We start from the raw sequence: 112,887 nt of genomic DNA on the forward strand, positions 1-112,887 counted from the left end.
ACTCCAACAGCGGGATCATCCCTAGGGTAACCGATTAACAAGGTTTTCAAAAGACTCTTGAGCCATTCTAGTAACAGTGGTGGTTTAAAGTTCAAAAGCTGTCTTCGGACTAATGAAACCAATAAACTAACCAAGGTTTGCTTAGGGTGGGACAAAATAGAGTTTCGACCAAACCCGGGTACACATTGGTCTCGACACAAATGGGTTTCAATCAACCTAGAGAGATCAGGTATTCTGCTACCTAGATGAACTCGACTTGACCAAACAGAAACAATCAAAACTAACAGGATTGATCGGGATATATCTTTCACGAAATGGGGTCGGATTAGGTACCAGTTCAGGGATGTGCCATAGTTTAACCTAAGTAAACTATCTACCAGGCATCTGAGATAAGAATGGAGAGCAAACCTGGGCGAGAGAGGTAACAAACAGGGGAACAGAGAGCGCCAGAATTTTGAAATCGTTATGAAAATCTTACCTGGCGCCGACATCAAAACAGAGCTCCCGTCCATCTGCATCCAAGTAAAATACTTGGAGAGTGGATGTTGATCCGAGGAGCGGAGAGTTGTTGGAGTTGATTGCGGGATGAGCCAGATCGAGTGATAGAAGTCAAGGTTACCGGGGCGATCGAGGGTTTGGTGAGGCGACTGTGGGTTCGGAGAAACGGGTTTGCCAAGAGGAGTAGTCGGATGCGGAATGAAGGAGGAAAGCGATTGAAGCTGATTCAAAACCGAAATTGAGATCTAAGAACTCGAGAAGACTCCAGTGAAAAGAAGAAAAACCGTAATAGAGCTTAGTAAACAGAGGAGAGAACGAAGACTCCAAAACCAGAGCCCAGTGACGCCGATCGGTCTCGCCGTCGCCGGGGGAAGCTTCCTTGGTGGTTGTGCCAGAGAGGATGTCGGCTAGGGCGACTCTCTTTTTTTTCTTTACTACTTTTTTAATAATCAGGATTACAAACTTCTAAGATTAAGATATTTTGAAGATATTCTATACTTGATTAGCAAGATTTTTGGTACTCACCCACCCAAAATTCTATAAATACTCCTTACTCTCATCATCTAAACTCACCTAACTCGATAAACATTTCTTCTATATTACAAGCAAACCTAACTTTTGCATTTTTTGTTACTAGATTTCTTATCTCCCCATAGTTTACAAATCATCATTCAACTAGATTTTTTATTCTTTCTTTCTTGGTGAAACAAGAAGACACATATCACTACAAGAAAACATGTCTTTTGCGATGGACATATATATCGCGAATCCCTCGCAAATCGGCAAAAACGAGAGATTTGCGAGGGACGTCCGTTCTTTGCAAATCGCTTCTCGCAAATTGGTCAACGTTGCAAATCCCTTGCAAGTTTTGCGAGGAATAATTTTCCCTCGCAAATCTCACGCATATTGCGAGGAACTTTTTGTCTAGCAATATCCTCGCAAATTATGTATCTAGTAAATCCCTCGCAAATTTGCGATACATTTGCAATTAATATTTCGGTCACAAATTCTACTAACGGTATAAAAAAATTAAAATTTTGATTTTGGTAAGCTTAATTAATATCAAACCCTGTAATTAAAATTAAACTTGCAATTAAAATTAAACCTTGAAAACTTATGCAAATTAAAGCTATAATTATAAGTATTAAGTTTACAAAATAAGTTAACAAATCCTAATAACCGATTATGTTCTACACATGAGAGGTTCAAAAGATAAAAGTCATTGATACTAAGATTTTTGTGTCTCCTAGTAGGTTCAATTAACCTTATGCAGTTGTAATACTTAAGGTGTCAATCCAGTTGGGAAACTTTACTAACAATTAAGATGCAATCAAGAAATCACAAGTCAAGCCAATTCAAATAGAGTGTTTGTCTAACAGTCCTAGAATGATGACAATACAAAAACGGAAATGAGTCACAGAACTAGAAACGAGAATGCATGACGAGAAACTAAAATGAATGAAAACGGAGACGAGTCTAAGCATGAACTAAAAATCAAGAAACGAAACAGTCTCAGGAATGTAATAAAGATCAGAAAGAAAGAAGTCCTAAGGATGGGAGTAATTGATGTCGGTGGAGTATCCTAGTCTATAGAGTGTTTAACATACCACAAGCAAACTATCCCTAAACAATGAACATCACAACTTAGCTAATCCAATCTCTTGACAAAAGCTACTCAAACTCAACCACTTCCAAACCTAGCTCTCGCTAGAGAAACATGATCAAGCATGGCATGAAAAACAAGTTCATTCACGTCAACAAACATCCTAGACAACTAATCTCTTAGGCTAGGAACGTAAGTCTCTGGCTCTAGTTGGTCAGACATTTCATCGAACACCTTTTGGGTGCGGAAATGTCTAAAACCTAGTTCCAATTGATCAGAGAGAAACAAGTATTTCTAACTCTAGTCCAGAAGGGAAACATACAAATTAAAGCTTAAACACTCTACATCCTAAGATCATCCACCTAATCTATCCCATCCTCAAGAACTACTACACTACTCAGATCCGAAAATCATCATCAAGGATGCAAACATAGAAAACATTGAAACAAGCATAGTAAGATAGAGAAATATAAGATGAACAACTTTGTAGAAGGAATCAAATGCAAAATCTCAATAAATCTCCACGATATCGGAATACAAGTCTCAGAACGTATATTTGTGGCTAGGTTAAAAACCTTCTGGGAAGAAAAACAATACGAGATAAAAGATGAGATCTCAGCAAAGACTTAACAAAATGTATATATAGTAGTCCAACATGGAAAGCCCTAAAACTTAAAACGACAAGGTAAAGCGTTGGTTTGGTAATCTCCTGAAGCGTGTGAAACCAAACGTCTTTCTTCCCGTCATGTGCGATCGAGTCCGTACGCGTCGAATGGAATGCGTGGTGGGGGAGCATATCTCGATCAGACAAGCTGGAACGCGTGGCGGGGGAGCATGGCTCGATCAGACAAGCTGGAGTGCGTGACGGGGGAGCATGGCTCGAGCGTGGTGTATACGCATTCACTAAAACGATGATAACTCTTGAACCACACCTCTGATTGGCTTGAAATAAACGGCGTTGGAAATATAACTCAATTCCCTACAACTTTGATGAAGACGTCAAAAGCTAAATCCCACTCGAGTGGAACGGCTCGAACGGATGGCTCGGTTGATGCTTCCCGGAGATGGCTCGGACGACAATGGCTCGGACGAGAATGGCTTCCCACGTCTCTTAAATACCTGAAATACTCCAAAATGCACAATGTATGCAAGGATGATGCAAGAACTACCTAAACATGCAAAGTGTATAGAAAGGACTAGAAAATGAAGCAAAACAATGTGTTATCCTAGCTAAATGCATTTTAAATATATGCTAAGGAGAGACAAAATATAGACATATCAGTCATTACATATGAGAGGTTCAAAGGATAAAAGAGAGTTCATGAGTGTTTATTACTGTCCGGTGGTAGGTTCTCCGGTGGTTGCATCTCTGGTCAGAGGTCTGGTGCCCGAATCTTCTCTGGGAAATCTAGCAGCAAAGTCCGGATCTTTCTATGCAAGATATTCGAAGTATGCACCATAACTATGCATCTTCTCCGAATTTTCTTGTAGTTGATTTGCCTGAATTGCAAGAGCAGCTTCGGCAGCAGCAAGCTTTGCAGCTAGAACGAGTGGATCTTCAGAAGGAGGAGGCGGTTGACCAATCTGAGCTGAAGATGCTTCTGCTTGCATGTTACCAACCCCATATATCCGGTTCTTTTTCTTCGGAGCAACCTGCCAACAAAGCATATACACACCATAAGTGTTTACACAAACACAAACACAAACATAAGTGTTTACACAAACACAAACAGGAACATTAACATAAATAATGAAGCATAAACACTAACATAAACAATGAAGCATAAACATTAACACAAACACAAACTTTAACATAAACAATGAAGCATGCTTTACCTCGGCATAAATTTGGTTCTTCACAATGACTGATAACCCTCCGAAAGCACTACTCTCCATGTTATCCGCTAATAATAGCTCAGACTCAGCTTCAACTATCTTTGACGACACTTCATTGTACACCTTCTCAGACAGTCCATCAACAAACGACCTATCAGGTTTCCTATGAGTGTCTTCTAGGACTCGCAGGAAATCAGGTAGTGGCTCACCAGTCCTCTCAGACTAAAAACAGAGAAATGAAAGAACTATATTACTATATTGTAGATATGATATGATTAATGAACTTGTGTTAAACAGAGATACTTACAAGCTTTCGTGCTCGGGCTTTAAAAGAGGTCTGACCAGAACGGTGCTTATGTATTCCGGTGCCATCTGGATCACTATAGCGAGCATTACGGCTATTGATACTCTTTGCTTCTGATTTTGGTTCACACCAAAACTTGACCAAACCATCACATACGGTAGGATCAAGCCACCGCGGCATTGCGTCATTACCTTTCTTCTTCCACTTACCCTTCCAACGAGACACTTGATCACTCATCCGTGACTTCAACTTCTTTTCAAACTCAGCTCTAACTCTTCCATTGATGGACGCATCCCAGTTATATATTTGCTTGTAAAGACATAAAATGAATCACAAACAAAATCAGATCCATAATCAAGTGATAAACACACAAAATCTGTAATTTAAACACATCAACAAATCTGTAACTTACCGCAAAAGTTTGAAACCACCGGTTTACAACCGGAGCTGGTGTTTGGGTCCAATTGGCATGAGCTGATTTGAAATCTCTTTCAAAAATGGCCCGAACAGTAGCACAACCGAAGAATCCTGGTCAAACTTACCATACATAAGATAAAATGAATGAGGATCATTGAAAATACAAAACATAAAGATAAACTATAAGTCAGATCATTAACATTCTTACCATATAGTACCCGGAGGTCGATTAGGATCCAGTTTTGTTAAGCCAGCACGCCCAGGACTTGCAAGCAACTCTTCCAAAGTGAAAAAAGTTTGAGAGGCACTTACACCGTTGACACACGAAGTTGATTGCTGAGGAGGAAAATCATTTTGAACCCCCGCAAAGGCTGCATTATGGTTATCTTGTGTTGCCGGTGAGGTTCCCTGAGAAGAAGCAGGAGAAGGTAACCTTTGAGCAGGGCCAGTAGAGCGTATCCCTCGAGCAGAGATGAGAGGAGATAAACCTTGAGATGATATGAACTGGCTGTAAACATTTTGGTTTACAGACCCGTTTTGGTCTCGAGAAGACATATGAATCAAATAAAATTAAAATTAAACTTAAACACTAAAACCAAAATTCAATAAAATTATACAAAAAACAAATTAAACTCGAATTTGAATCCTAAAATCAAAACCCTATAATTCAAATCCTAAAATCAAAACCCTAAAATCAAAACCCTAAAATTGAAACCCTAAAATTGAACCCCTAAAATTGAAACCCTAAAATCGAAATTGAACACGAAATAAGAATCCTAAACTCGAAATTAGAATCCTAAACTAAAAATTAACCCCCAAATCATAACTCTAAAATAAAAATCCAAACCCTAAAATAACCAGACTTTCAGATCGAGAGAATAGGAAGAGTAATCGGAGATAGAGAAGAGAGGAGGAGACTAACCGGAGATAGAGGTAGAAAGGGAGAGGAGGAGACTAACCGGACAAGAGATTCAAAGGAAAAGAGAGAAGAGGAGGAGTAAGGGTCGGAGAAGGTTTCACCGGAAAAAGAGAGAGGAGAAGAGAGAGGAGAAGAGAACCGGAGAAGAGAACAACCGGAGAAGAAAGAAATTGGAAGAAGAAGAAGGAAATTAGGGTTTGTCGGCTGGATTTGAGCTTCGCTCAAACTAGGTTTTTTAGTTATATAGGAAATTAACGGCGTCGCAATTCCAACGCAAAATTTGTGGGGGATTTGCTACGGTCCCTCGCAAACATTAATTAATTTAAAATTTTATAATTTAGAGTTTTTGCGAGCAAATTTGCGAGGGATTTGCTATGTACCCTCGCAATTCCCTCGCAAACATTAATTAATTTAAAATTTTATAATTTAGAGTTTTTGCGAGCAAATTGCGAGGGAACGTAGCAAATCCCTCGCAAAGTCTTTAGGGTTTAGGATTTGCAATTGTCATTAGTGCCCTATCTTTGATTATAATTCTTGAATTATATTATTTTTAAATCATTAATAGTAATAGTAATGTAATTAGTCTTAGTGGTTTAAAGTTTTTATTTCCGAGGGAATTGCTATGTTTTGTGCTGTTTGCGATGGATTTGCGATTAATTTGCTATGGGTCTAGCAAATCAGTCGCAAATTTGTCGCAAATCTTGAATATCTAATTTGCAAAAACCTTCAAAATGATTGTAACAAATTAGTCAAATTAACTTTCAAGTATATTATAAGGTCCAATGGTTTCATTATACTCTTTTCTATCATCAAACTTTCCAAAATTGTCCAATTTTGCATCTTACTCTAAACATGATGATGTTCTACACTATATCACATATATGTTCATTACATTGAGACAAATATTTGCCAAATTGTCCAATTCTCTAACAATTTTGTGTTGCACTGCTATCTTTGATTATAAGTTTTGGATTCATCTTTTTTAATCATTAATAGTAATGTAGTAAGTCTTTAGGGTTTAGGGTTTAGGGTTTAGGGTTAAGGGTTTAGAGTTGTAATTTGCGAGGGAATTGCTATGTATTGATTAGTTTGCGATGGATTTGCGACGAATTTGCTATGACTTTAGCAAATTAGTCACAAATTTGTCGCAAACCTAGAATATCTAATTTGCAAAAACCATCAAAATAATGTCAAAAGTTAGTAAATTCACCTTATGAACACATTCAAATGTATTTCAGAATAATTCTATTAATTTTTGTAATATTTATAAAAAATTATTATCCTAACTTTGCAATGGATTTGCTATGGCTTTCGCAAATCACTCGCAATTCCATAGCAAATTTGCTATGTAGTATGTTCTTGCAAAATCGTCGCAATATTGCGATGGATTTGCGAGGAAAGGGACCTTCCCAGCGAATTTGTCGTAAATCCGTCGCAATTGAGCAGCGGATTTGCGACGACTGAGTTCCTCGCAAATTTGCGAGGGATGTGCTATGGTTTTTTGTTTTCTAGTAAATCCCTCGCAAATCTACCGCAAATTTGCGAGAGCTGTACTCCGTCGCAATGTGTCCTTGCAAAAAGCTTGTTTTCTTGTAGTGTATGCATGTTTATTATCAATGATTTTTATGCTTAATTGTTGTGATATGATGCTTCTTTTTACCTTTAGTATTTCTTAAATGCTCTCAATGGTTGTTTCTTTTGATGCAACGATGTAATCGTGTGTGTAAATCTTTAGTATATATCTCCATCTCCACGACGAATGAACAGATTTAATCCAATCGGAAACAAACCTGAGTTGATGACTATCTCTCTTTGGCGATTGGATCTGACGTTCTCGCCAAGTAATATGCAATTTACAACCTATGTCTCTTAATTGCTCAATCGCCATATGTATAATCAGAAAAGAAAATAATTGACTGTCGGTCACTCATCTAATCTTATCATTTCAACCCCACGCCTCTGTTTTATTGTAACTAAACAACTAAAAGAGTGATTGGTTCAGATTTCTAATTGAAATGGTATTGGCACCATATAATCATAAAAAAATGAAGCTTAGATTAAAAAGACTCTCACGCATTGTCTCGAGCACTTTGTTTGCTATTAGTTTACAGTTCAAATTTAAACAATTCATCAAACAGTATAACGATGGGACAAAAACAATGAGTATCGATTTTGCCTACCAAGTATTAAGACAAAATGCAGAATTTTCTGTAACTTACCCGGGCAACTCAAAATTCAACCCAAACAATTAATCCTTGACTTGATCAGAATTTGTTTCAAATTCGTTTTCTACCATCGATAACAAACTCTAAATAGAACACCTCCAAAAATCTGGCATTTAGAATCTTAATCGTGATACTTAGGGGGTGTATTCAATCTTGATATGATCATGAGACCATCCAAGACGACCCTTGAGTCTTGCTCAACACGAACGAAGTCAAAGATCAACTCTTCCTACCCAACTGCTATTTGGGATGCATTTTTACCTCATCTAGAGCATATCTCGAAGTTGAATCAGTCCAATCAGAGTTTAGGTGAAGGAGTTATTCATTTTACAAATCAGGTGAACTCATGGCTACGCGACTTAGACCTACGAGAATTCAAAGGAGGATTCCGACCAAGACAGAAGTACTCAAGCTATGAACAAAACTGTTCTGAAATCTTGATCCATCCTAGAACCACTGAGAATTGGAAGCACGTTAAAATCAGTTCATACTTGAAAGATATGGATATTTCAAGTCAGTGGATCTGTCCTAGTTCCATTTTCGCGTCTGAGCCAAAGATCGTGTTACACAGACCAACTCAGAAACAATTTGGACACGAAATCAACTGGAGGATCTCAATGGATCTCTTATGTTTCCAACAAGCTCAAGAACACAAGATTTGGCCAACAAACCACAGAGTTACGTCCCATTTGCCAAAGGAGGTGGATCTATTTCTTAACTTGATGAGTTTCAGGTCCAGTTGGTTTAAGAACTTCCAGAATTATGTTTGGCAACCAGGAGTTGTTTTCTACTAAGCCCAAGATGAAGAAATGATACAGCCCATGCTGTTTCTCATCAGCAAATTGGATCAAGGAGTCAAAGAGAGTTAAAAAGATCAAGGAGGTACTTAATGGGCTAATACAAGAACTTATGACAAAAGAGAGCATGGGAAATTATTTTGGGGATGATACCTATCAAGTCCAGCCCAGTTTGAGCCTAATTCAAGTCCAAGAAAGCCCAAAATAATCACTTTTTTTTGTGGTCAAAGAGAAGTGACGAAAATTGGAGTTCAACTCACCTTGGGAAGACAAAATTCAAGAGTTGAATCTTCATTCAACTATCTATCTTTATTGTTTTTAGTTTCAAGAATAGTATTTGGCTTTGTTACCAAGTTTTCTTATCTTATATAAACTCATGTAAGAGTAAATAAATAATGAACAATCCAACTTTTTATCAAAACTTTTTCTTTTTGAGAGTGATTCTCTTCTGTTCTTTGTGAACAAAACCGATTGCTTGGTGTGATTCCAACAATCAAAACCGATTACTTGGTGTGATTCCGATAGTCAAAACCCCGATCTCCTTGGTGCGAGGCTGAGAGATCCGATCTTTTTGGTGTGAGGCTGAAAGATCAAACCAGTATATCAAGAGTCTTTCCGCAACTCTTGTGCGACCATTCATTCCACCATCCTTATTCTTGAGGCTTCGTCGTCTTTAGAATCAAGGTGTCTCTATCAACTAACTCAAAGGTGCCGAATCCTTGGGAGGATCATATCAAGTGGTATCAGAGCACACCCTTGAGTTTGGTATTCTATCATTCTATCATCTTCTAACCGTTCATCTTTTTCCTATCATTTTCTATCTTTCAATCTTCTATCTATCATCTTTCTATCTTTCCATCTTCTTTATTTTCATCTTCTCATCTTTTCATCTTCTATTTCTATTTATTTTATTTAAAAAAAAAAAGGCAAAAAAAAAAATAAAACGAGAAAAAAAAAAGAAGGAAGAAAAAAAAAGAAAAAGAAAGAAAAAAGAAAAAAAAAAAGAAAAAACAGAGAAGAAAAAAAAAGGCAAAAAAAAAAAGCAAAAAAAAAAAAAAGAAGAAAAAAAAAATGTCTAATGATCCACAAGTTCAAGCACTTATGGGAGAAATGCGACGGTTGATGAGGGTTGAGATGAGTGCAATCTACAAGAGGTTGGATGAAGTACAAGTGGAGGCACAACAAAGACAACCACAAATGTTGCAGCATAGAAGAGAAAGAGATCAACTTAGAGTATTAAGGGTTGATGATTATTACACTACTCAATCATCAAGAACAAGCCATAGGAGGCCACAACATAGAGATGGCATGGATCAAACTTATGACAACATTGGAGGTAATAAGTTGGAGATTCCTACCTTTCAAGGCAGGAATGATCCAGATGCATACCTAGAGTGGGAGAAAAAGATTGAGTCGGTTGTTAGTTTTCAAAACTATTGCGAAATGAAGAAGGTACGAGTTGCAGTCACTGGATTTTGTGATTATGCCATTACTTGGTGGGATCAGTTGGTGATAAGCAGGAGGAGAAATGGAGAACACCCTATTGAGACTTGGGAAGAATTGAAGTCTATTTTGAGGAAACGATATGTTCCCAACCATCACCATCTTGGTTCAAATCATATTCTAAGGAGGCCTTCTAGACCAACTGATGGAGCGTCTACTGTCACACCAAGTTACCAACGAGAAAGGACATCTCTTGTTTTTAAAGAAGAGAAAGCTGCTTTTGTTTCGTTACCATCACCAAAGGAGCACAAGGAGTTGTTGGTTCAGAAAAATCTGTTAAAAATAGCAAAATCACCGAGTAAGCAAACAGAAGCCGAGGAACCAAAGCACAAAGAGATCAGCAAAGATCAGAGTGAGGAAGCCGCGAAGAAAGGCATTATCATCAACAACCTTGATAGTATGGATGATTCATCTGATGAACCAACAAGGAGAGAAAAGCCAACATTCCATTTATCGTCAAGCAAGATAGAGCAAGTTGTTGATTTTGTAGGAACCAAGAAAGATCTCACTATAAACTGTGCAAATCTTCCTCATGGTAAGCCACCAGAGTCACTTCAACACTCTCCAACCCAAAGTCTTACAATTTTGAGGACGAAACTTTTTCAAGAGGAGGGGTATGATATGATCATGAGACCATCCAAGACGACCCTTGAGTCTTGCTCAACACGAACGAAGTCAAAGATCAACTCTTCCTACCAAACTGCTATTTGGGATGCATTCTTACCTCATCTAGAGCATATCTCGAAGTTGAATCAGTCCAATCAGAGTTTAGGTGAAGGAGTTATTCATTTTACAAATCAGGTGAACTCATGGCTACGCGACTTAGACCTACGAGAATTCAAAGGAGGATTCCGACCAAGCCAGAAGTACTCAAGCTATGAACAAAACTGTTCTGAAATCTTGATCCATCCTAGAACCACTGAGAATTGGAAGCACGTTAAAATCAGTTCATACTTGAAAGATATGGATATTTATTGTTTTTAGTTTCAAGAATAGTACTTGGCTTTGTTACCAAGTTTTCTTATCTTATATAAACTCATGTAAGAGTAAAGAAATAATGAACAATCCAACTTTTTATCAAAACCTTTTCTTTTTGAGAGTGATTCTCTTCTGTTCTTTGTGAACAAAACCGATTGCTTGGTGTGATTCCAACAATCGAAACCGACTACTTGGTGTGATTCCGATAGTCAAAACCCCGATCTCCTTGGTGCGAGGCTGAGAGATCCGATCTTTTTGGTGTGAGGCTGAAAGATCAAACCGGTATATCAAGAGTCTTTCCGCAACTCTTGTGCGACCATTCATTCCACCATCCTTATTCTTGAGGCTTCGTCGTCTTTAGAATCAAGGTGTCTCTATCAACCAACTCGAAGGTGCCGAATCCTTGGGAGGATCATATCAAATCTAATATTCCAAGAGAGTTTAGTTTTTATGAGATTTTAAATGATTTTGATGATTTTAGGGAAGTTGATATGACTTTTTGTAAAAAAATTTCAAATCCCACCTAAAATTATGAGATTTGTTTTTTTTTGGAACTTTTAACTAAAGAAATCCTCTCAAATCCTCCATAATCCCTAAAAATTATTAAAATTCAAATCCACAAACTGTTATGAATAACAATGGATTTTAAGCTAAATTTTTAAATCATTAGTTCAATAATTCAGAAGACTTTTTTAAATACATGATTGAATATCATATGATTTGTAAATTTTATACAAATCACTTAAAATGTCAATTTGAATACACCCCCTTTAGAGTTAGTGGGCAGCTAAAGTTGGGTTTCTGAGAGGTCTGGTCGGTTTACTTAGAGAGTCAGGTCGGTCGTGTATGATCGGTTTAATTGTTTTGGTTTTCGTTTATGTTCAGTCTATTTAAATTACAATATATATAAACCCTTAATTATCGAAATCTATTAATAAATGACTGAAAAGAAGTACACAACATAACTAGGTTCGGACCCGCACGTATGTGCAGAGTTATTTTTCATAAATTATTAAAAAAACATAATTGTCAAGCTATCAGACCCATCTAATATGTCTGATTGCAACGTTTATTTTTTGTTTGACCCAAAAAAAACTCATTCCTCGTAATTTACATGAGTAAATAGTACATCCGCATATGTTCTGCTTGAATTCTTGTTCTGAAAATTCTCGTCCCGTTTTTTGTCATACATGAATATACCCACTCAAAAATTCTCACAACCTGATTATTATAGAAATAATTTGAACGATTTCCTAAAATATAATAAATCTGTTGTTTAATATTTTTTTCTTTCTAATATGTAAATTGGGTCAGTTTGGTGACATCGATATTTGATATGATTTTTTTTTAACCCTTAAGTGTATTCCCCAATTAATAATATAGATTTCCTTCAATTATTGAATGTAATATTCCATAGTTATATTAATGACAATTTCATGAAAATAATATAGTAAAAGAAGGGAAGAAATAAAATGGGATATAAAGTATTTTATATATGAGATACCCAGAAGGTATTTTATTATGGAGAATTCTATTAATTTGGATATTTTTAGTTTTTTTAAAGTAATATATGTGCTTATAATTGATGGAGATATAAAATTATAAAAGTGTTTTGTGAGGGGGAAGACTATAATTGGTCATTAAATCCCTTATATAATTGGTCTTAGTTACAGTATTATATCACTGGATTTAATAAATTTTTATTGGTCATTAGATCCCTATATATCTCAACTATTTGTATAATATTATTACTTGTTTTCATTTTTATTAAACTGGATTTTCTAAATTTTAAGATTTCTGTAAAAATACTATAACTACATATTTATATATAATGTTTAACTACATAGTTATCCAAATTAAATTATATATTCATGTCATTTCAATTGGTGATCATATGTTCTTTTGGGCAAATATAGTTATTGTTTTTAGCAAAAGAATAAACATTAAGCCAGTTTCAAATGATCTTCGATTCTTTCACTATTAGAGCTTTATAAAATTATTAGAAAAGTAACCTTATTTATATTTCTGAAAATATGATTTTAAATATATATATTTTTTACATCTCATAATATAGTCATATTATTATATTACAATACATAGTGAAATTAATTTAATTTTGAAAATGTGTAGGGTAATATTTATCAATTTTTGAATAATATTCACCAATTTTAGAATTTATAGGAGCAAAATATTGTGTATATAAATAAATTGAAGAGCAGTGGCAATTGACAATATATATATATATATATATAGTCAGTGGCAGTTTAATGTAATTTTATGGAATACGAAGGGTGAATAATAATTGGCTATGGAGCTCTCCGGCGACGACACATCAGATTTTTCTCCAAAATGCATCTCTTTTAATATATAGGGGATATGAAGTTATTTGGGTATGTCACTATGCATTATTTGTCTTTCTTGGGTGTTGTTGGTGTAGTTAAAATGACATTTGGGTAGTTCGTATGTGTGGCTATGTAGTTAGAAATAATTTATATTAACATTTTCAAAATATATTTTCAAGAAAATCTTTTATTTACTAATATATTATATAAAATACAGTACTATTGATTTAAATAATATATTAGGAAGTTTATCGAATGTAAATATGGAATATGAAAAATACTTATATACAGTATATGTATCGAAACAATATCTTCAATTAATTCTCTACTATAATTACAACCAAACACAATTAAAAGATTTTGTTTGACATATAAAATAATATTTTTAATTAAAATTATCATTTTCTTATCATCTTTGTTTGATTTATTTAGTTTATTTGTTTTCAATCATTATAAAATACGTAAAATTAATGTAACTATATTTGTTTTGCATTTTTTCGTTATTTGGATTTTGAAAAACGTGCATGTCTTACTTAAGCAAAGAAGAAAAATTGTGTTTGGATATCTAGCGGGATGGGTTTGGGTATTAATAGAAATTAAAAATTATATCATTAACTGTTAGACTGTTAGTAAATCATCAGTTCATTATTTTGTTAACACCATCGACATTAGACTAATAGACATATCTAATTGAGTTTATTAAATTACGATTATGTAAAGTAAACAAACAGTACTACGGTATACCACATGTTATCTTCTGAATTTAACAATTTAAACTGGTAAACCTAAATTTTTAAACCGGTAAACCTAATTAATAATACATAGATATAAGGGATATACATTTAAAATTTACAAAACATTAGTCATATATATAGTTAATCTACTAAAAAAGTTATATTTTGATTTTACTTTTAAAAATATAGTCATGCGGTGTACCGCGGGTTAAAATCTAGTTTGCAATACAATGTCATTATCTATATCATCATTACAAACCGAATATTAATTTTATGCTCTCCAACTTAACCAAAAAGAGCTAAAAATGTATATCAAAAAAATCTGTGGTTATATCAAACCAATCAGACGTCCACGTTAACAAAACTTCAACTATTTTTAAAAGATATTAAATTTCAATACAAAATAAATATAACAAAAAATTTCATCAAGTAATCGAAAAATACATTACTATAAGTTCATAATTTTTTAAGTTAAAATTTACAAAAGGATAATCTTGCTTATTATCGTTTATATTAAATAAATATTTCTTGACTAATTTTTCTATATCATAACAAAGGTATTTAAGCTTCTATCATAATTAATTTTCAAATGCAACATAAGACCATAATTTATTTTATTTTTGTCAAAAATGATGGTTAAAAGAGACAGACAACACAAATAAAGATAGTGACTTAGAATAAAAGATGATTGGTGAATATGTATATATAAGCATGTCGCACTGTTCTTTTATTTTTAATAAACATAATGGCTAAGTACAATATAAGACAACTTTACTACAAAACTTTAAATTAATGTTGTAAAATCTGTGAGATATGTTGCAAAACAAAATTAAATTGAGGAAATAGAAATTCATTTGCATTCTAGATAAAATTAATTAGGAAATTTTATTATTGAAGAAAAAAAGAATTCTTAATTTTTCCTGCTGACGTGGCAGACGATTTTTAGAGCGATTAGGGTTTGTTACGAGTTCTGCACGCATGCCACTGCCGTCGGCTCCTCCGGAGCACTCCGTTGAGGCTCTGGTGCCGGAAAAGGTTATTTCAAAACCGGTTTTGGTTGAGAATGATCAGACTATTACGTTGGATGGTTCAGAGGGAGAGCAGGAACAGGGCGCCCTGCTTCTGCAGAAGGAATCAGGAGAGGGTTCATCGGAGCAAAGGTTGGGTTCGAGTCAAGGGGTATCCTCCGCGACTACAGTTCCTCCTTTGGCCAAAAATTCGTGGGTCCAAGTTGCGAAGAAACACGTTTTCACTCAGCAGAGGTTTGTGGTTGATGCAGTTGATGGCAAGGAGAAAGTCACTGTCCCTAAGGAGGTTTTTGCGAATGCAAAACCTTTATGGGAGGATTTTGTTATTGGTAATTTTTTAACAGAGAAAGCACCCCATGTCGGAAAAATTCACATGATTGTGAACAAGATCTGGCGTTTGGGAGACAAAACAAATTTGATTGATGTTTTTGAGGTCAATGCTAACACTATCAAGTTCCGTATTAAGAATGAGGGAATTCGCAGAAGGGTTTTGAATAGGGGTATGTGGAACATCATGGATATCCCAATGGTAGTTTCGAAATGGACTCCTTTTGCAGAGGAGGTTCAACCTGCTATGAAATCCATACAATTGTGGGTCACTCTAACGGGTGTCCCTCCATCATTGTTCTCTGAGAAAGGTTTGGAGTTCTTAGCCAGTGTTGTGGGGAGGCCTATTCGGCTCCACCCGAAGACAGAAGCATGTGAGAGATTTGATGAGGCAAAGATTTTGGTTGAAGCAAATTTGAAAAAGGACTTACCATTGGAGTATGTTATTACAGGTGAAGAAGAGGGGGAACTTGATGTTGTTGTCAAGTACTCTTACCCGTGGTTACCGCCACGATGTAGTTGTTGTCAGAAAAATGGGGTCATCTACGAGAAACTTGTCTTTTTGTACCTCGTTCCACACCTTATTTTCAACCCTCTATAGATTCGCCTGTTCAGGATACTATAGTGGGGGATATTTCTTCACCTATGGTGGATGAACAAGCTCTAGCTGATCAACCTGATCAGGCAGAGCATTCAGTGGAAATTGCTGCAACAGAGGTCATTCCTCCGGGTGTTGGTAGTGGGGAGCTTGGGGGTGAGGAAGCTGGTTGGACTACTCCATCAAAGTAAGCCTGCAGTCCAGGGCAGCATAGTAGTGTGGAGAAGTTGAAGTTTGGTGCGGTTTCCATTCTCTCAAATGCTTTTTCTGCCCTAAGTGGTCAGGATGAGATGGCTGAGAAAGTGAGTGCTGAGGAGGAGGAGGGGACGTCTGTGGAGGACGAGACTACTGATGCGCCTTTGGAGGCTTCTGTAAAGCTTCCAAACGCATAGGTTGCTTCTCAACAGGTTGGTATTCAACTGCGCCAATCGCTTCCGCGAGAATCAAAGACTGCTCATAAGGTACTATCTGCTACTTCTACTCAATCCTCTAGGCTCCCTCCTAGAGATCAGAGTAAGAGGGCCACTACCAAACTCCATTAATGTCTGGTTTTTTTTGGAATGTGCGTGGGTTAAACAAATCAGCAAAACATTCCATCATTCAGAAATGGATTGTCGATCAGAAGTTTCAGTTTGGTTGTCTCCTTGAGACTCGAGTTAAAGAAACTAAGGTGCCTGTTCTTTGTGACAGGTTGTTTAAAGGTTGGACTGTATTGACTAATTATGAATTTAATAGGCGTGGTCGGCTTTGGATTGTTTGGCGTAATGATGCTCGTCTCACACCTTTCTATAAGAGTGGCCAACTGATCACATGTTCTGTTATGCTTGAGGGACTTGAGAGTGTGTTTTTCTGTTCCTTTGTTTATGCGTCAAATTCTGCTCGAGATCGAAAGGAGCTTTGGGCTGATTTACGAGATCATTCTGACTCTCCTATTATTCGGAGTAAGCCGTGGTTGATAGTGGGTGACTTTAATGAGACTTTGGACATGTCGGAACACTCTAGTGTTGATGATCACCCTGCACTCACTTTGGGAATGCATGATTTTCAGCAGGCGGTTAATTACTGTGCTTTGTCGGATTTAACTTCTCATGGTCCACTCTATACATGGTGCAATAAGAGGAAGGATGATCTCATTCTAAAGAAGCTGGATCGAGTGCTTGTGAACGATGTTTGGTCTCAAGTGTTTCCGCTCTCTTATAATGTTTTTGAGGCTGGAGGGTGCTCAGACCATTTGCGATGTTGGATCCACTTAAACATGTCTAATGAGGTGCAATCCAATACTCGTAAACCGTTTAAATTTGTCAACGCCATCGCTGAGATGGAGGCTTTTAAGCCAATGGTTGAAGAGTTTTGGAAGGAAACATAGCCCATTTTCATGTCCACTTCTTCTCTGTTTAGGCTCACGAAGAAGTTAAAGGCTCTTAAGCCGTTGATCCGTAGATTGGCGACTGAACGGATGGGCAATCTGGTAAAACGGGCAAAGGATGCATATCTTATGCTTTGTCAGAAGCAGGAAGCAAACCAACTAAATCCTTCTCCACAAGCTATGCATGAAGAAGCGGAGGCATATACCAAATGGGAACAGATTGCCGGCTTAGAGGAGAAGTACTTGAAGCAAAAATCAAAACTGCATTGGTTGCAGATTGGGGATCAGAACAACAAAACTTTCCACCGAGCAGTCGTGGCTCGTTTTGCGCAGAATTCAATAAGGGAGATTCGTATGCAGGATGGTAGTGTAACGGCTAAAGCCAAGGAGATAAAGGCAGAGGCGGAGAGGTTCTTTCGAGAATTTCTGCAGCATAAACCAGATGATTATGCTGTAGCTTCAGTTGTTGAGCTTCAAGACCTACTCTCGTACTGGTGCTCCGCAGAGGATAAGCAAAAACTTACTCGCCAAGTTACTGCTATAGAAATCAAACAAGTGCTCTTCTCGATGCCAAAGGATAAGTCCCCGGGACCGGATGGGTACACTGTCGAGTTTTACAAATCGATTTGGAGTGTGTTGGCCCAGAGTTTTTAGTGGCGGTTCAATCTTTCTTTGAGAAAGGGTTTCTGCCAAAAGGGGTAAATTCTACAATACTTGCTCTTATTCCAAAGAAGTTGGACGCCATGGAAATGAAGGATTATAGGCCAATCTCATGTTGCAATGTGCTTTATAAAGTCATATCCAAGCTCCTTGCCAATCGACTTAAACTGATTTTGCCTCTATTCATCTCGGGAAACCAGTCCGCTTTTGTTCAAGACAGACTCCTTATTGAAAATCTGCTTCTTGCCACGGAGTTGGTTAGTGGGTACCATCTAGATTCTATTTCCAGCCGATGTGCAATCAAAATAGATATCTCCAAAGCTTTTGATTCAGTTCAATGGTCTTTTCTCGAAAATGTGCTGCTCTCTTTGGACATCCCCTTCGAATTTATTCACTGGATTATGCTATGTGTTACCACAACATCTTTCTCTGTTCAGGTCAATGGAGAATTGGCTGGTTATTTCTGCAGTTCTAGGGGTTTGAGACAAGGTTGCTCTCTCTCACCATACTTGTTTGTTATTACTATGGATGTACTGTCAAAGATGCTTGATAGAGCAGCAGGTTTGAGGAGATTTGCGTATCACCCGCAATGCAAGAATCTCAAGTCTAACTCATTTAAGTTTTGTTGATGATCTAATGGTTCTCTCCGATGGTAAGCTGTGGTCTATTGAGGGGATTCTGGAAGTATTTGATAGCTTTGCAAAACGATCAGGGCTTCGTATCAGTATGGAAAAGTCTACTGTCTACCTTGCGGGTGTTACAGATTCTTGTAAACAAGAGATTATGGACCGTTTTCAGTTTGGTGTTGCTCAGTTTCCTGTACGTTACCTTGGGCTACCGCTAGTGACTAAGCGCTTCTCTTCTGGGGACTATAGTCCTTTATTGGAGAATATCAAAAAGAAAATAGGATCCTGGACGGCTCGCTTCCTTTCCTATGCTGGTCGCCTTAATCTTCTCTCCTCGGTCCTCTGGAGTATCTGCAATTTTTGGTTGTCAGCTTTTCGTTTGCCACGCCAATGTATTCGAGAGATTGATAAGATTTGCTCTGCATTCCTCTGGTCTGGACCGGCCCTCAACTGTCACAAGGCTAAGCTTGCTTGGGAAGATGTTTGCACACAAAAGACTGAAGGAGGACTTGGTTTACGATCTTTGAAGGAGGCTAATGATGTTTGTTGCCTGAAGTTAGTTGGTATGAATGGAGACTCCTTGTGGGTCCGGTGGTACCGACACTACTTACTACGGAAGGAGTCGTTTTGGTCTATCAACCACACTGCCTCCAGGGGATCCTGGATGTGGCGTAAACTCCTTAAATACCGTGATCTTGCCAAACAGTTTAGTAGTGTTGAGGTGAAGAACGGTGCTCAGGCTTCTTTTTGGTATGATGCGTGGTCTCCAATGGGGCGTCTGATTGATGTTGCAGGTGAACGCGGGTTCATTGATCTTGGGATAAGCCAACATATGACGATCGTTGAGGCATGGACACATCGTCGTCGGAGACGACATCGAGTAGAAGACGCACTAGCTCTAAAGTTCCAAACACACACAGATGCAGAGGATATCCCCTTTATGGAAAGGAAAAAACGATACCTATCGCACGAGGTTCTCAACCAAGGAAACATGGCTCCATATACGTACCACATCCGACCTGGTATCCTGGCACAAAGGAGTCTGGTTTGCCCATGCAACACCTAAGTTCTCCTTTTGTGTTTGGTTGGCTACGAGGGACAGACTCTCAACTGGGGATAGAATGATTCTCTGGAACAGGGGACTCTCCCCGACCTGTGTTTTCTGCAATCAGCCCATCGAAACTCGGGATCATCTTTTTTTTACTTGTGGCTTCACCTCAGGTATTTGGGATAATCTCGCAAAAAAATATACAAGACACGATTCTCTTTGAATTGGCACACTCTCCTTGGGACAGTCTCTGCTACTTGGACGACTACGAAAGAAGGTTTTCTAGCACGGTATAATTTTCAAGCAACGGTTTATGCACTCTGGCGTGAACGTAATAGGTGGCGGCATGGTGAGCACCCGATCACAGAAGTTCAGTTGATCAAGTGCCTTGATAGACAAGTCCGAGATCAGCTCTTAGCGATCCAAAGGAGTGGTGATAGGTGTTATGCTAATGCCTTACACCTTTGGCTAGCATCAAGATTTTAGCTATTAACAATTTTTACCACATTTTAAATTTCTCTTTTGAATACTATTTTGGCTAAAGGTTGCACTAGTTGTAAACACGTATTTTTCTTTTGAATCTAATTTAACATTTTATTCAAAAAAAAAAATTAGGAAATTTTGTGATATGCTACAAAACAAAAAAATTTGCTTTTTCTTTGTTAACCTAGAAACTTGATATATAAGTATAAACGTTGTACATAGCTTTTCACTGTAATTAAATAAATTAAAAAATTCATTTTAAAAATACAATAAGATAAAACTCTGCAACTAAATGTATGCTTTATTTTCAAAAACAATTATAACTTATAAGATACCATGATGTAAAATATTATTTGAAAAAAGAAAGATTTCTTATCAAAAAAAAATATTAGTTTTAAGTGAGGTAATGAAAACATAATATTTTTTTTAATATGGAATTTAGTTATATGCATTCAATAGGTTGTGCATTAAATATTTATTTATTATACAATTAAAAAAACTAGATAATGATATATTTTAGATTAAATGAAATGACACATGTCAAAAGAAAGATGTCACTTGTCAGCTGCTTCTTAGAGCAAGAGTTTGGAGGAAAGTATCCAATGCTCATATGCCACATGAGGACTTTTTTATTATCTTCTTTGTTTCATAATATAAGATTTTGTATGTAGAATAGTTTTTTTGTTTTATAATATAAATTGTTTTCAAATTTTCATGCAAATAAATAATAGGTTAATTTAATATATTATGATTATTTATATTTTGCTGTTTTTTATGATTGGTTAAAATTTTAAAAGTAAATATTTTTTAATATTAATTAGTGTTTTTGGTTAAAACATTTTAAATTTGGAAACAGACTCTTAAAACATAACCTATATAGTTAAACCTTGGTTCTAAGTTCTAACTTAGTGAATTTTGGCAACACACTCTTAAAAGCTCTTGTGTATTCATTTCTACCTCATTTCTTTACTTCCTTAATTAGTATTTGGACGTACAGTTGAAACTTATAAGATACTATGATGTGAAATATTATTTTAAGAAGAAAAATTTCTTATCTATAAAAAAATATTAGTTTTAAGTGAGGAAAAGAAAACATAATAATTTTTTAATATAGAATTTAATTATATGCATTCAATAGGTTATGCATTAAATATTTATTTTTATACAACTAAAGTAAAATAAAACTAGATAATGATGTATTTAAGATTAAATGAAATGACACATATCACAAAAAAGATGTCACGTGTCAGCTGCTTTTTAGAGCAGGAGTTTGGAAGAAAATATTGAATGCTCATATGTCACATAATATAAGATGGTGTAAGTAGAATAGATAGTTTTTTTATTTTTATAATATAACATGTTTTCATATTCTGCAAATTATAGATTAATTTAATATATTATGATTATTTATAATATACAGTTTTTTATAATTGATTAAACTTTTTAAACTAAATATTTTTTTAATATTAAATAGTGTTTTTAGTCCAAACATCCTCTATTTTTAAACAGATAGATATATAGTCAAGCCTTGGTTCTAAGTTCTAACTTAGTGGATTTTGGCAACTCACTCTTAAAAGCTCTCGTGTGTTCATTTCTACCTCATTTCCTTACTTCCTCAAGAAGTTTGTTTTGACGTATATAGAAAATCAAAATGTTTATTCTCTTATAAGCAAAAATCAAAGGTTGTATCGTATAGATTCAAAGGGGTTACTGTATTAATACCATACCCCTAGGAACTCTAAATCCCAATATACATGTAAACAAATATAAAAAAAAACTCTGTAAAACTATGTGGGTAACAACAATTCTTGATCTCGACCAAAACAAGTTTGCCTGGCTCCTCTTAATGTTTATTGTTCTACCTCTGTGATTGTTTCTGACTTGGATTTCCCTCTTTAAGATGTAGAACTGTCGTTGAAACCTGAGCTATCACATCTATATTGTAGTTGTGGATCACTCATAATCTCCTGTAGTGAAGTCGTCGACACTGAGCTCCTACCTGGCAAAGGCCGTTGGCTTCTGCTAAATTTCATGCTTTCTTCGGCTAGATCCCTGAGTTTGTTAAGCACAGGCAAAACAGCGTTCCCTAAGTCAGGTCTGTCTTTGCGTCTTAATTCTGCACATTGTAGAGCAAGTTTTGCTGCAACCAAGGCCTCTTCAACTGGCCAGTCAGGAACAGCTGGGTCTAACATCTCAGCAAAAGTTCCTTTTTCAATTGCTCTTTCGACGTGATGAGTCAAACCCATTGGTGGCTTAGCTGTAAGTATTTGCAAAAGGATAATGCCAAACGAGTAAACGTCTGATTTAGTCCCCAACATACCGGTCTGCTGGTATTCGGGGTCTATGTAAAAGAATGTTCCAGCGGTTGTCGTCATTCTATATTGGGTTGCAGTGTCAGCAACAGATGGAGGGACGAGCCTGGCCAAGCCCACATCTGAAATCTTGCTAACAAAATGTTGGTCAAGTAATATGTTTCCCGGCTTAAGGTCACGGTGCACCAAAGGCTCCGGTTTCATCTGGTGTAGGAAATGAAGACCGGTTGCGATTTCAGCGGCTATACGAAATCTTAACTGCCAAGAAAGGATTGGGGAGTTTCCTCGTCTGAAGAGACAGTCTTCTAAGCTACCATTGGCCATGTATTCGTACACTAAACATCCGTATTCCGGACAGGCACCAAGCAGGAGAACCATGTTTGGGTGTCTCATACATGTCAGTACTTCAACCTCTTGCTGGAACTGAGACCTTCCTTGTACCGCGTCTGGTCTTAGAACTTTTATTGCCACTTTAGTATAACCTAGTGTTCCCTTGTAAACAGGTCCATAGCCTCCTTCTCCGATCTTGCGACTAAGCAAGAACTCTTCTGTGGCTTCTTCAATCTCCTCAATGTTGTACTTTCTGTACCTTAAATCAGTTTTCACTCCCCTCTTCTTTTCCTCTGCGGTTTCAATATGCTTTCTCTTTTGAGTCTCAAGTTCTGATATTCTTTGAGCTGCCACTGCCGCTTCCATGGCAGCTCTACTTTTTTCTTTCTCCCTCTCCGCTGTTGCCATCGCTGCTTCCTTCGCAAGTCTCACCTCTTCTAATATATGTTCCTTATCTGCTTTCCACTTGTGTAACTCATTAGCCTGAGAAGAGGAGAATCAGATTATAAGTTTGGTGAGAGAGAATCTGACAGGAAATCAGCTTCTGATTGTTATAAACTCAAAACATACCGCCTTCTTTGCAGAGATTGCTTCCTTGCAGGCACTGTTATACATTTCCATTGTTGACTTTAACTCCATTTTCAGCCTTCTCATCTCGGCTTCAATCTCATCCTGTCAAATTTTGCATTACATCAATGGTAAACATTTTCTCATGCGCAGATGATGTGGTGGTATAAAACTAGTGCAAATACCTGGGACTGTAGTGAAAATGATGGTCTCCCACTTTCAAATGAGCTTGAAGAGTGTCCTGTATATGATGAGCCAAGATCTATAGACTCCTTCCCTGATGTGTATGATGTAGCAAAACTGGTTCGATTTTGTCCATACTCAGAACTGACTGAGAGCCGTGGAATATCCACATTGTCATACAAGGTAGGAAACATCTGATCCACGCTCGGTCTTCCATTACTCACAAATGATATGTCAGAGTCTGTCATCGAGGGATGGTAAATGCCTTCGTATCCTCTTGTCGAAAAGGGAGACCTATATATACAACATGTGATGGTTGCCATAAGTAACGTTTATCTTATGGAAAAGAATGAAAAAAAGTTATATATATGGATGAGAAACATACTTGATCTCAATATTGATCTCGTCTTGTGTTCTTTGCATTGTTTGTTTTCTCCTTTCAGCTGCAACATGAATGAAACCCATTTGATCAGTTAATGGAAAATTAGTTTAATTTTTATGTGGTGTCCTTGAAAAGTATTAGGTCATATATACCATTGAGAATGCTGGTCGGGGTGTGTACATGGTGCCGCATAGTGGAACTCGGAGGTGAACTTGTAGATGATTTCAGAGACGAGATTCTCCCTTTAGAGATTACATATACTGTACAGAAACTCGGTGCCTTTTTCATGACGGTGCTTGAAACATCCGTTGCTTTGAACCTTCTATCAAATAGAGCATATATATATAAATGTGCTCAGATTAAGTTTTTTAAGTAAAGGAGAAAAGCATTTGCCTCATTACCTTAAAAGATTCATCTTCGATAAACCGAGTACTAGAGTCTCGATTCCAATATGTTCCACGTAGTCAACTATTCCTTTAGCCGCACTAACGTCCTCCACAACCACATCTTGGCAGATGATCTGTCAAAACAAGAGTCAGTCAAATGAAAAAGAAATGCTTGACAAGATAGAGAACGTGAAGCGACAACGTACCTCTTTTCTAGCACAGAAGCAACGAAAGGGAAGAAACAAATCTGATGCATCATCGCCTGACTTAGACAGGTTAGATCCTGCATTGAATCAAATTATATGCTAATATGAATATCATAAGACCTCAAATAAAGAAGTTAATACAAAGGGTTTGTCATATACCAGAATAGGGAAGAGAAGAAGAGGATTGTTTGATTTTGACATGAAGAAGAGTAATAGTTTGGCCTCGGCTAAGAAGATTGTTGACAGCCCATTTCATCACGTTTTGGCTCTCTTTGTCTCTGTCAATGGCCAACGTAACATTTCCTTCTCTTTTATCGCAGCTTTTTACCATTTCCACTGCTTATTCTCTCGGTATTGTTCTGCAACAAACATATACTCAATGAGTTTATATATGAATGACACTAATTTTGAATTTTGGAGAAACGCGTTTGACTAATGCTAATATTAGCAAATACATCCCAACAGACAACTTTGACTCTCTTTCTAATCGTCTCCTTAGAGATTGTAACCAACTTCATTAGCCCATCGAGACTTTTCTATTTTCTTTTCTTGGTGGGAATAGAAAGTTTAATTGGAAAGTTTTTTTTTACTCGCACTGTCCCAAAATATATAATTTTTTTTTGGGTTGTTACATTTTATTAGTTTTTCTCAAGTTTTTATGCATAAATGTTTTAATTTAATAGTTTATGACTTTTTAAATTCTGCAGTATTTTTTCTATTGGTTGAATTTTTATCTTTATGCTTTTAGCCAAAAAAAAAATGTTTTAAAATGAAATCAAGGGAGTAGTTTTTTTTTTTGTAAATCAGATAAGATTTACAAAAGTAGTTTAAGAAAAATAAACTTGATGGAAGTAATGAAAAAAATTTACAATAGTAAGTGAGTGTACTTTTCATCTAGTTCAGATTCTTTGTTTTTGGCTGATTTCAGTTGGTTCCTGTTGTTTATCTGTCGAACAAAGATGGTATCTTCCTCTGCTTTTTACCAGATAACAATGAAATATATCTAAATCTTGTTTCAAACGTACGTACCAAGTTTGGGTTTAGGGTTTACCAATATAGACAATGGGGGTTGTTCAGTGGATGAGACAGAAAATAAAACAGAGAAATTGTGTATCGGTGCTGTCTGATGTAATCATAAAAGAAATCACAGGTCAGCAATTAGAAATTTAAGTTTCACCACAAATCTATTATTGGAATGCTTTTGATGCAAAGCCTTCTCTTTACCATTCATCTTTTTTTTTTTCTCTCTGCTGTGTCAATCCAACTCAAGCTGTAACACCACATTGTCCCCTTCTCAAAGGTTTCCTCAAGAGCGCGCGCCTCATGCATCCCATGCAGACGCGCTGCCTCAGCCTTTACATCATTATGGTACCACTAGTGTGTCTCCTCCTTCTCTTCTCCACAGCCACTCATGGTCTTTCGGATTCCGAGGCTATCCTCAACATCAAGAAATCTTTAGTCGTTGGGCAGGCAAACGCGTTGGCCTCGTGGGATGCTAAAACTCTTCCCTGCACTTGGCCTGGTGTCTTGTGCAATAGCGGCTCCGTCTGGGGACTGCAGATAGAGAATTTGGAGCTTTCTGGTTCTATAGACATTGAGGCATTGTCGGGTTTGACATCCTTGAGGACTCTAAGCTTCAGGAACAACAAGTTCGGAGGGCCATTCCCTGAGTTCAAGAAACTCGCTGCTCTCAAGTCACTTTACCTCTCTAACAATCAATTCGAAGGAGATATACCAGATAATGCTTTTGAAGGTATGGCGTGGTTGAAGAAGGTCCATTTGGCACAAAACAAGTTTACCGGTCAAATCCCGACATCTTTGACCAAATTGCCCAAGCTTTTAGAACTGAGACTTGACGGGAACCAATTCACTGGACAAATACCAGAGTTTGGACATGAGCTGCACTTGATAAACCTTTCAAACAATGCATTAACAGGTCCAATCCCTGAGAGTCTCAGCATGATGGATCCAAAGGTGTTTGAAGGTAACAAAGGCTTATGTGGAAAACCGCTGGAAACAGAATGTGATTCTCCTTTTAAAGAACTTCCTCCACAACCTGAGGTACGACCCAAATCATCATCAAGGGACCCTCTCGTTATAAAGATAATAGTCACGGTGCTGGCAATACTCATAATCCTTGGAGTGATCATCGTGCTAATTAACCGCAACTATAGGAAGAAACAACTGACTTTGGCGGTAGAAACCGGACCATCAAGTCTACAAAAGAAAATTGGCATCCGAGATGCGGACCAAACCCGTAGAGGACGACATAAATCTGATCATCGCAATGGGTCAGCTACAACAACTGGAGTGGAGAACACGAAGCTCTCATTCCTGAGGGAAGATAGGGAAAAATTTGACCTGCAAGATCTGTTGAAGGCTTCGGCTGAGATACTTGGGAGTGGATGTTTTGGTGCATCCTATAAAGCAGTGCTATCAAGCGGACAAATGATGGTCGTGAAGAGGTTCAAGCAGATGAACAATGCAGGGAGAGATGAGTTTCAAGAGCATATGAAAAGATTAGGGAGGTTAAGGAACCATAATCTGCTTCCCATTGTGGCTTATTACTATAGGAAGGAGGAGAAGTTATTGGTATGTGATTTTGCTGAGAGAGGAAGCTTGGCTGTTAATCTTCATAGTAAGTTTTCGTTATTTTTATACTTCAAGTCTCTATGATTTATTGTTGCTTAAGAGTCAAATCTTTGTAGGTAATCAGTCGTTAGGAAATCCAAGTTTGGACTGGCCAACAAGATTGAAGATCGTGAAAGGAGTTGCAAGGGGGCTGTTATATCTCCACCATGATCTACCTAGCCTAATGGCTCCACATGGTCATCTCAAATCCTCCAATGTTCTCCTCACCAAAGCCTTTGAACCACTTCTCACAGACTATGGCTTAATTCCGTTGATCAACCAAGAGAAGGCACAAGTGCACATGGCAGCCTATAGATCTCCTGAGTATTTGCAACACCAACGTATCACCAAGAAAACTGATGTATGGCAGCTTGGCATACTCATCTTGGAGATCCTAACCGGAAAATTCCCAGCCAATTTCTCGCAAGGTAGTGAAGAGGATTTAGCGAGTTGGGTGAACTTGGGGTTCCATGGGGAATGGGCACCAAATTTATTTGATAAGGAGATGGGCAAGACAAGCCATTGTGAAGGACAGATTCTCAAACTCTTGAGAATCGGATTGAGCTGTTGTGAACCAGACGTGGAGAAAAGGTTGGACATAATAGAGGCTGTGGAGAAGATTGAGGAGTTGAGGGAGCAGGAAGGGGATGATGACGACTTCTATTCAACGTATGTGAGTGAAACTGATGGGAGGTCATCTAAAGGAGTGTCAAGCGAGAGCATCAACTTGACATGAGAAGAGACAAGAGTTTGCTCTTACTCTGTATAAAAACAATGAGAGTTGATGGATGTGTGGACATTTACCTGTGGAACTGAAGTAATGAACGCTTGATCTCTTTTATATCATATAATGTATCTACAACAAACATGACACACAAATGCGTGAATCCCGTTGATTATTACACGTCTCTTCCGTCTTTCTATCTCTCTGTAGATAATGACATGATTTCTTCACACATTCATCATATATGGCATGTGCATAGATCTTTCAATACACCCCATTAACTAAAAACCATTGTCAAGGCTACATCCTTGCCCATTAAATTATGAGACATTAATATAATAAAGTCTTGCTTGCTCTAACGACAAGCGGAAATTTAATCTAAACAATGTAGATTCCATTTAATATGTGAGTAAATGTTACATGCCATTCTCAGGAAAAGAGAAATTTGAGGGTCAAAATCAGTATAACCAACGTCAGATAAAGAGAGACCTTCAGATGGAGCTGGAGGAGCTGTGGCTCGTCTGCACGAAGCTTGTAGCAGTTTTAACAATGCATCATTATCCGCACCAGCAGCTGCTTCCGGATTGATGTTGCCACAAGAACTCTTACCATCTGAAAGTTACAAAAACAATTACGATTTAAGTGAAGAAGAGAATTTGAAAAAATTAGGACTCATCAAGGCTGTTGTTGTACTATTTCCCTTGTATGTGTCTAGTATATGTACAATGTGATTCTTAACTTTTCAAAAGTTGAAGGTAATTATTTTTTATAAAGAACCAAAACTTGCAACTTAAGTGTAATTGAAGCTAATATTAGGCTTAAAGTAAACACCTTGCGGAGAAATCGGTTAGCCACAAGCTCAACGCACATACCCTTCTTCCTTCTACATAATCCTGGTATAATTAATCACAAGAAGTTAATTTTAGTTTCACATGGAGAGCTAATCTCCTCTTTAGGACACGCTTGCAAAGAACAAGAATTCGCGAGAGCGTTTAATCAAGAACCAAAATGCAATGTACATTTTTGTTTCTGTTAAGTCTCATGTTTTCTATCCTTCAATAGCCAGGATAAATGAAACATTATGTAGGTGGACCTCTGAAACGTCAAACGGTCAAAGATAACCCATATAAGAAACCATTTACACGTCAAATTTATGGCAATGTACATCATGCTGATAAGAGAGGTAAATTATCATGCTGGTAAGAAAGTGGTCTAGAACTGTTGCGATGCTAAAGTGTAAGCTCTTACTCGTTTCTTGCAGCCTTCGTATCACACGTAAACATCTTGTAGGATAATATGTTTCCTTGAAGCTGCTGTAAAAGTTGATCAACCTTGCTTACACTGAAGTCACTTGCTTTCTCTACTACTTGAAGATTTTTGCTGGTTTCCTCAACTTCAAGCTCATCATCCTCGCTCAACATTACTCCTTCAGTATTCTCATCACTTAAGAGTCCATTTCTTTGCTTTTCACGGTTCTCATCAAAGATAAAGTTCTCATGATTCTTGCCACCTTCGCTCAATGGTTCAGTATCATCCAAGGGAAAGATGTACAAGTAGCGCCTCCATTTTGCAGAGAAATTTGGGTGAAATGATCTGGAAACCTTCATTTTCAGTGCATAGTTCCAAAAATACGATTAGAAAATTTATGTATCTTTACAAATACTTTTTTTATAAAATTTTGCAGAAAACTCAAAAAGGAGACGAAACCCATCCTGAATAGAGAGTATACCTTAGAGATCGACACAACCCTAAGTTTCCCAGAATAATCTTTATTGATATCATCTTCAATTTCAATGGGTTCAATGTCTTTTCTCCAGGTATCTAAGAGAAAAACTTAATCAGGAGGACGATACAAGCCATCTTAGAGACTAACACAACCCTCAGGAGCCAAAAATTGGAATACTCATGGAGAACAAAGATCAAATGGTTTTCTCTTAGTTATTGGTTAACTTAGGAGAAAGAAAAGCCATTAACTATTTTCTTAGGAATCAGAATTTTCACGTACAAAAAGAACAAACTTGATTAAGAGCAGACACTCCTTTGTCAGTTCTTTTAGCAACAAGTACACGTCCTTCTAATGGTTTACATGTTTTTTGAGCAGTTGGGCTTTCTTTTCAATAACAAATCCCCCGAGAGACTTCTCTACCACACTTAAGAAACCACAAAACGCTAGAACAATCATTTTTCAGGGAAAATGAGCAAGTACATGTTTGTGTTTGGTGCTTTTGCTACTCTTTTTCAAATGCAATGTGCCCAAGAAAGGATGAAAGTAACCTATTTTTGAACAGTGTGTAAGTCAGGCTGTTTCTGCCATCCATCCAAAGAAGTCCCATTGTACGAAAGAACGATCTTGAAATTGACTCTTTCTGATAAGCAGATTTTTCACCCAGGGTATCAATTCCCTATGCAGTTGTAGTACAAAGGGTTATCAATCAAAATGGTTGTTTATGCTAGCAGGAAGGATGCAATCAGAACAATGCAAGTCAAGCAAAACAATTATGGATTTTATCTAACAATCCTAAAATAATAAAAGAAAAGAATATAAACAAAGAACCACACGACCTAAGCACTCGATGCAAGCATTCGAGTACATGATCGGGTGGGGTGATCGAGTAAGCAAATGAAATATGAACAACTCGAGGGGTTACTCGATGCAGGTTATCGTGTACCTGATCGGGTAAGAGATCGAGTGATGAATGAAAATGCAAGCAATTAAAATACGAAAGCTTTTAAGGATGGGATAATCGAATCCTAAGTGTTCCTAACCAGTACAGATGCCTTACATGCCTCAAGCAAATATTTCCTAGACAATGAATCTCTAAAATCTTGTTAAAACACTCTCGTGATAGAAACAATAACCCTTGATCACTCCCCTACCCAACTCTCGTTGGAGAAACATGACCAAGCAGGCATTAAGATCCGATTCATTATTGTCAGTAAACCCCTTACTCATCTAATCTCTTAAAACTAAGTGAGTAAACCTCTAGCATTGGTTGATTCAAGCATCTCATCTACACCTCTCGGTGGTAAAACACCTTATATCTAATCTCACCCTCTCGGTTTGTTGACAGCATTAAGAACACCAATCTAGAAGGAAATGTATTAAACATATTCAATCAACTAAGACATCCTAACCGATCAAGAACACAAAATCATCTATCCCATCTCTAGAAACTTTACTTCACTACTCGGAAATCAAAGCAAGAAACATAACAACAATTATGAAAGAAAATTGCATTATATTAAACGATAAAGTAGAGGGATAAGAGTACAAGAAAGAAATCTAAATAAATGATTAAAAGTTATGAAATAAAATCCAAAACAAAAGGGAAAAGTGTTTGAGTCGCTCAGTTCTCTCACAAAAGCTCTCGCTCTCTGGTTTGAGGGTCTGCGGCGTGCTGGTTTGCGAGGAAGGAGAGGAGGGGTTTATATATGGAAAAGCCTTCGACCTAGCTTCCCAGACCTGCCCGATGGTCCACTCGATGGGGTACACGGAGTACACGAGGATGAAGTTGGGTTACTCCTCAGATAGATCTTCGGGTTGTTCTTCCGGCTCTTGGATCCTTTTCGATCATGTTGGGGTTCAGACTTGTTCTTCCAGCTCGATGGCTCCTTCGGGTACATGCTTGGGTTTGTCCTTGTTTTTCCCCATTCTAGGCTCTTAAGCACCTGTTTTCGTCCAAAATATCAGGACAATACAAGTCAAGCCAAGCAGATAGGGTTTTTGTTCTAACACTAAAATAAATAAAAGAAAGGAATATAAACAAAGAAACCACACGACCTAAGCACTCGATGCAAGCAGTCGAGTACAAGATCGAGTGGGGTGATTGAGTAAGCAAATGAGATATGAACAGCTCGAGGTATTACTCGATGCAGGTTATCGTGTACCTGATCGGGTAAGTGGTCGAGTAAATAAAGAAAATGTAAACAAATAAAATATGAAAGCTCCTAAAGATGGGGTAATCGAACCTAAGTATTCTAGACCAGTACAGATGCCTTACATGCCTCAAGCAATTATTTCCTAGACAATGAATCTCTAAAACCTTGTCACCACACTCTCGCACTAGCAACAATCAACCTTGATCACTTACCACACTCTCGCACTAGAAATATGAACAAGCAGGCATTAAGAACGATTCATTATTGTCAGTAAACTCAAACTCATCTAATCCCTTACTCAGAGTCAAGTAAACCTCTAGCATTGGCTAATTCACGCATCTCATCTACATCTCTCGGTCGCTGAAACGCCCTAGATCTAATCTCAACTTCTCGGTCCATTGACAACCTTAAGAACACCAACCTAGAAGGAAATCTATCAATCATTTACAATCAAACTAAGGCATCCTAACCGATCAAGAACACAAAATCATGTATCCCATCCCTAGAAACTTTACTACACTACTCAGACATGATAACAAGGAACAAAATAACGAAAATGAATGAAACTTGCATTGTATTAAAAGATAGAGTAGAGTAGAAAGAGTACAAGATAGAAATCTAAGAAAACTATAAAAACTATGAAATAAAAATGCAAAACGAAAAGGAAAATGTTTGAGTCGCTCAGTTCTCTCACAGAAGCTCTCGCTCTCTGGTTTGAGGGTCTGCGGCGTGCTCCCTTGCGAGCTAGGAGAGGAGGGGGTTTATATATGGAAACCCTTTTGACCTAGCTTCCCAGACCTGTCTGATGGTCTACTCGATGGGGTACACGAGGGTGAAGTCGGGTTACTCCTCGGGTGGATCTTTGGGTTGTTCTTCATGCTCTCGGATCCTCCTCGATCGTGTTGGGGTTCGGACTTGTTTTTTCAGCTCGATGGCTTCTTCGGGTACATGCTCGGATTGTCCTTGTTTTTCCCCATTTTTGGCTCTTTAGCACCTGTTTTCATCCAAAATATGCAAATGCAAAAATGCAACACCCTAAATGGTCTAAAAGTGAATTCCTACAGTTAATGACCTAAAAATGCTAAGTTAGAGGTATGAACAATGCAAAATATTGACAAAAAAGGATGCTAAAAACATATAAATTAGAGAGTTATTAGACCCCCCAAACTTAAATCTTGCTAGTCCTCTAGCAAGGAAGTAAGAGAGTGCGGTTTGAAAGTGGGGACTCATAACCTTAAGATGCTTAGTGAAGGATTCAAGCTAAAGTCCTTAAAGATAGTTTAATGGTGCTAAGATCAATCAACATACTTACAAATATTTTTCTATGCTTATTACCATGCATCGATCTAGTTCAACCTCCAACTAAAGATAAAGAACATCTCTTTCACATTCAATTAAGTGTTCGGCGAATTCTTGCAAATGGAAGGTGAATCAAGCTCAATCGGTTTCAAGGGTAAGACTTTTTAGTAAGGTGATTTCAAACAAATTCTTTGGGTGGTTTTCTCTCAAAAGAAGGAATGCTAGCCAGTTGTGAAAACTATCTAAGACTAAGAACAATTTGGGCATACAAAGCTTAACTCTTGATGATCTACCCTTTTCTCATTCACTTTTTTTATTAAACCCCCTAGAATTAAACTACTCACATCCTTGATTTTAACTCTTTTTTATTTTTATATTCCCTAAGGTTTAGACTTTTAGACTTTAAACTTCTAGCTCTCTCTCTCTTTTTTTTTCTTTTTTTTCTTTGCTAAACTCCTAATATGAATATATATATTTTTTCTTTCTTTCTTTCTAGGAGACTATAGCAAGAGTTTTCCTATTTTTTTTTTTAGAGACTTAGAGCTAATTGACTCTAACCTTAGAGACTTTTTCATCCCTATTTTTTTTTATTCCACAACCCAACCCCAAATAAACATTCTAACCACCTATCTTTCAAAACCGAATCTATTAGTTAGTTCAAATTCTAACTTAGCTAAATCAAGAGGCAGTTCTTTGTCGTTCTCAATACTCTCAAGGTTTCACAACCTATAGCACAATGAAAGAGGCCTCACTCAACAATTCACAACAAGGTTTGAAAGAAAAGTTTGGGTTCATGGGTAGGACAAATGAATCGGGCTAAACGAAAAAATTGGTAAAAATGGAGTGCTAACCCGAGTTTAGAGTTACCATGAGCAAGTATTCAAGTTCCATAAGCAAGTCAGTTAAAGTTCAAATTAAATCCAATAATATAGAGATGTTATAATGTTCAAGCAAGTGGAGGAAGCATTAAAAGACACAAGGTTCTAAGCAAATATTTTTCATTTTTTTCCAAAGATTGATCTAACAACAATGAACTGTGACTAAGGGCTATAGCTTCAATCCTATGGTTTCATTTTAAACAAAAGGTAGTTTTAATCATTGTCCCCTAAGATGCAAATGCAACAATCCTATATGAAACAAACTAGACTTAATCCTAATATGTAAATGCAACTACATGAACATCTTTTTTTTTTTTAAAATTTTAAATTTTTTTTTTGTTTTTTAATGCAAATAGATGCAAACTCAAATGAATAAAACTAGCATGCAAAGATTAGAAATAAGAAAATTAAGAAAATAAAATACAATGTTAAATACAATCTAGGACTCTCTCCCAAACTTAAATTACACAGTCTCTGTGTAAATAAAAGTTGGAAAAAGAATCCAAGAACCACACAAAAATGAAATAAACTAAATGCAATGTTATTTACAAGGATCGGATGAAAGTGGTACCTCATGGGTTGGTGAAGAAGGAGGTTGCAGCAGCTTCCATACTCGCCAACGTGTAGCCTGGGTCGTCTCCGGCTTCAGCAGGTGCCGGTGTTTGCTCGTCAGAGAGCTCAGAAATGCGCACGGACGACTTACTCAGACCAGCATCCGAGGGGTTGATCGAGGGTGGGATCGCGTAGCTCATCGGGTAGGGAATCAGGTAGTGCGATGGAAAACACAAAATGAAAAAATATGAATCATATTTATAGACCTGCCTTTGGGATTTCCTCCCAAGTGAGCTTGTTTATAGTCCCTAAGCTTGACTTTCAATTCGTCTTAGACTGGCGTGGGATCGTCGAGGCGCAGAGATGATTCCACCTCTGTGCTCTCATTTGCCATGTATTTCTTTACTCTTTGCCCATTCACAGTGAATTTATTCTTACTTTTACCTAGCAGAGTGACTGCTCCATAGGGAAGAACTTCCTTAATTTCGAAAGGTCCTGACCATCTAGACTTGAGCTTCCCTGGGAATATCCGAAGCTTTGAGTTGAACAAAAGGACTTTGTCTCCAGATTTTAAATCCTTGTATCGAATCTTCTTGTCATGAAAAGCCTTGGTTCTTTCCCTGTAGATCCTCGAATTATCATAAGCCTCCAGCTGTATCTCCTCGATTTCATGGAGATCCATTACTGTCTTTTCTCGGGCCGTCCTTATGTCCAAATTCAGCAGCTTGTCGCCCACATTGCTTTGTATTCAACCTCGACCAGAAGGTGACAGTTTTTTCCGTAGACGAGCTGGAAAGGTGTCCGCCCAATCGGAGTTTTATAGGTGGTCCTATAGGCCCATAGCGCATTAGCTAGCTTGAATGCCCAATCTTTTTTTGTGATTCCCACGTTTCTGGCTAGTATCGCTTTGATCTGTTTGTTGCTTACTTCCACTTGTTCACTGGTTTGTGATATGATCCTCCCAAGGATTCGGCACCTTCGAGTTGGTTGATAGAGACACCTTGATTCTAAAGACGACGAAGCCTCAAGAATAAGGATGGTGGAATGAATGGTCGCACAAGAGTTGCGGAAAGACTCTTGATATACCGGTTTGATCTTTCAGCCTCGCACCAAAAAGATCGGATCTCTCAGCCTCGCACCAAAGAGATCGGGGTTTTGACTATCGGAATCACACCAAGTAGTCGGTTTTGATTGTTGGAATCACACCAAGCAATCGGTTTTGTTCATAAAGAACAGAAGAGAATCACTCTCAAAAAGAAAAGGTTTTGATAAAAAGTTGGATTGTTGATTATTTCTTTACTCTTACATGAGTTTATATAAGATAAGAAAACTTGGTTTTTGTCTTCCCAAGGTTTCCTTCCCAAGGTGAGTTGAACTCTAATTTTCGTCACTTCTCTTTGACCACAAAATAAAGTGATTATTTTGGGCTTTCTTGGACTTGAATTAGGCTCAAACTGGGCTGGACTTGATAGGTATCATCCCCAAAATAATTTCCCATGCTCTCTTTTGCCATAAGTTCTTGTATTAGCCCATTAAGTACCTCCTTGATCTTTTTAACTCTCTTTGACTCCTTGATCCAATTTGCTGATGAGAAACAGCATGGGCTGTATCATTTCTTCATCTTGGGCTTAGTAGAAAACAACTCCTGGTTGCCAAACATAATTCTGGAAGCTCTTAAACCAACTGGACCTGAAACTCATCAAGTTAAGAAATAGATCCACCTCCTTTGGCAAATGGGACGTAACTCTGTGGTTTGTTGGCCAAATCTTGTGTTCTTGAGCTTGTTGGAAACATAAGAGATCCATTGAGATCCTCCATTTGATTTTGTGTCCAAATTGATTCTGAGTTGGTCTGTGTAACACGATCTTTGGCTCAGACGCGAAAATGGAACTAGGACAGATCCACTGACTTGAAATATCCATATCTTTCAAGTATGAACTGATTTTAACGTGCTTCCAATTCTCAGTGGTTCTAGGATGGATCAAGATTTCAGAACAGTTTTGTTCATAGCTTGAGTACTTCTGGCTTGGTCGGAATCCTCCTTTGAATTCTCGTAGGTCTAAGTCGCGTAGCCATGAGTTCACCTGATTTGTAAAATGAATAACTCCTTCACCTAAACTCTGATTGGACTGATTCAACTGCGAGATATGCTCTAGATGAGGTAAGAATGCATCCCAAATAGCAGTTTGGTAGGAAGAGTTGATCTTTGACTTCGTTCGTGTTGAGCAAGACTCAAGGGTCGTCTTGGATGGTCTCATGATCATATCATACCCCTCCTCTTGAAAAAGTTTCGTCCTCGAAACTGTAAGACTTTGGGTTGGAGAGTGTTGAAGTGACTCTGGTGGCTTACCATGAGGAAGATTTGCACAGTTTATAGTGAGATCTTTCTTGGTTCCTACAAAATCATCAACTTGCTCTATCTTGCTTGACGATAAATGTAATGTTGGCTTTTCTCTCCTTGTTGGTTCATCAGATGAACCATCCATACTATCAAGGTTGTTGATGATAATGCCTTTCTTCGCGGCTTCCTCACTCTGATCTTTGCTGATCTCTTTGTGCTTTGGTTCCTCGGCTTCTGTTTGCTCACTCGGTGATTTTGCTATTTCTAACAGATTTTTCTGAACCAACAACTCCTTGTGCTCCTTTGGTGATGGTAACAAAACAAAAGCAGATTTCTCTTCTTTAAAAACAAGAGATGTCCTTTCTCGTTGGTAACTTGGTGTGACAGTAGACGCTCCATCAGTTGGTCTAGAAGGCCTCCTTAGAATATGATTTGAACCAAGAGGGTGATGGTTGGGAACATATCGTTTCCTCAAAATAGGCTTCAATTCTTCCCAAGTCTCAATAGGGTGTTCTCCATTTCTCCTCCTGCTTATCACCAACTGATCCCACCAAGTAATGGCATAATCACAAAATCCAGTGACTGCAACTCGTACCTTCTTCATTTCGCAATAGTTTTGACAACTAAAAACTGAGTCAATCTTTTTCTCCCACTCTAGGTATGCATCTGGGTCATTCCTGCCTTGAAAGGTAGGAATCTCCAACTTATTACCTCCAATGTTGACATAAGTTTGATCCATGCCATCTTTGTGTTGTGGCCTCCTATGGCTTGTTCTTGATGATTGAGTAGTGTAATAATCGTCAGCCCTTAATACTCTAAGTTGATCTCTTTCTCTTCTATGCTGCAACATTTGTGGTTGTCTTTGTTGTGCCTCCACTTGAACTTCATCCAACCTCTTGTAGATTGCACTCATCTCAACCCTCATCAACCGTCGCATCTCTCCCATAAGTGCTTGAACTTGTGGATCATTAGACATTTTTTTCTTCTTTTTTTTTTTTGCTTTTTTTTTGCCTTTTTTTTTTCTTCTCTGTTTTTTCTTTTTTTTTTTTCTTTTTTTTTCTTTTTTCTTTCTTTTTCTTTTTTTTTTCTTCCTTCTTTTTTTTTTCTCGTTTTTTTTTTTGCCTTTTTTTTTAAAAAAAAAATAAAATAAATAGAAATAGAAGATGAAAAGATGAGAAGATGAAAATAAAGAAGATGGAAAGATAGAAAGATGATAGATAGAAGATTGAAAGATAGAAAATGATAGGAAGAAGATGAACGGTTAGAAGATGATAGAATGATAGAATACCAAACTCAAGGGTGTGCTCTGATACCACTTGATATGATCCTCCCAAGGATTCGGCACCTTCGAGTTGGTTGATAGAGACACCTTGATTCTAAAGACGACGAAGCCTCAAGAATAAGGATGGTGGAATGAATGGTCGCACAAGAGTTGCGGAAAGACTCTTGATATACCGGTTTGATCTTTCAGCCTCGCACCAAAAAGATCGGATCTCTCAGCCTCGCACCAAAGAGATCGGGGTTTTGACTATCGGAATCACACCAAGTAGTCGGTTTTGATTGTTGGAATCACACCAAGCAATCGGTTTTGTTCACAAAGAACAGAAGAAAATCACTCTCAAAAAGAAAAGGTTTTGATAAAAAGTTGGATTGTTGATTATTTCTTTACTCTTACATGAGTTTATATAAGATAGGAAAACTTGGTAACAAAGCCAAGTATTATTCTTGAAACTAAAAACAATAAAGATAGATAGTTGAATGAAGATTCAACTCTTGAATTTTGTCTTCCCAAGGTTTCCTTCCCAAGGTGAGTTGAACTCCAATTTTCGTCACTTCTCTTTGACCACAAAATAAAGTGATTATTTTGGGCTTTCTTGGACTTGAATTAGGCTCAAACTGGGCTGGAATTGATAGGTATCATCCCCAAAATAATTTCCCATGCTCTCTTTTGCCATAAGTTCTTGTATTAGCCCATTAAGTACCTCCTTGATCTTTTTAACTCTCTTTGACTCCTTGATCCAATTTGCTGATGAGAAACAGCATGGGCTGTATCATTTCTTCATCTTGGGCTTAGTAGAAAACAACTCCTGGTTGCCAAACATAATTCTGGAAGCTCTTAAACCAACTGGACCTGAAACTCATCAAGTTAAGAAATAGATCCACCTCCTTTGGCAAATGGGACGTAACTCTGTGGTTTGTTGGTTAAATCTTGTGTTCTTGAGCTTGTTGGTAACATAAGAGATCCATTGAGATCCTCCAGTTGATTTCGTGTCCAAATTGATTATGAGTTGGTCTGTGTAACACGATCTTTGGCTCAGACGCGAAAATGGAACTAGGACAGATCCACTGACTTGAAATATCCATATCTTTCAAGTATGAGCTGATTTTAACGTGCTTCCAATTCTCAGTGGTTCTAGGATGGATCAAGATTTCAGAACAGTTTTGTTCATAGCTTGAGTACTTCTGGCTTGGTCGGAATCCTCCTTTGAATTCTCGTAGGTCTAAGTCGCGTAGCCATGAGTTCACCTGATTTGTAAAATGAATAACTCCTTCACCTAAACTCTGATTGGACTGATTCAACTTCGAGATATGCTCTAGATGAGGTAAGAATGCATCCCAAATAGCAGTTTGGTAGGAAGAGTTGATCTTTGACTTCGTTTGTGTTGAGCAAGACTCATGGGTCGTCTTGGATAGTCTCATGATCATATCAGTTTGCGGGTGATAAGTTGTCGCGACTTTATGCTTGACTCCGTGCTTTTTCAACAATCCATCGAAAACCCTGTTAATGAAGTGGGTTCCTCCATCACTCATTACTACTCTTGGGATTCCAAATCTCGGGAAAATGATGCTTTTGAACATCTTCATTACGACCTTGTGATCATTCGTCGGGCTGGCGATTGCTTCTACCCATTACAAGACATAATCGACTGCCACTAGGTTGTACATGTTTCCATTCGAGGGTGGGTTGAAGGATCCCATGAAGTCTATTCCCCATACATCAAAAATTTCGACTTCTAAGATCAGCTGCTGAGGCATTTCATTTCGTCGACCTATGCTACCCATTTTCTGGCACGAACGAAATGAAGTATCTTTTGTGCTTGGAGTATCTTTTGGACTGTTTTTGAAGGTGGCAAAATGTCCTCCATAGGCGGACCCATGACAATGCTCTAGTACTCCTTGGACTTCCTCCTCTGCTATACATCGTCTGAACAGGCCATCCGTCCCTTTCTTGTAGAGATAATGTTCGTCCCAGTAGTAGTTGTTGACATCCCTGAAGAATTTCTTCTTTCTTTGAGCGTCGTAGTTATTAGGAATTTCTCCGCACACCAAGTAGTTCACGAAGTCTGAGTACCATGGGAGCTTAACCGACTCGATTGCCATGAACTCGATCGACCTTGCTGACTTGGGGATTGAGTAATCTATCGTGTGTCTGATTGTGTGGCTCATTTCTTCCAAGAAGGCGATGTGCATCAGTTTTTCTTCGGGCATTGAGTCGTCTATTGGGAGTGGATTTTCAATTCCTTTTTTATTCAGGATTTCTATGTCGAATTCTTGCAGAAAAAGGATCCATCTGAGGAGCCTAGGTTTGGTGTCCTTTCTTGAGTAGATGTACTGTAGGGCGGCATGATCCATGTAGAAAATTACCTTTGAACCGACTAAGTAGCTTCTGAACTTTTCAAACGCGAAAACCAGAACAAGTAGTTCCTTTTCAGTTGTCGCATACCTCGTTTGGGCATCGTCCATGGTTTTGCTGGCGTAGTAGATCACGTGGAGCTTTTTATCTATTCTTTGACCTAGTACCGCTCCCACAGCGTAGTCTGACGCATCACACATAATCTCAAAGGGATGGTCCCAGTTAGGAGCTTGAATTATTGGTGCGCTCACCAAAGCCTCCTTTATCTTGTTGAAGGCATCTAAACAGTCCTTGTCGACAATAAACTCTACTTCCTTCCAAAGTAGCCGTGTTAACGGTCGTGCGATCTTAGAGAAGTCTTTAAAGAATCGCCTGTAGAATCTTGTGTGTCCTAAAAAACTTCTGACATCTCTCACTGATTTGGGAGGTTGCAGCTGAACCATTACTTTGATCTTGGCTTTCTCGACCTCTATCCCCTTTTCTGAGATCTTGTGCCCCAAAACTATTCCCTCTTGGACCATAAAGTGGCATTTTTCCCAGTTTAACACTAGATTGGTTTCTTCACACCTTTTCAGCACCTTGCAGAGGTTTGACAGACATGATGTGAAAGAAGCTCCATATACTGAAAAGTCATCCATAAAAACCTCTACCATTTTTTCTATTAAATCCGAGAAGATAGATGTCATGCACCTTTGGAAAGTCGCGGGAGCGTTGCACAAACCGAAAGGCATCCTCCTATAGGCAAAAGTACCGTAAGGGCAGGTGAAGGTAGTTTTCTCCTGGTCAGCAGGGTGAATTGGGATTTGGAAAAATCCACTATTCCTGTCTAGGAAGCAGTAGTACGGGTGGTTAGCTAGTCGTTCCAGCATTTGGTCAATGAAAGGCAGGGGGAAATGATCCTTCCTAGAGGTTGCGTTGAGCTTCCTATAGTCGATACACATTCGATGTCCAGTTATCGTCCTTGTTGGAATCAGCTCATCCTTCTCATTTTTGATGACGGTGATTCCTCCTTTCTTCGGAACGCAGTGCACCGGGGATACCCAAGTGCTATCTGATATAGGGTAGATAACTCCAGCATCGAGCAGCTTCAGAATTTCCTTTTTCACCACTTCTTTCAGGTTCGGATTCAACCGACGCTGAGGTTCCACACTAGAGTACGATTCATCCTCAAGGTTTATCCGGTGGGTGCAAAGATCAGGGGATATACCCTTGATATCATCTAAAGTATAGCCTATTGTTCTCCTATAGTTTCTTAATTGAGTGCAAAGCAAATCCAATTATTTTTCAGGCAGGCTAGAATTGACGATCACTGGATACGTTGAATTAGGTCCTAAGAAAGCGTACCTTAGCCCAGATGGAAGAGGTTTGAGTTCCACTTTTGGCGCTTTAGACTCGGACCAATCATCAGTGGTTTGGAGTTGCTGCTCGAGGTTGTGCTCGATCATCCTACTTGATGGGGCGATCGTATTAGCGTCCGGGTGGGCTGGTGTTGAGAAACTGCACGAAATGACGTAGGAGGTGACTACTGACATGTCTGAGCTTCTGTTGTCGAGCATCACTCCCTCTCTTTCAGCTTCCCTCATGTCCTCACTTAGCTCTAGTTCGATGACATCTAGAGAAGTATCACACAATTCCTTGTAGAGCTCCGTTTCTTGATGCACGAACCCTTCCTTACCATCATTTGTCAGTGCCGTTTGTAAACAATCCCCTATCGCAATCTCCTCAAATGCCTCCTCGCGCAGTTTTTCTAATCCCTCTATACATAAGGTTTGCCCAACTATCGTAGGTTTTTTCATAGTTTCCCGAATGTCAAACTGCATAGTGAGATCTTCCCCGAGCTTCAGATCGATCTTCCCGTTCCTTACATCAATCATTGCTCCTGCGGTGGCTAAGAATGGTCGTCCTAAGATAAGCGGATCCCTTGGCTCCACATCCATTTCCAAAACCACGAAGTCGGTTGGTATGTCTACTGACCCTACTTTGACCGGCAAGTCTTCCAAAATTCCTCTTGGCAACCTCATAGTTCGATCAGCCAGAACCAGTTGGATGTCGGTAGACTTGAATTTCTCGAATCCGAGACGTTTAGCTACAGTAAGTGGCATCAGGCTGACTAACGCCCCCAAATCGCAGAAACATCTTCCGAACTTCAAAGGTCCGATCGAGCAAGGTAAAGTAAACGATCCCAGGTCACTTAGTTTCTTAGGTGCGGCAGTTCTCTGAATTATGGCACTTCACTCATGATCGAGTATAACCATCCCTTGAACTTGCTTGATTCGCTCCATGACTGCATCTTTCAGGAATTTCTGGTAAGGAGGTATCAAGGTGAAAGCATCCATAAGGGGCATGCGAAGTTCGAGTTCTTGCATCTGTTTCTCAAACAATGCTTTGTACTTCTCCAAGAGTTCCTTGCAAAATCGTCCAGGGAATGGCAGAGGTGGCTTGTAAGGTGGGGGAATGAATCTCCTTTCTTTTGTCTTTTCTCTTCCTGGTTTGTCTGCAGGGGGCGGAGTTACCTGAGGGTCAACCCGATCACCTATCCGAGTGGTGTGGTAGGGTGATGGATCGGGTTGAGCATCGGATTGTGATGGGGAGTGGCTTGGTGGTTCAGCAGAAATGATTGGTTCACCGAGATCTTCCCTATCTATATCATTGCTGTCCTCAGTGATGTCCAGTGGTACTGTTCTCAGGGGTAATTGTCGGCCACTCCGTAAGGTGATCGCGTTTGCAGACTCTGTGTGACTTGTTGAGGTGGAAGCCGGGTTATCCGTAATCAGCTGAATTCGAGATCCTAAGGCATCAAACTTGTTGTGCAATTGTTGGAAATTGGCTGACAGACGACAAGCGAGATTGTTGAATCCTGTATTAATGCAAATTGTTTCTGTCTTCTGAGTTGATAGGGCTGTATGCATTAGGGAGAGTAAATCCAGCGATGACGAACTTGATGGCGGTATCAGGCTGTGTATCGGGTTTTGGTATGGCACAATCGGATTTGGCTTGTAGTTGTTGTACCCTTTGTTGTAACCTCCTTGGTTGTTAATGTAGTTAACATCCTCTATCTGTATAGTCTCTCCATCTTGTTGTAGAAACTGCTCTTCCTCTGATAGGGCATGAACATGCTTCTGCTGGTTGAAGAACTTGTCGAGCTTATCATTGAGGGCTTTCATGTCCCTCTTGTACATGGCATCTTCCTCTCCTAGAGATCGCACAGAGCGATCATATTCCTCATTGTAGTTGCCATCAGATTGAGCCTAGTTCTCCACTAGGTCCCAACCTTCATCGACATCCGTGTTGAGGAAGTTACCATGACTTGCGGTGTCCAGCAACATCCGTATCTTGGGGACCACTCCTCTGTAAAGTGTCCTCAGCAATGAAGCATTGCTGAAGCCGTTATGTGGACATCGGGTAGTGTATCCCTTGAAACATTCCCAAGCTTCACTGAACGTTTCATTGTTCTTCTGAACAAAGCCAGAAATGTCATTTCTCAGCCTTGCGGTTCTGGAGTTGGAGAAGAATTTGGCCAGGAATGCCTTCTTGCACGCTTCCCAAGTGGTGATGGACTCCTTAGGGAGCGATTTCTCCTATATGTGTGTTTTGTCTCCCAAAGAGAATGGGAAAAGCCTGAGCTTGAATCCATCTTCACTGACTCCATTAATCTTAGTGAAGCTACAGAGCCTATCAAATTCATCCAGATGATCCAATGGGTCCTCCATTGGCAATCCATGAAACTTATTACTCTGTATCATCTGGATGAAACTACTCTTGATCTCAAAATTGTTGTTCTGCACAGCTGGTGGCACAATGCCATTCCTTTGAGTGTGAGTAGTTGGAGCATCTCTTGCTCCGATATTGGTCCTTGCTTGAGGAGTTGGTGGACTGTTCTGATTATTCATCGTCTCCTCAATGATTGCTGGTTCTGGTTGAACTTGTTGTTGTCTGAGGAGCCTAGGTCTGTCGATGTTGTCGATGAAAGGACTCAGGTTCTGGGTACCTCTGGATCGTGTTTGCATGCACAGGTAGGCGTCCGAGTGTGTACAAGAGGATCAACTCGATCCAGGTGATCGAGTGACGGGTCGGGTGGGTGCTCGGGTTGTACCTGAGATTCTAAACAAACGATGCAAAAGCAAACAAGTCAGTGTCCGAACCAAATATAAACAAAAGAACACTATCTAGCAAGTGCTGAAATCCTAAACGTAGCAAAATGAAATCAATCAAATGGATAGATCTTCGGGTTGTTCTTCCAGCTCTTGGATCCTCTTCAATCGTGTTGGGGTTCGGACTTGTTCTTCCAGCTCGATGGCTCCTTCGAGTACATGCTTGGGTTTGTCCTTGTTTTTCACCATTCTAGGCTCTTAAGCACCTGTTTTCATCCAAAATATGCAAATCAAAAAATGCAATACCCTAAATGGCCTAAAAGTAAATTCCTACAATTTATGACCTAAAAATGCTAGGCTAAGGGTATGAATGATAGTTGGGTTTTTGCCCAGAGTATCAATTCCCTATGCAGTTGTAGTACAAAGGTTTATCAATCCAAATGGTTGTCTATTGCTAGCAGGAAGGATATAATCAGGACAATACAAGTCAAGCCAAGCAGATAGGGTTTTTGTTCTAACAGTCCTTAAATAAATAAAAGAAAGGAATATAAACAAAGAAACCACATGACCTAAGCACTCGATGCAAGCAGTCGAGTACAGGATCGAGTGGGGTGATCGAGTAAGCAAATGAGATATGAACAGCTCGAGGTATTACTCGATGCAGGTTATCGTGTACCTGATCGGGTAAGTGGTCGAGTAAGTAAAGAAAATGTAAACAAATAAAATATGAAAGCTCCTAAGGATGGGGTAATCGAACCTAAGTATTCTATACCAGTATAGATGCCATACATGCCTCAAGCAATTATTTCCTAGACAATGAATCTCTAAAACCTTGTCACCACACTCTCGCACTAGCAACAATCAACCTTGATCACTTACGACACTCTCGCACTAGCAATATGAACAAGCAGGCATTAAGAACGATTCATTATTGTCAGTAAACTCAAACTCATCTAATCCCTTACTCAGAGTCAAGTAAACCTCTAGCATTGGCTAATTCACGCATCTCATCTACATCTCTCGGTTGCTGAAACGCCCTAGATCTAATCTCAATCTCTCGGTCCGTTGACAACCTTAAGAACACCAACCTAGAAGGAAATCTATCAATCATTTACAATCAAACTAAGGCATCCTAACCGATCAAGAACACAAAATCATCTATCCCATCCCTAGAAACTTTACTACACTACTCAGACATGATAACAAGGAACAAAATAACGAAAATGAATGAAACTTGCATTGTATTGAAAGATAGTAGAGTAGAAAGAGTACAAGATAGAAATCTAAGAAAACTATAAAAACTATGAAATAAAAATGCAAAACGAAAAGAAAAATGTTTGAGTCGCTCATTTCTCTCACAGAAGCTCTCGCTCTCTGGTTTGAGAGTCTGCGGCGTGCTCCCTTGCGAGCTAGGAGAGGAGGGGGTTTATATATGGAAACCCTTTTGACCTAGCTTCCCAGACCTGTCTGATGGTCTACTCGATGGGGTACACGAGGGTGAAGTCGGGTTACTCCTCGGGTGGATCTTCGGGTTGTTCTTCATGCTCTCGGATCCTCCTCGATCGTGTTGGGGTTCGGACTTGTTTTTTCAGCTCGATGGCTCCTTCGAGTACATGCTCGGATTGTCCTTGTTTTTCCCCATTTTTGGCTCTTTAGCACCTGTTTTCATCCAAAATATGCAAATGCAGAAATGCAACACCCTAAATGGTCTAAAAGTGAATTCCTACAGTTAATGACCTAAAAATGCTAAGTTAGAGGTATGAACAATGCAAAATATAGACAAAAAAGGATGCTAAAAACATAAATTAGAGAGTTATCAATGAACAATGCAAAATATGGACAAAAAAAATGCTAAAAACATGTAAACTAGAGAGTTATCAAACTCCCAAACTTAAATCTTGCTAGTCCTCTAGCAAGGAAGTAGGAGGGTGCGGTTTGAAAACGGGGACTCATAACTTTTATATGCTAAGTGAAGGACTCAAGCTATAGTCCTTAAAGATACTTTAATGGTGCTAAGATCAATCAACATACTTACAAATATTTTTCTATGCTTATTACCATGCATCGATCTAGTTCAACCTCCATCTAAAAGTAAAGAACATCTCTTTCACATTCAATTAAGTGTTTGGCGAATTCTTGCAAATGGAAGGTGAATCAAGCTCAATTGGTTTCAAGGGTAAGGCTTTTTAGTAAGGTGGTTTCAAACAAATTCTTTGGGTGATTTTTTCTCAAAAGAAGGAATGCTAGACAGTTGTGAAAACTATCTAAGATTGAGAACAATTTGGGCGTACAAAGCTTAACTCTTGATAATCTACCATTTTCTCATTCACTTTCTTTTTCTTTTTTTTTTTATCAAACTCCTAGAATTATACTACCCACATCCTTGATTTTAACTTTTTTTTTTTTTTTTTTTTACTCCTTAAGGTTTAAACTTTAAACTTCTAGCTCTTTTCTCTTTTTTTTTTTTCTTTTCTTTCTTTGCTAAATCCTAATATTTATATATATATATATATATTTTTTCTTTCTAGGAGACCATAGCAAACACTTTTTCTCATATTATTTTTTTTACTTAGAGACTTAGAGCTAATTGATTCTAACCTTAAGGACTTCTCTTTTTTTTTATATATATTCCTCAACCCAACCCCAAATAAACATACTAACCACCTATCTTTCAAAACTGAATCTATTAGCTAGTTCAAATTCTAACTTAGCTAAATCAAGAGGCAGTTCTTTGTCGTTCTCAATACTCTCAAGGTTTCACAACCTATAGCACAATGAAAAATGCCTCACTCAACAATTCGTAACAAGGTTTGAAAGAAAGGTTTGGGTTCATGGGTAAGACAAATAAATCGGGTTAAACGAAAAAGAATGGTAAAATGGATTGCTAACCCGAATTTAGAGTTACCATGAGCAAGTATTCAAGTTCCATAAGCAAGATAATGAAAGTTCAAATTAAATCCAATAATATAGAGATGTTCTGATGTTCAAACAAGTGGAGGAAGCATTCAAAAGACACAAGGTTCTAAGCAAAGATTTTTCATTTTTTTCCAAAGATTGATCTAGCAACAATGAACTGTGACTAAGGGCTATAGCTTCAATCCTAAGGTTTCATTTTAAACAAGGTAGTTTTAATCATTGTCCCCTAAGATGCAAATGCAACAGTCCTATATGAAACAAACTAGACTCAATCCTAATATGTAAATGCAACTACATGAACATTCTTTTTTTTTTTTTTTTTTAAATTTCAAAATTTTTTTTTGTTTTTAAATGCAAATAGATGTAGACTCAAATGAATAAAACTAGCATGCAAAGATTAGAAATAAGAAAATTAAGACAATAAAATACAATGTTAAATACATTCTATGACCCTCCCCCAAACTTAAATTACACAGTCTCTGTGTAAATAAAAGTTGGAAAAAGAATCCAAGAAGGAAATCTATCAATCATTTACAATCAAACTAAGGCATCCTAACCGATCAAGAACACAAAATCATCTATCCCATCCCTAGAAACTTTACTACACTACTCAGACATGATAACAAGGAACAAAATAACGAAAATGAATGAAACTTGCATTGTATTGAAAGATAGTAGAGTAGAAAGAGTACAAGATAGAAATCTAAGAAAACTATAAAAACTATGAAATAAAAATGCAAAACGAAAAGAAAAATGTTTGAGTCGCTCATTTCTCTCACAGAAGCTCTCGCTCTCTGGTTTGAGGGTCTGCGGCGTGCTCCCTTGCGAGCTAGGAGAGGAGGGGGTTTATATATGGAAACCCTTTTGACCTAGCTTCCCAGACCTGTCTGATGGTCTACTCGATGGGGTACACGAGGGTGAAGTCGGGTTACTCCTCGGGTGGATCTTCGGGTTGTTCTTCATGCTCTCGGATCCTCCTCGATCGTGTTGGGGTTTGGACTTGTTTTTTCAGCTCGATGGCTCTTTCGGGTACATGCTCGGATTGTCCTTGTTTTTCCCCATTTTTGGCTCTTTAGCACCTGTTTTCATCCAAAATATGCAAATGCATAAATGCAACACCCTAAATGGTCTAAAAGTGAATTCCTACAGTTAATGACCTAAAACTGCTAAGTTAGAGGTATGAACAATGCAAAATATAGACAAAAAAGGATGCTAAAAACATAAATTAGAGAGTTATCAATGAACAATGCAAAATATGGACAAAAAAAAATGCTAAAAACATGTAAACTAGAGAGTTATCAAACTCCCAAACTTAAATCTTGCTAGTCCTCTAGCAAGGAAGTAGGAGGGTGCGGTTTGAAAACGGGGACTCATAACTTTTATATGCTAAGTGAAGGACTCAAGCTATAGTCCTTAAAGATACTTTAATGGTGCTAAGATCAATCAACATACTTACAAATATTTTTCTATGCTTATTACCATGCATCGATCTAGTTCAACCTCCATCTAAAAGTAAAGAACATCTCTTTCACATTCAATTAAGTGTTTGGCGAATTCTTGCAAATGGAAGGTGAATCAAGCTCAATTGGTTTCAAGGGTAAGGTTTTTTAGTAAGGTGGTTTCAAACAAATTATTTGGGTGGTTTTCTCTCAAAAGAAGGAATGCTAGACAGTTGTGAAAACTATCTAAGATTGAGAACAATTTGGGCGTACAAAGCTTAACTCTTGATAATCTACCATTTTCTCATTCACTTTCTTTCTCTTTTTTTTTTATCAAACCCCTAGAATTATACTACCCACATCCTTGATTTTAACTTTTTTTTTTTTTTTTTTTTACTCCTTAAGGTTTAAACTTTAAACTTCTAGCTCTTTTCTCTTTTTTTTTTTCTTTTCTTTCTTTGCTAAATCCTAATATTTATATATATATATATATATATATATATTTTTTTTTCTTTCTTTCTAGGAGACCATAGCAAACACTTTTTCTCATATTATTTTTTTTACTTAGAGACTTAGAGCTAATTGATTCTAACCTTAAGGACTTCTCTTTTTTTTATATATATTCCTCAACCCAACCCCAAATAAACATACTAACCACCTATCTTTCAAAACTGAATCTATTAGCTAGTTCAAATTCTAACTTAGCTAAATCAAGAGGCAGTTCTTTGTCGTTCTCAATACTCTCAAGGTTTCACAACCTATAGCACAATGAAAAATGCCTCACTCAACAATTCATAACAAGGTTTGAAAGAAAGGTTTGGGTTCATGGGTAAGACAAATAAATCGGGTTAAACGAAAAAGAATGGTAAAATGGATTGCTAACCCGAATTTAGAGTTACCATGAGCAAGTATTCAAGTTCCATAAGCAAGATAATGAAAGTTCAAATTAAATCCAATAATATAGAGATGTTCTGATGTTCAAACAAGTGGAGGAAGCATTCAAAAGACACAAGGTTCTAAGCAAAGATTTTTCATTTTTTTCCAAAGATTGATCTAGCAACAATGAACTGTGACTAAGGGCTATAGCTTCAATCCTAAGGTTTCATTTTAAACAAGGTAGTTTTAATCATTGTCCCCTAAGATGCAAATGCAACAGTCCTATATGAAACAAACTAGACTCAATCCTAATATGTAAATGCAACTACATGAACATTCTTTTTTTTTTTTTTTTAAATTTCAAAATTTTTTTTTGTTTTTAAATGCAAATAGATGTAGACTCAAATGAATAAAACTAGCATGCAAAGATTATAAATAAGAAAATTAAGACAATAAAATACAATGTTAAATACATTCTATGACCCTCCCCCAAACTTAAATTACACAGTCTCTGTGTAAATAAAAGTTGGAAAAAGAATCCAAGAATCACACAAGATGAAATAAACTAAATGCAATGTTATTTACGAAGATCGGATGAAAGTGGTACCTCATGGGTTGGTGAAGAAGGAGGTTGCAGCAGCCTCCATACTCGCCAACGTGTAGTCAGGGTCGTCTCCGGCTTCAGCAGGTGCCGGTGTTTGCTCGTCAGAGAGCTCGGTGATATGCACGGACAAATTAATCGGACCAGCATCTTAGGGGTTGATCGAGGGGGTACCGCGTAGCTCATCGTGTAGGGCGAAAGAACTTAAGAGAGAAAAGACTTTAAAATGTAAATTGTATTTACAAACCTGCCTTTGGGATTTCCTTCCAAGTGAGCTTGTTTATAGTCTCTAAGCTTGACTTTCAGTTCATCTCAGACTGGCGCGGGATCGACGAGACGCAGAGATGATCCCACCTCTGTGTTCTCATTTGCCATGTATTTCTTCACTCTCTGCGCATTCACAGTAAATTCTGTCTCATCTTTTCCTAGTAAAGTCACCGCTCCATAGGGCAGAACCTTTTTAATTTCGAAGGGTCCTGACCATCTTGACTTGTGCTTCCCAGGGAACAGCCAAAGCTTTGAGTTGAACAAAAGGACTTTGTCCCCAGCTTTCAAATACTTGTGTCGGATCTTCTTGTCATGAAAAAATTTGGTTCTTTCCTTATAGATTATCGAATTATCATAGGCCTCTAGCCGTATCTCATCAAGTTCGTGGAGATCCATTACTCTCTTCTCTTGAGCAGTCTTTATATCCAAATTCAGCAGCTTGGTCGTCCACATTGCGTTGTATTCAACCTCGACAGGAAGATGACAGTTTTTCCATAAAGAAGCTGGAAAGGGGTCCGCCCAATCGGTGTTTATAAGCGGTCCTGTAAGCTCATAACGCAATATCCAGCTTGAATCCCCAATCTTTTTTTGTGATTCCCACGATTCTGGCTAATATCGCTTTGATCTGTTTGTTGCTTACTTCCACTTGTCCGCTGGTCTGTGGGTGATAAGCTGTCGCGACTTTATGCTTGACTCCGTACTTTCTCAACAAGCCATCGAAAACCCTGTTAATGAAGTGGGTTCCTCCATCACTGACCACTACTCTTGGGATTCCAAATCTCGGGAAATGATGCTTTTGAACATCTTCATTACAACCTTGTGATCATTCATCGGGCTGGCGATTGCTTCTACCCACTTAGAGACATAGTCGACTGCCACTAGGATGTACATGTTTCCATTTGAGGGTGGGTGGAAAGGTCCCATGAAATCTATTCCCCAAATATCGAAAACTTCAACTTCTAAGATTGGCTGCTGAGGCATTTCATTCCTTCGACCTATGTTACCCATTTTCTGGCACGAATCACATTGTGCTATGAAGAGCTGTGCGTCCTTAAACATTGTTGGCCACCAAAGACCAGCTTGTAGTATCTTTTGGACTTTTTTGAAGGTGGCAAAATGTCCTCCATAGGCGGACACATGACAGTGCTCTAGTACTCCTCAGACTTCCTCCTCTGCTATACATCGTCTGAACAGGCCATCCGTCCCTTTCTTGTAAAGATAAGGTTCATCCCAGTAGTAGTTGTTGACATCCCTGAAGAACTTCTTCTTTCTATGAGCGTCATATTCCTTAGGAATTTCCCCGCACACCATGTAGTTCACAAAATCTGAGTACCATGGTAGCTCAGCCGACTCGATTGCCATCAACTCGATCGACCTGGTAGACTCGGGGGTCGAGTAAGCTATCGTGTGTCCGATCGTGTGGTTCATTTCTTCCAAGAAGGTGATGTGCATCAGTCTTTCTTCGGGCATTGAGTCATCTATTGGGAGTGGATCTTCGATTCTCATTCTGGACAGATGGTCTGCTACCCCGTTTTCAAATCCTTTTTTATCCAAGATCTCTATGTCAAAAAATTCTTGCAGAAGAAGGATTCATCGGAGGAGCCTAGGTTTGGTGTCCTTTTTTGAGTAAATGTACCGTAGGGCAGCATGATCCGTGTAGACAATCACCTTCGAACCGACTAGGTAGCTTCTGAACTTCTCAAACGCGAAAACCACAGCAAGGAGCTCCTTTTCAGTTGTCGAATACCTCATCTGGGCATCGTAGATCACATGGAGCTTTTTATCTATTCTTTGACCCAGTACTGCTGCTAAAGCATAATCTGATGCATCACACATAATCTCGACGGGATGGTCCCAGTTAGGGGCTTGAACTATTGGCGCGCTCACCAAAGCCTCCTTTATCTTGTTGAAGGCGTCTAAACAGTCGTTGTCAACAATAAACTCTGCTTCCTTGCAAAGGAGCCGCGTTAGTGGTTGTGCGATCGTAGAGAAGTCTTTAATGAATCGTTTGTAGAACCTTGCGTGCCCTAAAAAACTTCTGACATCTCTCACCGATTTAGGAGATTGCAGTTGAACTATTACTTTGATCTTAGCCTTGTCGACCTCTATCCCCTTTTCTGAGATCTTATGCCCTAAAATATTCCCTCCTGGACCATAAAGTGGCACTTTTCCCAGTTTAACACTAGGTTGGTTTCTTCACACCTTTTCAGCACCTTGCAGAGGTTTGACAGACAGGATGTGAAAGAAGCTCCATATACTGAAAAGTCATCCATAAAAACTTCCACCATTTCTTCTATTAAATCCGAGAAGATAGATGTCATGCATCTTTGGAAAGTCGCGGGAGCGTTGCACAAACCGAAAGGCATCCTCTTATAGGCAAAGGTACCGTAAGGGCAGGTGAATTGGGATTTGGAAAAATCCACTATTCCTGTCTAGGAAGCAGTAGTACGGGTGGTTAGCTAGTCGTTCCAGCATCTGGTCGATGAAAGGAAGGGGGAAATGATCCTTCCTAGAGGTTGCGTTGAGCTTCCTATAGTCGATACACATTCGATGTCCAGTTATCGTCCTTGTTGGAATCAGCTCATCCTTCTCATTTTTGATGACGGTGATTCCTCCTTTCTTCGGAACGCAGTGCACCGGGGATACCCAAGTGCTATCTGATATAGGGTAGATAACTCCAGCATCGAGCAGCTTCAGAATTTCCTTTTTCACCACTTCTTTCAGGTTCGGATTCAACCGACGCTGAGGTTCCACACTAGAGTACGATTCATCCTCAAGGTTTATCCGGTGGGTGCAAAGATCAGGGGATATACCCTTGATATCATCTAAAGTATAGCCTATTGTTCTCCTATAGTTTCTTAATTGAGTGCAAAGCAAATCCAATTATTTTTCAGGCAGGCTAGAATTGACGATCACTGGATAGGTTGAATTAGGTCCTAAGAAAGCGTACCTTAGCCCAGATGGAAGAGGTTTGAGTTCCACTTTTGGCGCTTTAGACTCGGACCAATCATCAGTGGTTTGGAGTTGCTGCTCGAGGTTGTGCTCGATCATCCTACTTGATGGGGCGATCGTGTTAGCGTCCGGGTGGGCTGGTGTTGAGCAACTGCACGAAATGACGTAGGAGGTGACTACTGACATGTCTGAGCTTCTGTTGTCGAGCATCACTCCCTCTCTTTCAGCTTCCCTCATGTCCTCACTTAGCTCTGGTTTGATGACCTCTCGATAAGTATCAAGCAGCTCCTCGTAGAGCTCTGTTTCTTGATGCACGAATCCCTCCTTAACATCATTTGTCAGTGCTGTTTGTAAACAATCCCCGATTGCAATCTCCTCAAATGCCTCCTCACGCAGTTTTTCTAACTCCTCTATCCAGAAGGTTTGACCAGCTATAGTATGTTTTTTCATAGTTTCCCGAATGTCAAACTTCATAGTGAGGTCTTCCCCGCGCTTCAGATCGATCTTCCTGTTTCTTACATCAATCATTGCCCCTACGGTGGCTAGGAATGGTCGTCCTAAGATAAGCGGATCCCTTGGCTCCACATCCATTTCCAAAACCACGAAGTCTGTTGGTACATCTACTGACCCTACCTTGACCGGCAAGTCTTCCAGAACTCCGCTTGGCAACCTCGTAGTTCGATCTGCCAAAACCAGTTGGATGTCGGTAGGCTTGGATTTCTCGAATCCAAGACGTTTGGCTACAGTTAGTGGCATTAGGCTGGCGGATGCCCCCAAATCGCAAAGGCATCTTCCGAACTTCAGTGGTCTAATCGAGCAAGGTAAGGTAAACGATCCTGGTTCGCTCAGTTTCTTAGGTGAAGCAGTCCTCAGGATTATGGCACTGCACTCATGATTGAGTATGACCATCCCTTGTACGTGTTTGATCCGCTCCATCACTGCATCTTTCAGGAATTTCTGGTAAGGAGGTATCAGGGTGAAAGCGTCCATTAGAGGCATGCGGAGTTCAAGTTCTTGCATCTATTTCTCGAACATTGCTTTGTACTTCTCCAGAAGTTCCATGCGAAATCGTCCAGGGAATGGCAATGGTGGCTTGTAGGGTGGAGGGATGGATCTTCTTTCTTTCTGTTTCTCTCCTCCCGGTTTGTCTGCAGGAGGCGGAGTTACTGGAGTGTCAACCCGATCATCTATCCGAGGAGTGTGGTCGGGTGCAGGGTCGGGCTGTTCTGGAGAATGGGCTGGTGGTTCAGCAGAAATGGCCGGTTCACAGAGATCCTCCCCATCTAAATCATTGCTGTCCTTAGTGATGTTCAGTGGTGCCGTTCGAGGTGGTAGTTGTCTTCCACTCCGTAAGGCTATCGCGTGTGCATACTCCGTAGGACTTTTGGAGGTGGAAGCCGAGTTATCAGTGAGCACCTGAATTCGAGATCCCAGGGCATCAGACTTGTTATGTAGTTCTTTGAAGTTTGCGGATAGACGGCAGGCGAGATCATCGAAACTTGTATTGATGTGTATCGTGTCGGTCTTCTGATTGGATTGGACTGTGTGCATCAGTGATAACAAATCCAGCGAAGATGAACTAGATGGAGGCATTGGGCTTTGTATCGGGTGTGGGTAGGAAAGACTTGGATTCGGCTTGTAGTTGTTGTATCCTCTGTTGTATCCTCCTTGGTTGTGGATGTGGTTAACATCCTCTATTTGTACAGTCTCCCCATCTTGTTGTAAAAACTGTTCTTCCTCTGATAATGCATGAACATGCTACTGCTGGTTGAGGAGCTTGTCGAGCTTGTCATTGAGGGCTTTCATGTCCCTCTTGTAATTGGCATCTTCCTCTCCTAGAGATCGCACATTGCGGTTGTACTCCTCATTGTAATTCCCATTAGATTGAGCCAAGTTCTCCACTAGGTCCCACCCTTCATCAACATCCTTGTTGAGGAAGTTACCATTGCTTGCGGTGTCCAGAACATCCATATCTTGGGGACCACTCCTCTGTAGAGTGTCCTCAGCAATGAAGCATTGTTGAAGCCGTGATGACGACATCTCGTAGTGTATCCCTTGAAACGTTCCCAAGCTTCACTGAACATTTCATTGTTCTTCTAAACAAAGCTGGAAATGTCATTTTGCAGCCTTGCGGTTCTGGAGTTGGAGAAGAATTTGGCCAGGAATGCCTTCTTGCACGCTTCCCAACTGGTGATGGACTCCTTGGGGAGTGATTTCTCCCAGATGTGTGCTTTGTCTCCTAAAGAGAATGGGAAAAGCCTGAGTTTGAATCCATCCTCACTAACTCCATTTATCTTTTTGAGGCTACAGAGCCTATCAAATTCATCCAGATGATCCAATGGGTCCTCCGTTGGCAATCCATGAAACTTATTACTCTGTATCATCTGGATGAGACTACTCTTGATCTCAAAATTGTTGTTCTAGACAGCAGGTGGCACAATGTCATTCCTTTGAGTGTGAGTAGATGGAGCATCTCCTGCTCCTATGTTGGTCCTTGTTTGAGGAGCTGGTGGACCGTTTTGATTGTTCATTGTCTCCTTAATGATTGCTCGTTGCGGTTGAACTTGTTGTTGTCTGAGTAGCGTTGGTCTGTCGATGTTGTCGATGAAAGGACTCAGGTTCTGGCTACATTTGGATCATGTTTGCATGCACCGGAAAGTAACCGAGTGTGTACACGAGGTTCTACTCGATCCAGGTGATCGAGTGATGGGTCGGGTGGATGCTCGGGTTGTACCTAAGATTGAAAAAAAACAAGAACGAAAACAAACAAGTCAAACTCCGAACCAATATAAATAAAAGAACTTAATCTAGCAAGTGCTGAAATCCTAAACGTAGTAAAATAAAATCAACCAAATGGCAACGGCGCCAGATTGATAAGCAGATTTTTCACCCAGGGTATCAATTCCATATGTAGTTGTAGTACAAAGGGTTATCAATCCAAATGGTTGTTTATGCTAGTAGGAAGGATGCAATCAGAACAATGCAAGTCAAGCAAAGTAATTATGGGTTTTATCTAACAATCCTAAAATAATAAAAGAAAAGAATATAAACAAAGAACCACACGACCTAATCACTCGATGCAAGCATTCGAGTACATGATCAGGTGGAGTGATCGAGTAAGCTAATGAAATATGAACAACTCGAGGGGTTACTCGATGAAGGTTATCGTGTACCTGATCGGGTAAGAGATCGAGTGATGAATGAAAATGCAAGAAATCAAAATACGAAAGCTTCTAAGGATGGGCTAATCGAATTCTAAGTGTTCCTAACCATTACAGATGCCTTACATGCCTCAACCAAATATTTCCTAGACAATGAATCTCTAAAATCTTGTTAAAATACTCTCGTGATAGAAACAATCAACCTTGATCACTCCCCTACCCAACTCTCGTTGGAGAAACATGACCAAGCAGGCATTAAGATCTGATTCATTATTGTCAGGAAACCTCTTACTCATCTAATCTCTTAGGCTAAGTGAGTAAACCTCTAGCATTGGCTGATTCAAGCATCTCATCTACACCTCTCGGTGGTAAAACACCTTAGATCTAATCTCACCCTCTCGGTTTGTTGACATCATTAAGAACACCAATCTAGAAGGAAATGTATTAAACATATTCAATCAACTAAGACATCCTAACCGATCAAGAACACAAAATCATCTATCCCATCCCTAGAAACTTTACTTCACTACTCGGAAATCATAGCAAGAAACATAACAACAAATATGAAACAAAATTGCATTATATTAAACGATAAAGTAGATGGATAAGAGTACAAGAAAGAAATCTAAAGAAATGATTAAAATTTATGAAATAAAATCCAAAACAAAAGGGAAAAGTGTTTGAGTCGCTCAGTTCTCTCACATAAGCTCTCGCTCTCTGGTTTGAGGGTCTGCGGCGTGCTGGTTTGCGAGGAAGGAGAGGAGGGGTTTATATATGGAAACCCCTTTGACCTAGCTTCCCAGACCTGCCCGATGGTCCACTCGATGGGGTACACGAGATTGAAGTCGGGTTACTCCTCGAATAGATCTTTGGGTTGTTCTTCTGGCTCTTGGATCCTCCTCGATCGTGTTGGGGTTCGGACTTGTTCTTCCAGCTCGATGGCTCCTTCGGGTACATGCTCGGGTTTGTCTTTGTTTTTCCCCATTCTAGGCTTTTAAGCACCTGTTTTCATCCAAAATATGCAAATACAAAAATGCAACACCCTAAATGGCCTAAAAGTGAATTCCTACAATTAATGACCTAGAAATGCTAGGTTAAGGGTATGAACAATGCAAAATATGGACAAAAAAGGATGCTCAAAACATGTAAACTAGAGAGTTATCACTTTACCACCTCCCGGACCACCCGTCTTTCCTAGTAGAAGTCTCCAATTCAGCTTCAAGAGGCATCTCTTCAGTTATCCCATCATCATGGACCAAATATTTCTGAATTTTGAACACTATTTCAATCAGGAGGACGATAGAAGCCATCTTGACACAACTTGGTGATAAAATATAAACTAACCTTAGGCTGAAACAAATCAAGGACTGAAAGTTTCCCTTTCACTGCATTTGAATAGAAATCAAGAACGTGTTGCCAAGGCCTATCATACATAAACCTAAAGGTCTCTATGCCGAACAAAATAAAGCAAGTTAGTATCCATTCATTCATTTGATGTTATGAGCTCTAATGTGTTCTCTTCAACAATTCAATTGGTAAGGTTCAGGATCAATATCTTCCTTAACCAAAAGCCCCCAAATCGGAAACCATTCAACTATAAATTGCTAAGAATCTGAACCTGGCGTTCCAACGAGCTTTGCTGCAGGCATCGGCGTGATGGTAATGAACATAAACTCTGCTCGCCATCGTCTGAGATTGATCTAAGCCGTTGCTCGTTGAAACCTTCTCCGTCAGGGACACAGACTCAGAAGGTGGTTATGGTTTGTATCAGAGCTCAATGTACGAGGCCTTGTTGTTGGGCTTCTTACTTGTTAACCTTTTTTTTTTTTTTTTGGTCAAACACTTGTTAACCTCAAACTTGTTTTCATTCATTTTACATTTTAAAATTGCTGAAAAGGTTTATTTTGTTGTAAAACACTTGGAGTGGACTTCCATAACCGGCCCATACACAGCCCATACATGTCCTAGTGTGTAAGGCCCATGGTCGAACGCCCATTGCCTATTTCCTATTCATAGTCGGTTTATGTTTAAGCCTTTGCTTTACTATATATATGTAACCTCATAAATGATTTAATCAATAAGAATAAGAAGAGAAAACCTCCTTCAAGTTTCTCTAGTTTACAACACGTTATCAGCACAACTTGTTCTAAAAGTCCAACTGAGAAAAACCCTAAACCGCCGCCGCATAAAAAGTCTTTGTTCGTCCAAGCTCGGCGATCAACTTCCGTCCGTGTTCGTGGTCGGCTACTGCTTGGCGATCGGTTCGTGTCCGTGATCCGTCCGTGTTCGTGGTCAGTTCCTGTCCGGGGTGAGTTCCTGTTCGAAGATCTGTTCGTGGTCGTGAGCAACCTGTGTTCGTGATCGGTTCTTCCTCTTACCTAGGCCGAGGTTCGTGATCAAGTTAAAAGTAAAACCGAGGTCTTAAGCTCCCTGTTCAATTCCAGTCAACCCCAAATCGGTGGAAGGTAAACAATAATCTAAACCCCCTTAGAACCTATGAATCGAACCTGATCTCTAAAATCTAATAGAACCCTAAAATATACAAGTAAACAATCAATAAACAAAACCCTAAGCTTTGAATTCCTAAAACCCTAAAACCCTAAAACTCTAAAATCTGATTGTTGTGGTGTAGGATTGCTTAGAATTGTTTGCAAATTAAACCGATTATGCAATAATTAAATCTGACCCTAAAATACAAATTAAAATCGGAATTATTATGTGTTTTGCATGAAAAACCAAAACACAAAATTAGGATAACCCCTAAATTAATTCTAGACATTATCATAAAATCCTAGAAAAATATTTCCTAAAACTTTGTCCTAATCTAGAAAAAGGAAATTTTAAGGAAAAGGAAAATTTAGTAAAAGGAAAACATTGCATGCTAGATTATATTTGTTGTCTAGGATTGTTGTTTCATGCATATTGAACTACGAAAATTGTAGTGTAAAAGCATGTCATGGTTCGGTCTCAAATACTGCATGGCCCTAAGTGATTGGCATGGTTCGGTCTCAAATACCGCATGGCCTAAATTTGTTGCATGGTTCGGTCTTAAATACCGCATGCTAATGATCGAATGCATGTTTTGTTTTGTAGATGGCAAAGGTCAACAATCTCTCCTATGCTGCCCTTAATGTTTTTGGAGATAATTACTTGCAATGGGCATTGGACACTAAGATCAATCTGAAATCAAAAGATCGTTGCGAGTGCATTGAGGATGATAATGAATGTTCTGAAAAGAACAAGTACAAGGCAATTATGCATATACGCCATCATCTTGCTGAGAGTCTCAAAAACCAGTACCTCACTATTGAAGATCCTCTTGACCTTTGGACAGCGTTGAAAAACAGATATGGACACCAAAAGACGGTGCTCCTACCAAAGCCTCAATTCGATTGGAAAAATCTAAGGATCCAGGATTTTAAATCTGTGGATGAGTACTATTCAGAGCTATTCAAGATAGTCTCAATTTTGAAGTTGTGTGGTACTGAGGTTACTGAGGAGGACTTGCTAGAGAAGACATTCTCTACCTTTCACGCTAATAACATACTGCTTCAACAACAGTATCGTGAAAAGGGGTTTAAGACATTTGCAAGCCTCATCTCTTGTTTGATGCTAGCTGAGCAGAACAATGTGCTATTGATGATGAATAGCGCTTTGAGACCCCCGGGTATAGCTCCATTACCGGAAGCCCATATGGTTGACATGGCAAAGAAAAATCCCAATGAGCCTAAAGAGCCGAAAGAGACTAAAGAGTCTAACTATGTCCATAGGGACAAGTTCGGCCGTGGCCGTGGGAGAGGTGGACGTGGTGGTCCTGGTCGTGGGAGTTACCAAGGACACAATTTTGGTGGTCAAGGCCGTGGAAACCGATTCGGCTTCGGCCATGATAGGGGTAGAGGCCGCGGAATATTTAAACCGCAACATAAGACCAAGTCCACTTGCCATAGATGTGGTATGGAGAACCATTGGGTAAAAACATGCAGAACTCCTAAGCGCCTTGTTGATCGCTATCAAGAGAGTTTGAAAAAGGATCCAGAAGCTAACATGGTTCATCTCGATGGTGAATGTGATTTCGACCATGAGAAGGATGACCTATTGGATTATGAAACCTCTCATTGTTTAAGAGAGGATAATTAAAACTCAAATGTGGTCTTGATTTAATTTTAATTTTATGCTTTGCATTCGATTGAATTATTATTTTGGATAATTATTTTGGTTTAAATTAAATTATTTTATTTCCTTCAATATAAATATTTGCGTGTTTTATTACTTTAAAGTTTAAAACATGAATTCTTTTCTATATTAGAAATGGCTGAGGACAAGAATATACTTGTGGTTGATAGTGGATCAAGCCACACGATTTTGAAGGATAAGATATATTTTGTTAATCTCATAATGAAAAATGCCAATATTAGTACTATTGCGGGTATAGCGAGCTTAATTGAGGGTTACGGCCAAGCTCATGTTTTATTACCTAATGGCACACATCTTGAAATAAGTGATGCCCTATATTCACCCAGCTCTAAGAGAAACTTATTGAGTTTTAAGAACATTCGTTTGAATGGTTTCCATGTTGAAACAAAGGTTGAAGGAAAAAAAGAATTCCTATATATTACTGAAATCACCCAAAGACAGAAGAATGTCCTAGAAACTATACCCGCACTAGCCACTGGTTTATACCATGCTAATATTAATATGATAGAAGCTAATTTGGCAATGAACAAGATGTTCAATGAACAATTTACTTTATGGCATGACTGGCTTGGCCATCCGGGTTCTAATATGATGCGTAAGCTAATAATGAATTCAAATGGGCACACTCTTAAAGAGAGAAAAGTTATCCCTAAACATCTCACGTGTGCAGCATGTGCACAAGGGAAACTTATTATAAGGCCGTCACCAGTGAAAGTCGTTAAAGAGACTTTAAACTTTCTAGAAAGAATACAAGGAGATATTTGTGGACCAATACACCCACCTTGTGGGACGTTTAGATATTTTATGGTCCTAATTGATGCATCGACCAGATGGTCGCATGTTTGCTTATTATCAACTAGAAACTTTGCGTTTGCTAGATTGCTGGCCCAGATTATACGACTGTGAGCCCATTTTCCAGATTTTCCAATTAAGACTATACGTTTAGACAATGCTGGTGAATTTACATCCCAAGCGTTTAATGAATATTGTATGTCCATGGGGGTGAGTGTGGAACATCTTGTGGCACATGTCCACACACATAATGGATTAGCTGAATCTTTCATTAAACGTATTCAATTGATTGCTCGACCATTACTTATGAGGTCGAAGCTTCATGTGTTGGTTTGGGGACACGCAGTATTACATGCAGCTGAGTTAATACGCATCAGGCCATCTAGTGAGCATAAGTATTTGCCATCCCAATTATTAACGGGTCATGAGCCCTACATATCCCATCTAAAAACATTCGGATGTGCCGTTTATGTACCAATTGCTCCACCACAGAGAACTTAGATGGGACCTCACAGGAGGATGGGAATATATGTTGGATATGATTCTCCCACCATTATTAAGTATCTTAAGCCAACTACGGGTGGTTTATTTAAGGCCAGATACGCGGATTGTCAGTTTGCTGAATCTGAATTTCTTATGTTGGGTGGAGAGAATAACAAGCTGGTCAAAGAATTATCATGGAATCAAACATCCTTGAATTGGCAAGATCCTCAGACTCTAGCATGTGAGGCAGAGGTCCAAAAGATTATAAATTTGCAAAAGCTAGCTATTCAATTGCCAGATTCCTTTGCTGACCCAAAGAGAGTAACGAAATCGTACATACCAGCTTGTAATGCACCAGTACGTATTGATGTTCATAAGGAACACAATAATCAAGTTGCTACAGAGTCTAAGGCCCGTTTAAAACGAGGTAGACCATTAGGTTCCAAAGATAAGAACCCTCAGAAATCTAAGAAAGGTGCAAATCAAACTGAGGTTAAGGAAATTATAGATATGGCCGCGGCAAATCTTAAGGCACCGAATGAGGTTTGGGACGCTGAACCTCAAGGCCCTGAAGGTATTGATAATAATGAGATCTCAATCAATTATATCATGTCTGGAATACAATGGAACCGTGAAGATGTCGACATTGATGAAATATTTGCTTACAAGGTAGCACTTGAAATAAATGAGGATCATGAACCCACGTCTATATTAGAGTGCACTCAAAGTAAAGATTGGTTAAAATGGAAAGAAGTCATTTACGTGGAATTAAGTTCATTAAAGAAAAGGAATGTTTTTGGTCCGATCTTAAGGACACCATTCGATATAAAGCCAGTAGGACATAAGTGGGTCTTTGTAAGAAAGAGAAATGAGAATAATGAAATCGTGAGATATAAGGCATGGCTTGTAGCACAAGGATTCTCTCAAAGACCAGGAATAGATTATGAGGAGACATACTCCCCTGTGATGGATGCAACGACTTTTAGATATTTACTAAGTCTGGCTTTAAGAGAAAAACTCGATTTGCGGTTAATGGATGTTGTAACCACATATCTATATGGTCCACTGGATAATGAGATTTATATGAGATTACCAGAGGGCATAGAGCTCAAGGATAAGAGCGGTTCTCGAGAACAATACTGCATAAGGCTAAACAAATCCCTTTATAGACTGAAACAAAGTGGGCGTATGTGGTACAATAGATTAAGTGAGTACCTAGCCAAAGAGGGCTATAAGAATGATCCCATCAGTCCATGTATTTTTATAAAGAAGTTTGCAAACAAATGGTATGTAATAATATCAGTATATGTGGATGATTTGAATATCCTAGGAACCTCTATGGAAATCGCCCAAACAGTCGAATATCTAAAGAAAAAATTCGAAATGAAAGACCTAGGCAAAACTAAGTTCTGTTTGGGATTGCAGCTTGAGTACATAAATGATGGAATCCTTGTGCATCAAATGGCATATACTGAAAAGGTACTCAAGAGATTTAATATGGACCAAGCCCACCCATTGACTAGCCCAATGGTTGTGAGGAGCCTTGATTTGGATAAAGATCCATTCGGTCCAAAGAAGAACAATGAAGAAGTTCTTGGTCCTGAAGTGCCATACCTTAGTGCTATAGGAGCGTTAATGTTCTTGGCTAGCCACACTAGACCAGACATATGTTTTGCCGTGAACCTCCTAGCTAGATTTAGCTCTTGTCCAACCCGAAGGCATTGGGACGGTATTAAACATATATTACGTTACCTACAAAGAACGTTAGATTTGGGTTTATATTATACTAACTATAACAAAGAAGGTTTAGTTGGTTTTGCTGATGCAGGTTATTTATCGGATCCACATAGTGCAAGGTCTCAAACCGGCTACGTGTTTACGCACGGTGGTATAGTAATTTCATGGCGTTCGATGAAACAGACCATTGCGGCCACATCATCTAATCATGCTGAAATCCTAGCTATGCATGAAGCCAGCCGAGAGTGTGTGTGGTTGAGGTCGATGACTCAACACATCCGATCAGATTGTGGAATGGCCGATGACAAGGAAGCAACTATTATATATGAGAACAATACGGCCTGCATCGCACAGCTCAAGGAAGGATTATTAAGGGAGATCAGACGAAGCATATTTTACCAAAGTTCTTCTTCACACATGAACTACAAAAGGCCGGAGAATTTCAAGTGGTACAAGTTCCTTCATGCGACAATTCAGCTGATCTCTTCACCAAGTCATTACCGACATCAACATTCAAGAAGCTCGCGCACCAGATTGGAATGCGGAGGCTTAAGGACTTACAATGATGCTTAGAACAGGGAGAGCAATGCATGCTGTACTCTTTTTCCTTCACCATGGTTTTGTCCCAATGGGTTTTCCTGGTAAGGTTTTAATGAGGCAGCACCCCCAAGCGTATTGCGTTGATCCTTTAGCATCAGCACGGTTATGTCATCCAAGGGGGAGTGTTGTAAAACACTTGAAGTTGACTTCCATAACCGGCCCATACACAGCCTATACATGTCCTAGTGTTTAAGGCCCATGGCCGAAGGCCCATGGCCGAAGGCCCATTGCCTATTTCCTATTCATAGTCGGTTTATGTTTAAGCCTTTGCTTTACTATATATATGTAACCTCATAAACGATTTAATCAATAAGAATAAGAAGAGAAAACCTCCTTCGAGTTTCTCTAGTTTACAACAAATTTATTTATTTAAAGGATAATTTAGGCATAATCAACAATTTACCAAAAAAAACAAAAGGCATAGATGGACAAATTTAAAAATAAACATCCTTTTAAATCAAAATTCCCTAAATTTATCTATTCTTTTACAATTTACACTTAAACTAAATTAATTCTTTCACACATACAAATATATATATATATATACAGTGGCGGATCCAGAACATATTTTTATATGGGGCACAAACTATAAATGACAGTTAATTCACAAAAAAAAATCTTTAAATCATGACAAAAAGGAGGAATTGAACTCAAGACCTTGGGAATACCATGTGGTAACTTAAACCAAATTAGCTAGAAACACTATATTAACCACTAACATTTATTAAAGTACTAAAATATGTATAGGGCACCTGTCCTACTAACGTTGTGAGTAGATCCGCCCCTATATATATATATATATATTATAAGTAAAATATATATATATATATATAATATGTATATATTTTCATATTGTACATCATTCTAATGTTTTTTCTTGCTTATATCTAATACATTTTTTACCAGATAATATAAATAATGTATACATATTAGCATATATTATAAATTTTAAGTCATAAGAATTTCTATTTTACCTTTATTTAGATAATTAATAAACTAAACTAAACTGAAACTTTTCTCACTTTTCTATCATACAAAATTTTTATAATATTACACATAATTTTTTGTTGTCTTTATAATGAAAAATGTTCTTAAACAATCTACAACATAACTAATATTTTACTAATCACGACTTTAGTACTGCACAAGCTACATCCAAAATTTAATTACAATGTTTGTTAATTTTAGTTGAGTTCTTGGATGATGTCTATGTCTTTGCATGATTTAGTGTTTATATTATGCCAAAGAATTATTTATTTATATTTTATTCTGTGTAAAATAGTTTTTAATTTCTAGAAATTTTCTATTTTTATTTCTAATTCATATGACTCTTAATATAAATTGAAATATTAATATTTAATTCAGAATCATGCTTACGGTCAAAATCATTGTAACAACCTGTCTTGTGGACCCTACTAGACTCACTGCTAGCTTGGCCTAAAGCTGGCCCTGCAGGGCATCGATCCTAACCCCTCACCGTGGCAATTGGTGACAGCTTGTCATGTGGGAAGGTTGTTAAAAGATGGGGACCAGGGTTCGAGGAACGCCTGGCGCATCAATAACCTACTGTGGATTTGGATGAGTAGTTCCATTTGCCACGGTGAGGGGTTAGGATCGATGCCCTACAGGGCCAGCTTGAGGTCCGTTGGGGCGGCTAGCGGTGGGCTAGTGGAGTCCATGGGACGGGTTGTTACATAAGTAGGGTATTGGTGCGCCAGGCGTTCCTCGAACCCTGGCCCTCACCCTTTATCAACCTTCCCACAGGACAAGTTGCCACCAATTGACCTGCAGATCAATTGGTTACAACTTCTCATGTGAGAAGGTTGATAAAAGGTGAGGACCATGGTTCTAGGAATGTCTGGCGCACCAATAACCTAATGTGGATTTGGATGATTAGTTTAATTTGCCACGGTGAGAGGTTAGGATCGATGCCCTACAAGGTCAGCTTTGGGCCTATGGGGGCAAGCTAGCAGTGAGGCTAGTGGAGTCCACGGGACGGGTTGTTACAATCATAAAGATCTCACACCAAAAAAATATACTGTAAGTAACTCGTTAGACCATCTCCATTCAAGTAATCCACTTAGGTTACTTTAATCTTAATTAATTATATAAATTATACTAAACTAATTAAAGTAACTCACTTAGAAACTTAAACAAAATCATCTCTCCACTAGAGAAACTCACATAGGTTACTCAAGCATTTAAATAATAATTTAATATTTAAAATAGTAAATAATAAAATTTTACAAAATTCGGAATAATAAACATATATTACAAAATTTGGGAAATTAAACATATTTTACAAAATTCGGAAAAGATTTATTGTTGTTTGCACCAAATTTTTGCCAGATATGCTCAATCAAGTCGTTTTTCAAAAGATCATGCATTTGTGGATCATGAACGTCATTTCGAATGCCCATCATTAGTTCCGCTTCCTTCATTGTGATAGAACTCTGATGGTTCGTAGAAATTGTACTCATGTCGTTCGTCTTCCACTATCATATTATGCAATATGATACATGCTCTCATTATTTTGCCTATTTTTCTTTTATCCCAAAAAAGTGCGGGATTCTTCACAATTGCAAACCTAGCTTGCAAGACTCCAAATGCACGCTCTACATCTTTCCGGCATGCTTCTTGACATTGAGCAAAAAGTTTTGCTTTTTGGCCTTGTGGAAGTAAATCGATTGGATGAAAGTCGCCCAATTGGGATAGATACCGTCAGTGAGGTAGTACGCTATTTTGTATTGCCATCCATTGACAAAGTATGTAACTCTTGGAGCTTTGCCTTCTAGGATATCATCAAACACCGGTGAGCGGTCCAACACATTAATATCATTTAACGTACCTGGTGGACCGAAAAATGAGTGCCAAATCCATAAATCTTGCGATGCCACAGCCACTAGTATGATTGTCGGTTTTCCAGATCCACGTGAATATTGTCCTTTACATGCAGTGGGACAATTCTTCCACTCCCAGTGCATACAATCTATACTCCCTACCATTTCGGGGAAACCGCGATGTTCTCCAATATTAAGTAATCGTTGGAGGTCTTCTGCTGTTGAACTTCTAAGATACTCGTCTCCAAAAATATTTATTACTCCTTCCACAAATTTTTCAAGGCATTTGTGGGCGGTTATTTCAGCGAATCGTAGATATTCATCCAGTGCATCTGTCGAACATCCGTATTCCATCATACGAATAGCTGCCGTACATTTTTGAAGTGCAGAAAGACCCAGCCTTCCAGTAGCATCTCGTCTTTGTCTGAAGTATGGGACTCCATTCTCAATAGTATTGACAATACATATGAACAATGGTTTGTTCATTCTAAATCGACGGTGGAACATTCCGTGATTGTAAGTCGGATTCCTCACTAAAATAATCATTCCATAGCCGAGTGTGGCCTTCTTCGCCGTCTCTATTAATGTGCACTCTGCGAAATATTGGAGCTGATGGAACGTCTTGGTGAGTGTAGTTGTATTGAATCTCACCCACTATATTATCGACTTCATCATCTACCATTTCATCAACTTCTGTATCAGAACTCCAATTAGACATTTCTTGATAATTTGGCTTTGTGTATGGGTATTATGTCTTGGGAAATTTGTTTATTTTGTGATAGAAATGGGCTTATAGTATGAATGAGATAGTAATGATAGTTATGGAGATTGTGTAACAAGAAGAACTGAAGTTACAAGAAAAGGAATGATATGAATTGGAAGAGAAGAAGCGGATGAAATGAAGTTACTCAAACAATTGTTCAATATATAGACTTAACAAAAGACACAAAAAAATAAAACCCTTTCACGGGTTGGACAAACCGTGAGTGTCCTTGACAAAGGCCATACAATCCACACAAAGGCCAAAAGCCATACAATGCACACAAAGGCCAAAAGCCATACAATGCATATAAAGGGGAAAAGTCATATCAATCTTACAAAAGGCTAAACCATACAACCCTTTGAAAAGGCAAAAGCCGAGTACACATAACCCTACAGACCTACGGATAGCAAATGTGACACTAAAACACAACACCCATCACGGGTCTCCAACATCAACACATCATAGTCAACAAGACAGCTTCTTCCTTTCGATTGACATCATCACGACTTGGAACCTGAAACACAATTAGAAGACAATATGAGTTAAACACAACCACAAATTTATTACATACCAAATGTAAAACACAAACCGGTTAGTTAAACACGAACACAACAAGTTACATAAGCAATAAAACGTAACCCGAAACCTAAATGTTGGACATTTGATCAAGGAGTTTGTCTCTAAGGCGTTCTTCAGCAGGGGTTAGTTCACTCTTGTTAACCAAACTATATAGCAATCTCATTTTGTCGTGCCTTTCTTTAGCCGCTTGTTCTTGATCCTTCATTGATATGATCTTATGTAGCTTAACCACTGAACCATCCTCCACTTCATTACTCATTGTCGGTTTCCTCCCTTTTTCCTTGGAAGCTTTAACCCCCAGAGGCCTCATTTCAGCTCCATCATTGCTCGAACCGGGTATGTATGCTCCTTCTGGAACAAGCTTAGTCAGCTTATGGCTACATTCCTCCGTGATCCATTTCTGATCATTCTTGAGTTCCCTCCAGCAATGTCCTAGATAAAATGGCTTCTTCTGATCATTCTTGTAAAGCTCATACGCCATGCTAATGACATCATCTTCTGATTCTCCACTCTTCTTTCTTGAACTCGCTTGTGTGTAACACCCACCAAAATTGTTGACTTGGTGGTTTATCTTGCTCCACCTAGCCTTACATTGCGAAGGACCTCTTGCGTTTGAACCGGATGCACCATCATTTGATTTGTAATAATCTGCAATCCTCTTCGAGAAACTATTTAGCCGCTGATCGTTACTGACAACAGGATCTTTGCTAGTGTTTAACCAAGCGCTTATGAGATTCAGATCCTCCTCTGCACTCCACCGCTTCCTAACTCCTCTGCCTCTGTCTTCTTCAGTCTCATCTACTGTAACCTCGATACACTCTTCAGATTGAGATGCAGGGCTAAAGTGAACTGGCTGAGAAGAAAAGGACTGGCTAAAGTGAAGTGGCTGAGAAGAGAAGGAAGAGGTAAAGTGGACAGGCTGAGAAGAGAATGTATTTGGAAGAATCGGATTCTCAGAACCGTTTGAGTCTTTTTGAGAATTCAAAAGATCAACAAAATATGGCTGTGGAAAACGATTAAGGTTTCTTGGATCTATTGCTTGTGTTTATGAAAGCTGATGTAAAACGAGAAGGGTTTCTAGGATAAAAAGTTAATGGTTTTTGGAAGTGCTTAACAATAACGGTTTATAATGAGGTCAAGGTTAGTTGCGCTTTAAACCTAAAGGTTTATTGTGGTAAAGCAAACTGAGTGATTAGTATCAAAGAGATATATTTTTCAGTATATCTCTTTGAGTAGACATGTTGTAAGAGATACACTTTCTCAGTAAATCTCAATGGCTAAAAGTATTCAAAAAGCTGATGTTTAAAGTCAAAACTATATTCAAAGACCATCATTTGCTTTGTTGAAACTTTTTAAACACAACCGCAACACTTGATCAAAAAAACAACTGCACTTGAACAAATTTTAATCACAACCGCAAACTCAAACACTTGAGCAAACAAAACAATAACATGTGGCAAAACATGTACCACAAAAGCAAACTCAAACCACTCCATACAACAAGACAACAACCCTTGAGCAAATTTTAATCACAAACTGAATCTGAAACACTTGATGCAAATAAGACAACAATAGTTTCGGAAATTTAAAAGCCAAACGAGTTTAAAAAAATATTTAAACACTTGACCAAATAAAACAATAAATACGTAGGTCACAATCTATAACACAATTACAAACATAGCACAAACATAACACTTCAAGAACATCAATAAAGCAACTAACTCTTGCCAACACACAAACTCAAACATAATCTAACAACAACATATCAAAGCTAGAGTACCATACCTTGGATGGTTAAGAGAATCCAACCGCTGTATCCATTTCATGGATACCACTCTTCACCATTTAACCTCGCACAAAACAATACAAAAGGGTCAATATTAATCACATAATAACTTATACAAAACATAAACCGAAATACATTCTATTCCTAATAAGAACAACAAACTGGTTCACTCTACAAGCTATAACAAAAAGGACAAACATATCTAATCTCATAAACAATGAATCAGACAATCAATCGATTATAACCGAAACCAGTTAACCCTCCACACAAAGCTCAAAATCAATTGAACATCAAAATAATCTCATGTTCTACGCCTAATCAGTCAAATCAACATAAAACAATCACCATTCAAACAATCATTTGAATTAATCTGATACCAATTAAAGACCACCTGATATGAATCAACAAAACATGCAATAAATCGGAGATAAGAACACGAACCTTCTCTCTCCGAATCGTTAGCCAGTGGACCTCGCCATTCGCTGTAGGCCACCAGAAGTAACCTCTGTCGTCATTGTCCCACCACAAGAACCCCGCCGTCGTTTCTCGTGAGAACCCAACCGTCAATTCTAACGGTTCCACCGATCTGGAAGCCATCCCCTCCGGGTCACCAACAACCAACCAGTTTAAGCCGGAAAAATCAATGGATTCGACGTCAATCCATTGATTTTTCCGATTACAGAAAAATCGCATCTTCATCCACCGTTACATTCGAGAGAAAAGAGAGAGAAGTCGGGGGAAGAAAAGAAAAAAATGAGGAAAAAATAAGAAAAACGCTTTTATATTTACTCACCCACCATTCATCAGTCGCCACGTAGCGTTCCTAAAGGGATTCTCTCAATCCTTCCTACAGCAGCGATTCTCGGCTAACCGGACCCATAAATGGTTTTTAATTGTTTTTTTGGGGCCCAAATCCATGGGCAATCCACTGAGTAATTGCGAGTGGAGATGGTCTTAGCGCCAACACTTTTGTTTCATATAACAGTAAGTAATTTGACTATGTGTAAATGACAGTTTGTCCCGAATTACATTTTTTGACTTTTTTACACTAGCGTAGGAGTTGTTTACACTTTACACTAAAAACATTAAAACGAAATTGGTATTGGAATAAATGGAACTTTTTATTACTATAACTAAAGCATTGTGTAACAAAAAGAAAAAAAAGCATAAAGAAACAAAGACGTCTACTCTTTTCTTTCAGTCCCTCGCTACTAAGCATGTTCACATATCACTCACTTTGTATGATATATTATTAGAGTGGTCCTCTGAAGTTTGTATATATGCCACTTGCTCAACTAATCTCTCTCTCTCTCTCTCTCACCCTCTCTCCCCACAATCCTCTTAAGCTCAATTCGTGAAGATGAAGATCCTGGTCATATTTTTCCACAGCTTTCTTGAACTTTTTTTGTTTTCATTTCCTTTTAACCAATATAGCTAAACAAAATCTCTAGTTAGCATTTTGGAAACAAAGAAAAAGCTCAAGAAAGCTGTGGGAAAACATGACAATTCAGGGTTTCCTCCATTTGATTCAACTGTTCCTTCAGATTCTTCCAAAGTTGTTAATTTATCATAAATTGATGAAGGTATGATTACAGTTTCCACTTTATTTCTGAATTCAAGACATACGACAATTCTTTAGATACATAGTTATACACATAATCATTGACGTACATACAGAAGAAATTAATTATTAACATCACTGTTATATGGATGGCAATTAGACTATGTTTAGTACAAAATTATATAAACGATTATATTACTCCTAGTTCCTTTGCTACATATTATTATTATTATTATTATTGGGATATAAGAATTAATTTGTTCTCAAACATTACTGAATTCGTGCAGCGCCTCGATCGTTCCTCCTAGTTTTTCTTTTCTCAAAATTCTTATTATGTTGTTGATAAGTCTGTAATATTGATATCCTTTAAAAGGTCTATAAATATGTATATGAAAATTATCACAAAAGAAAGAAAAAAAAGAAAGGTCTATAAATGAAACGAGGAACGAAGCTTTGGTGAGTTTCCAGTTCTGCAAATGGTGTACATGACCTTTTGCATTTCATTGGAAAAGGTTATATCTGACGTCACTCTAACCACTCCACCTCATACTGTAAATGGTATACGTTATATTTGTTGTGTAATATATGGATGGGCATGTATACATCGTGGCTTAATTTTGTAACTATATGTACACATACGTTCATTTACATATATATAATTAGTATAATTTTGGATCTCTATGTTATTTTACTCACATGTGACAGTACGTACACATCATCCAAATTATGTTTCTATACATCATGTATATGTGTGGTCATATATAAAGCTGTCTCTACGTATATACATACGTACTTCTTTTTTACGGCAGTTTTATTATTGATACATACAATAAAATACAAAAGCATGCATTACTACATAACATACACATTGTATGGGCATGCACATGTGCATGTGCATGTCCTGAAGAGAAGGAATTGTCAGTAATTTAACTTGGAGTTGGACGTGTCTTCCTCTGTCAATTCCCTTTTTTTTTTTTTTTTGCTTTTTCACATCAAATCAACATCCTGTTTCCGTTTCTCGTAAGTGCTTTGTTTTCCTAATCAGTTTTTTCATAGATATGTCCTTTAACTTCAATGTATACGATTCATCATCTCAATGCCCAAATTTGTTATACAAACTTCTTTTATAAATACTACTCCCAGTTCTGAATTTTTGTTAAAAAAAGGTTTCGAAATAAAAGGAAAATTATAGAAATGTAAAATGATCAGTTTGGTAAAGAATTTGCTAGCCTAGACATGAGGCATAAGTTACATATGTTTTTTTTTTTACATCGTACTTGAATCCGAGATTGTTCCTTAGTCATGAGTTAAAAGGAATACTGGTAATAACTGATGATGAGATATAGATCTTGTATAGTGAAAACCAATTATTCAGAATAGTAAAAGCTTTTGTCCTTCGATTTTTAATTTATGATAAAAACAGATCTGAGGATGATTGCGTTGTTGTGGGTCTTGTTTGTTTTCCACTGATTCCAAAACCTTTCGACGTGAAAATTATTTGATTGGCTAATAGCCTAATGCAATGGGATATATGAGAGAGAGAGAGAGAGAGAGAGAGAGAGAGAGAGAGAGAGAGAGAGAGAGAGAGAGAGAGAAGATGGCCAACGCTTTGAAAGCGAAGCTTTTGTCAATTTATGATCAGAAAAAGGAACCTATTGATTCCGATCTCCTAGGAGTGTAGCAAACCCTTGTTTTCGGGAATTGAGAGGTCGACTTTTAAACCAAAAAATAGCAAGTGCATCGTGAATACATTTGTAGCACAATTTTTTTTTATTGTTGTAATCATTGATATGTAAAATCAAAAGAATCTAAGACCAAAAAATAAAAGTGATTTTTTTTTAAAGAAGAACATAAAAGAACCATGATTACGAGACTTGAATCATCTTTGAAAAAAAAAAAATTGTTGTAACGGATCACGGATGAAGCTTACCAAGCTAGTTTCGAACTATCTTGTCATTACTACGAATTACGTGGCTAGAAGGCATGTAGAGTTGTTGATGGCGCTTTATGCTAAGCTCTTTGAAAACATGATCAATACAATAAAGCTCTATAAATAATAATATCATAATTATGATAATTTATCAATTTAGAGAGTTAATAATCTATACCAATAAAAAGTAGGGATGTTAATTCAAAGGGTTCTTTGAAAAAATATATATAATAATGAAAAAAAAAGAAACAAGGGAGAGAAACGGTATTGAAGTTGCTAAGTGAAGCAACGTTTCTCTTATGTGTCAGTTTTTAAATGGTTATTATTAATAAAAGGTAATAAATATATATAAATGATTAAAATAATATTTTTTATTTTTATTAAAGAAACGTGACCACATTGCTCCAGTAATGATGTTATAAGGCGTCTACCTAAGCTTTAAAACCACCAATAGTGATTAGACACCTCACTAATTAACATTTTTAAAATTTTCAGAATTTTCTATATTAAAAATTATTTCAAACAACCTATCAGGATTTGACATGTCATTCATTAACATTTTTTAAATTTACAGAATTTTTTAGAAAAAAGAAAATTTTAAATTTATGGAAATAAAAGAACTATGCACAATATCCCACATCAGCTAGAATTTTTTTAGACAATGGTTCAGAACCAATATAAATAAGATTAATATGCTACCAACAACGAATGAGCATGAAAACTTGATTTATGAGGCGTCTAAGTTTAAAAGTTTTATATTCGGTTTGATCCAGTTTTTTATTTGATCAAATTAAAACTTCAAAAAGTTTCAAAAAAATATATTATAATATTTAAAAAATTTAAAGTTTAAATATTATAAAAATTGAAACTTTTAAAAGTTCTTAGCTTTTAAAAAGCTTTTAAATATTATAATTTTAAAAGTTCTTAGCTTTTAAAAAGTTTTTAAATATTATAATTTTTAAATTTTAAAAGTTAAAAATATTATAAATATTGAAACTTTTTAAAATGTTCAAAATTTATATTTCGAAACCTTTTAAAAGTTTAAAATATTATAAATATTTACGTAAAACAGAAATTATCTTATTTATCTACGTTTTTGCTTTTTATTTCTTATGAGCTATAAAACATATTTTTGTGTATGATTTTATAGATAAGTTGATATTTTTTTCATTAACTTTTTTTTTCTCTTATTTTTTATTTTTATGAGAAAATAAATGATTTTGTTCTTGGAGTTTGATGGATTAACAAGTTGTGTGGTAGTCTAAAAAAAAGGATTTTTAGTGGAAGAAAGTGAAGAAGTTGACGAGGATGAAGAAGAAAAAGGGTATAGCGAAGAACCAGACGGTAAAAGTAATGATGACGATTACCACAAAATTTGACAATAGAAATGACAAGAAAGAATATGAAGAATAAGAAAACATTGAATAAAAAACACGAAAACATAGGTGGTAACGATCAATTAAATATGAAAACGAGTTAAATTCATGATGATTAAATTGTTTTGTTTTTCTGGTGGAAATGGTTTAGGATATGTGAGGTTAACAGTTTAATTCGTCTCGCCTGGATGTCGAGTTAAATTCATGATTTTTTTTTTATCAGATTTGATTATATAACACAACTGATTTTTATATTTCAAAAAATTGTGTATCTGAAATTTAACTTTTTCCTTAATACTAATTTAAATTTTTTATAAGGTAATATTTTACTACCGTCATCAATCATATATAGTTTTCATCAAAATATATCAAATATACCCACGCGTAGCGTGGGTTCAAAACCTAGTTTATTAATAACAAAGAAATTTGCCTAATATACTTTTTTAATTACCTAATTAAATTAAAATTTTCGCTAAAATTAATATTTTTCTATTTTCTGTATACAATTTAAAATTATAACACAAAAATTTTTGATCTAATAAGAAAAATTATATATAAACGCAATTACAGCGTAAATCTACTTTCAATCCCTATTTATTAAAAATAAAACAATAGCAAGTGCATCGTGAATACATTTATAGTATTTTTATATTGATGAAATGTAGAATCAAAACGAAAAATAAAGGTGAGGTTGTAACCAAGATTTTTTTAAAATATCGAAAAGAACCATGATTACTAGACTTGAATCATTTTTGGAAGAGAAAAATAAGTTCCGGAGGGTCCTAGTAACGGAGGAAGCTTACCATATTTCAAATTACTTTGTTAATATTCCGATTTAGGTGGTTAGTGGGCATGTAAATTTGTCAATGGCACTTCGTGTTAAGTTTTTTGTAAAAATAATAAATGCAATAAAACTTGTATAAATTAGTATTGTTGAAATTATGATAGAAAAATGCAATAAAACATTAATGTTTATAATATGTCCTTCCATATAAATTGTTCCGTGATATTTTTATCTTTTATAAGTTTTAATATTCATAACATACTAAAATATAAAAGAAGACTTAAAACAAAACAAAATATTTTTAGATCTTTAAACTACATTCTTTTTATTTCTTTGTAACTTTTTTACTTTGAACTTTGTAAAAAAATTTATGATATATTGTTAAATGAAGTTTTTTGTAAGATTTTGTTTTTGTAACATAAAACTAAATTCATCTTGTACTAACAAATATGCATATATATTATATTTATTATATTTCTTAATCAAATGAGAATCCTACTAATTTAAATTATTTTTAAAGAGTTGCTAGTATGTTAATGATTATTAAAATAGTAAAGAAGAAAAATAATTTCTAATATTCGAATTTTTTTATTCAAAAAAACTTAAAAATATTTTGAAGATTAAATAGAATATAAAACCCGTAAATAATTGGTAGTTCCTTTTTATTATCCGTAATAATTTGTTTTTTTCACATTTGATCTGGATTCAATAAATCAGCACGGGCGTCGCATTGACGGCTTCACGGAGGCGGCTTTGGCGAATCGCATCATGAGCCTTCCTCCTTCACCGCTACGCCTCTTTCATCAACCTTTCTCTGCCTCCGTTGTCAATCCAATTTCAGGTATATTACGATTCGTACTCTCTGTTTCGACCACTGCCTATTCCAAGCTAGGTAGACTTTAATTTTGCATCCGATTGAGAAACTCGCAATTTGGAGATATTGTTGATTATCTTACGATGATCTTGATCATTACCTTTTCGTGTTGTTTTGGTCGTTTCCCTGATGTCACCAATTTTTTGGTGTTTGGAGAGAGATTGTTGTTTCTGTGTTTCCTTAATTTCACTGATTGTTCTGTAATTTTGGGTTGTTTACAATAATAATCTGTTCATTGTGATTATAATTTGGCTTGTTTAGGGATTGTAGTAGGTCTGTGAGTAATCTGATTGATAGATCAGATAAAAAGTTGTAAAGAATGATGACAACGAAAATGAGGAGAGTGGGGAAGTACGAGGTTGGTCGCACTATAGGTGAAGGCACCTTTGCTAAGGTTAAGTTTGCGAGGAACACAGACACTGGTGAAAATGTAGCCATCAAAATTATGGCTAAGAGTACAATACTTAAGCACAGAATGGTTGATCAGGTATGTTCTCGAGTGTCCTGATAAGGTTGCTGCTTTAGTTTTGCGTATGGTAACGATCTTGATTGCGTCTTAAGCTCTTGTTCTCTCGCCTTTTCCAGATAAAAAGAGAGATATCAATTATGAAGATTGTCCGACACCCTAACATAGTGAGGTTGTATGAGGTATGTATGATTCCCTGCATCTGCGAATACTTATCTCCTTAGGTGTTTTTGCAATCATTTGCTAATCTGAAGCTGGTTCTTCTTCCCGGATGTAGGTCTTGGCAAGTCCTTCTAAAATATATATCATTTTGGAGTTTGTGACAGGAGGAGAGCTCTTTGATAGAATTGTAAGGACTTTTATATTTGTGTATGCCTTTAAGTGTCCACTAGTTAAAGCTACCAGCTCCTTCACTTTAATTTTTGGTTTTTTCAAATCTTTTGTTTTTCTTGGATTTCTTCTGTTCATGCAGGTTCATAACGGGAGACTTGAAGAAAATGAGTCTCGCAAATACTTTCAACAGCTTGTAGATGCTGTGGCTCATTGTCACTGCAAGGGTGTCTTCCACCGTGACCTAAAAGTAAAACCCTTTTTTGTTGACCAATTTTCCTCAGAATATCTCGATATTTTCACTGTGTTGTAACCCTGACTTTGATAACTATGTGTCATTATGATATTCAGCCAGAAAATCTTTTACTCGATTCAAATGGAAATCTGAAGGTTTCAGATTTCGGACTCAGTGCATTGCCTCAGCCTGTGAGTGCTCCTATCTGTTCGTCAGCGGCCACCACTCTTGTTCATTTTAATTCTTTTTAGCAGTGTAAATTTTCTATCTTCTATCCCTTTCATTCATTTGTTACATACTCAATCAGGGGGTAGAGCTTCTGCGCACCACATGTGGAACTCCGAACTATGTAGCTCCTGAAGTACTTCGTGGCCAAGGTTACGATGGTTCAGCAGCAGATATTTGGTCTTGCGGGGTTATTCTTTTCGTTATAATGGCTGGATTTTTACCCTTTTCTGAGACAGACCTTCCTGGGTTGTATAGAAAAGTAAGTAACATATTTTTCTGGAAATGTTCGTGGGCATTTTTTTGCATACGTATCAGGTATTGGAGTAATCCACATGATTTTCTGTGTGAACTACTGGTTGTTGACAAATAATAGGGTTTCTTTAGAAAGCTAGCATGTTATTGCAATTTTGATCAAGAAAATATAATAGATTCCTTGCTGTAGGTTTTTCAAACCGTTTAATGATTTGAGTATTGTGATTCCACCCTTAGTTTTGAGCTGTATCATCATTATTTTCTACAGATAAATGCAGCAGAATTTGCTTGTCCACCGTGGTTTTCTGCAGAAGTGAAGTCTTTAATACATAAGATACTTGACCCCAACCCCAAAACAGTGAGTATTTTGCTTCACCATCTCAAGCTTTCAGGTTTGCTATTATTAATTATGGTTCTAGTAATTTATCTGTTTATCTATGATTGTTTCCCAATTAGAGCAGCGTATTCAAATACAAGGAATTAGGAATGATCACTGGTTCAAATTAAATTATGTGCCTAACCGAGTAAGGGAAGAGGAAGAAGTCAATTTGGATGATGTCCGTGCAGTTTTTGATGGAATTGAGGTTGGTCATTCGTTTCATTGTATGATTCTCTTTGGTGGTCAATGGCATTTACCTATTTAAGATCTTTTAGGAACTTTTGGATGACCAAGAAGAAGTGTTTGACTGTTTGCTACAGGATAGAACAAAATAGTAGTCACATGATAAGTACCAAAGCTGTAAGCTGCTTTATATGCTTTGAAAGAATTCTCGAGCTTGGTTTTTAAATCAAGTTTCCCTCTCCCTATACATTCGAGTAAATATTAATGAACTTAGAATCACATGCTCAGCCCTCTTCATATTGATAACATGAATCTCTATTCTCCACCCAATGCCCAAACCAATTCCCTGGAAATTTTCAGATTACCCAAACACAATCTCCCCCGAGTCCTTTTCACCAGTTAGCTAATGATTGGTACTGGCTGACAACATAGTACAAGCCACTACAAACCACCTTGGGATAATTCCAATGATCTGGCAGTCACCAGGCTAGTACAATCACTTAACAATATATGTCTCCTACTAAGATTGTGTTAGCTGTGGTATGGCCTATAAATATATAGCTACCGTAAATTTGTAATGCATATTTAGAATATTTAATTAAAACTTGGCTTTTGCTCATCTGAAACTGATAGTTAAAATTGTTAAACAGAAACCTCAGTATGTGTGTCTTAGCTCACGCCACCTTTGCTTGTTTTTCATAAAGTTGACCTCAGTTGCATTTGTTCACAGGGCAGTTATGTAGCGGAGAATTTAGAGAGCAAGGATGAGGGCCCCCTGATGATGAATGCCTTTGAGATGATTACCTTATCACAAGGCTTAAATTTATCAGCACTATTTGATAGGCGACAGGTAGTACCTGATTGGTCAGAGAGATCTCCATATTATATACTGTATATAAGAATGTCGGTAGGACTATTCATTAAACTTCCCATCTTGACAGCCTTATGGTGTTAATTTGATGATGTGCTTTAGTTTCTAGTAAGTATAGATAATGATATAATTGGTTGCATGACACTAGTAGATAGAAATGGAAATCTAAATTGTTCCTGCATATTGATGGCTGATCCTTTGATCTCGCAGGATTTTGTTAAAAGACAAACCCGTTTTGTTTCTCGAAGGGCACCTAATGAGATAATTGCTAATATTGAGGCTGTTGCGGACTCAATCGGTTTCAAATCTCATACACGAAACTTCAAGGTGACTACTTCCTAGCATATAAATTTACTATTTGAAACTGATATGATTGCCAAGGCAACTTAGTTATCTTTGGCGTCAAAAACGAAAGCCCTAGTGTGAAATATCATTTATCTAATGTTTAGCAAAGGGTAAAGATTTACTATGATTTTGTACGTATAGTTTCTTAATTATGCACTTTATGTGCTCAACAGACAAGGCTTGAGGGATTATCTTCGATCAAGGCCGGGCAGTTGGCTGTTGTGATAGAGGTGAGTATTGCTTATTGTTATTGTAAAATAAGTTTCTTATGAAAGGGATTTGCTTCACGTTAAGGGTATCTAGCAAACTGAAATTAACCTACATGCAGATTTACGAGGTGGCGCCATCGCTTTTCATGGTGGACGTTAGAAAGGCTGCTGGTGAAACTCTTGAATATCACAAGGTTTGTATATATATACATTCAATAACAGTAGTTGTACTATTTAAAAGTGTGCAGAATAATTGTTTTTGCAGATTAGAGTTATATATGTTTGTTATTGTGGTATCATAGTTCTACAAGAAGTTATGTGCTAAACTGGAAAACATTATTTGGAGAGCGAGAGAAGGAATGCCAAAGTCAGAGCTTCTCAGAACAATCACGTTTTGATCCCCACGTAAGTCCGACTAAATGTAGTTGACTAGTGTAATAAATGACGTAATTATTCTTCACAAAGATTGGAAGATTTGCGTCTTGAGCTTGTATTACAATTTATTGTCTTGTAGTTTGATTTGGCTATTGGATTTATTTGTCTGTGTATGGCCATACTTGTCAAAACTTGTCCTCAGTTTGCCCTCACGCAAACAATCAAAAACCAAGATATAGGAGAGGTTTGAAACGGGGGCTTCAGAATCTAAAGCTTGCTAATAAAGTAGATATGCATGGTGAAGGAACTCTACTTAAAAACTTTAGACAAGATCACAACCAAAAATGATTTCAATCTTTAATTTACACATGCATTCATATCTATCATTCTCTTTAACCTTCATTAACAAAGAACCTTGAATCAAGCTATGCATTGTCTTCAAACTCATTTGGCTAGGATATAAGATTAGAGACAAAGATGGTCTCCTTTTCAAGTTGGTTTAACAAACAGATCAAGTTTCTCTCATGAAAAAGAATTGAGATGAAGAGAAGGCTAAAAGTTAAAACCAGCTGATGCATACAAGAGCAACATCATGTTTACCCAAAGGTCTCTAAGACTTCAGCCCTATCATTCTAAACCGAGAAGTTGGTCATATTTATACCATTTAGCAATGATTCTTTTTATACACATTTTCTTCTTCTTTTGTACTTAGCCTTATGAGGGAATTACTTCTTATCATTATAGTGGACTGGAATTCTTCTTATTCACTATGGTTCTCTTTCTTTTCTTCTTAGAACTTTACTGTAATGAATTCCTTGTTGTGCTGAATTCCTTTACTGAATTTACTGTGCTAAAATTCCTTTCTTTTCTTCTTAGAACTTTACTGTAATGAATTCCTTGCTTTTCCTCTTCTAGTTTGCTTAATTATAGTAATAAAAAGTTCCATTTATTCCAATACCAATCAATACAATAAAAGAAGAATGAGTTTCTCTTATCTATACTATTAAAAGGGAAGCATTATTTACAAAAGCAAAATGAAATTTGAGAATATATGACAAAAAATGATCATGAATATATTTCAAAGCGTACAATAAGAGAGGGACATTAAAGTAAATTTGATAATAAAAATGAGCGGATCCTATTGTGACCCGGATTGATTATGTTCGGATCATGTATTAATTGTTCGGAGCTGTTTTTCATACTGTTGTATCCAAACAGAATCAAAACAAGCATCTGCAATAAAATTCAAAAAAAGTAATTAGTTTTGTGTAAACAATTTAAGGAAACAATAATTTCGATATTAATGTACATATTTAATTTGGGCAATTAAATTCGAAATTGTATATATGTAAACATATTTAATTTGATTTTATATTTTGAGATATATCCGGAAACAATAAATTCTGATTTTGATGTTACCTAATATACAAAATCATTTAAATTTGATTATAGAAATGATTTAAATCTGGTTATATATTGTGAGATATTTGCGTAAACAATATTCATTGTGAGATATTTGCAGAAATGTTTGTATATTAGGTGTGTGTATAAAAATATAAGTTGGTTATATATTGTGAGATATCTGCGTAAACAATATTTAAGATTTTATATTATGATTTCTTTTTTAAAAAATTTATAATTCAAAACTAAATGAACAAATCTAAAATTACTACCAAAATCTTTTTTGTTAGTATCCTAAAATATATTGTGTTAGGGAAGGCATGTTAATCTTCATCTCTATATAAGACGTGTCGAAGTCTTTAGTTTCGTTCATTTTGTAGAATAATTGTTTTTGCAGATTAGAGTTATATATGTTTGTTATTGTGGTATCATAGTTCTACAAGAAGTTATGTGCTAAACTGGAAAACATTATTTGGAGAGCGAGAGAAGGAATGCCAAAGTCAGAGCTTCTCAGAACAATCACGTTTTGATCCCCACGTAAGTCCGACTAAATGTAGTTGACTAGTGTAATAAATGACGTAATTATTCTTCACAAAGATTGGAAGATTTGCGTCTTGAGCTTGTATTACAATTTATTGTCTTGTAGTTTGATTTGGCTATTGGATTTATTTGTCTGTGTATGGCCATACTTGTCAAAACTTGTCCTCAGTTTGCCCTCACGCAAACAATCAAAAACCAAGATATAGGAGAGGTTTGAAACGGGGGCTTCAGAATCTAAAGCTTGCTAATAAAGTAGATATGCATGGTGAAGGAACTCTACTTAAAAACTTTAGACAAGATCACAACCAAAAATGATTTCAATCTTTAATTTACACATGCATTCATATCTATCATTCTCTTTAACCTTCATTAACAAAGAACCTTGAATCAAGCTATGCATTGTCTTCAAACTCATTTGGCTAGGATATAAGATTAGAGACAAAGATGGTCTCCTTTTCAAGTTGGTTTAACAAACAGATCAAGTTTCTCTCATGAAAAAGAATTGAGATGAAGAGAAGGCTAAAAGTTAAAACCAGCTGATGCATACAAGAGCAACATCATGTTTACCCAAAGGTCTCTAAGACTTCAGCCCTATCATTCTAAACCGAGAAGTTGGTCATATTTATACCATTTAGCAATGATTCTTTTTATACACATTTTCTTCTTCTTTTGTACTTAGCCTTATGAGGGAATTACTTCTTATCATTATAGTGGACTGGAATTCTTCTTATTCACTATGGTTCTCTTTCTTTTCTTCTTAGAACTTTACTGTAATGAATTCCTTGTTGTGCTGAATTCCTTTACTGAATTTACTGTGCTAAAATTCCTTTCTTTTCTTCTTAGAACTTTACTGTAATGAATTCCTTGCTTTTCCTCTTCTAGTTTGCTTAATTATAGTAATAAAAAGTTCCATTTATTCCAATACCAATCAATACAATAAAAGAAGAATGAGTTTCTCTTATCTATACTATTAAAAGGGAAGCATTATTTACAAAAGCAAAATGAAATTTGAGAATATATGACAAAAAATGATCCTGAATATATTTCAAAGCGTACAATAAGAGAGGGACATTAAAGTAAATTTGATAATAAAAATGAGCGGATCCTATTGTGACCCGGATTGATTATGTTCGGATCATGTATTAATTGTTCGGAGCTGTTTTTCATACTGTTGTATCCAAACAGAATCAAAACAAGCATCTGCAATAAAATTCAAAAAAAGTAATTAGTTTTGTGTAAACAATTTAAGGAAACAATAATTTCGATATTAATGTACATATTTAATTTGGGCAATTAAATTCGAAATTGTATATATGTAAACATATTTAATTTGATTTTATATTTTGAGATATATCCGGAAACAATAAATTCTGATTTTGATGTTACCTAATATACAAAATCATTTAAATTTGATTATAGAAATGATTTAAATCTGGTTATATATTGTGAGATAATTGCGTAAACAATATTTATTGTGAGATATTTGCAGAAATGTTTGTATATTAGGTGTGCGTATAAAAATATAAGTTGGTTATATATTGTGAGATATCTGCGTAAACAATATTTAAGATTTTATATTATGATTTCTTTTTTAAAAAATCTATATTTCAAAACTAAATGAACAAATCTAAAATTACTACCAAAATCTTTTTTGTTAGTATCCTAAATATATTGTGTTAGGAAAGATATGTTAATCTTCATCTCTATATAAGACGTGTCGAAGTCTTTAGTTTCGTTCATTCACAAAAAAAAATTCCTAGCATCAATATTTTACGTTTTAAATTTTCTGACTTTTATTTTTCATTATCTTATAGTGTTTCAAATTTTTTGCTGGTCATAATGCTTTTATCCATTGCGGAGCAGGTATAGTGGACGAGTTTGACCCTTTTGACAACTATATATTGGGCATCCGGTTCATGAAGTTTAATTGTTTTTTTGGTGTTTTTATTTGGTTTCATGGTTCACAATTTTAATAAAAATATAGCTGATCACTAATCCGGATCACACTCGATCCATGTCCACTATCGTGTCAATCTCTTATGTATAGTGAATCGATTATCACTTTAAGTATTAACAAATTTGATGAAACCAAACCATTAATAGATTATGCTATAAATGCTATACCAAATAAAATAATTTTACAGTAAAAATCGTGGTTTTTTTAACTCTGAATTTATTATTGATTGCAAATTATGAGAACTATTACATATGAATCTACCATGGACAATTCCTTCCGATCCTATTAGATTCACGACATGCACTCTTGCTCTCCTGCTCTTGATGAACACCTCCTGTTTCTATGCTCCTTCAGTTGTATGTAGAATTACGGCGAACGACAATAATTGTGCATCACTGGAGATTGTCTGTAAATTTGTCTTCATTAATTTGCACAATTAATAAATCGCATTATTTGGGGTTCAAACCCCAGACCTCCTGGTGTATAAGCATTAATGAACCTTAGACCAACCAAGTGGCCCATGGGGGCTTCCACAAAAAAAATCGTGGTTTTTACATATATTTATATTTTTTGAACTAAAATATACAATCATAAATGGAAAAGTTATTATTAAAACCATAATTATGAGATGGAAAACATGACATATACGGGACATGACAGATTTTATGTCCTAAATTAGACATACCATCTTTCTCTTACTATTTTTTAAATATAATTGTCTTTACTGATAACAAAAACAGATTTGATCATTCTTTTTGTTTAAACCGAATTAAAAACAAATCAAATACTAAACTGATACAAAACTGAGTTTGGATTATGAATGCTAATAACATTTTTTTTAAATACGTTTACAAAAATAATCTGCATGTACGTAATAAATTATAAATGTGTTAGTAAATTTAGTTTTTAAAATCAACCCCGTACCTATGTGCGGGTCTTAATCTAGTTACGTGTTGACACATCAGTTAAAATGTGTAACCAATAAAATATGAGAAATTGTATTAATTGTTATAATTTTATTGGTAGATTTGTACTCTGAACGGTATAGAAATTCCCATACTAGATTTTTTTAAGCGAATCTGAATCGAATTATTTAACCAAAAGTTATTTATAATAATTAAATAAAATAGAAATATACATTTAAATGGCTATATAATAAACCGAATCGAATAACCGAATAATCATCATCAGTCATCACTAAAATCTGAAATAACCATGGCAGAGTTAGTTAAACCGTCACCGTGGATAGGTTCGGTAGGCAAAGTGAAAAGCCAGTTTTGACGGCCCAACTCGGCCCAAATACGTTTCTCAATCTCTCTCTCTCATGTCTCCGCGTGGATATTCTCCGAAAAGTGTATCTCCTCCCTCTCTCTCTCTCTCTCTCTCTCTACTCCTCTAAAAAAAAAAATTAACTTGGCTAGGGTTTTCGATTTCGTGTATTTCAATTCTCAATTCAGAAATCCAAAAAAAATCTGGTGTGTAAACAATCCGGTTTGATCTTCCATGGATTCTCGAGATCCGTCGTCCGCTGTAGCATCCGACGCCGCTAGAGATGCGTCGTTACTCTCCGAAGACGCAGCCGTTCTCTCTGTAACCTCTACACTCGCTAAGTCCGCTCTTTCTTGCTTCCAATCTGGAAAATTCGAAGACTGTATCGACATTTTGATTCAGCTCGATCAGAAGCAGCATAACGATCCTAAGGTTCAGTTTTTGTTGTTTTTTTACTTTGGATTCAGTAGTTCTGTTTTAAGTTTGGATTTGCCTTTTAATTCTGCTAGTTTTGGTACATATATGTTTAGATCGATACTAGGAAAAAAAAAAGAGTTTAGTTTGACTTGATAGACACATTTTACTAAGTTTAGATCTGACTTGTCCAAAGTTACTTCTCTCTTCTGTGTCAGTATTGATTTTGTTTCCGCTGAAGTGTTTTTACTCTATTGTGACGTAGAGATAGGCTTTTAGCTTTGTATCCATCTGAGATACAGAGGAAAGCCTTCTTTTTTTTCAGTGAGTGAACAAAAGGGTTTTTGGTAGTACTAGTCATTCGTGAATGAACATTGTAGATTTAGAAAAGTTCTTTCTAAAGAACTGTATCATTTGACTTTATTTTTTTGTTTTTTTCCAAGAAATGCATGGCTTATGAATTGTTTTTTTATTGATCAACCAGGTTCTACACAATATGGCAATTGCAGAGTACTTCAAGGGTGGTTGCTCGAAATCCAAGAAACTGCTGGAAGAGCTTAACTGTGTCAAGGTATTGTGTTTAAACTTCTGACTTGAGATGTGTTTTCAAGCTATCTATCAATTTACATCATAAATCATCTTCCGCTTTTTTTTTTTTTTTTTTTTTTATTGTCCATGAGAATAGGGATATGTTTTCAAATTGGAGTTCTCGTTTTTTCTTTCTTGTATATTCTTGTTGTTATCTCTGGACTGGACCAGTGCATTTTAGGGAAAAAACATACTGGAGAACGCAATTTTAGTAGTCTTTATGTTAATCTCCATGACATGAGTTCTTCTTCTCTGCTATATCTTCAGAAACAAAGTGAAGAACTTGCTTCTGCAGCAAGAGAACAAGTAGAAGCTGTAAACCCTGGAACTAATGTCTCTGTGTCGAAGGATCAATTTGATAGTACAGTAACAACGCTCAACATTGTATGTTCTGATGTATTCCCATGTTTTTTTGAGTCTCAGCTATACCATTCGCATTTTTCAAGGTTTAGTATTGATGTTCGGTGGTCTCATGCAGGCAGTTACCTGGTTTCATATGCATCAGTTTACAAAATCTTCATCCATTCTAGAACCTTTGTTCCAAAATATTGGGCGGCTAAATGAGGTATGTATCCATCTTCTTTTTGTTGTACTTGTTTAATCTGTCGTACTGTCTCTAATTAGACAACATGCTATTTATATGCAGACAATCGCACTTCAAATCTGTTTTTTGTTGCTGGATATTGCACTGGCTTGTCATGACGCTGTAAAATTTTCGGTAAGTATTGTTTGTACTGGTTTAAAGTCTAGAGGTATACTCCAACTGATCTCTTTTGCTAGTGGAAATTAAACCAATGTCCGTGAGCTGCTTTATAAAGTTTCTGAATTGAAACCTAATTCTTTTCTGTCTCTATATTTTTCGTTTGTTCAATATGCCATTTGTCTCTGACTTTATAAACATGACTGCAAGAATCTATACATGTCATGACAAAACAAATATGACATATCTTTAAACTGCCAATTATGAACTGTCATGAGAAATTGGAAACCAACTGATTTCCAAATGAATACAGATGATTCTATGTAGCTATAATCTGATAGGAAAGGTTTGGACTTTTTGGTCGTTAAGGGGAATTGGATTTTCACTTGAATGCATCCTTATGAATCGTTTGTATTGATCAGTTAATAATCTCATTGCATAAAGTCTCTCTGTATCTTACAAGTATTATACACAGGCTGTGTTTGACTATATGGACAAAGCTTTTGGTGTTGGTTTTGGAAGCCACGAAGAAAATGGAAGCACAATGCAACTTTCGTCAAATCAGGGATCAAAGACATCTTCTCTCCTGAGCAGCTCGGTGGTGGCAGATACAGTTGCTGAAAGTAGTTTGTGTGAGGAAACTCTAGATTATGACAATGTGCTAGCAGCAGAATATGATGCAGAGAAACGAATGAAGTCAGTTGGTCATATACCGGCAAACAATCTTCTCAAGACATTAAGCGAAAGGTCATTCTCCACTGCTGATCTGAAGCTGGAGTTGCAGCTTTACAAGGTCCGGTTTTTGCTTCTTACCAGAAACTTGAAACTGGCGAAGCGTGAAGTTAAACATGCGATGAACATTGCTCAAAAAAGGGACTCTTCTATGGCTCTCCTCTTGAAATCCCAGCTTGAATATGCTCATGGGAATCATCAAAAGGCTATGAAGCTTTTGGTGGTCTCTGGTATTCATAAAGAAGCAGGGACTTCAGGAATCTTCAACAACAACCTTGGTTGCATATACTATCAGCTTGGAAAATATGAAGCTTCCTCTCAGTTATTTTCAAAAGCTCTAAGGAGCTGTTCATCACTTAGAAATGAGAAACCAGTGAAGACGTTTTCTCTCTCACAGAATAAGTCTTTGTTAATCACATACAACATGGGTTTGCTTTATTTGGCGCGTGGGGAGCCTCTACTTGCTGCTCAATGCTTCCAGAAGGCTAGTGTTGTTTTCTGCAGACAACCCCTCATTTGGCTCCGTTTAGCTGAATGCTGTATGATGGCTTTACAAAACGGGCTTTTGGATAGATCAGAAATCAGAGTCAATGTAGTTGGGAAAGGGAAGTACAGAAAACTTATGATTGAAGAAAATGGACATCTGGAACTTGATGGTAGTACCCAATGCGGGAAGCTTTCATTACCACTAGCACGGGCTTGTCTCTCAAATGGTATATATCTGCTCAATGAGTCTCTCTTGAATGAATCTAAATCAGATCGTGAATCGACATTATCCGTGGGGATGAACGAGACCAAAGAAGCATCATCCGCTGATCATGGGGAAGCTAACACGAACTCAGACTTGAAAGAGGCAAAAGGAGGATTGAACCAGGACATAATGCAAAGCTCCCTCTCTGCTTTCAAGGATATTCAAAGTAGAGAAAAGCTGTTGATTAAACAAGCTCTGCTTGCCAATATGGCATACGTAGAACTGGAGTTGGAGAATCCTATCAAAGCCTTGGCAGCTGCTAATTCACTCTTGCAACTTCCTGATTGTTCAAAGATCTATGTTTTCTTAGGCCATCTTTATGCAGCGGAGGCCCTCTGCTTGCTCAACCGTCCCGTTGAAGCTGGCGCGCATTTATCTGCCTATCTAGTTGGACAGGATGATTTTAAATTGCCATATGAGCAAGAAGACTTTGACCAATGGCGGATGCACACAAGTTCTGAGTGTGAAGAGACGTTGGATTCGTCAACGGGAAATGCCCGGGATTCAGTTTTCCTAAAGCCAGAAGAAGCTCGTGGAGCACTTTTTGCAGACCTTGCGGCGCTGCTTGCCACACAAGGACATCATGACCAGGCCAAAGCTATGATAACACACGCATTAACTCTCTTACCAAACAATGTACAAGCTACAGTTACAGCAGTCTACATTGACATGATGTTGGGTAGGTCGCAAGATGCCCTTACTCGGTTAAAACAGTGTACACGTGTGAGCTTTGTTCCAGGCAGACTGGAAGTGAGAGCCTCGTAGAAGATTTGTACTCTAAACGGTATGGTTTCTATTTGAAATTCAAGCTTTAGAAAATTAGTTCGTTCTATAAATATCAGAGAATAAGCTTTTGTACAAGTTTTTTTTTCTTACTTTTTTTTCCTTGTATTAGTACTGTGCGATGATATTTGCATTCTTGACTTAGATTTGGGTCGTCAAAGGGGTTAGTTGATTTCTTGTTCAGGAACAAAACACAAGTTTTTTTTGTACTTCGTTTAAATTTTGTTTCAGAAACAGACCCTTTAATTCAGTTTACTTTAGAGATATCTTTGTTAAACTTAAACTACTAAATAAAGAGAGACCTCTTAACTATATTGATTTGTGCGTCTCTCGTTAGACTTTGGTCGCTTTTTGAATCTTTGAACTTGGTCGGAAAGCAAAACTACGAGCTTTTGGAACATTGTCAAGAAACCGCAGTTTTGAAACTCGTAAAACCTAGTTCGGAAGTTATACCATATAGCATTGTTTATACAACAAAATAAATCTAGTATCTTCTTCTTCTCTCTTTTTTATTCACTTTTTTCTATACAAAGCAATTAAACAATAATATGTATCCTTTCATTTTAATACTAATGTAGAAAAAAAGAAGCTTGGTGGACTGGAGATACACAACAACAATATACGTGTCGCTCTAACCATGGGATAAGAACCTAGAAGTTTCCACTTGAGACACGTGTCTTCTTCTCAATCTCTTTAAAAAAGTTGTTAATTTTAATAATCACCAAAGGCAGATTTTTATTTCCAACTAAAGAATAAATGTTTATTATGATTCCCCAAAGACAAAACATAAATCCAATATCCAAGGCAAAAGGAATCCAAAGGGATTATACTATTATTAACTAATAATGGATTATTTTGAAATTATGTGTTCTTTTATAAATGATTTCGGGTTTTTATGGTCATTTTCGTTCACCTTTCTTTATAATTCCATTTCCGATAAAAGTAAACAGAAAAAAAAAAAAAAAAAAATTCAGATTCTTCTCGCTAAAACGACAAAAAGCTTTCTACAGCAATCTGACCACAATAATGGCGAGCAACGAAGAATTCTCTGAAGATTCAAACTCTAATGGAATAGACTCATTCGATGCTGTCAAACAACGTTTCAAGGATCGATCAAAGGTTCATGAGGAATCCGATTTTCACCATTTCATTCCTTTTTTTTTTTTTCCGATTTTTGGATTTTGACTTCTGCGCCAATTTTTTTGTTAATGACAGAAAGTTGTTCAGACAAGAGAGTTGCTGTCTAAACAAGCGGTGCAAACGCGTGAGATCTTGTCGAAACAAGCCGTTAAGATCGCTAAACAAGCCGAAGAACATGAGAGATTCATTAATAAGGTTATCTCTTTTCTTTATTCATTTTGTTTCATGTTTGTGTTTTTTTTTTGTCTAGTTCTTTCATTTTGAAACAATGTTTTTTTTTGTTCTGTAAATGTTTAAACAGGTGACACATCTCGTTGGTGTGCTTGGATTTGGAGGTTTTTGTTTCCTACTTGGTGCAAGTAAGAAATGTGATTTTGATGTTTATTCTCCTTTTGTTGTTGTTGTTGTCAGAATTAAAAGATTGATGATGTTTTTTTGGTTCTCAGGGCCTCAGGATATACCTCTAGTTTATTGCTTATTTTATGTGATCTTTGTTCCTCTGAGATGGATTTATTACAGGTTTAAGAAATGGCATTATTATCTTCTGGTAATGTCTCTTACACACACACCCTTGTTAGGTTTTGGGATAAAAGAAATTGTATTTTGATTAAACAGTTGTTGTTGTTGTTGTATGTGATAGGACTTTTGCTACTATGCCAACACAATCTTCTTGGTTGATCTTCTTCTCTATCCTAAGAATGAAAAGCTTTTCATGGTTTGCTTTTCCTTTGCAGAGGTATGCTTTTTTTTTTTAATTACATGGACACATGTATGAGATTCTTTTTTGTCACTGTGTGTGTGCTGATTTATCAATTGGTTGTGTCTTGTGCTCAGGGACCGTTGGCGTGGGCTATTATTGTCTGGCGTTGCAGTCTTGTTTTTAGCTCCCCGGATAAGATTGTTAGTGTTCTTATACATCTCCTGCCTGGTGAGTTATACAATCTTCTTATAACTTTCAGTGTTGACTAAGAAATGTTAGAGATTCGTAGTGCTTAAGTTGATGGCTTTGATTAAAAATATTAGATCTTTGCTTTTTTATTCCCCTCTCAATCTTGTTTAGGATTTTGTATCCTGTACACGTAATCACATGGTTCTCTGTTACATACCTTGGATAAGATTTGTTTAAGCAGTAAAAGCCATGAATAATGCAGACGAGTTATTGAAGCTTAAGCTCTCTCTCCTTGATTAGTTAGTCTTACAATGACTTTGGTTTCAGGGCTCGTGTTCTTCACGATTAGGTGGTGGAATCCAGCGACCTTTGCAGCAATGCACCCTGTAGGCACTGATCGTAGGGCTTCATGGCCTTATGTGGAAGACAAAGCTTACCTTTTTACATGGCTGTTTCTCATCCCCTTAGTCGTTTATACTCTTTGGCAAGTGCTCTATTTTCTAATCGTCAATGTCCTGCGTAGGCAGAGGCTCCTGAGAGATCCTGAAGTTATGACTTCTTACAGGTATCATCCCTGATACATCTGTCTCTTGTAATTTGGACCCCTCAGATTGGCAGTATGTTAATGTTGAATGCATGATCAGTTACTGAATAAATGTTATAGGTCCAAACGTCCAGTAGCTCCTTCGTCTAGTTAAATATCATCTTGGTCTGAGATTATCTTGAATTGGTGATTGTTTGTGTGTTTAAAATTGGTAGTTATGTGTCAAGCCAGATTTAAATTGATATTTCAAAACTAAGGCGACAAGACAGTAATGTCTCTTACCATAGACTAAACCTGTCTGATGAAATCCTCTGGTCTGTGCAGAGAGCTGTCGAAGAAAGCTGAAAAGGCAAACAATAAGTTGTGGCAGCTGAGCGGTATGCTAGGGGATCAGAACCGTATATGGATGTACATCCTATTCCAGGCCATCTTCACGGTGGCAACCATGGCATTGACCGTACCGATCTTCCTATCTTATAGACTGCACGTGATCTTTCAGATCCTAAAGATTTCGGCGGCAGTGTGGAACGGAGGGAGCTTTTTACTAGAGGTGATGCCACGGCAAGTGATCCAGAAAGAGAAGAAGAAGAAAGCAGAGATGCAGCCAATAGAGGAGCAGCTACCGCATCATGAACCTGAGTCACATCCGAGTCAGAATGAGCCAATATCTACTGAAACATGATGGGGTGTTATAACAGAAAGAAAAAGTACATGTAAAAAATGAAGTTTTCAAAAGGCATGCCAGAATCATGATTGGTCTTTCTTTTTTGTTCTATAAAGATTTGTTGTTTCTCTTGTTTGGTACCCATCATTTTAAAAGTTTAATGTGAATGAACTTGTAGCTTCCTTTTTTGGTACCACGAAGAGATGAACTTTGAGAACAATTACAGGGGACATAAACATAGCCACCAAGCCTAATAACTACAAGATCTGCAGAGAATGATAAGGAAACAAATAACATAACATCCCAATAGCGAAAATTAAAAAAGAAAAAAAAAAAAAGACAGCTCTTACTGAAAATTCAAATTCGCCTTCCGAAATTAGGGTTTCTGAGTTCGAGAAACTAAAAAAAAAAAATGGAAGGCAGCAAAAGCGAGTCCATGGGTCTAAATCCTCAGCTTTTCATCAACGAAGCTATTAACACCATCGAAGATTACGTCGACGCAGCCTTTGAATTCTATGGCCAGTGAGTTCCTTCTCTAAATGGCTTCACTAAAGCCCAAGCTTTTTTTTTTTTTGTAAGCAAGGGGTTTTTGGGTTTTGATTGTATGGTTACATTGTGCAGAGAAGCATCCAAAATTCTCAAAATTGATGGATCTGATTCAACAAAGTCCCAAGATTTATCAAACGTGAGTGTTATGATGGGTGGTGATTTCATCTGATTCTTGTTCGGCTACTAAAGCATTTCTTACTCTTTGTCACATTTTTTTTATTTTAGGGTATAGAACGTGTTCGTGGTTTGGTTCAGTCGGTTATGGACAAGCGTATGGAGATGTGGGAAGACTATTGTCTTAAATACTGTTTTGCAGTTCCTGATGGTTTTGTTCTGCCAAAGACTGCGAGTCTTATTATATCTCCTTCATTGTCTCTGCTCGCTAGTATAGTGTGATTTGCTGATTCATATTTTTTTTTCAGGAGGAGAAGTCGTCTGTTTACTCTGACCAGGAAATGAAAGATGGGTTTTATGACCAGGATTTGGATGCACAACTGGATTCTTTAAGGGATAAGCTTAATTTGGTGAGACACAAAAAAAAACTGATGCTTTTGATCTTTGTTCTCTTACTTTTTCGTTTCTTTTTAAGTGAGATATTTTTTGTGATTTAGGTAGGAAAGAGGTCTGCTGAACTCGACTCTGAGCTCCAGGCTTTAGAAAGAGCTTCTGTTTCGAGGGAACAGTCTGTGAGGCTCGTTAATGAGGCTTTGGAGCTTTATGATGAGTCTTCTGTTGGTGAAATGTTCAAAGGTAATCCCAGATGTAAACTTTATTTAGTCGTTGTGAGAATATTGAGATCTCTCGATTCACTTCAATGGAATGAGTTGGCTATGTTTTATATTTTAGTTCTTTCTTGATGACCCTGAAAACTCTTCTCCACTTAGCCCGTTAGTCTTGAACATGACCAAATTGACATTTTTCCGCGGTTAGCTAGTATTTTGAGTTATGTCCTGGTCTCACTTGGTTAGTCATTGGTATATTAAGATCTCTTGATTGACTTCAATGAAATTAGCTAGTTACGTTATATATTAGCTCTTGATGACCCTGAAAACTGTTCTCCACTTAGTCTGTTAGTCATGAACACGACCAAATCGACATTTTTTTTTCTTTTTTTGCTTCTAGCTAAATGTAGATATGATATCACCTTAGTCCTTACCATCTTCTGGAGATATATTTCTAAACGGTTTTGATGGGATTTACCTGATCTCGTTTAGGATTATATTATTTGGCACATATTAGCAGGTAGTGGTAGTCCATTTTTTTCCTTTTTATTTCTCTCTCAGGAATACCTTTGTTTGCTTGATTGTTCATAGTATGATTAGAGATTACTTGCATCTCAAATATTGGTGTTTTGCAGAGATGACAAAAGTTGCATCAGAACTTCGTGCAAAGGTCGATACGCTGAAAACAAGAAGAATGAAAGCTAGTGAAAGCGCTAAAGTAGAGAGGCTGAATAACCATGGCAAAGAGTTTTCGGCAATGACTTCTGGTAACAAGATTTAACATTGTTGTGATATTACATAGTTAGAATAATAAAATATGTTGCATGCTTATGATCTTCCTTCATGTTATGTGGTTCTCAGATGGAAAGCTTGAAGACCTCGAAAAGTTTCAGGCCGAGTTAAGGAAGATGTAAACCTGTGCAGGAAAACAATTGTGATTTGTCAAGGATAATGTCTCCTAGCTGACTTGATATCTGCTCTTTAAAGACTTCGTCGTTTCAGCCTTACCAAACGGGTCATTGTCCTGGCTTCAAATGTTTCATTAAAAAGTTCAGTAAAGTTGCTCATTTTCATCCCTGCCTCATTTTTTAACATTTTCATCCCTGCCTCATTTTATCTATTACGAAAAGTTTCTAATTTGCAAAATTCCATTTGAAAAAGTTGTTGAAATCCCTGTTTATTTGGTATTTTGTTTTTCTGCAACTGAAAGAGGTCTGCTGATTTTTTTAAAAAGTTGTAATGAGAAAACTCAGAAAAGGGTAAAGAACTTAACCCCCAAAAAAAAGAAAAAAATACCCGCTTTAACTCTCCATCACGCATGGTGGTTTTGACCAGTGAGCTTAACAGTTTTTAACTCAAATATTTAAAAAGAATTTTAATAAAGAAGGCAAATTGTCTAATCGATACAACAGATTTTAAACAAACGAATACGAAAACACAAACTTATATCCTCCTTGATGTGATTCAAACTCCAGAACTTATATTAGAATAACATGAGAAAACTAGTACTGTCCCATAGAAAAAAAGAGAACCATCCCCATTGAATACTACTAACCCAGAACGCAAAAAGGCTTTCTAAGCAACTGGCATTGCTGGATAATCTGTGTTTGTTAATGGAGCTTCTGGCATAAGCGCAGCCTGAGTAACAACCTGAGCAGGCGCGACGTTAACATCTTCATCCTTTGGTGTATGGATGATAACAACATCAGGCAATGGTGTCATCGGTCCTAGTTTTCCCTTGGGGTCCCAGTCAAGCATGATCTTCACCTTGATGCCTAACACACCCTGCACATGCGATTAACCAGACTCGGGTTACACAAGAGATCTCTAGATATAAAATTGGTTCAAGCAACGGATTTCCAAGTTATATGTTGCTCAGTATTACAAAAGTTCAGACAATCAGAAGAACTGACCTGTCTAAGAAGAACATGTCTCACTGCAGCATCAATGTATTCCTTGGTTGGTTGACCTGAGGAAACCATGTAACCATCCTTGAATTTCATCGACTTAGCACGTGCAGCACGGAGTTTTCCACTCACAATGACCTGCAAGCATTTTGGTAAAACGATAAGAACACTGTATAGGTATAGTGGACGAAAAAGACAACAGTAGGGTTTTTACTCACTTCGCATCCTTTGGCTCCATTCTCCATAACAAACCTCAATACACCATAGCAAGCCCTATGAAACAAGAGATCACAGCGGTATTAACATTATCAGATGAGGAGAAGAACACGTTAAAACCAGATTTAGGAGAATATTATCATATTTAAGACGAGCCTGACAGGTTCAAGGATTTGAATACCTAAGAAACTAATTCAAACCCAATACCTATTGCGATAATCGAAGGTAGTAAGTAAATAAGAATAACTCACTACACTAGTTCTACAGGACGCAGCCAACACCTAGTCCAATATTGATGCTCGATCAGCAGCAAAACATGTTTACCAATACACAATATTCGATACGCAGTTTGTAATTCTTCATGAATAGAAAATGACATTGGATTGATACATAGCTAGACAACATTAACACATAGCCTACGCACCACAATTTGACATGCTTTAAGCCACATCTAGAAAAAGATATTAAAGACACTTCATACATAAACACATTCTTAAACAGCAATCCTGATGGTAGCTACAAAAGGACGCAGCTAACAAATCATAATGCGCAGCTAACAAATCATAATTCTTAAACATAAACACTTCATAATGCGCATATACAAACAGCAAGCTAACAAATCAACACCTCAACGGTAGCTACAAAAGGACGCAGCAATAGAAACGTGTCATACCTACGGACAGCAAGACCACCAAGAAGCTTGTAACGTAGAGACTCAGCCTGGGCAATAGCACAGAGACCTCTGTTGTTGACCTTCTCAGCATAAAGCTCAACACTGTCCTGAGGGAATTTGAATCTCTTTTGTACAAGAGATGTCAACTCCCTGATCCTCCTTCCCTTCTCACCTAAAAGGAAACAGAGTATCAACAAGAGAGATAGAAAAATCTAGTGAAACTGAGCAAAGATTAACGAAAATGAACCAACATACCAAGAACGTTTTGAGTACGAGTGGCTCTAATGATGATTTCAGTACGCATAGGAGTGACACGGACCTCAACACCAGAGTAACCATCCTCAGCAAGCTCTCTGGTCAAAACCTCATTGAGCTCAGCGTAAAACACACCATCGGCTACGAACTACAAAAAAAAACTCAAGACACTTAATCCGTGTGAAGCTCAAAACACGATACATTGGTATAGAGAAAGAGAGGGGATGGATAAAGATTTCACCTTTCTCTTCTTGCTGATCTGGGTCGCCATGTTTGTCGCAGAGCTTCCGGTGGCTACAGACTAAAACCCTAGTTTCTGAGATGAGTGAAAGGAGTGAAATGATAAAATAGTGTGGATATATAAAGTCAAGAGTAAGGCCCAGCCTTTATAGGCCCATTTCTTGGCCTTCATTGGCCCATTATAAGGAATAAAAATTCTAATAATGTAAATTACAAGACCGAATAAAATAAGGGAGATTCTCAAAATAATATTAAAATAGTTTTTTTCCAAAAACTTAACACAACATCTCTAAAATTCCAAAATTAGCACCGATTAATCTTTTAAAATTAAATCCTAAATTCAAAATACTAAATCTTACTCCTCAAAACTATACCCTAAATGTGAAATTGATAATCCAAACCTAAAAAACAAAATTCTAAAAATTAATTTTAAATATTTTAATATGTTAAATAGTACTATTTTTGGAAATTTATGGATTTTGTCCTATAGTTGTCCATAAAACTTGTTTTAGTGCTATTTTAGAGTATTTCTCATAAAATAAAGAGATATACCCTAGATTAGCACCATTTTAGGTTTTTGTTCCAAAATTAGCACAAACATTCAAATTTTCCAAAAGTAGCATTTTTATTATACTAATTATATCTCTAAAATTAATTAGTAAATATCTTTTTGTTCTTCGTCTTCTTCGTCTCTATCTTCTCATGGCATCGCCTTCCTCCAGCAATCATCATCTCCAGCATCTCCACCAATCATCGTCTTCGGCTTCGTATTCATCCAGCAATCGTCTTCTCGATTTTAATAGGTAATGAATGATATTAAACACACCTCAATATCTCTTTTACCAGAAGCAACAGCGGAGGCAGACATGTAACCAGAATCAAATAGTAGCTTTCTTCTAGAGAGAGCGTGTTGTTCTTCGGACGTTGACACCACCGTGAATGATTAAACTGAGATCACACCGTACACAAAATCTGTCACTCCAAATTATGTTATCAAAATTAAAAGCAAAACAAATCTGATTCGATGATTCAATGATAATGGAATTAGACTATTGTTCATGAATTGATAGATACTAAATTCACAGAGATCGATGCATTCGTATTGATCTAGGTGAATCAAATTGTTGGTCCGATTCAAGGAAGTCTTCTTGAATTGTATAAAATCCTTCCTGAATTTCACACAATCCTTCCTGAAGTTCAATGACAGCTAAAATAAAGTGTTAACAGAAACATCTGACACTGTTATGATGCAGAAACTGTTGATATGTCAGAAGATTTTCTGAAGGAAAGAGGATAGATTTGCTTGGTGAAATCTCAACTCCTAGTAGTGATAGCAACACCAAAAGAAGAGTGTCTCAGATTAGTTATGTGGACATTTTTGAGAATTGGTTTTCTCAAGACAATGAGAAAAAGTTTTACTTTGTGTTAAGAATTGGTAGTTATTTAGCTTGCTATGAGTTTTTAAATTGTTTTGACTTGGTAGTGTTTCTTGGGGTTTTAAGGTTAATGAATCTGGTAGTATTATACAGAACTAGTTTAAATGTGGGGTGATATATAAGATACTAGTATCTTACCCCGTACTACGTACGGGAAAATAAAATTAGATTGATTTTATATGAATGAATGAATAAAAATGTTAATATATGTTAATGATGAATTATGTAAAAAAAAATTAAAAACAATTCTAGTGGATTAAAACAAAATTTGGATCTAAAGTACGACAAATAAAAACGTTCCAATTTTCTAAATTAAACTTGAGATTACATTGACATATTTTCTTAAAACCTTAATTATATTGTATTTTTTCATGATTTATATTGAAAAGGTGAAGTGATTTATGAGACATGAAAGAACTAATTATATATCGATTTGCTTAATGAGTTAACAATTAACATAAATATATTGATCATAAGCTCTCGTATAAGAGAAAATACAAAGAATATAGAGTTCATCATTCTTTTTTGTTCGAAGCTGAGTGACAAATTGTTTAAGAATGATAGAGATCATAATTAGTTACCTTTTGTTTATGCTCTCATGGGTTACAACCTTGAAGTTGGAAGAATTCTCAAAAATCGAAGAAACTTTCAACAACCATCTTTTCTGCAAATCAAGCCAAAAAAATTAAAAATGTTATTTTTGATATTAAAAATAGAGCGTAAGAAAAGAAAATGCTGAGAATAATTGAAATTTTTTTAGAAAAAATGAACGCTCGCAAAAATAAGATTAGAAATCAGCCTTCATTTTAAATAAATCGATTATCTCCAGGTTTGTCACGCAGATCACTTTGTTTTTGGAAAATGGTATTAGTTTCTTTCATCTGCATCTCCTAAGTCATTTAAAGAAAAAAATCTGTGAGAAACAAAAAAAAAATGGATGAATTCGAGTTTTTTTTCCTTATATGCTAGTAAAATTGATAAGGAATTAACATTTTACCAAATTAAAACAAACAAAACAAACTGGTATCTTTACCTGAATCTTTTTTGTAATGGGACACAACTTCACGAATCCATAAAAAAGTGAAATAAGAATGGTGTTGTGAGTCCTGTCACATGAGTTGATGGTACATATAAGAAGTGAAGATGTGCAACTTTTTTTCAGGTAGGAATATATAAATAGAAAAGTGAGCAAAGTAATTCAAATAAACATAAAGCTTTGAGTTACATTTCGTGAGTTTTTATTGACAGTGTAAAGACTAAACGGTTGGAAAAGATGGTCAAATCGTGAAAGAGTGTGTGAGATATTATAGGAACTCCTCTACAACAAATTTTGATTTTCTTATTTACAAAAACGGGAACTCGTGTTTTTAAAAATGGGGAAAAAAGAATTTTCTGTATTTTATTTTTTTAAAATGTCATGTGTCAGATTTTTGTTGGCCAAGTGACTTGTGATTTATAAGATAAAGGATCTCTTGAGTATTGTTATAATGAAAAATGAATTCATAGACTGATCATGTTGTTGAATAAGGTTATCAGCTCTAAAGTTAAGTGATTGATGATATACATAATGACAAATATTTCAAGAACAAAGCAGAGAGTTGATGATGAAGATGAGAAAATGAGCACTTGAGTGGAAGCTTGAGTTCGTCATTATGGAAGGTATTCCTTAAATTCAAGAATGTCTTCCTAAAAGCTATGGAATCCTTCCTAAATTTTCTTAAATTTGTGTTTTTAATTCTCTTTATATGTGTTTTGACTTATTTTATCACAAATACTCCATTAGTGATGTATAATGATTTGATTTTGTGCACATATAGGTGTTTTACAATAAAAATAGCAAATAGAAATATCCAACATGATGTTTTAGGAAGATCTTTCTAGCCGTCAATGACTTTTTCCTAAATTTTAAGGAGACTTTCCTAAATTTTAATTAGACTACCTAAATTTCAAGGAGTTCTTCCAAAACGTCAATGACTCCTTCCTAATGTTTTTTTTTCTTCATGAAGGTCTTCCTTAAACTCAAGAAACCATTCATAAATATATGAGAATCCTTCCTGAATGTTATATTCAAATCCTTCTTATATGTTTACCGGTGAAAACATAGCTATCTATCAAAATATTGAGATAATTAATACAAAACCTTCCTGAATATGTTTTAAAACAAGTTTTGTGGTGAAAACCATACAAACTATCTTTAATATCCAAAATCCTAATGCTAAAACAAAGACCATGTGAATACAAAGAATCAAACTGTTAATACTTCAATCTCAATAAGCACCAATTCCTTGTATATGGCAACTGAAAGCCTTCGATCTTGTATCAGCACCGCTCGTCTTTGATTCTGAGTGTTACTGCAACTCCAATTCTTTCTAACCATATATGTGTCTCTACAAAGTTAATTACCACATGAACTATCAATGTTACCACAATAATAAGAGCCAAACACATCATGTCTTGCATTAGATACAATGATTATGAGAACAAGCATACTTTAATCTACAGCTACTGCAATACTACTACTAACTTGTAATCAGAAGCTAACTGAAGCAAATTTTGAATTACATACTCTTATCTCCCCAATTGAGAGAAGTATAAAATAAACTCCAACAAGCATTGATCATAGAGAAGAAGACACATTTAATTACCTCTTTGTTATCAACAACCTTGAGTACCAACTTGCCATCACAATGTCTATACTTCATCACATACCGAGTCTGCACCACAAAAAAAAAATCAAATCCAAATATCAAATACATGTAGATTGCGACCAACACGAGGAGATTCAAATCAATTACCAGGTTTATGAAAAGTTTTCAAGAGAAAAACTCGAGACCCAAATCAAACATAATAAACGAAATCGAGAAGGATGAATAGCAAAAAAAAAGACAAAAGGATGATTAACCTACTGATTTGGGATCAGCTTGAAAAAGCTGAACATATCGATACATGATTCAGATCTCTTTTAACTGCTCAGTAGTCTTTGATCTTATCTCTAACAATTCTGCCTTTCTTTTCGACATCATCACCGCCGCCGCTTTACGAATCGACGAAACCATCACCACCACTGCGGGCACGTAACTGAGAGGCACACACTAAACTATGGTGTTGGATTCTTACACCATGAATGAAGAAAAAATTTAATTTGACGAAGCAAATAGAAAATCGTTGTCGTCAATGTCTATGGCGGAAGAAGAAGAAAGGGCGTAAAAGAATCATAGTGAATTAATTATAATTTAGTGTTTTAGTATTTAATTAAAACATGTGTGCTAATTTTGGAAAATATGAAAATGTGTGCTAAGTTTCGAAGAAAAATTGAAATTGGTGCTATTTTTGAGAATTGCCCTAAAATAAATCTGATGTAAGAAAAATGAATAAAATGTAATTTCGAATAAATATTTTCTGGAAATAAAATTATTCAAATCGCCATTTTGCAATTTTAACTTTAATCTCTAAGAAATGCTTGTCAATTTTCTGAAATTGAAAATAATATGTAATATATAACTCTTTCTGTCACTCGATATTTTTAATACATAATACATCAAAATCTAAGTCTTCGATGAATAATTTGAGTCTATTTTAAAATTTGGACAATTTTCAAAAATAGCACTAATTTCAAAAATATATATATCTTATATATCACCCCACATTTAAATTATTTCTGTACAACACTACCAAATTTATTAACCTTAAAACCCCAAGAAACACTACCAAGTCAAAACAATTTAAAAACTCATAGCAAGCTAAATAACTACCAATTCTTAACATGAAGTAAAGCTTTTTCTCATTGTCTTGAGAAAACCAATTCTCAAAAATGTCCACATAACTAATCTGAGACACTCTTCTTTTAGTGTTGCTATCACTACTAGGAGTTGAGATTTCACCATGCAAATCTATCCTCTTTCCTTCAGAAAACCTTATGACATATCAACAGTTTCTGCATCATAACAGTGTCACATGTTTCTGTTAACACTTTATTTTAGCTGTCATTGAATTTCAGGAAGGATTGTGTGAAATTTGGGAAGGATTTTATACAATTCAGGAAGACTTCCTTGAATTGGACCAAAAATTTGATTCCCCTAGATCAATACGAATACATTGATCTCTGTGAAATCTATCAATTCATGAATAATAGTCTAATTCCATTATCATTGAATCATCGAATCAGATTTGTTTTGCTTTTAATTTTAATAACATAATTTGGAGTGACAGATTTTGTCTCCGGTGAGATCTCAGTTTAATCATTCACGGTGGTGTCGACGTCCGAAGAACAACGCGCTCTCTCCAGAAGAAAGCTACTATCTAATTCTGGTTACACGTCTGTCTTTGCTATCGCTTTTGGTAAAAGAGATATTGAGGTTTGTTTAATATTATTCATTACCTATTAAAATCGAGAAGACAATTGTTGGATGAATGCGATGCTGAAGACGATGATTGGTGGAGATGCTGGAGATGATGATTGCTGGAGGAAGACGATGCCATGAGAAGATAGAGACGAAGAACAAAAAGATATTTACTAATTAATTTAAGAGATATAATTAATATAATAAAAATGCTACTTTTGGAAAATGTGAATGTTTGTGTTAATTTTTGGAACAAAAACCTAAAATAGTACTAATCTAAGGTATATCTCTTAAAATTTTAAGTAGGCCAACATTTATATTTGATTATTTAATAATACGTATAACATTACTACAAATAGTGTTATATTTCTATATTTATAAGATAATTAGAAATGCTGCATTTTAAAAAATTAATTTTTAAAGTTAAGTTAACCAAAAATGTTTATATAATTTTAGGTCAACTTACAAGTATAAAACAAATGATAATTTTGACCACATTCGATTATACTTGATAAATATGTTCATATTTCTTAACAATAATTCGATTATACGCGGGTCTAATTTACTTATATATATCTAGATTATCAACATGAGTATAATGACATTACAACCGACTTTAGCCTATTGAAATGGAATACTTTACTTAGTTTACTGCATTTGTATTTGTTTTAAAAAAGTAGATGACTGCTCTTAACACTTTTCACACTTACCATATTAAAAGTTGTTGATGTTAAAATCTTCCGCAGAATTATTTCACGAAAGCTTAATTATTACCAGGTGAGAAAAGCATTCAAACTTCAAAGTGTGTGTGACAGAGGGTTTTTGAAAGCGACTGCTGTACGGACATTTGCAACAACTCCCCTATAAAGATTTTACTCAGCTAACACAAAAAAAAACAGAATCTATTCTCAACACAACACTAAAGACAATTTGTACCAACCACAGCCACAACCACAAGAGAGAGAATGGGAAAGAGAGCGACTAATGCTCTGAAGAGAGAGGAGTTAAACAGAGGAGCTTGGACTGATCATGAAGACAAGACCCTTAGAGATTACATCACGACTCATGGTGAAGGCAAGTGGAGCGTTCTCCCAAAACAAGCTGGTACGAATTTATCTATCTATCTATTCATAGTTTCATCATATCTTCTACCTACAATTATTGTCTTTTGAACACACAAAAGGGCTCAAGAGATGTGGCAAAAGCTGTAGACTCCGTTGGAAGAACTACTTAAGACCCGGGATAAAGCGCGGAAACATCTCATCTGATGAAGAAGAACTCATAATCCGTCTCCATAATCTCCTTGGAAACAGGTTTTCACCAAAACACATAGAAATTTTCTTTTTGTAGTAAAACTATTTGTTACATGACATGTACGATCGATAATTAACGCAGATGGTCGTTGATAGCTGGGAGGCTTCCAGGCCGAACAGACAATGAAATAAAGAACCATTGGAACTCGAACCTCCGCAAAAGACTTCCCAAAACTCAAACCAACCCACCGAAACGTATAAAACATTCGACCAAGAACGAGAATAATGTCCGTGTTACACTACAAGAAAACAAGCTGTTTGAGACTCCAAAAATAGTCCCAAATTGGTCGCAAATACACTATATACGACTGTTTTGCAACCGTTTTAAATGGTCGTTAAAAATTGGTCGCAAAATATTTTGGTCCCAACATAGTCACAAAACACCGACAACTCTGTGACCTCATTTTATGGTCTTAAATTTGCTACTACATTAGGACTGTAATACGTAGTCATATCTTAGAGACTAATTAGGGACATATATTTGTAGCGACGTTTTGTGACTAACTCATAGTCGTATATTTGAGACTGAATTGTGATTGTAACTAAAGTCATATATTACAGACCTTTTTGCGACGAACCACAGAAAAAAAAATAAAAATAAATTAATTTATTATACAAGAAAAATAAATTAAATATAGCTTTTATTTGTTTCGTAAATTCATTTTATATAATCAATATATATAGCGACGGAGATGTATTACTGCAGCGACGGAGAACAAAACAGTGGCAGCGGCCGGAGGGTTAGAGATGTGACGGTAGAGAAATCGAGATGTATTGGTGGTGAACAGGCGGAAGCTTCAAAATGTAGCGGCGACCGTAAAAAGTGTGTGCATCTGCGGTGGTCCTCCACTTCCACCACCATCTCCGACGTCATCGTTGACACAAGGGTCTTCAGATCTACCACCTCCGACGTCGTCGTTGACACAAGGGTCTTCAGATCCACCACTTCCGACGTTGTCGATGACACTAATTCTTCAGATCTGTCGATGAAACCTAAAATATAAATCAAAGAAATAATTAAAACATACATGATTTCTCCAGATTCAGTCAATCTCAAGCAAATAAACAGATTGAGAAAGAGAGAGAGAAGGTGAAAAGCTTGTACCTTTGTGTCATGTCCGGTGAAAACAACAGCTCCTTAGACATACTCTGTTTCTAAGCTCCGTAAAAACAAAGGAAAGAGAGAAGATGAGAAAAAAGAAAAAATTATTTTCTCTAGAGAAAAGGAAAGAAGACACGATGAGCACAAGAAAGGAAGGAAAACAAGAGATGATTTTGGTCCGTTAGATTAACTCAATCAATGGTGGATGATAAACCAAATGACAATCCTTGCCATTTAGGATTAGCCAATGAGAAATTTTTCTTTTCTTTTTTTTGATAAAATTTTGGTAATTTGCTATCATTTAATATTATAATTTAGATATTGGGGGTTTAGATTTTGAAAAGTATTAGATATGATTTTAAAAAGTATTAGATTTATAAAGAAAACACTTTTATTTTTAAAAGTGATGGATTTCAGTTTTGAGTATATATATATATACACAAAGTTACATTATATTATTCGTTTAGAGTTTTATAATTATGATTAGAATTAAAAAAAATCTAAGAAAAATTGGCAATTAGCATTTAAAAGCACTGACAGTCCAAACCTATGCATACAAATATTACATAAAATCATAAGTAACACTTATACTTTTTTTTTTGGGCAAACAAGTAACACTTATACATGTTATGTAAGTTGAAAATATTTTTTTCTAAACATTGGAAACAAAAAGTGTTTTGGTATTATAATCACTCAGTGTCTAAAGTAGTTCATATATATGTAGAAACAAATAAATTAACATATTTTACATTTCTCTATTGTTAAATATATAAATAAATTCATTAGGTGTTGGTAAAAAGTAGCAAATTCATCACAATGTCAGGTGTTAGTAGCACAGTGATGGCATCCTAGTCGCAAATATGTGACCGTATTAGTAAAATAGTCACAAAGTGTGACTGTTTTATGACCCTATTGTATTAATCACAAACTTATACATATCAAATTTAAGGTTTAAGGGCCACCGGATTTTACAAATTGCTTGACAATCACACATATTAGATTTCTAACAACCATCTATGAGTTTGATAAGTAAAAACTTGATATGGTAAGTAAAGTTAGAAATTACAAAACAATCACAAACAATACATGGAAAGCACATGTAATACTTATACATGTTATATAAGTTGCAAATATTTTTTAAAACATAGGAAATTAGTTGGTATTATAATGACTCAGTGTCTAAAGTAGTTCATATCTATGTAGAAACAAATAACTTAACATATTTTACAATTCTCAATTGTTGAATATATAAATAAAGTCGTTAGGCGTTGGTAAAATGTAGCAAAATCGTCACAATCTCAGGTGTTAGTAGCAAAGTGGTGGCAAACTAGTCGCAAATATGTTACCGTATTAGTATAATAGTCGCAAAGTGTAACTCTTTTGTGACCCTATTATGAATCACAAACTTATACATATCAAATTTTAAGTTTAAGGGCCACCGGATTTTACAAATTGCTTGACAATCACACATATTAGATTTCTAACAAACCATCTATGAGTTTAATAAGTAAAAACTTGATATGGTAAGTAAAGTTAGAAATTACAAAACAATCACAAACAATACATGGAAAGAACATGTAATACTTATACATGTTATATAAGTTGCAAATATTTTTTAAAACATAGGAAATTAGTTGGTATTATAATGACTCAGTGTCTAAAGTAGTTCATATCTATGTAGAAACAAATAACTTAACATATTTTACAATTCTCAATTGTTGAATATATAAATAAAGTCGTTAGGCGTTGGTAAAACTTAGCAAAATCGTCACAATCTCAGGTGTTAGTAGCAAAGTGGTGGCAAACTAGTCGCAAATATGTTACCGTATTAGTATAATAGTCACAAAGTGTAACTCTTTTGTGACCCTATTATGAATCACAAACTTATACATATCAAATTTTAAGTTTAAGAGCCACCAAATTTTACAAATTACTTGACAATCACACATATATATTAGATTTCTAACCACTATCTACAAGTTTAATAAGTAAAAACTTGATATGGTAAGTAAAGTTAGAAATTACAAAACAATCACAAACAATACATACAAATCACATGTAATACTTATACATGTTAATATGTTATGTAAGTTGCAAATATATTTTCTTAAACATTAGAAATTAGATTTCTTTTTGATATAATAATGATTCAGTGTCTAAAATAGTCATACTAATGTAGAATTTAATACTTTAACAAATTTTATAAGTCATTACTGTTGAATATACATAAATAATTATCAAGCGTTGGTAAAAAGAAACAAATTAGTCACAATTTTAGGTGTTAGTAGCAAGTTAATCACATAATTGTCCCAAATGATTAACAAAATAGTCTCAAAATGTGACTATTTTGTAACGCTATTTTATGAGACAAACCGCAAAAATTTAAAGCCTTCAAAAAACATATGATTTCTGCAATCACTCGCTAGAATTATAAAAAAGACCTCTTAATTTAACGAGTAAAAATTGATATAGTGAAGACACTTGAAGTCACAAACAAGTAGCAAATGTGGGACTACTTTTGTGACTAAAACTCCAGACTAAAACAAGCGTCTCTAATTCGTCACAAATTGCGACTATTTTAGGACTACAATGATATAGTCAGTTAATAGTCTTATAGTAGTCACAAATATGAGACCATTTGCAGACTACAAATGTTCGTCGTAATTCTGTGACTGTTTTGCCACTGTTGTTTGTGTAATCGTATATTAGTCATAAATTCGTCCTAAAAACGTTACAATTATTTGTGACCAAAAAAGAAGTCACAAACTATAGTCTCAAAATGCATGTTTTCTTGTAGTGTTATACGTACAAAGGCGATGAGGTGCTCGAAGGCTCTTCTCGTCTCCGATCTATCTCTTCAGAAGCAGAGTAGTATCAGTCCACTTCCTTTGAAAAAACAAGAGATGATGGATCAAGGTGGGACGTCATCTTCCTTGATGGGAGATCTCGAGTTCGATTTCGATAGGATCCAGTCGGAGTTTTTATTCCCGGATTTGATCGATTTTGATGGTTTGGACTGTGGAAACGTAACATCTCTTGTTTCGTCTGAGGACATTTTGGGTAATTTGGTTCCAGCTCAAGGTAATCTCGATCTCAATAGACCTTTCACTTCTTATCATCACCATGGCGACGATGAAGACTGGCTCGGAGACTTCAACTGTTGAACCTACCGCAAACATCTATATAGTATTACATAATTTTCTAGATATACGGACATAAGTATATGTGTGTCTCAGTGTCTGAACGCTTCTAATTTCTAAAATTCTAACTTACTATATAAGGAGACCAAAGAAACAAATAAATTATACAATTTCGAGTGCTGTGGAAATTAGTTTTGTCTTTAACCTAATAATATTTATTTATTTAATTATATTACTGCAAATACGCACGACTTATTTATTTTTTGAAACATTTTGTTTAATTAATTTAGAGCATACGCCAATGATAGAGCTTTTATTATATAGCCTAACTACCGCTTAACAACCACCCTACCATAAATTTCTACTTGCGTTGTTTGTTTGTTCCTAGTAATAAGAATCCACTTTACAATATTGTATCACGAAATTTCATTTTAATATACACGAATAGTCTATATTTATAGGCAGGCACGGTCATAATTGTAAGGAATTTGTTCTTTTCAATTATGGAATCATCGTATATATACAAATAGATAGTAGATGATTGTTCTAAAAGTCATGCGTGGTCGGTATATATACTAAACTTTTTTACTAGATTTAACTTACCACTAGATTTTAACCTTTGGTACTTATATTCAGGTGCTATTAAGAGCAGCTTCATTGGTTTGATACCGTATGGGTATGCTAAATATAATACTTTAATTATTTTATAATTTTTAAATTTAAATTAATTTAAAAATGAATAACCAAGCTAAGTATGAGAAACCTATTATCAGTCGTTTCTCATTGTGTTTCTGGCCTTCTCTCCTCTTCTCTCTTCCTTTTTTTTTATAAATATTTAAATGCTGAGAGATTTACCTACATGGAGCTGCTGACTCTAAAGACCCCAATTTCCTGTAGTGAGAATAAAATTAACCAGCTCTTTCCTTGGTCGACCCTTGGTCTTTTAGCTTCAGACTCAGCATTCGGGTTTTTACATCCTAACTTATTGTGTCATTTTTTCTTGCAATTCGAGCATGTTATGATACGTTTGTCTCGCCTTAACTTGGTCTTGGTACTCTTTAGGCATGACTGATTCCAACTCAGCGTTGGTGATTACGGTAGCGAAAGTTTGCAGAAACAGACAATTACGGTTTCAAGCATTGATAAATTGAATGATTGATTTAGCGGTTGAAAATAAATGTGTCTACACGAGATTTATGAATAGTTGATTAGCGAGTGCGATAGCGGTTAAATAAAAAATTCCCAAAATGAATATAATTTACAATTATAAAAAGTATTAAAAAACACAAAAATATATTTATAAAAAAATTATATAAGATTTTAAGCTTTTATTTTTTCCATTTTAAAAGTTTTTTTATAGGTTTCTATGTACAATTTATATTAATTTAATAGTTTATGACTATTAAAAATACTGCAATATATTTTTCTATTGGTTGAATATTTGTAAATAAGAAAATATTTCTTGTTTTTTAATTTTGTGTCTTTAGCTAAAAAAATTTACATAATAGGAGAAGAAGTACAAAAGAATAACATAATTACTAAAGAGACATAAATAATTATTCAAAAAAGAAACAAATAAAACTTATGATGAAACACAAATTATTATTCATATTTAAATATTTAAAGAGGATGATTAGTGTTTAGAGTTAATATGAATACATATAAAGTTATATATATATATATTGGATTTGTTTTTTTGTGTGATTTTTTCTTTCTTTTTTAACTTCCCGCTAACGACCGCAAACGCAAATAGTCGCGGAAAAGAGCTTTGGAATTTGACGATTTTGGGCGACTTAGAGCGGTAAAAAGCGATTTCTTTGATGAATTCCAATCTCTACCAACTGCAACAAATCGGGAAAGCCAATTATCAACACCTTACAAGAAGTTTCATTAACCAATCAATTTCAGGAATCGCCTTAAATACATCTATGTCTACTTCACTTTCATTTTTGTCAGCATCTCATTCTTTTTCGTCAATGTGGTGTTAGCTTCTGCATCCTTGTAAATAGAAGGACGAGGGGACAAAGCGTTAAAGAGCATTTTCAGTAAGGAGAGATTCCTACCGTCTCTCAAATATACTATTTTAATATTAATTATTTAGTTTAGTTCTTTATTTAAATTTTCTTAAAAAAATATAGTCTTTCATGGGGTTTTTAAAATTTCTCATTTGTGAATTGATTGTCACTTCTCACTATTTCTCACTCTTACTTTTTATTATTTTTAATGGGTAAAAACTCTTTTGATAACTCACCACTGCACATGGCCTACAAAATCGATTTTCTCTTCTATTTGTATAACGATATTGTTTGCACGCTAACAGTCTTTTAACGTCGTTAAGAGGTATGTTAACATGTGTGTGAATTTGGCTTATTAGAAAAGTTCATACTTCTTTTGGCAAAAACTCATAAATTCAGGATTTAAATGACCATTTTCTCTTTTAGTTTTTAACTTAGAACTCATTTTCATTTTGATATAGTTTTATAAGTTATTAGTTGTTAATCCTAAATTTAAATTTATCAGTATCATTTGCATAAATAAATTCATCTATATTTTTTATTATTTACCACCAAAAAGGATTTTAAATATTAAAAAGGAACTACAAATTTAATGATATCTTACATATTAATATTACTTATATCAAACTAGTAACCTCATATATTTGTAGAATTTTGAGAAAAATCTTAACGGTAAAATAATTAAATATATATCTATAAATCAATCAAATATCATAATTTTGACATTATTAATTTATTCAGAAAATTACTGCATAGGTTTCTGGTTTCGATGAAGCATTTATAAATTTGCACATGAGAAAAGAGAAGATAAAGAATAATATACAAATAAAAAAAAAAGATATAAGAAGAAGAAAAGTGTTTATTTAGAGCATCTCCAATATATATCTATATTATACAGGAATATACAAGATTTCCAGTATCCCCCACCCCACAAAACTACAGAATGTACGTAGGTTATGGATGTCTAGTGTTTCTTGAAACGAGTGAAACTCATTCATTAGCTTCATCCTTGCTCAGGAAAGTGACAGCTCAAGCAGTCCTATACAACATTTGGCGTCAACGAAACAATGTCCTTCACAACTCCAAGCGTGTGGCTCCTCAAGATATATTCAAGAAGATTAATCGTGATATCTTCGCAACATCATCTCTTCGAGAAAGTGTAGGAAGCGTTGGCGAAAGCTCATGCTTCTTTGGATTCGATAGTAACTCTCAAATCTTTCACAACTCTTTGGTAACCTTATTTTATTTTATTTTGGCTTGGCTACTATCGTTAGGTAACACTTTTTTTTGTAAAACCTGAAACTTCATTATTAATAATGATATATACATGATTAGCAGAAAAAAAGAAAAGAAGATGATGTTTTTCAATAACCCCATGTTGAATATGAAAAAAATAACACTACATCTCAATGTGCTTTGTCTGTTTTTCAAAAACCAAATTATTAGCAATGTGGGCATGAATGATCATAGAGAGATTGGAAAAATCCATCGGTGAGCGAAGTATCGAGAAACTTGGAAAACTAGCTCACCACCGTG

At 36.5% G+C, this 112,887-nt stretch overlaps 10 protein-coding genes, 4 long non-coding RNA genes, 2 other non-coding genes and 3 pseudogenes across 22 annotated transcripts; 12 read left to right on the forward strand and 7 right to left on the reverse strand.

Moving 5' to 3' along the window:
- Positions 1-9,670: 9,670 nt before the first annotated feature.
- LOC147936280 (uncharacterized) lies at positions 9,671-20,295 on the forward strand (annotated as a pseudogene).
- A 1,639-nt stretch (positions 20,296-21,934) lies between these two features.
- Positions 21,935-25,019, reverse strand: LOC104719250 (U-box domain-containing protein 34-like). Of its 2 annotated transcripts, none has more exons than XM_010437128.2 (8): positions 24,818-25,019; positions 24,659-24,735; positions 24,468-24,586; positions 24,219-24,385; positions 24,070-24,127; positions 23,687-23,978; positions 23,505-23,606; positions 21,935-23,417 (listed from the first exon to the last, which is right to left on the reverse strand). In XM_010437128.2, exons 1-8 carry the CDS (start codon positions 24,987-24,989, stop codon positions 22,188-22,190), a joined length of 2,217 nt encoding a protein of 738 aa, XP_010435430.1. In that variant the 5' UTR covers positions 24,990-25,019; the 3' UTR covers positions 21,935-22,187. The 2 variants fall into 2 exon arrangements, with proteins under 2 accessions (XP_010435430.1, XP_087326781.1); XM_087470655.1 differs by having other exon boundaries at positions 24,219-24,388; positions 24,818-25,016.
- An 885-nt stretch (positions 25,020-25,904) lies between these two features.
- LOC104719251 (pollen receptor-like kinase 1) lies at positions 25,905-28,135 on the forward strand. Its single transcript, XM_010437130.3, has 2 exons — positions 25,905-27,296; positions 27,367-28,135. The coding sequence occupies exons 1-2, from the start codon at positions 25,982-25,984 to the stop codon at positions 28,023-28,025; spliced, it is 1,974 nt and encodes a 657-aa protein (XP_010435432.2). The 5' UTR covers positions 25,905-25,981; the 3' UTR covers positions 28,026-28,135.
- LOC104720469 (uncharacterized) lies at positions 28,090-58,585 on the reverse strand (annotated as a pseudogene).
- Positions 43,978-44,084, forward strand: LOC147936281 (small nucleolar RNA R71). Its single transcript, XR_015569710.1, has one exon. It is a non-coding gene; the product is annotated as a small nucleolar RNA R71 (small nucleolar RNA).
- LOC147936282 (small nucleolar RNA R71) lies at positions 55,761-55,867 on the forward strand. The gene has a single exon (XR_015569762.1). It is a non-coding gene; the product is annotated as a small nucleolar RNA R71 (small nucleolar RNA).
- A 1,407-nt stretch (positions 58,586-59,992) lies between the features above and the next one.
- Positions 59,993-61,036, forward strand: LOC147936283 (uncharacterized). The gene is made up of 2 exons (XM_087468664.1): positions 59,993-60,195; positions 60,307-61,036. Exons 1-2 carry the CDS (start codon positions 59,993-59,995, stop codon positions 61,034-61,036), a joined length of 933 nt encoding a protein of 310 aa, XP_087324790.1.
- Positions 61,037-67,320: 6,284 nt separating this feature from the next.
- Positions 67,321-68,031, reverse strand: LOC104720470 (uncharacterized). Its single transcript, XM_010438370.1, has one exon. It carries the CDS (start codon positions 68,029-68,031, stop codon positions 67,321-67,323), a length of 711 nt encoding a protein of 236 aa, XP_010436672.1.
- A 501-nt stretch (positions 68,032-68,532) lies between these two features.
- LOC147936284 (uncharacterized) lies at positions 68,533-71,399 on the reverse strand. The gene is made up of 2 exons (XR_015568063.1): positions 70,673-71,399; positions 68,533-68,822 (listed from the first exon to the last, which is right to left on the reverse strand). It is a non-coding gene; the product is annotated as an uncharacterized LOC147936284 (long non-coding RNA).
- A 5,573-nt stretch (positions 71,400-76,972) lies between these two features.
- Positions 76,973-82,010, forward strand: LOC104719253 (CBL-interacting serine/threonine-protein kinase 24). 3 transcript variants are annotated; one of them, XM_010437132.2, is made up of 15 exons: positions 76,973-77,165; positions 77,460-77,685; positions 77,784-77,846; positions 77,942-78,013; positions 78,137-78,244; positions 78,346-78,420; positions 78,537-78,716; positions 78,978-79,067; positions 79,171-79,293; positions 80,002-80,121; positions 80,353-80,469; positions 80,661-80,717; positions 80,816-80,890; positions 80,999-81,101; positions 81,528-82,010. In XM_010437132.2, the coding sequence occupies exons 2-14, from the start codon at positions 77,518-77,520 to the stop codon at positions 81,092-81,094; spliced, it is 1,344 nt and encodes a 447-aa protein (XP_010435434.1). In that variant the 5' UTR covers positions 76,973-77,165; positions 77,460-77,517; the 3' UTR covers positions 81,095-81,101; positions 81,528-82,010. The 3 variants fall into 3 exon arrangements, 2 of the variants coding, with proteins under 2 accessions (XP_010435434.1, XP_010435433.1); XR_015568370.1 differs by lacking the exon at positions 81,528-82,010 and having other exon boundaries at positions 79,166-79,293; positions 80,999-81,323; XM_010437131.2 differs by lacking the exon at positions 81,528-82,010 and having other exon boundaries at positions 80,999-81,323.
- A 789-nt stretch (positions 82,011-82,799) lies between these two features.
- On the forward strand, positions 82,800-83,887 carry LOC104719254 (uncharacterized). The gene is made up of 2 exons (XR_756578.3): positions 82,800-83,009; positions 83,436-83,887. It is a non-coding gene; the product is annotated as an uncharacterized LOC104719254 (long non-coding RNA).
- Positions 83,888-86,234: 2,347 nt separating this feature from the next.
- LOC109124551 (uncharacterized) lies at positions 86,235-90,440 on the forward strand. Its single transcript, XM_010437133.3, has 6 exons — positions 86,235-86,670; positions 87,137-87,223; positions 87,508-87,624; positions 87,719-87,805; positions 87,887-87,958; positions 88,416-90,440. The coding sequence occupies exons 1-6, from the start codon at positions 86,473-86,475 to the stop codon at positions 90,186-90,188; spliced, it is 2,334 nt and encodes a 777-aa protein (XP_010435435.1). The 5' UTR covers positions 86,235-86,472; the 3' UTR covers positions 90,189-90,440.
- Positions 90,441-90,519: 79 nt separating this feature from the next.
- Positions 90,520-93,625, forward strand: LOC104719258 (glycerophosphocholine acyltransferase 1). The gene is made up of 8 exons (XM_010437136.2): positions 90,520-91,325; positions 91,422-91,541; positions 91,648-91,705; positions 91,793-91,893; positions 91,987-92,082; positions 92,181-92,274; positions 92,563-92,800; positions 93,104-93,625. The coding sequence occupies exons 1-8, from the start codon at positions 91,086-91,088 to the stop codon at positions 93,459-93,461; spliced, it is 1,305 nt and encodes a 434-aa protein (XP_010435438.2). The 5' UTR covers positions 90,520-91,085; the 3' UTR covers positions 93,462-93,625.
- A 73-nt stretch (positions 93,626-93,698) lies between these two features.
- On the forward strand, positions 93,699-95,917 carry LOC104719257 (protein MIS12 homolog). Of its 4 annotated transcripts, none has more exons than XM_010437135.2 (7): positions 93,699-93,965; positions 94,065-94,128; positions 94,218-94,337; positions 94,415-94,516; positions 94,604-94,742; positions 95,350-95,481; positions 95,576-95,917. In XM_010437135.2, the coding sequence occupies exons 1-7, from the start codon at positions 93,856-93,858 to the stop codon at positions 95,626-95,628; spliced, it is 720 nt and encodes a 239-aa protein (XP_010435437.1). In that variant the 5' UTR covers positions 93,699-93,855; the 3' UTR covers positions 95,629-95,917. The 4 variants fall into 4 exon arrangements, with proteins under 4 accessions (XP_010435437.1, XP_019086753.1, XP_087325106.1 ...); XM_087468980.1 differs by having other exon boundaries at positions 93,712-93,965; positions 94,218-94,317; XM_087468981.1 differs by having other exon boundaries at positions 93,720-93,965; positions 94,218-94,377; positions 94,455-94,516.
- A 159-nt stretch (positions 95,918-96,076) lies between these two features.
- LOC104719259 (small ribosomal subunit protein uS3x) lies at positions 96,077-98,149 on the reverse strand. Its single transcript, XM_010437137.3, has 6 exons — positions 98,007-98,149; positions 97,766-97,913; positions 97,511-97,682; positions 96,840-96,894; positions 96,628-96,759; positions 96,077-96,499 (listed from the first exon to the last, which is right to left on the reverse strand). Exons 1-6 carry the CDS (start codon positions 98,034-98,036, stop codon positions 96,290-96,292), a joined length of 747 nt encoding a protein of 248 aa, XP_010435439.1. The 5' UTR covers positions 98,037-98,149; the 3' UTR covers positions 96,077-96,289.
- Positions 98,150-101,550: 3,401 nt separating this feature from the next.
- LOC147936285 (uncharacterized) lies at positions 101,551-102,626 on the reverse strand. Its single transcript, XR_015568159.1, has 3 exons — positions 102,348-102,626; positions 102,087-102,155; positions 101,551-101,828 (listed from the first exon to the last, which is right to left on the reverse strand). It is a non-coding gene; the product is annotated as an uncharacterized LOC147936285 (long non-coding RNA).
- Positions 102,627-104,673: 2,047 nt separating this feature from the next.
- LOC104720474 (transcription factor TT2-like) lies at positions 104,674-105,624 on the forward strand. Its single transcript, XM_010438372.3, has 3 exons — positions 104,674-104,885; positions 104,965-105,094; positions 105,177-105,624. The coding sequence occupies exons 1-3, from the start codon at positions 104,747-104,749 to the stop codon at positions 105,490-105,492; spliced, it is 585 nt and encodes a 194-aa protein (XP_010436674.2). The 5' UTR covers positions 104,674-104,746; the 3' UTR covers positions 105,493-105,624.
- On the reverse strand, positions 105,587-106,379 carry LOC104719260 (uncharacterized). The gene is made up of 2 exons (XR_756580.3): positions 106,200-106,379; positions 105,587-106,087 (listed from the first exon to the last, which is right to left on the reverse strand). It is a non-coding gene; the product is annotated as an uncharacterized LOC104719260 (long non-coding RNA).
- Positions 106,380-109,012: 2,633 nt separating this feature from the next.
- Positions 109,013-109,360, forward strand: LOC147936286 (transcription factor TT2 pseudogene; annotated as a pseudogene).
- Positions 109,361-112,887: the final 3,527 nt, after the last annotated feature.

Source organism: Camelina sativa, chromosome 10 (assembly GCF_030686135.1).
Source record: "Camelina sativa cultivar CO46 ecotype springtype chromosome 10, ASM3068613v1".
Classification (NCBI taxonomy): domain Eukaryota; kingdom Viridiplantae; phylum Streptophyta; class Magnoliopsida; order Brassicales; family Brassicaceae; genus Camelina; species Camelina sativa.

What these genes read in the sequence shown, in the direction of transcription:
- LOC104719250 (XM_087470655.1), bottom strand. Translation starts at nt 24,989, where the DNA reads ATGGTAAAAAGCTGCGATAAAAGAGAAGGAAATGTTACGTTGGCCATT. An exon ending in GCTTCTGTGCTAGAAAAGAG is followed by an intron (nt 24,587 to 24,658) that starts GTACGTTGTCGC and finishes TTGTTTTGACAG; the next exon opens with ATCATCTGCCAAGATGTGGT. An exon ending in CAATCTCTGCAAAGAAGGCG is followed by an intron (nt 23,418 to 23,504) that starts GTATGTTTTGAG and finishes TCCTCTTCTCAG; the next exon opens with GCTAATGAGTTACACAAGTG.
- LOC104719251 (XM_010437130.3), top strand. Translation starts at nt 25,982, where the DNA reads ATGCATCCCATGCAGACGCGCTGCCTCAGCCTTTACATCATTATGGTA. An exon ending in CTTGGCTGTTAATCTTCATA is followed by an intron (nt 27,297 to 27,366) that starts GTAAGTTTTCGT and finishes AAATCTTTGTAG; the next exon opens with GTAATCAGTCGTTAGGAAAT.
- LOC147936283 (XM_087468664.1), top strand. Translation starts at nt 59,993, where the DNA reads ATGGCAAAGGTCAACAATCTCTCCTATGCTGCCCTTAATGTTTTTGGA. An exon ending in GCTGAGAGTCTCAAAAACCA is followed by an intron (nt 60,196 to 60,306) that starts GTACCTCACTAT and finishes GAAAAATCTAAG; the next exon opens with GATCCAGGATTTTAAATCTG.
- LOC104720470 (XM_010438370.1), bottom strand. Translation starts at nt 68,031, where the DNA reads ATGAACAAACCATTGTTCATATGTATTGTCAATACTATTGAGAATGGA.
- LOC104719253 (XM_010437132.2), top strand. Translation starts at nt 77,518, where the DNA reads ATGATGACAACGAAAATGAGGAGAGTGGGGAAGTACGAGGTTGGTCGC. An exon ending in TCAGTGCATTGCCTCAGCCT is followed by an intron (nt 78,421 to 78,536) that starts GTGAGTGCTCCT and finishes ATACTCAATCAG; the next exon opens with GGGGTAGAGCTTCTGCGCAC. An exon ending in TTCCTGGGTTGTATAGAAAA is followed by an intron (nt 78,717 to 78,977) that starts GTAAGTAACATA and finishes TATTTTCTACAG; the next exon opens with ATAAATGCAGCAGAATTTGC.
- LOC109124551 (XM_010437133.3), top strand. Translation starts at nt 86,473, where the DNA reads ATGGATTCTCGAGATCCGTCGTCCGCTGTAGCATCCGACGCCGCTAGA. An exon ending in AAGAGCTTAACTGTGTCAAG is followed by an intron (nt 87,224 to 87,507) that starts GTATTGTGTTTA and finishes CTATATCTTCAG; the next exon opens with AAACAAAGTGAAGAACTTGC. An exon ending in ATGACGCTGTAAAATTTTCG is followed by an intron (nt 87,959 to 88,415) that starts GTAAGTATTGTT and finishes TATTATACACAG; the next exon opens with GCTGTGTTTGACTATATGGA.
- LOC104719258 (XM_010437136.2), top strand. Translation starts at nt 91,086, where the DNA reads ATGATTTCGGGTTTTTATGGTCATTTTCGTTCACCTTTCTTTATAATT. An exon ending in GTTTCAAGGATCGATCAAAG is followed by an intron (nt 91,326 to 91,421) that starts GTTCATGAGGAA and finishes TGTTAATGACAG; the next exon opens with AAAGTTGTTCAGACAAGAGA. An exon ending in GAAGTTATGACTTCTTACAG is followed by an intron (nt 92,801 to 93,103) that starts GTATCATCCCTG and finishes TGGTCTGTGCAG; the next exon opens with AGAGCTGTCGAAGAAAGCTG.
- LOC104719257 (XM_010437135.2), top strand. Translation starts at nt 93,856, where the DNA reads ATGGAAGGCAGCAAAAGCGAGTCCATGGGTCTAAATCCTCAGCTTTTC. An exon ending in GCCTTTGAATTCTATGGCCA is followed by an intron (nt 93,966 to 94,064) that starts GTGAGTTCCTTC and finishes TACATTGTGCAG; the next exon opens with AGAAGCATCCAAAATTCTCA. An exon ending in TAAGGGATAAGCTTAATTTG is followed by an intron (nt 94,517 to 94,603) that starts GTGAGACACAAA and finishes TTTGTGATTTAG; the next exon opens with GTAGGAAAGAGGTCTGCTGA.
- LOC104719259 (XM_010437137.3), bottom strand. Translation starts at nt 98,036, where the DNA reads ATGGCGACCCAGATCAGCAAGAAGAGAAAG. An exon ending in TCGTACTCAAAACGTTCTTG is followed by an intron (nt 97,683 to 97,765) that starts GTATGTTGGTTC and finishes GTTTCCTTTTAG; the next exon opens with GTGAGAAGGGAAGGAGGATC. An exon ending in GACATGTTCTTCTTAGACAG is followed by an intron (nt 96,500 to 96,627) that starts GTCAGTTCTTCT and finishes TCGCATGTGCAG; the next exon opens with GGTGTGTTAGGCATCAAGGT.
- LOC104720474 (XM_010438372.3), top strand. Translation starts at nt 104,747, where the DNA reads ATGGGAAAGAGAGCGACTAATGCTCTGAAGAGAGAGGAGTTAAACAGA. An exon ending in CGTTCTCCCAAAACAAGCTG is followed by an intron (nt 104,886 to 104,964) that starts GTACGAATTTAT and finishes AACACACAAAAG; the next exon opens with GGCTCAAGAGATGTGGCAAA. An exon ending in CATAATCTCCTTGGAAACAG is followed by an intron (nt 105,095 to 105,176) that starts GTTTTCACCAAA and finishes TAATTAACGCAG; the next exon opens with ATGGTCGTTGATAGCTGGGA.